Source organism: Meriones unguiculatus, assembly GCF_030254825.1.
Source record: "Meriones unguiculatus strain TT.TT164.6M chromosome 13 unlocalized genomic scaffold, Bangor_MerUng_6.1 Chr13_unordered_Scaffold_34, whole genome shotgun sequence".
Classification (NCBI taxonomy): domain Eukaryota; kingdom Metazoa; phylum Chordata; class Mammalia; order Rodentia; family Muridae; genus Meriones; species Meriones unguiculatus.
In genome coordinates, this window is record NW_026843646.1 from 5352565 (window position 1) to 5496743 (window position 144179).

The window sequence follows — 144179 nt, forward strand, 5'->3', positions numbered from 1 at the left end:
CAGTTATTATTCTGTGTGCAAAGAGGAGTTTAACAAGCTTATTCTTTAGTCTTATCTAGATCTATGAAATCAGATGTTTTGCTCTCACCAATGTGAAATATATATCACACAGGTAAAATAAGGTAATTTTCTGCTGTTATGTGGAATTACAGGGGTCCCTGCTCACTTAATTCCAAAAGAGTACTCTTTCTTCTCTATAATAAAAACTAAAGTTTGGAGCTAGAGAGGTGATTCAGCAGATAAGAACACTCTCTATTCTTTCAGAGGTCCTGAGTTTAATTCCCAGAAACCACATGGTGGCTCAGAATCATCTATACTGAGATATGTTGCCCTCTTCTGGCATGCAGGTACAAATGCTGATAGAACATTAATTAAATATATAGTTTTAAAAAAAACAAAAAAGTAAATTTGAATCATATTCACAATAATGGAAATAATTATGTAATGTTATACACTATTTATGCATTAACTATATAATACATTAAGTATATACAAACTGATATTTTAAAATGCTAAGTGTTTAAACATGTTTTCCCAATAAAAATAAAAGTGTCATCATCTAAGGTGGGTTAGCTAATAAAAACAAAAGTAAGAAAAGTATTACTTCTCTAACACTATTACATTTTTATTCAACTGTAATTTGTCATTATTTCAATTCAAACAAAACAAGTCAGTCTGTTTCTTAACTCATTTTTTCACTTCATGCAGCATGACTCATTGGCAGAAAACTCTTATGCCATCAAAATAAACTAACTTTCTGCATTTTATAGTATATTGTAAAAGTACATTTGCTTTTTATTTCTGTAACAACTTTTGCTCTAAAAAGCCTGATATTTGATTTTCCTTCCCCACATACCAAATAAAAATAAGTTACAAAAATTCTTTGAAAGTGATTGCTTCAGCTAGGTTGTGCTGTTTCTGCCCTTCATTTTCTCTTGTGAACTATAAGGTAGACAAGATGACTGAAGCTCTCCTACCCAAAGGATAAATGGGAATGCAGCAAGATTGAAATCAGAGAGAGAGAGAAGTTTCTTGATTTGACATTGATTATGCTGTAATTATACAGTTTCATGACCAATACAGCACTGACTGTGAAAGTCTTTTATAAGTGTGTAATCCCTTTACCATTGCTATTGTCTTCATTGATTTACCTTACCATCCTTCTGAGTCACAAACCATAACCTCAACAAATAAGGAATTAGGTTATTTTAAAAGTTATTTACCATGAACATGAACGCAAAAATCATGAGAATTCAAATACTGTTTTAAAACCAATCAAAAGTACATAAAACTTTACTGAGAAGACTGCTGGGATCAATAGCAATTTTGTCATTTTATGAGAGCTACGTGCAATGTAGGCACACGTAAACACATGGATACAATGAGAATGTGAGAAGAACATGATTTATTGTGAGTTTTTTGGTAATGAGGAGGTGTGGTTGTAGGTAACACTAACAAATGCATCAGATTACAAACACTAAATACTTGCAGTTTTACATGAACTATAAGAACACAACCTGATGTTACTTAATTTTAGTTTGAATCTGTGGGAATTCCTAAATTCTGCTATCATGAGATTATTTTGTATGCTAATACATGATCCCATACCACATTCAAATTTATTGTTCAATTGAGAACCATGTTTTACTTTCACTTTTTGTCTTCTCAAATTATACATGGGGAGATAGCTTTTGTGACCATAGCAATGCATTTTGTGTCGGTAAACTCTATACTGAAGTCTTCTTTCTATGGCTGCGTAAATTATTTCATCACTTTCAATTTTATATACTAACTGTAGTTTGCTAAACAAATGATTATGTAGGATATCATTTACCCTTTTATACTAGAGTAAACAACACCAATGGAATGATGTATTTTTAAAAAAGATGTTGGCTATTTTCTATTTCAATATGAATTCACCAGAATCCAAAGAAAATTTCTAAGAGGAAAGCTGATTCCAAAGCTTTTTTCCCATGAAAAACGACACAGAATTCCAAATAGGATAATGAAGTAAAAGTATACACATATGCAGCTGTGACCTCAGAATGTATCTCAGAGCTACAACTATCAAGAATGTGTACAACAGTTGTGACCAAATTAGGAGACAAAGAGAAAAAGCCAACATCATAAGCCTAAAAATATATTCAAGTTTTCCTCAAAAGACCCAAGGAAACTCTGCCAGGAAAAATGTGACTTGACCAAGGTTACTTATGGTTATATGTGTATACAAATTAAATAAGCACAGACTGCAAAACTCTTACAAAAGCAACTCAAACTGACCCCTAAAAAGTATATTTCTGACAAACCAGCTACTGCAGATCGCTCTTCCAAAAGGAGAGACCACATGCTCAATGGTCTGGATGGAGCTCACTGTGGAAAAAAGTGATCAAAAAAGAGGGCTATGATTCTAAAGCCCCTCATGCTTTCTTGTGGTTTCAGGCAAATCCAGTCCCACTGAAAGCAATACACAAACCATTGTGGTTGAGTGTTTTCATGTTTGCTTACTCCCACATGGATTGTGCCATAAGATATGGAATCTGCCTTATCTACCTCCACAACACTAGCATACCTTAAAAGCCTCTGCATCTCAGAAATTCCTTTTGTGTCCTGAAATTAAATTTTCCTGAATCACACCACTTTGGCTGAAAGTAACAAAAAGATAAAAAGATTCCAAACAAAAATTGATGGAGGATTTGCATCGCCCACTTTTTCCAGCTTCAAAACTATTTATAAAATTTGCCACACAAACCTGAATGTGGAATGCAAGGTTCAGAACTTCTAGAGAGCAGACCATCAGTTTTCCAATTTCTCTTCTTACCACACACCAAAAGCAATGTGTGTGTGTGTGTGTGTGTGTGTGTGTGTGTGCGCGGGCGTGCACGTGCACTGGACAGTGATATTTTAAGTATCACAGCTTTAAGCTGCTAGGGATGCACAGGAATTCTCCCAGCCCCCACCCACTGCCCCCAAGGAATCCACACTCAAGGAAGATTCAGAGACCAAGGACCAATCCCCAAGTCACCACATAGATCAACAGAATGACAGTTGACCCACAGTCTCAGCATCACAATATCAGACTCTGAGAGCTTAGCAGATCTGTTCCTCCTGGTTTTGATAGAGTGGCCCACACACTCATCATTGCATGGTTTGAAGTCCCCCTCACAGTTCTCTTCAGCTGCATCAGAAAAGAATCCTGGAAACAAACTATGAGCTACCTCCCACTGGTGCTACTGATTGATAGGTCTGCCTAGAGTCCCTCGTTTCCTTTGACCACCCAGCTGGGCTTAAGGACACTAACAGCTACTCTACTGGGGGATGAGATCAAATAGCTCAGGGAGCTGAGACCTTCCCAGCTGGGCCCACACCTTAGGCACACACAGAACCCTACTCTAAGAAATCTGTATTTTAGTATGACTTTCCCATTTCCAAGACACAAGGAGACAGTTCCTCTTCCAAGTCACAGGGTCCTTTCTGTGTACGTTCCAACACACAATCAATGTTCAGTGCAGCTATCTCTACCTCATACCTGAGAAATCCCAAAGCCAAACAAGTCAAAGTCAAACAGTAACAACAATTATAGCAAAAAGTGACCATGAATTTGAAAGTAAGGAGTGGTGAATGGGAAATGAATGAAAAAAAAAAGATAAAAATAAATAAGGACATGGATGATATGGTACAGTAGAAAGTTTATTATACATAAAAGGGATAAAATAGATAGAGACAGGGACATCTGGGAGAGTCCAGAGGGGACATGACTGTGAGCCTTGTGAGGAAAGGGAGAAGAGGAGAGGGGAAAGCCAGACCAAGAGGCTAGGATGTTAAATAATAGATGAAAAAGACCAGGTAAGCAAAATGTTTGTATTACATAAGGAAGACCATCCAGGGGAAGGGGAACTCAGCCCCTTGGTTAGAAGGCTGGGCATGCCAACCATTACCCTACGACAAGTAAAAAAACAGAAGGATGCTGGGAGAACCAGCAGGTGGGCCAGCTTTGATTTGTTAAATGGGTATCTCAGCCACTTGTCCCAGCATTTGAGACTTAATAGTAGGGAAGAATGAGACAGTTGAAATGATTCAAATATAATCTCTAAAATTGTTTTAAAAATTTGAAACAGGTTTCATACCCAATAGTTTTCTGGGACTAGACATGCATAGCAGAGCTGACTAAGTATTATACACTCCTTTGCTCTTGGGGTGAGCCATTGTTAGAATAATAACTTAATTCATGTTAGGCTTGGCCACTCCAGTTTGTCCAGGTCTTCTGTGTTTGTTGAACCAGTGTAACTACAGAAATTTGGTTTCTAGAAATAAGTATAGGTCCTCTTCCAGAATCTTGATTGCCTTCGTCTGTGAACTCCAAGTAGTGCCAGTCTGGACTTTTCCTAATCATCTAAAATTGAGTAACTGACACTTCTATCCAAGCAGGAAAGCTCTCACCATCTTTCTTCTACACTGCTTGCTGTGCAATGAAGACACCAGCTTCAAAGTTGGTGAGTGAACTCAATTCATACACAGGTACCTCTTTATTTGTAATTGCCCACCCTACAAAAGCCAGGGATGTTTGAGAAACCCCATTCACTGGTCTCTTTTCCATTTCATTGACCAGGTAAAGTCCAGCCTGAAATGAGTTGCAAGACACTGGGCCACAGAGGCAGGATTAGGTGTTCAAAGCAAGTCTTAAATATACAGCATGAAAAAAGGCTGAGTTTTGGGAGACATTGCTCTAAACAGAAACTAATCCGAAATCCCTTATAAATAGGAATGAAATTATTTTTTAAAAAAATTATTTACTTTAATTTTATTTTCAATGCATTAGTGGGAAGGTGTCAGATCTCTTGGAATTGGCATTGCAGACAGTTGTGAGCTGCCACGTGGGTGCTGGGAAATAAATCTGGGTCTTTTAGAAGAGGAGACAGTGCTTTTAACCACTGAGCCATCTCTCCAGTTCCAGGAATGAAATTCTTAATGACTGGGAAATGTTGGAGAAGAGAAACAAATAAGAGATTAGAGCAGTGATGCATAAAGAAAATAAAACTTAGTAATACCAAATATTGACTTTTTTTAGAAAGATAAATATAATTGAAAAAATACGTACGTATCCTGACTTTGAACAAAAGCAGGCCCTTCTCTGGTAGAGCTAATAGCATTAATCAGATACTGCTTGACCTTGATTCTACCTGCAGTGTTAGCTGCTGAGATTGGTAACCTGACATACAAAGCTACCACCAATAGCTGAGTCTCAAATTTCTGAGCAGCCATAACCCTGTCTAGGATAGTCTAGAACTACTTGGGAATTCAATACTCACTGGCTTCCTCTAACCTACCCAAATTGAACACTCACCAATCTGGTTTCACTCACATCCAATAGGTAATACATGCTAGAAACTGAAAAATCACCAACACTCTGGGAATCATGTCCTTCTTCATAGAGTGATCCCTGCAGCTGACTCCCTTAAACTTTTGTCTTTGATCTAGCTATTGCTACCCTGTTTCACCCAGCAATTGTACATGATAAATTGTTCTTCCTGTTCTCAACAGAGGCAGAAACCATGCTCCACATGCAAATCCTTTCACTGTAACTACAGTGGACAGTATTACACTCCCAAACATTTCCTGGCTTTTGAGAAGGAACTCCATTTTATTCTCAATACATGGAGAACTTAGTGAAAGCTCTCAAGGCCTAGGTCCAAGTCTGTTACTGGCTATGCCAAGAATGTTAATGGGTTTGAGAAAGAACTATGCCATTCCCCATATATGAAGGCTTCATGGAATGCCTTCATTACTCAGGTCAGCCATGAATACAAGTTTTGTTTTATTTTTTCTTTTCAAAGTGTTGTCAACCAATATAGACTTACCCCAGTGGAAAAAACTCTTATTTAATCAAAAAGAAAACTGGACCTTTAGATAAATGAATTTTAATTCAGAACATGGCTGTTCTGGCAAGAGATCACATCCAAAGACTTTCTAGGTCTATATGATCTGGTTGGAATACAGACACACTTTAATCCCAGGAGAAAGAGATAAGCAGATCTTTGTGGTCAAACCCAGGCAGGTATGGAGCAAGCTTCAAGTAAAGAAAATCTTAGATCTGGGTGTGGTGGTACAAACCTTTAATCCTGGCCCTCACAAAAAAAAGGCATGCAGATGTTTGAGTTCTAGCCATTTCTGCTCTGGATGTTCAGCTGAGTCAATGAATTGAGAGGCAATGCAGTCAAGTTGAGTTTGCAGAATTCAGAAAAAGTTTTACTGGGAGCCTTTTACAGACACAAGTTGAAGAGAGAAACTAGACACAGGTGAAGACATACAGAGCCAGAGAATGAGAGGCATCCAGAAGATTATAACATATTGCCAAAGTTAGTATGAGCCCAAGCAGAGCAATTCAGTCATAAACTAAGAAAAGCAAGATTGATTCAGTCACCTTGGAGGGGAGTCTGAGCCAGAACAGCTGAGTTGAATAGGCCAGCAAAAGTTCAGAAAGAACTATAAAGGGTAAGCTTATTCAGCACCAAGTCTCAGAGGATAAAAACATTCTAGGCCTATATTGGATTGTATGGAGGCTAGAAGCTTGCAGCACTAGGCCTAGGTTAGCAGATGAAAGCACTAGGCTCCTGGAGGACAATTACATCAGAGGAATAAAACTTACTTTAATACCTTTATGTCACCGCAGGCTGTAATGTGGGTTGTGACTCTGTAAGACCCCCTTGAAAAGCTTTGTAGAGGCCTGTCCTTTGATAAGAGGATCGGCCTGGTAGCTGGTTGTAAATCACAGTTGTCTCTCTCCTTTGCTAGGTTTGGAGCCAAATTTCTGGACAAGCCATTCAACGTGTGTATGCTAGCATGCTAATCTCTAACAGGCCTGGTTAGCATACTGTTTACCTGTGGGGTGCTTTAGAGGCAATCCTCCCCCAGCTAAATTCTACTTAGTGTCACTATTTCCCAAGCATTGGAAATCCTTTACATCATCAATTCTTCTACCCTTCCTCATAACAGCTTAATATTGGAGTGCTACCCAACACAGGAGATGCCATTTACAACTCCCACAAAACTACCCCAGAATGGATCTCACACCTAAAGCTTAAATGCTAAGAGCAGAACATGTAGAAGACACGAGAGACGCTGGAACACTGAAGACAAACTGGAGCATTCCGAGTTTGGTGTCCAGCCACGAGGATGATTCTGCACAAGAACCCCTGCTGCAAACGCTCTGTGCGGATGCGATCCCCTCAGTGAAGTGACTCAGATGCCACCACTGGTTCCAGCGAGAGCCCAGGATCACAAGGTTCCTCCCCAGTGGCCGCCGCTGACTAGCCAGTCCCGGAAGAGACCCCGCACACCAGCTCCCACCGCTCAGCCGCCTTTTCCTCCCCGCACTCACCATGTTGCGACTTCGGAGCTTGCCTCAGTTTCCCTCGCAGCACCCAAGCAGCGGTGGCAGCACTCAGAGCTCTTCACCCGGAACCACGAGAGCATGCTAAACAGCAGGAGCTGAACGTGCAGCTAGGCACCCGGAAGGACAGGCCCGTTCTCTTGACAGGCGGGCCCTGTCGGGGCCCTGATTGGCTGGAGAGTCTTGAATGACAGGAGTCCCTCCCTTAGGGTTAGGGTGTCTCCCTTAGGGTTAGACTGTGCGGAAGGGACACAGCCTCTTAGTCCCTGACCCTTGTTTCCAGTCCAGGACCACGCCTTCTCCAGATCTGCTGAGATTCGCATTTCAGCAACACTAATGCCTGTCTTCTGATAACCTATGCCTGTCTGCACACCCAGCCTTGGGACCGCCCAGCCTTCCCACCTTGGCTGCTCAGCCACTTGCTGCTCTCCTCTGTGGGAGGGGACCCTAGGCTCCCCAACTCAAGATCTCAGGGCATGCCTAAGCTCCCCCACAGCACTCAGGAGGCAGTTCTGCTTCTTCCTCCTGGTGGATCAGGCTTCCATAGCCCATTAGTCAAATGCAGTGGAGTTACCCATCTGTCCCACAAATGGAAGGGATCCTAGAATATTAACAAGAGAATTTTTTAATTATTTATATATTTTATAATTAAAGAACAAAATACAACTTTAGGTGACTTCTGTATGAAATTACCATGGTGTTTAAATGCTTTAGCAGTAATATACACATATATAATGTAAATATAAAATGTTTGAATCACATACTCCAAGAAGCTCATTCCTAGATGATTAGCATGTCTAGAAAACATATTCAGTACAATCAAACAATGCTGACAAAATGATTGCAAGATTCTTAAGTTATGTTAAATTATATTTATCTTTGGTGGATTGTCAGGTTTATAGTGATTTAGAAGTACTACAGAGGAGGTTATTAGATTTTATAAATGACTCTCACAGGAGTTACACAATCCTCTTAGAGAACAATATGGATTGTGTTTTGTAATAAATGCAAAATGCACTCTTGGCAAAAAGTATAAAAGCTGCTAACAGAATTTTGGTTGTGACTGTGAATTCCTTATACATTTCATTTCTGAATATTATGAATTTTTAAATTTTTATTTTTTATAATAATCAAAGTTTATTCACTCTGTATCTCAGCTATAGCCCCCTTCCTCAGTCTCTCCCAATCTCACCCTCTCTCCCTCATTTCCATCCATGCCCCACTTCGTCTTTTCTGAGACGATTCTCCAACCAAGGACCATGCATGGAGATAACTTAGACCTCCTGCTCAGATGTAGCCCATGGCAGCTCAGTATTCATGTTGGAACCCTAGTAAGGGGAACAAGGACAGTCTCTGACATGAACTCAGTGGCTGGCTCTTTGATCACCTCCTCCTGAGGGGTGAGCAGCCTGACCAAACCACAGAGGAAGACAATGGAGCCAGTCCTGATGAGACCTGATAGGCTAGGGTCAGATGAAAGGGGAGGAGGAAGTCTCCTATCAGAGAAATTTCAAGAAATAAGATTTTTGATTTATGGCTTCATGCTGGGCTCAGATAACCTAAGTTTTAACTTGTATCTGTGAAAAACCGTGTACCCGCAAGGACCAATGAGAGAGGTAGTATACTTGTGTGTGCGGGAGGCTTTCCCTGCAGGTAAAAATTATGCACAGAAAAAGTCGGACACTTTTCTTTTTCATCAAAGCGAGGGTGCTTTGTTGGGGAGACATGAGAATCCAGAGCTTAAGGGCCAAAACCACGAATGGCCTTCTCTGATTTAAACTTATGGGTGGGAGCTGGAGAGATGGATCAGTGGTGAAGAGCACTGGCAGCCCTTCCAGATGGTCCTGAGTTCAATTCCCAGCACACCACATGGTGACCTACAACCATATAGAATGGGATCTGCTGCTCTCTTGTGTCATACAGGCATATATTCAGACAGAGTGTTCATACGTATAAATAAATAAATATTTTAAAAAACAACTCATGGGTTTCTCTTTAAGGCTTAAAACTTAAAACACACTCTGTTTGGAGCAGATACAAAGACTTGAAGGGAGTCAGTGTGCTGTCAAACTACTTAAAAGACAGGCCTATCCACAGCCAGGCCAGGGTCACCTTGGCTCCCAAAGTACAAATCTTCCAGAAGTCCTTCCCAAGGACTGCTCTGCTAACACAGTCCCTGCTTAGACAGAATGAGATTATATTGAACTTTGGAGGGGAAGTCGAGGCCTGTAATCTGAAAAAAAAAAAAAAAAAAAAGATTTCACCTCTCACTGCCATGTCCCCAAAAGGGAACAATGCATATTCTGGCAACGGCAGAGGACCTTAATGAGACCATTTCCCTTAGAAATGGACATTTGTTTGGGGAAGGTGCAGGAATTGACTATGTGGGAAGGATATGAGCCCTGCATACCAGTCTGATTTTTGCAAGATGGATACGAAGTCACTCAGTGAACTTTTGGTTATGCAAGGACTCGCTTGAATGGAAACAAAAGTTTTTCCCAGTGGCCTGATTTAACAGTTCATTCAGCCAGTAAAAATAAACAAGAGCCAGCTCTACAGCACAAAGACCTAACTGAGATGTCTCCCCAATCCTTAAAAGACACACTGATTTAAGTCCTTTTGGGATAGTGGTGGTTTGGGGTGAGTTGCCACTGGAAGCTGGTCCTTCTTCTATATGTGCCCAGTGTCTCTGTCTATTTTGGCTATTTCATCAGTAGAACCTGGGAGAGACCCTCCTCCTTTTATTCTGGGTAACAGGACTGATTGGATTCAAATGGGTCCCCGACAGTTGGAGACCACAGTGAGGAGACAGAAGGGAAGTTCTAGAGATATTGTGTAAATATGTTTCTATCTTAATCCTGAGTGTGAGATTTCAGTTTCCACATAGCTCATCCACACCTGTTAATGGTCTCTCAGGACATGGCTTTTTGCCAGCTGATAACAGGCCTGCCTCATGCAGCACCGAGAGAGGCATGGCGTAGGCTTCTGAGCCTATCCTGGGGTAGAAGGTGGCTCAGTCTGAAGTTGATGAGGATTGATGTGGAGACTCACAAGAGATCCTTGACCTCCAACAGCCCAGAGAAGTAAAGTGGTATTCTCTCCCTCTTCCCCCCTACAAGGAGGCTGAAGCCTAAACACCCCCAAATAAAGCAGAGTTGTAAAAAAAAAAAAAAAAAAAAACCATAAGCACTACAAGGAAACAGGAAAGAATCACCCTCCAATGATTCAGGAGTCATGATGGATTAATATAACAGCGTTCAGTGAGCAGAAGCAAAGTGATTTAAAAAAAAATTGAGTTTATAATATTTATTTTTAATATATTTTACATAAGTATATAAATATATTTATATATATGCATTATATATTATATTATATAACATAGATTTATATATTATATATTTTATATATTTATGGATTGTTTTTTAATATACTTATGATTGTTTTTATATAAATATGTTTATATATTTATATAAATGTATTTATATATAATTTTATATATTTATGGATTGTTTTTAATATATTTATGGATTGCTTTTTTATATTAATATAGATATATTTTATATATTTATGGATTGGCTTGTTCTCAGAGTATGCCAATAATGCAGGACACCATACTTAAGTTACTAAAAAACAAACCTTTAATCATCCGATGAGAGCGCATATAAAGTTGACACAAGGCTTATGCTCATTTATGAACATCTTGAAACAGGGACAAAATCACAGTGCTCCCTTTACATGTTCCAAAGAAACACTGGATAATGTAATTCCCAGTACTGTGGTTATGGTTTCTCATTGCGGGTGCGAAGACTACAGAGAGGTCATGACCTCATTCTAGTGAGCTCACCATCGAAGGGCAGGGACATGATTCAGTAGGGGAGGACAAGGGAAGGAAAATAATGCAACCCTTTGATGGCCTGTCAGATCAGAATTGAAACCAAAGCCAGGGATGAATCCAAGGCTGCTTGTCTCATGGCTGAATCGTTTCTCTGGCCTCCAACAGAACTGCTCCATAGTGAATCCTACCCAAAAAGAAACAGGTTCAGTCCCTGCCCTTTCCAGCCTGTTCTTGTGTGAATCAACTGTGAAATTGTTGCAGAAGAAATAGAGGGGATATAGTACTCACTAGGATCTCAGCAGGTATTCCCCTCAGTAGGAGCCACTGCAGAACAGGGAGAAAAGAAGGTATGTGTCTGTGAGGGTTGAGTTAAGGCCACAACAAAATAGATAGAAGCTGGATTTGTTTTCTAAATTTTATATAGTAAAATTTATACAATTTCAGCTTCCCATAGCAGCCATTTCTGTTTGTCTTGATTTGTTTTGATTGGTTGGTTTTTGTTTGTTTGTTTTTGTTTTCTGAGGAAGGCTAACCTGGATTCGCTCTGTAAACCACGTTGGCCTTGAACTCACAGAGGTCCAGGCTTCAGTCAGATCTCCCAAAGAAAGCAAAAAGAGGTTCTGTTTCAACAGTCTTTCTCTATCATGGCAGTTTCCCAAACTTGGCTTATGGGAAAGAAATATGATTTCCATTGTCATATTCTAGTGTTCTCTGTGTTGGTTTATGTAAGTCATTCCTCAGATACAAGAATAGGAAACCAAGGGGCTTAAATACAACTTGAGTGACTGCAGGGAACTCAAAAGTCCTCCGGGACTCCTCTCATCCAGAAAGAGCTTAGATGAACTTCTCTGTGAAGGGCCCTGGGTGTGTCTGGGCTTGGAGAGCATCCCTGGAGATGGGGAGAGGGTCTTCCTCCGCTTGCCCTCACTGTCTCCCATCATCTACCTGTGCAGGCTTGACCCGGGCACTTTTGCTATTTTTAAGACCGTGAGGGTGTGCATTTGTCTGTGGTCTCCTTAAATGTCATAATCACTATGACACTATCCTGTCCTCTTCTGTTCTGATTACTATAATCCTGCAGAAACTTCTTTTTCTCAGGGGTCCTGAACTGGATGTGAAGTTGTTGTCATGTGCAGCCGATATTGAGGGGGGGTTGAGTGGATAGGGTGTGTCTGTGCATGCTCTACACAAGATTTCTTTGTTTGATAAGAAATAGAGAATTCAGAAAATCTCACAGCTGGGGAAAAGAGTGGAAGTTTGGCTTTTCTGCTTTCCATCTTAGATGATCTCTAAACAGACACAGCAGCTGAGGTGCAGTCAGCCAAGTGAGGTTTTCTTTGGAGCCCCCAGCCATTTCAGTGACATAGTCTCCCTCATTGCTCCATCAAATGGCGTCTTGGGAATTTGCTCAACCTAATTTGTGTGTGTTGCTCAGCCCAGCCCTGGTGAGGGATGACCCCTCACACACCCCCACACCAACTGGGTAGTGTTGCCCTAAGTTAAATTCCAGAGATCACATGTCCTCTTGGTAGCATCTTGGTGGTTTGACAGTTGGCACTGTCTTGTTGAATGCATACATGTGCAAACACATACGTGTCTGAACGCACACCTGTGTTTCAGCGTCTCTGATTCGGAAGACTTGCCTGCTCCCTGCCGTCTGTTCTTCTGAGCCAAGACAAATCACAGAGAAGTTTTTCCTGTCTTATGTTTCTAGGGTGGGGTGGGGGTGCCTCCCAGGTAGGTACTATCCTTGTTTTCTCCATGTTCTAGAACTCCAATGTGTAGTGTCTCAGCCAATAGGGTCATGCCATCAGGTTCTGGAGAGCAACCTATAGCCCTGGCCATACCCTGTAATATTTGGGGGGGGGGGGGGGGAACGGAGGAACACCACTGACCAACCCTCCAAAAAAGAATCAACTATTTTTCCTTGCATTGGCCTTCTTTTCTCTTCAGCCTCTAGAAGGGGGCTCATTCCAAGTTAAAAGGTTCCTTGTCTCCTTTCCCCCCTAAGTTAGTGTTTTGCAAATGGGATCCCCTTGGCCTGGAAAAGCACACTTCCAATAGGATTATGTGGGTTCTGTGGCACACTCATATCAACTCACCTGACAGGCCAGTCAAATATTAACTGCAGGAATAGAAGTCATCTCATTGGAGTCTACATTTTCCTCCCCCCTGCCCCTGTTCCTGCAGCTTCAAAGTTACTCTGCTTGAGGCTGCCTTACTTCTGGTGATCTTTTCAGAGCCTGTGACCTCTAGCCACCAACGCTCCCTGCTGAGTGCTCCCAGACAGGTTCTTTTCGGCTCCTTACAGCCTGGCTTAATATTTTCCAAGGGAGAGATTCACTAGCACAAATTTTCAGAAGTGACCTTTTTTTGGGGGGAGGGGTGAAGTCTGCTTTGATTGGGGGAGGGTGAAAGAAAAGCGCTTTCAGATGCAAATATCCAGAAATGCTGCTACAAGACTGGGAAAGGAAGGAAGCCATCTGAACTTCTTTCTGCTAATTTGACTCTTGGTTGACCACAAACTGTCTATTATTATTATTATTATTATTTACTTTCTGTCATTTGAGTCACCCACACACACACCTGCTAGAAGAAAACCTCTGGTCCTGATGGAGAGGCTAGAGCTGTTGGCAGTGGAGGATTTTACAAAGTCACTCAGAATTCTTCGGAAGGCAGGGATCTAAATTCAGGCCTTCTCAGAACACTCCATGAGTTCCAGATGGAATGTCTAGCATTCTGCTCTCTTGGCTTCCACCACCCAGAGCCTCCTCTGGGGCCAGTCCAGTCACCTCAGCCTCATTACCAAGGTCTTTTTGACACCCAAGGGTGTTGCCCCAGATGTGTAGGATTAAAGGCAGAGAATTAAATTTTAAAAAAGAGGGGGTGTGGGCAGGGAGGGCAGCTTCTGGAGACATCCAAAGCTCCTCACCACCTTGGGTAAATTATGATTATTTGAGAAACTGGATTAGAGGGTGTTGGGGATTCCTTTTCCTAGGATAGGGAGGGGGATGGGGGTTATGACCCGGAAGACATTGAAATCCATGAATAGCATGTTTAATGCATCTCCAAAAAAGAGATCCTTGTTTTGACCTTTTAAATCATTTAGGTGATAAAGTAAATTTATTTATTAAAAATTTAGTTCATTAAAATTTTATTATTTATAGTTATTTTTTTGATTTTTTAAAACTGTATCAGAAGTTGGTAGACATAGCATATTGGTTTTTTGTTATTTTGTTTTGTTTTGTTTTATTTTAAAGCTCATCTGTTTTGGAAGGAAGGGAGTTTCACCGATTTGACTTTGCTCTTGGAGGTTTGCTTTTGAGGTTGTGCTCAGCGTTGAGTCTGAGCATGACTGACTAATCTGAGGCCCTGGCCTGAGCTTTCAGGTTATCATGAAGACATGAAGACACACTTGGTCATAGCTTGCCACCAAATGAAGGGATGACCCCAGCATCTGCTATCTGCCCTTTATTACAGAGGCAGGCCTGTCACATAGATAGACTGTTTATAATAACCAGAGAAGCATCTGGAAATTTCACACTGGCATCCACTTATAAGAGCCCACCAGCCTCTTCTGGGAGGCAGAGGTAGTAGCATCTTGTGCGACCAAATGTTAAGTGCGATGACAGAGAGAGAATGAATGAGTGAATGAGTGAATGTTGGGGGTTGTTTACACCGAGACCTTTAGACCAAGATGCTCAGGATCCAGAAGCCCCTCTCCCCGGGGCTGCCCTGTTATGGGTCTCTTTCTCACAACAGCCAGGGGCACACCTGAGCCCTATCCCTCCTGTTCTGGAGTAGCATGTTCCCATTGCTGTCCCTGGCTTCACTACTGTGAGCATGTCCTTCACTGGAGATCAACTCCAATAGTATTTTCTGGTTAGGGCCTTAGGATGATCACTCATAGGCATCCTTGGGATGAAACATCTTTCTGCCTCAAAGCTGTCCTTCATGCCCATTCTTATCTTCCCAAATCAGTGTCACTGCCTCTCCTATTGGAAATACATGGGTTTGGGGTTTTTGTTTGTTTTCATGTTTGTCTTTCCTCTTCCTTAAACGCCCACAGAACTGAGAGCTTGTCAGTCTTAGGCCTCTGTGGTTCAGGAACTGTTTCACAGGATGTTCCCTGACAGACACCTTCATCCCACAGCTGTGATACAAGTCAGACCCATATACTCCAGACTCATATACTCTTAGGCTGTACCTAAGAGGACTTCCTGCATTCAAGGTGAAGAAATTAACCTTTTGGATTACAGACAGGCAGAGACTGACCTTGGGCGTCCCAATAGGGCTAAAACCAACTGCCCCAGCCGTTCTCACATGCATGCCACAAAGAAACAGGCCAAGATTCTGATCAGTGACAGAGAGTGAATTCTGTGCAAATAAAAGATCAGCCCTTGACTGGAAGGACATTAAAGTGGGGTGGGGGTTGGGGTAGGATGGAGGGGCTATTAGATTTAAATAAAAAAGTGTATGAAATCTCTTCTCTCCAAAAGCATAAACTTTCAGGGGGCATCTTGCTTTAGAATGAAGATTTCCTCCCCCTGAAATCTTCAAGAGAAGACAGGTCCTCAGGCAGGTGGCAGTTCCCACAGTTCTTACATTGAGTCCAACCAACAGTTGCTCTGGAAAGGCAGCACGTAAGTGTCCTTTCAGTCCAGGTAAGATGAATTGTAAGATGAATGGTAAGATGAAAAGAGTGTGGGCTCTTCTCTGGCCCTCACTGCGATGTTTGAGATGGAGGGGTTTAACTTTGTCTTTTAGTTTCATTTTGTTCTTTGAGACAGGGTCTCTTCATGTAGCCGTGGCTGTCCTGGACTCACTCTGTTGAGCAGGCTAGCCTTAGATCCTCCTTCCCCCACCTCACTGGGCACTGGGATTTACAGGCATGTGCCACCACAGCAATGAGTTTGGTCTTTTGACAGCAACTAGCAACACACCGGGAAAAGTGACTATGAGTTCGCATCCCAGTTATCGCTGAAGAGTGAAGGCCCCATGCCTCCCTGCACGCTGACACTCAGATGCCACATGGGGTTCGCTGGGGTTTGACTCTGCTGTCATTCTGGCTAGTAGCAGGCCACACCCTCTCCACACCCCGATCCCTCCCCCCAACCTCCCAGCCAGTCTCCAAAAGAGAGCCTGCAGATTGTAGAGCCATTATGGCACATTCAGGCAAATTCACTTTCTGGGGACAGCAAAGAGAACAGGCTGCCTTCTGAATTTGTGTGTGTGTGGATGATAGAGCCTTCTGGCCCTTCAGGCTTGTCCTCGGGTCCAGGGTGATCCGCAGGAGAAAGTTACAGGCTTCCCGGGGGTGTGGGGAATATTTTCACAGGTTCTTCCAACAAAGGGCTATCTATTTCTTTCCACACAGCCCCTACTTATCCCAGAAAGCAGGGCACTTTTTTGCAAACGGACCCAAAGCTTGGGTGTCACACACCATCTCTGGGGAGTGTTCCAGTGGGTGTTTTTGGTTCAGTTTGTCTCAGGAGGAGGCACCAGCAGGGCCCTGTCTGGGGAGCAGGTGGCGAGGATGTCCAGGGGCACCTCATTTCTTCCAGTCAATTTCCCCACCCTTTATGTCCAGTCCAGTATAGGTGCAAGAATGCCAGACACAGGGACGCTTTGCCCCCTCCTGCAGTGGCCCCATCCTTCACCTTAGGGTCCTGGTTAGTCTCTGTCTCCCTTCTTGGCATAATTTCATGAACTTCTGCTTGCTGCAGAAGACCCATCCAGGCCTATCTGTCTTAACTGACTGTGCCGCTGGCTTTTCCAACTCAGGGTCGCTCATATCCAGAATGTGCTGGAGGGTCTGGGAACTCTTGGAGGCCATAAGCTATGTTTATCTAGCTGCTTTGCCACTTGGTGCACTCGTCTGCCTAGTCAAGGTTTGCCAGGGCCCTGGGGCCCTTCTGCAATGGTGGCTGCACCTTTCAAAACGTTCAACACTGTGGGTTTGTTTTTCTGTTTTTGTTTTCCTCCTTCATGTTTTGTAGTGTTTAGAACTCAATATCACAGACTCGAATTCTGTTTGCTCTATTCCCTGAACATGGCCCTGACTACAAATGTAAATTTGATCTGAATTATCAGCACTGAATTCATAAGTTATTCTTTGTCTTTTGTTGAGGCCCTTTTGGTTCCGAGACTCTTCACAGGCCTCTAGTGGACATGCAGCAGAACTATTGAGATGGCGAGTAGGACCTCAGTGTGGCCCAGAGAGCCAGGCAACTTCCTGTCTTTAAATTTAAATACCTCAGGCAGTCACATTTCGAGACCAAGGACAGAAATAAGCTGTGTCTGCCCTCTCTCAGCTTCTGCCTACTCTTTTATTTATTTTAGTTTTTTTCTTCTTTTTTTATTATTGTTAATATTATTATTAGTTACATTTTATTAATTCTGTATCCCAGCTGTATCCCACTCCCTTATTCCCTCCCAACACCACCTCCCTCATCTCCTCCCTGCCTCTTTCCAAGTCCATGGATTGGGAAGGACCTCCTCCCCTTTTATCTGACCCTGTTTTATCAGGTATCTATTTTGGATTTTTCATTTGTGTGTGTGTGTGTGTGTGTGCATTTTGGTGCCTGTATGTCACGGGGTGTGGTGTGGTGCGTGAAGGTCAGAGGGTAGCATAGGGTAGTCTGTTCCCTCCTTATGCCATGTGGATTCTGAAGATAAATAAAGAAAAGAAGAAAAAGAACATGGCTGCCGCAAGGAATAGAGGGGGTTCGTCATAGATCTAGAGGGAGGGCATAGCAATGGACCATCTGGAAGATTCTAGAGGGTGGCCATGACCCTGAACCATGTGGAAGTGGGGGAGGGACAGGAAGAGGGGACAGAGCAGGGAAGCAAGGCACAACAGCCAGGAGGTCCAAAGGTACAAAAAAAAGGAGGTAACCAAATGGTTGGCTTATATAGGGAAAGGCAGAGCTATCCCCTGGGCTGGGAAATTCAGAGTAGAAAACTGGGGACATGCCAGGTAGAAGGGCCCTGGACTGAGGGCTGGCCAGGGTCAGGACTGGGGGATGCTGTTTGTCCGGGGTTTGAGACCCAAAGAGCTTCCAGGAATGGATCTCAGTGTTTCACCCTCTGTTTGTCAGTCTCTGGCCACAAACATCCCCACCACCCCGTCCACCTAAGAGCCTTCTCCCTGGTCCCATGCAATTATTAACTGAGCTAAGTCCTCTCACTGAAGAATCCTTATAGACCAGTAGAGAATGGTATTTTTTACAAGCAACTTGATTTTTTTTTCACCTGACTCAATCATTTCAAATCAAACTGTGGCATTCAGGAAGTATTTGAAATGCCTGCTGTTTTAAGAAGATCAATGGTCAGACAGTTTGCTCCTCCTCATGTAATCTGAATGTCAATTGGCCCCTGTGAAGAGATACATGAAGAACTAATAGGCAGAGATACCTCTGCCCTGCCACAAAACCTGACACACACACACATCAGCACACAGTGATTTTCCATGAGGGTTTCCTGTCCTTTTCACACTTCTGTGCCTTGAGTTGCTGCTCCCTTTGCCTAAGTAATTTCATCCTACCAGCACCTACCATCCTGGCCAAATCATCCATGTCCTTACACATGCAAATCAAATGTTCTTTGGTTTCTGTTGTTGTTGTCTCTTTTTTAAATTTTTTTTTTTTTTCTGGCAACTCTATCACACACACAGAGTCAAATATACAGACACACACACACAGTGGATTCTGTTTCATGATTGTACTTTTATTGTGGTTTCTAAAGGGCCTGTTTCCATGAGATGATGGGGTGAGGGCTTCACATGGCATATCACAGTATATTTTTGCCAAATGGTTAAGTTCACTGTGTCCCTGTATGCTCGCATTAAGTTAAGGGGATTTGTTTTGTTTTGAAGTTGAATGCTATACCATGGGGTGCATTTCCTTGGTAAATAGTGGGGGAAAATATCAAATCTCATTTTTTTTAAAATTGTGTGTGTGTGTTTGTGTGTGTGTACCCTCAGGAGCCAGAAGAGAGCATGGGGTCCCCTGGAGCTGGTTTGCCCAATGTGGGCACCGGGAACTGCACTCAGCTCCTCTAGAACATTGGGTGAGAATGGCTGAGTCTTCTGGAAAAGCAGGCAGTGCTCCTGAACTCTGAGCTGTCTCTCCAGCCCAAATGTCTTTATGGTGGATTTCTGCATATAGCATCCACACTTCCTCTGTTTGCCTCCTTCCTCCACAGCCATCTCAAACTTAAGATGGGTTTAACCATTTCATGGTAGATGTGACTTATCTGGAATTTAAAATGAAGTGGTTCTCCAGAGCACCAGGCAGAACTAAGGATCCCAGGCAACTATGCTGGTCATAAGGTTCTTGGCACGACAGATTGCTGGCATCCCAGTTGTATCAAAAGCTGTCCTCTTTCTTTTAAATTTAACTTCTATTGTATGTGTTTGTATGTTTACCTGTGTGTAGGACTGTATGCCATATGTGTTCCTAGGGCTTGAGGAACCCAGAAGAGGGCGTAAGGGACCACACCTTGACTGAGACTGTTTAGATATCATTATCAGTGGCCTCCAAGGGAAACTGTAGTCTCCCTTCAGAACAGACTTGGGGGAGCCTTTGTGTTTCTTTGTCACTCTTCTCAGTGTGGCCACATTGAGCAAATCACCCTTTTCCTTCCTTCTTTCTACTGAGTTCCTTGAATTGGCTTGTTGGGGACAGGTAGCTGAACCTGACTTAGGGCACAGGTTGCAACCCCCACCCCAAGTTTGATAACATTGTGACATTATGAAGGACCCAGATGGACCATTCTCTACTGTCTTTGGTGAACTGTGCCCTCACTGTGCTAGCTGCCAAGATTTGTGGCTTATTTGTTATGGAACCACAATCTGGCCCATCATAACAGAGGAGAATATAAAAAAGTAAGCACTGTTTTCAAGATCTAAGTCAGAGATATGAAAGATATGAATTCTTTTAAAACTGAAATGGAAACCTAGAGACATCAAAGCATTGCCTCCATCCTGAAAAAGGACAACTCCCATCTTTGCTTCCAGCCACAGCGTCTGGGTTTCATTCAGACATTCAACCAGCTTCCTTGACTTCAGCACTTTACAGGATATCATAATCACCTTTTAACTTTTCTCCCTACTGTGAACTCAGATGTTCTCTGGATCACACAATCGTAATTCCTCAGGGTGGAAAATGTGATGGGTCCAAACTCTGTAGGATGTTTTTGACTCTCAGTTGTCTCTTTGGACATTGCTGAGCAAATTTGAAAGCTATAAAATTCTTAACAGTAAGGAAAATAGTCATACACATTTGGTGACCATCTTATATTCCCCAGGCCTTCTGCTAAGTGCTTAGACATGTGAACTCATTCATTCCCACTTACCTGAAAGAAGTTACTCAGGGTTACTCAGGGAACACAACCCAGACATATGCATAGGTAGTGAGATGGTGAATCCTGACTTCTCTAGACAGGATTTTGAAAGATGAGCTACTGAACATGGTTCTCACCTTTGTTGTCTGGAAGCGACCTGAAGAGGAGGCAGAGGCAGAGAGCTCAGTGTGACTGGGAACTGCCTGAACTCTTGTCCTCAGATAACTTAATATTCTCACCAGACTCTCAGCTCTCCCAGCTGGTGCTGGGTGACCCAGGACAAGCTGGATAACCTCTACCAAGCTTCTTCTTCATTTTTTTAAGCTATCAGATCTGAACTTAATTAATCTACGACCTGTTTTCAGAAATGAAATTCTCTAGTAATCTCAAGTAGAAAAACGGTCTCGCATGAATGTTACTGTATTTGCCAATCATTTAATTTACCCATGTTTCATAGGCCAGCAGTAGCCATGAAATTAATTCCATCTTAGAAAGGGTCACAGCCCGGGGATTAGGAACAAATTAAGGCAAACAGACTAAGGTATCTTTGGAGTACAAAAGGCATGCTCTTGTTCACCAAGGAAGAGAGTCCATCATTTTGTTGGTTGCCAAGAATGTCAACTGGCTGAGCATTTTTTAGGGCCTTACTATTTATATATACGGAGACAGGCCAGACAGGGCTTTAACTTTGACACAGATCTATGAAGACTTGGGAGAGACAAGGACACTATAGAAATGAAATATAGAAGTGGGGGCCAGAAAAGGGCAGCAGAAGATGGGCTGGAAATGTTCCACCATCTGTTAATAGGTGCAGAACTCAGGAAGGTCTGTGGTTTCCACCTCAAAACCACTTCAATGTTTTATTATTACTATTAGTAGTAGTAGTATTAGTATTAGTAGCTATGGCAAATTATGGGTAAGTGAAACTCCTGTCCATTATGTTCTTTTAAAGACACATTCTTATTTTATTGCTGTGTGGAAAGCCAGGAGAGGGTATCTGACGCCCCTGGAAACAGTGTGACATGAGTTAGTTACCACAAGGGTGCAAGGATCTATGTCAGGGAAGAGGGAACAAAGTTTTCTTGCTTAAGAAATTGCCCAGCTGGCTGGGAGTGGTGACATATATGCCAGTGATAGAGCTCTTTGTGGAGGCAGAGGCAGGCATGTGTATGTGAGTTTGAGGCCAGCCTGCTCTACAGAGCAAGACCAGGATGGCCAGGGCTACACAGAAAGACCCTGTCTCAAAAAACCAAAGTGGGGAGCAGGGGGTTCCCTAAGGCTTCCAAAAGAATGGACAGTGGACTTGTTTCCCTGCAAACAAGGCTCTGCCAGGCTGGAGGTTCCTGCTTTTCGGAGCAGGTCTCTGGCTCCCAAATGAGGAATGTGCTTTTGTTTGTTTGTGAGATTTTGAAGAAAAATATTTAAACGAAACAAACAAACAAACAAAAAACTGGGACGCTGTTTGCTTGCGTTTCAGAACCTTCTGTGGGGTCCACAAGCCCCTCCAGTTTAAAAGCGAGTTCTAAAAAGATCCAGAAACCTCTTTGACACAATCCGGGGCTCTATCTAAGGCCAACCCTCTGCCAGAAGAGCCAAAGGCTCTTTAGGAAACTGGGGTAGGTGGTTAAGTCCATCAGTATTCCCAGAAGTGTACCAGATCCAGCTTGCACGTGGGGGGGGATGGGGATGGAGATGGGGGAGGTTCTGGGTCACACTGACCACAGGCCTTGTTTCCTCTTTAACTGAGGCTCTTTTGTTGGAGTCTATTGGAGTGTTAATTAAAGCTGGCCAGGTTGCTCCCTCAGATCTCTCCACCCAAGATAAAAAGATACCACAGCTAAAAATCTTGGAGGAATAGAAAATCTGATTTCTGTCAAGTCCTGGGTCACTAGACAGTAGGAGAGAAGAGGACCAGAGTCCCCGAGCTGGTGGGAAGACCCAGTCCACTGAGGGTGGAGCCATCTCCGGGCTGGTAGTACAGGGTCTATAAGAAAGCAGGCCGAGCAAGCCAGTGAGCAGGGCCCTAGGGGGAGCCTTCTTAGTGATGGATGAGGAGGCCCCGCCCACTGTGGGTGGAGTTATGGTAGTTTATGGGTAGTTCCTGCTCACTGTGGGCTGTGCCATGCCTGGGTTGGTGGTCCTGGGTGTTATAAGGGCTCCCCCCGCATCTTCTTGATTAATGATTGATGGGGAGTCACTCCCACTGTGGGAGGAGCCATCGCCTGGCAGTGGTCCAGGGCCAGCAGGCCGAGTGAGCCAATGAGCAGTGACCTCCGTGGGCATCTTCTTAATTAATGTGAATGGGTGGCCCCGCCCACTGTGGGCGGAGGCACATCAAAATCAGAACCCCGTGGGGAAGGCAGGCAGATGGCTTTCAGGTGGAATCAGAATGGTTTCCTGAAACTTTCGATTGTACATGTGGGAGGCCAGACAGGGGAGCTGAGCCTGGAAGAAGTGAGCTTGCTTGTGTTTGATCTCTTGTATGCTTGTGCTTGTGTATGTGTGCACCAGGTTGACGAAGGGCATCCTTCTTTATTTTCTTTCCGTCTTACCAAACTCCCACTCTTAGAGGGGCTGGAGAGAGGGCTCAGAGGATAAGAGAGCCAGCTGCTCTCCCAGAGGTCCTGAGTTCAAGTTCTACACCCACACAGCGGCTCAAGACCTCTGTAGTGAGATGTGTCGCCCTCTGCTGGCATGCAGGCATACGTGCAGAGAGAATGCTCAGATTTGCTGTTCAAGAAACAGAATAAGGCCGAGAATGGTACTAAATAACAGATCCTATTTGGTTGGGAAAAAATATTCTCTTGTGGGGAGATAGATAGATAGATAGATAGATAGATAGATAGATAGATAGCCATGTGTGGATATATATACATATGTCTGTTTATACTTTACATACATGAAATATGTGTTTATATGGGATAACCATAGTGAACTATTGCGTTTACATGAAAAAAAAAAAAAAAAAAAAAAAAAAAAAAAAAAAAAAAAAAACTCAGGACACAGCAATTGTTTAGGGAGGAAAATGGAATCAGTAGCTGTGAATAGTAAAAACGGACTGTCACACTTTTGGTCTGTATCCTGCAGTGTTGGGACTTTACAATGAGCATTATTTTAATGTATTGAATATTGTAGGTGCTATTTTGATTTTAAAGCGGTCTAAGGAAATATTTCGAATGTTATTTTGAAGTTTTTTAAAATGTGCGCATTGTTCTTTGAAGTAAAAAAAATATTTATGGCCAGTTGCAGTGGCACAAGCTTATGATCCCATTACCTGGAGAGGCTGAGGCAGGAGGATCTCTGTGAGTTCGAGGCTAGTCTGGCCTACAGAATGAGTTTAGGACAGCAAGGGAACACAGAGAAACCCCGTCTCAAAAACAAAACAAAACAATAATACCAACAATTTATTTAAAAGGGACATATCAATCTTATGAGGATTATATCTTTACATTTAATTACACCCATATTATATAACAGCAATGTACAACGTATTTCTAACCTTTGTTTTATTCTTAATTCACTAATTACTTAGCATCTAAAAAATCCAACTGGGTTCAGTCTTGACATCTCTCCATGCGTTCTCTGGTTGAGCAAACTGGAGCTTCCAGCTTTCTTCCATGTCCTATGGGCTTCAATATGGGTACCCAACAGGACCAAATCCCTCCAGACACGAAGACCCTGCTCCTTTTTTGACACAGGGTCTCACTCTATAGCCTAGGCTAACCTAGACCTCTTTTTGTAGCCCAGGCTGCCCTAAGAACTCCCTTTGTAGCCCTTGCTGGCCTGAAACCAGTAATTCATAAATAGATGCATACCAAGTCGGTTGGTTCCCATGAACTGTGAGCAGACTTGAAATGCTCCAGCAGTTCACTGTCCTTTCAGATGTCTCAGCCACAGTGACCCACATGACATGTGGGCCAGCCCTAGCAGGGCCACCCAGCAAAGAGAGATCACAGGTCCTCCCAATCCATTTCAAAGGGCTGGCATTGCCTACTGCTTCAGAGTCCCTCTCAGTCAGGAGTGCCTGAGTGCTCAAATTCTCTCTGTAGTCTCCTGCTCCCCAGCAGGGTTCCTGTTTCTTCTCCTCCCACTCGTCTTCTTTGCACACTGTGAGTTCAAGACCAGCCTAATCTACAGAGTCCAGTACAGCCAAGGCTACACAGAGAGAACCTGTCTCAAGAAAGGAGGGGGAGAAGAAGGAGGAGGGGGAGGAGGAAAATTAGGAAGAGAAAGAGGAGGGGGAGGGGAAGAAGCAAGAGGAGGAGGCAGAGGAAGGGGCAGGAGGAGGAGGCAGAGGTGGGGGAGGAGGGGGGGAAAAGGGGATGGAGAAGGCAGAGGAGGAGGAGGAGGAAAAAAAGGGGGAGGCAGAAAGAAAGTAGAAAGTTTTATAACATGAAAACTTGCTGTACAGATTTTCCCAAAGTGTTACATTAAAAAATACAGGAAAAAGTGTATGATGCATACATGAGATATGTAAACTTTCTATTTAAACTTGGCTCCCATCCCCAGGACATCTCATCAGAAACACATACAAGGGGGCTTGAGGTGAAGAGAGCCAGCGGCAGTCCCAGAGGTCCCGAGTTCGATTCCTGACACCCACATGGCAGCTCACGACCATCTATAGTGAGATCTGGCGCCCTCTACTGGCAAGCAGGTGTATATGCAGGCAGAGCACTGTATATATAATAAATAAATATTTTTTTTTCTTTTTTTTCAATGCAGTCTATTCAGGAACCTTGAACAATCATCTGACCCTTGGGAAAGCCAGCCCACAGCTTAAATAGCCTCTGGGTAGCCAACCCCAGCATGCCACGTGGACAATGCAGATAGGTCCACATACATGGAAGCAAGCCAGATCCTCAGCCTTAGACAAATGTGGAGTTGTTTGTGACAGACAAACAAAAAGAAACACATACAAATACTCTAAAATCTGAACAGCCCTGCTTCCCGATATTGCATCTGTCCCTGTGACTTTGAAGTCCTGATGGGGAGCTTAGACAAGAACACAGACAGACAGCAGCTTCAGCAGTGTAGAGCCATACAGGTTAGGCAAGCAGGCACCTCCCCCTCCTCTGCCTTCTCTTAGCCCGGGTTCTGAGCACACAACCCTGGGTGAAGGAGGGACCCCTTGACTCAGAATTTCGCCTCTTGCGTGACTACAAATGAGGGCTTTTGCAACAGCCATTTAGGGACATTGACCAAAAAGGTCCATGTGTTTTCATTCAAGGGATGTTTACAAACAACCTGGCTCCTGATTCAGCTGGCTTGTCAGCTGGATGACTTTCTCCTCCTAGAGGAAGGGGGAGGGGGATAAGGAGGAGTAGAAGGAGGAGGAGGTGGAGATGCAGGAGGGGGAGGAGGAGGAAGAGAAAGCTGGATCAGATATGCCTGGAAGTAACTGGTGTATTCCAATTTCAAGCTAAGGCCCCTCACAATACTCCATACTCCAAAAGCTTGGAGCCGGAAGGCCTTATCTCACCAAACTCTGAATTCTCCATCCCTTATTCACTAGTTGTGTGTTTCTGCCCATCCTTCCATCCATCACGGGCTTCCCAGACAAATGGCACGGTGCTTCTAGGATTCCATCACGAGAGACTGAAGAGAAACCAAGGCACCAAAAGTTCACCTCTCAAGGCCAGCAACTTAGCTCAGTTGGTAAAGCACTGGCCTTGCAAGCACAGGAACCTGAGTTCAAGTCCCAGGACCTGCCTCAATGTGAGATGGAGGCAGGAGGATCTCTGTGAGGTTCCAGGCCAGCCTGGTCCACAGAGCGAGCCCTCCAGGATAGCCTGGGCCACACAGAAGGACCCTGTCTCAGAGTTAGGGGAAGAATTCAAATATTAAAAGCTGAACAATTTTCCCATGACCTTGATTGCCTGGCACTTGCTCTCTCTTCTCCTAACCACAGTGGGGACTGTCAGGTTGCATTTGCTAAACAGATGAAGGGAAAGTGGCCTCCACCAGCTCTTCATGGTATTTTGTCATGGCACTGCACACATTTTGGGGGGCCACCCAGGTATGCCTGGAACTTCTTGACAGTTATAATGATGTGAAGACCCTTTTAAGACTGAAAGCCTGCTAGTCCAACTTCTTGACTGTTACAATGACATACAGACACTTTAAGACTGAAAGTCCTGGACTGGAGAGATGGCTCAGTGGCACTGTCTGCTCTTCCTAAAGGACCCGGGTTCAATTCCCAGTACCTACATGGTAGCTTACAACTGTCTATAATACCAATCCCAAGGGATCTGATACCTTCAAACTAATGTGCGTAAAATAAAATTAAATAAATTATTAAAAAAGACTGAAAGTCCTGCTAGATCTTCAAGCAGTTGACCTACTGATCTAACCTCAGTCCTACTTTTACACTTGCTTTCATTTCAGTACTTATGTATGTGTGTGCGTCCTTGTGCACACATCTGTATGTCATATCCGTATGCCATATGGCAGACAGGAAGTGAACTCCACAACCGTAGTGTGCGCTCTTCACAGCTGTGTCTCCAGCCAGGAGATGGGCAGCCTGTCTAACCACCTCTAAGTCTCCTTCAAGTGAGGCTGAAGACGAGAAAACCTGGACGTGCTTGCCAGGGGGACAAGGAAAAGCTATGCAGATCATGGGAGCTTTTTCTGATCTTGCACTTTGTGGCTCTTCCAAAAAAAAAGTGGCTAGTAGAGGTGAATCCCATTCCCATGAGTGTCTCTGCATGTTGAATCAGGATGAGAGGGGCAGTGCCAGGTCCCAAGTGACCCTTAGGGTGCACCCCACTTTCAGTGCTATCAGCAGCCATGCCAGGGAGATGGGCTGGCAGATGGTACAGCTTTGCATTCTGGCCATTATGAGGCATCTTTAAAGATGATTCAGGATGCTCCTGGGTGGTCATGTGCCCTGTGCCCTTCAGAGTAGATGAGATCACTCCTCTGTTTTCTGTTTATGTGGTAAGAAGATGTGCACCTAACAGATGAATATTGGCAGGAGAGATGGCTTGGTGGCTAAGAGCACCCACTGGCTGCTCTTCCAGAGGACCCAGGTTCAAGTCTCAGCACCCACACAACTGTCTGTGGCTTCTATTCCGTGTGAGGATCTGACACCTTCATGCAGATGCACCTGCGCTCAGAACACTGATATTGGTACATGAAATAAAAATTGAAAGAATCAGACTAACTTTGTAACCTATGTTTCTTTTAATTGCCTTATAACTTATATTTGCAAGTTTTAGGCCCATGTTAATTAAAGCCTCTTAGTGCTTCTCCAGAGAACCGAGGAATGTAAAAGTTCCTGACATTAGCCATCTGTGAGGGCAGAGATAAGGAAGAGAACAAGCAGAGATCTCTACTAAATGGAGAAAAAACAGCCGGTGAGATGGGCTTTGTTTGGAAACTGGGCCAAATGGCCCTAATCCTTCTCCTGACCTTTGATCCAAAGCCTGTAACCCCCACTCCTCAGAACAGACATAGGATGAGTTAATCACCCCCCCCCACATTTAACTGTGGATGGCAGGAAATTCCAAACTGACTTGAAGATCAGATATTTACGACAGGGCTGACTAGACCTAAGGGTGACCAGAACTAACCAATTATTTTAAAAGTTAGACACTTCATCCAATCCTAACTTGCCAAGAGGTCAACCCCAGGAAATTCCTGCCTTGTGTCTTAAAAACCTAAGCTCTTGGTCTCACTCCTAGCTCATCAGCAGGGGTGACCCCATTGCAATGGTTAAGAAGAGTGAGTCTCTTGTGTTTTTGCATCGATGGATGATTAGTTTCCTGAGTTCTCTTCATACCTTCTTATATTTAGGCTCTTGCTGGGCCTAACATTATGGGGGCTCTCCTGGGATTTAGGGGTACTGAGGAGAACTCTGGACACTGGCTATCGGAGGACTCATCTGAGCTCAGAAGTAGGTACCGCAGTTGTCCTTGTCCTGTGTCTCTTGTCTGTTACATGTTTGTTCTGTTATACCAACAATGGCAGTGTTGGGTTTATGGTCTGGCTCGCAAGCATCTGTAGAAGGGGTTCGAGTCCCCTGAGTGGTTCGAGGCCACTCGCCTGGAACGGTCTCATTAAGGCAGACAGACATGCCATTAATGCCGAGGCCGCGGGGCATCCTGTAGGATGCTAAGCTTGCCCCTTTCTGTGAAAAGGGAGGAGGCGGAGAGATTCTGATCCTCCAAGCTGGATTGGGGGTTGCTCTCCCAACAATCTGAGTCTGTGCGCCTTGGCCAAATAAGGCAAGGTGGCAATTCCTGTGTCTCTCATGTATGTATGTGTTTTTCTGTGTCTGTTTCTTTGTAGACTTGGACTGACGAAAATTTGGACAGAGGACAGTTAAAATTAGGACTTGTTCTCGGCTGGGGAGGGCACACGGCTGCCTGGCAGGTGATACCAAGCAGTGTGCTCTCCCTCCCGAGGAGAAGGGAGTGCTTTCAGGTGGCTGGGGAGACACGGTGGAGCTGGCTGCCGGGGCTGAGCTTGGGAACTTGAGCCTCCATGGAATAACAATGCACACCCAGCAGGGCACGGGTTTGATGTGGCCCCTTATGATGGGCAGCCAAAGAGGGAGAGGCCTGGCTGGGAAGCGGGTTCAGGACCTTTGGGGGAGGTAAGCTAGAGTGAAGCTCACAAGAGAGCCAAGGGAGCAGGCAAGGCTCGTGGGCTCCCTTGGTGGAAGTCCTTGTACATGGCTAGGCAGGGAGCAGCACCCGACAGGAGCTGCTCAGGCCACTGAAAGTGAGGAAAAACTCCTCCCCCTTCCCTTCAAGTCAGCTCAGCAGGGAAGTGAGCAGCAGGAGCTCACCAAGGCCTCTTGCTCCTCTCTTCCCTCCTCCCACCTAGGGGGCGTGAGTCAATTGCAATTTACAGATCAAAAAAGATGTAGGAAGAAAACTGCAGTTGCTGTAATATTTAGAGTTACAGCTGAGTCTAAATTAAAAAAAAAAAAAAGTTTTGTCTGTCTATTTAAATATATGGCCATTTTATAATTATTTTCAACTGGTCTTAAATGGTTGGTATGATAAAAAATAATTGGGTATGTTTTAAGGTTAAAATTCAAATTCTTGTTTAAAACATGTATATGTGCCTATGTGTTTATAAGGTATATAAATGCATATGTTTAAATAACAACAATGTAAATTGCCACATGGTGTGGCTCAGGAAAAGAACAAAGTTTGCAAAATCTCTGAGTCAAAATGATTTTATTTCCTTTTAGGATAAGAAGGAAGTCTTGTTCTGAGTTGGTATTGCTTCCAAAGATTGGGTTGTTTGCACTGATAAATTTTGGTCTTAAAAATTTGGTTTTGACTTTTAAAATTATGGTTATGCTTTATAAATTCACTCCAGAAAAAGATACTTTGTTTTGATATTGCAAAGACGAGTTTTAAAAATGTTTAAGATGATAAAACGTTTACAGTTTATCAGATTTTTTTTAAGCAATAACTCTTGGGCAGTCTAACAACGAACTTAGAACAGTTTCCCAACCCTTTGAAAAATTAGAAAAAATTTTTCATGGGAGTTTTTCTGTTGTCTAAAAAAGAGAGAGTGAGCAAGAGATATTAAAGAAAGAAATAGCTTGTCTAAAGCAAGAGTGTCTGGTTAAGACAGAAAAATGAAGCTATGAACCTAAAGGTATACAGAATGTTATAAAAGGTCTGTGTATGTATATAAAAGCCAGGGGGCATATGAATGATGTTTGTTTTGGTTCTTTATACCTGCAAATATTATTTGAGAAAAAACTGTAAAATATCTTGTACTTCATTTAAAAGGCTGGTGATTCTTCATTGCAAAATGTTTTCTTATGTTCTCTTAAAAAAATCTGGCTGACAGGTTTGATGTGGACAGAATAATTCAGACAGTTTAAAATTGTTCTATGCTATTGTTTGTTCTGAACTATTCTGTTAGGCAATTGGTTCTCAAACTTATTTGATCCCAGTGTGTAAAGCTTTTTGCTCTTAAGTTTTAAAAACATGGGGAGATTCATAAGATTTGCTAGCCCCTTTATAAATTGTGCCTGATTAAAGTTCTTGTTTTGATTTTAGTCAGAAAGAGCAGATTTAAAGTTACACTATAGACTAAGCTTTACCCAGTCCTTTTGTTTAGGTTGTTTTTCTAAGGTTAAATTTAGGATGGGTAACTATGAAGTTTGCCTATATGGATCTACTTGAAATTTGATTCTAAAACATGCATCTAAGGAATATGCCAAATTAGAGATTATAGCATTCTGTTTTATAGGACACAATTTAGAGCAGATGATAAAAATAGACAAAGAGTAACTCAGATATGCTGGCCCTCAAGCTTGTCAGAGATCTGATGAATATGTCATTTTAACATGTGTAAGTTCATTGTGACAGAAAGTCCCAAAATCTTGGCAGTAGCTCCCCAAGGTCTCTGAGAAGATTTGGACAATGACAGATGACCATGACTCTGTATTGTAGTATGCTAACCACTGGGCAATACTGCCTCAACTGGCCCACTGCTAGAGCCCAGCCTAACTGTGGATGCAGCTGTGGACACCTGCAGAGTCATTGTTTCACATTGTCTGAGGTGAGGTGAGGTCAATCTCTCCTGTTCCTCTCTCCACAGCAGAAGTTTCTCATCCTCTATGCCTGATGGCTGGATTGCCTCTGCTCAGGAAGCCAGGAGACCACATGAGCCAGGGACACTGCCTAGGTGATGGACTAACTAGTCATCTCTGTCATTTTGATTGGTACATGGATTGTTACATTTACTTAGCTCATAATTTATCCTTCTCAGGTCTCTGATCACATTGATGGCTAGGCTGGAAGGCTAGGCTAAGTTAACTGTAGCTTGGCAGCTAAAGAGCAGACAAATAGGTCCACTATCAGCTCATTGGACAGTTCATTAGTTAGTTAGAACTACTAGGTACTATATCTTTTGTGTAAAAAGAAAAACAGGTTTGCCCTGCTCACAGGCTTTATATCAATTGCCTGTGTCTTATGATAAGTAGTTGGATAAAAAGATATAGAGATTATGTAGGGTCTGAGGATATAGGAGTTTAGGTTATGATGATTTAATTATTTATTGCAGAGCTGGGAATTGAACCTAGCACCTCAGACTTACTAGGTAAGTTCTACCACCGAGCTACATTCTCAGTGCTCAGAAGTTTAGGTTATAAAAATAAAAAATGTTGTTTGGTCTAAAAAAAATGTTTCAGGGTTGATTATTGCAAAAAATTTAGAGAGTCTAAATGCTTTAAAATATGTAAAAATGAGTTATAATGATAGAAAAATGATTTAAGACATATTAAAAAGGAGAGATATTTTAGATTTCTTCTCTTTGCTACCCTTGTGCTTATACTGGTATAAGATTTCAAAAGTTCAGAATTTTGGCATTGATCAATAGACTTCTGATAAGTTGATGGGACACTGACTGCTTACTATTTAGTCACAAGCTTGAAATTTTAATTTCCTTTGGTTGTTTTCTGAAAGTAGATTTAAAGGTATTTATCATCATGCTAAAAACATCTGTTTAATGTATATATCTGACCGAAAAGTCAGAGCTCTTATTATGGTATTCTTAATGTCTGCCATTTCTGGGGTAGACTTTGAGACAGAAATATCTTAAACCTACTCCTTCTAGTTTCTTTGTTAAGAAAAATCCGAGCATCCAGGGTTTAGCAGTAAAGCCATTAATGTATTCCTGTCTAAATGTACAAAAGGTAGCTGAGCTCCTTTCATGGCTAATTACCAACAGGGCTCACAGTTAAAATGTTAGAGTTTCAGACTGTGGACAAACTTAAAAGTTGTTTATAAAAGGTACAAAACAAACACCTGACTGTTGCCCATTCTGTTGGATATAGTTTTACCTGTTACTCTCAAAATGTTGTTTTAGTAGATTTGCTGATATGTTACTTTTCTGAGTCTTTTAATATATATTTTCTTTTGCGTACCAAAAATTCATATGAGTTTATAGAAATCAAAAGGTCATGAGACCTAGATCTGGCATAGCTCAAACGGATCCCAGATGAGTTTTTCCCTGGTCTTAGGATTCCTCATTTTTTCCATGTAATAGACAAATCTTAACTTCTGTCTCTAGTCTGAATTTGTCTCAGCAGATTTTCACCTGGTTGACTCTATTTCTGGGACCAGCTATGGACTACAAGCTGAAATCTGGACTTTTTGGAAGCTGACATGACTGGTCCCCATCTCTTCCATTGAATCAACTAACCAGAGACTGTTAAGGACTGCCTTGCCTCATTGACCAGACTTTGACTGCCTCCTAGTAATCTTTACTAAATTAGGAAAAACTTATAATTGGACAAAAGGCCATGATTTTGGCATCAAAATAAGAGATTCTAGTATCTTGGGTGAAAGCTCTAAAGATCCAGGAGAAATTCAGTTAAAAGCAACTCCCTTGGGCACTCAAGAAATAGGACCCTTAGCTACTCTGCTTGTTTTTTTCAGTGTTTGAACCCTGCATTGTAAATCATCTGGTTATGTTTATTAGAAAAAAGATTAGTGCAGTGCAAGTGCTTACACTAAGATAACATTACTGAAGAGTAAATATGACTGGACATAGAATGAAAACTAAAACCCAGATAATTACAGACTAAGGTAACTACCCACGTACTCACCCCAACTTTTGACCAGCATTTCAGCCTCTTTCAAACTGAGATATCAACGGCCCAGTCATCAGCATAAAGAAATTCCAGAAGACGGATCTTCGACCCACTGTCCCATTCTACAGGCTGAAATGTTGAGTCAAAAGACAAAATTTTCTTAAAATAGAATCCTCACTCTACAGCTGCTTCATGATTGAAGCAGTTACAAGGAGAAGGGGGAAATGAAAGAATCAGACTAACTTTGTAACCTATGTTTCTTTTAATTGCCTTATAACTTATATTTGCAAGTTTTGGGCCCATGTTAATTAAAGCGTCTTAGTGCTTCTCCAGAGAACCGAGAAATGTAAAAGTTCCTGACATTAGCCATCTGTGAGGGCAGAGATAAGGAAGAGAACAAGCAGAGATCTCTACCAAATGGAGAAAAAATCACCGGCTGGCGCCGGTGAGATGGGCTTTGTTTGAAAACTGGGCCAAATGGCCGCAATCCTTCTCCTGACCTTTGATCCAAAGCCTGTAACCCCCACTCCTCAAAACAGACATGGGATGAGTTAATCACCCCCCCACATTTAACTGTGCATGGCAGGAAATTCCAAACTGACCTGAAGATCAGATATTTACGACAGGGCTGACCAGAACTAACCAATTATTTTAAAAGTTAGACACTTCATCCAATCCTAACTTGCCAAGAAGTCAACCCCAGGAGATTCCCACCTTGTGTCTTTTAAAAACCTAAGCTCTTGGTCTCCCGGTGCCACTCCTAGCTGATCAGCAGGGGTGACCCCATTGCAATGGTTAAGAAGAGTGAGTCTCTTGCATTTTTGCATCGATGGATGATTAGTTTCCTGAGTTCTCTTCATACCTTCTTATATTTAGGCTCTTGCTGGGCCTAATAAAATGAGGACTCCATTGGTCTTCTGTAAGGCTTGGGATGTCTGAAGAGGTGTTGCCTTCACTGTGTCAAGTAGTAGCTCACTCCTTCCAGGGATGTGACACACACACACACACACACACACACACACACACACACACACACTGTGTTCTGAAATATGGTGCCCAAATTTATTCTCCTTAAAGACAGCTCCATCTGGGTAAATCCCGCTCTCCAGCAAGACAGGAAGAACAGAGGGAAACAACTGAAACCGTTCACTCTGGTCTCACAAAAGTTCTTACACAAGAAGTGAAAAAATATGGGGAAAGATGAAGTTGGGTTTTTGGTTTTTTTCTTCCCCCCTTAAGTTTTCCCTGGAAGTTCCTGCAAGACTGTAGCATTTCTCTGTATTCAAATCTGGGTCTACTTACAGAATTGCCACAAGCCCTTAAGGAAATAACCTGTTTCTAAACATGAAATAAGTACATCATATTCCCAGGCATCATATGTGTTAGTATTTTGGAACACAACCTGCTTCTGGGTTGCTCAGCAACCTAAGATGTCATCATATGCCATCTGCCAGTGGTCACACCTGGAAGGCGTGGTTACCGTGCCCTCATAAGAGGGCTGATCCTACATGTGGTCGCTCTCTTACTCTTGCTCTTACTCCTACCCTTACACCCTCTCTTCTCTCTCTTGGGGCACCCCTCCTTTCCCCTTCCCTATCCCCCTCTCTTTTCCCACCATGCCCTGCTACCCACTTCCTCCATACCCACCTAATAAACCTCTCACAGAGAATACCAGTTGTCCCCCTGCTTCATCTATTTTTAGTTTTTAACAATTTGCACATGGGCTCTGTCCCACTGTCCATTGCTGTGGCTCTTCTGCTTCATGAAGGAAAGAGGAGGCCTCAGGACCATGTCTGTGAGCTCTCACTCAGCAAGGATCCTTCTCTTTCTCTTTGCACAGGATGCGTGAAAACCAGCTCTATCAATCCTTGGGGTCTCTGGGGTGACCCTGAACTAATAGCAAAACAGCACAGAAACATTGGCTTTAAGAGAACATATTTGCTTAGGCTACAGGGGCAGGGTTAGGGGTGCATAATCGGATTATGCCCTGTTATCAGTGCCATTTGAAGTCCCCCACCATGGCTGTCTTGTTAATCACCATGGAGTTATGCAGGATATAGCTGGCAGGTAGCTATGCTTGTAATTAATGTAATTATAGGTGAGTGTACTGACCTGTCTTTTTCACTGTTTACCAACCTATGGCTAGCTGTGTGCATGCATTTCTCTGATGGCTGTCTCCAAAGCGGTGTTGGTAAAGTCAACCTCAGAGTGTCTGTGGACTTTGCCTGGGCAGCCAGCAGCACAGCCTGCTCTGATGGTATCCAAATGTCCCCCTACCACTCCTCAGCCTTTACCTCCATCCATTAAAGCTTCTAGGGCTTTTGCTCCACAAGGAAACCCAGAGTTCTCCTGTAGAACTTTCCAGAAAGCCACCGAGAGCACTGGAGATTGTTGCTTGGCTACTCCACCTGTTCCCCTCATTTATTGGTCAGCAAGTTCTATTTTTAGCAGCCTTTGATAAACCATTCCTTATGAGGTATGATTTTTTTTCATTCATTATTCTATCTGGTGAGGTATTAATAAATATATGTGTGTGTATGCCTATATACCTATAGGTGTATATACATATTTAATTATACATTTAACATATATATTTATATATTTAATTATATATGTTTATACACATATTTAATTATATATTCAATATATTTAATATATTTATACATTTAATATATTTAAGTATACATACATGTATACATACATATTTAATTACCGATAATTGCATGTGTGTTTATATGTATATGTGTATATATATATATATATATATATATATATATAAACTATATTAGCAACTACTGCTGTATTTTTATCCATTATGTATAGCATAACTTCACTGAGAGGATTTGGAAGAGTTTACATTTATAGACAAACACTAGGAGCAAAAACACTTTTTCCAAGGTTACGAGGCCTGGGTCACCTTATTTAAGCTCGCTGAGCCCGGGTCTTTTTCTTTTGTCATGGTGGGAGGAGATTAAATGACCCTTTTACTTAAGGCACTGGGCATCAGGCCTCTCCTGTCTGTTCAGCAGCAGCCACTGTTGGGAGCCACGTGGCTCTGACAGCTGCTTTGATATTTAAATCTCAGCAGAAAGACTGCTTTTACCAGGAAATTACTGAAGTCAGGGAAGAATTTGCAAGTCCATCTCTTTTGTTTGTGACAGCAGGTGGGATAGCTTGTGAAGATCACACCTCTTGCTTCAACTCCTTGTGAATTTAACCCATTGTTCTGAGCTGTTTTTACTCTGGCTTAAAAGCTCTCTGCAATAAAAAGTCAGGCTTGCTCCTTGCTGCTGCTATGGCTGCTGCTGTGGCTGAGAATCTGGAGCCTCTTTAAAAAGTCTCCTGTGTGTTGTGTGTTGATATGATTTAATAAAAGTTATTAATGAGCAAGTCCGCACCCCTTCAAGATTTAATGTAGAGGTGGCTGATCGTTTTATACATATAAATGTTTAGATTTGTGATCCTTTTAAGATGTTTATAAGATTACTTTTTAATATAATTGCTTCTTGATTACCCCAAATTTCAGCTTGCCAGTAAAGAAAAGCTGTCTGAGAAGTTATGTTGCTTGCTCATCTTCTTTATCAATTACAAGTTGGTTAATTTCAAGTGCGTTTCGGGTCTTGGGGATAACTTGATTTCATATTTGTTTTTCACCCATAATAGATAAAACATTTGATCATGTGAAGATATTGGAGAATATGTGTTTTATTTTGCATATATTTTGTACTCATTCACTTAAAAACAGTGTTACCACATTTTGTGTTTAGTACTCCTTGAGAGATCTTGCTGGGATAGATAGGCTGTGGAAAAAGAGTAAAAGTGTCATCTGAACAGGCACTCTGGGTCTTGTTCTGTCCACCAAGGTATATGTACATAGGGTGGTTTAGACCTCACTCTTTGGAGTTTGTTTCATCCACAAAGATATATATACATGTAAGGTTGGGATAGAACTTGCTCTTTTGTGTTTGCTCCATCCACCATGATGTATATGTATGTAAGGTGGTTTGGTGCTTGCTTTTTGGAGTTTGTTCCATCCACAAATATGTATATATGTAAGGTGGTTTGGAACTTATTCTTCAGAGTTTCTTCCATCCACCACATTATAGATAGATAGATAGACTGATCTATCTATCTATGTAGGATGGACTGAAACTCCCTCTCTGGAGTTTGCTTCATCTACCCAGTATGTGAATGTGTATGTATGTATGCAGGTATGTATGTATGTATGTGACTGTGTACAGTATAAGAAGCCTGTAAGAGAAGCTATATGAAGAGAAGTTTAAATAAAGAGAAGCCTTGGGAACCTACTTGCTGGAGTCTGTCTTACTTCATCATCAAGAATAAGTGGTGTGTGTGTGTGTGTGTGTGTGTGTGTGTGTGTGTGTGTGTGTGAGTCTACGGGCTACATCTGAGCAGGGGTTGTAGTACTTCTCCATGCATGTTCTTTGGAAGGGGTATCAGTCTCTGCAGGGTCCCCAGGGACCAGTATTTTTTGGGACTGTTGGTCTCTTTTTGGATCTCTTTTCACCTCCCCCTTCTTTCATAAAATTCCATGTATTCTTTCCATAGTTTGGCTATGAGTCTTAGCCTCTACTTCGATATCTCCATCAGTGGATTCTTTCAGAGTCCATCTGTGGCAGGCTCCAGTCCTATTCCCTGTCTTCTCTCGCTTTGGATATCTATAGCATTTGCCATTCTGAACTAGGATTGAGCATCTTCCCTAGGGTCTTCCCTGTTGTCCAGCTTTTGCAGGAGTATAGATCTCAGTATGTTTATCCTCTATGTCTAATAAGCACTTATGAGTGAAAATATACCATGTGTGTCTTTGTGCTTCTGAGTTACCTCACTCAAGATGATCTTTTCTTGTTTCCACAATTTGCCTGCCAGAAATCTCCTTCAGCTGACAAACACCATCAGCAAAGTGGCTGGATAAAATAGTTACTCAAAAACATCAGTAGTCCTCTTGTATACAAAAGACAAAAGGATTGATAAATTAACAACACCCTTTACAATAGCCACAAATAACAAAAAGTAACTTAGCATGACTTTAACCAAGCAAGTGAAAGACTTGTATGAAAAAAAAAAAAAAAACATACTATTGGATTTTAAAGCTCCTCAGTTTCCACTCTTTCATCCCTTTGACCTGATTGCCTGGTAGGAATAAGAATATTCTAAAGACATTTATATCTCTCCCTTAGGCAAACATCTAGTGAAACTGTGGAATCCATGAAATTCTAATTTCCCTTCAAATCTCTTTCTGTGAAAAGGCTGATTTCTCCAGATGAAAACTTCTTTGCTAAATAAACATTAACTCAATGTCTGATTGTTAGGGCCAGAATGAGCCTAATTTTAAGAAGGTATGAAGAGAACCCATGAATCTAATCACCCATCGCTGCAAAATTGCAAGAGGTTTATTTTGACCATTGCACAATGGGATCACCCCTGCTGGTCAGCAAGGAGTGGCACCAGGACACAAAGAACTTGGGTTTTTAAAAGACAAAGTGCAGGAATTTCCTAGAGTTGCAATCTTGGCGATTCAGGATTGGATGAGGTAGTTAACTTTTAAAATAATTGGTTGGTTCTGGGCACCCCTAGGTCCAGTCAGCCCTGTCGTAAATATCTGATCTTCAAGTCAGTTTGGAATTTTCTGCCATATGAGATATAGCCACAATTAAAGGTTGGAGAATGATTAACTCATCCCGTGTCTGTTCTTAGGAGTGGGGGTTACAGGCTTTGGATCAAAGGTCAGGAGCTATTCAGGAAAAGGATTGGGGCCATTTGGCACAGTTTCCAAACAAAGCTCATCTCCCAGGTGCCAGCTGGTGGTTTTATCTCCATTTAGTAGAGATCTCTGCTTGTTCTCCTCCTTATCTCTGCCCTCACAGATGGCTAATGTCAGGAACTTTTACATTCCTTGGCTCTCTGGAGAAGCACTAAGAGGCTTTAATGAACATGGGCCTAAAACTTGAAAATGTAAGTTATAAGGCAGTTAAAGAAACATAGGTTACAAAGTTAGTCTGATTCTTTCATGATTACCTTGTAGGAGATAATGGAGCTCAGAATGAAAGAGGGATTTAAGGATGGGAAAAATTTATTATATGGCTTGGTTAGATTACTTAGTGTTGTGTATCTTGCCTTCCATCTAAAACTGTTAGTGTTATGCCTGGTTTGCTAGCCCCCAAAGACTAGGGATAAATAGACTCCACTGAAAATACACAGGACTCAAAACCTCCTGTGGAAACAAAACAGACATGCAGCCTCAAGGTCTAGGGGTACAGAGTTTTTAAGGGAAAAATGCAAGAAGTGACATACATCCTTTGGCATTACATGATTGGCTAAAGGAAACTGACTTTTGAAATGTTTGGTCCACTTTAGGTGCCAAGACTACAAACAATTATGGCCTGGTCATAATGGCTGGTTTCTTAGCAACTGTATAGTTGGAGGGCAAGAAAAGAATGCAGGAAGATAAGTTCTTACCTTCAGGGCATTACTGGACTAGTCTCCACCCAGATAGCCTTAGATTAGGCCTTAAACTTTATAATAATAACCCCTGATTTTTAATCTTTTGGTCTCTCATTAAGACCTCAAGGATGTATTAGTTACCTTATAACTTCATCACTGATCAAAACAACTGAATATGTTAATGTTTTCAGTTTTCATTAATAATTTCCTTTTGTCATTGTTTTCTCTCTTTTTTATTTTAAAAATAATTCCAGTATGTATCTCTGGTTGTCTTGGCACTCAGTATATACCCACCTTCCCTCCAGAGTGCTGGCATTATAGGCAACATGTCACAGCTTGGTAATTCAGTTTTTTAAATTGGCTTATTGAGAATGAATGGCTGACCCTGACTGGTTATGGTAGTTAGTACATGGGCTGTGGTCTTAACTCCAGTAACAGAAGAAGGCTCCCTTCTAATGTAGCCCTCCTGGTTAAAGTCCACAGTCTACCACTTATGAGCAACATTGCTTTACTGTATCATCAAGTGTATAACTCATCTAAGACTAGGGCAGAGTTCCATCCTTATTCTACAGAGAGTGAAGCTGAGACTCACAGAGATAAGTGTTTTGGTAATATAGGTAAGTGTAACTGCTCATCTTACTTGTCACATCATTCTATTACACTACTAAATGAAGTTGAAGCCACCTCAGCCAGGTACGGTGACACAAGTCTGTAATCAAGGTGCTTAGAAAGAGGAGGAAGAATTTCAAGGTTTCAAGGTCACCCAAGGAGTGAATGATCAGTGGTATAGTGGGAGACCTTCAGAACAAAGAGAGGCAGTTAGTAGCCGAGGCCAAAGTCTGTAGTCCTCCTTGCAGGTGCAAAATTCAAAGCCATGGCTCTAGAAATTGTTTGAATTGTTTGATGACATATTTACTGCTTTCTCTTTTCTAATGTTTCTTTTTCAAGGGAGCTTAGGTCACTTCATGGTCAGACTCCTGTTAGTCATTAATGGATGAAACTCTCCTGCAAGTGGGGAAATCAGCCTCAGGCAGGGATGAGCTCCCTCATTACATATCCAATGGAAAGTCTTCAGCACTGAAACCATTTAAACAGAACCAACAGAAAGAGATTCAGGTTTAATTCATAAATTTGCACATAACTGCTCACATACTTATAAGGAAAAATTGGAATGGACAAATTTGGTAAGGGATGATAAAAGGACATGAAAAGGGGAAATTGCTGTAATACATTTTAATTAGCATACAACAATAAATAAACCCAACAAAAAATGGATTCGGCAGGTATTGTTTATGTATTTATACAAACTTACATACTTAATAGGAAAAAAAATTGAAATAAAGTATATGGGAAGGGATGGAGAATGGAAATGTAAAGGAGGAAATGATGTAGTGTATTTTATTTAACATGTACAAAAATAAATTTTAAATGAAAAGTGCCTAGAAAGATACCATAGCAGTGAAGAGCACTGGGTGGTATTACAAAAGACATAGGTTCCAATTTACAAAAAAGCTCCTAGCTAACCAGCTCCTTAACTTCATTCGCAATGAATCTGATGCCCGCTTCTGGCCTCTGTCTGTACTCTACACCAATACATGGAAAAAATACTTCCATATATACATACATAAAATATAAATAAACCTTATGAAAGAAAATTCCCTGTGATGATGTCATAGCCCTGAGATAGACTGCAGCCACGGGTAGTTGAAATGAACCCTTTCTGGTTCTGCATAGAAGCAGCTGTGACTCTCCTCTGAGCCTGCCTTCTCAGAGTCAGAAGCTGCTTTTGTTCTGCCCAATTCATGAACCCCAAAAGACAAGAATAACTAGCCTCCACTGAAATACATGAGGTTCTTTTTATTGTAAGTTACAAGCTGCAGCTTTGGCCCACACCCACCCACCACCGAGGCAGTGGGAGCCGAGCACGCCGTGCCCAGGTTAGTTGGGTGATTTAAAGATTCTGGTCCATCCCAGCATGCCCAAGGCAGGGGCGATTCCTGTCTGGGAATCATCTATTGGTGAAAATGCTGCATTTTGAATTGCTTGGCTATAGGAAGGTCCCCAAACCATTAATGATCTGGTGTCCCTCCCTAGGGAGATGGGCCGATTTCCTAGCAACTGTATCTCTAGTGGGTGGGGAAAGAATGCAGTCAGGCAGGTTCTTCCCCTCAGGTCATTACTGGACTTCTCCACCCACCTAGTTCAGGCTTTAAACTTTAATAATAACTGCTGATTTTTAATATTTTGGTCTCTCACATTACTCTGAATTTAAGAGTAGCTCAGCATATCTGTTCATCTATGAACTGCAAACACAGTGCTTAGAGGTAACTTTTCCTTGATGTTTTCTGTATTTGTGTTCTCTGTTCTTTGTTTGTGTGAGAATCGTGGCATTGATAAATTCTTTAGGTCTATCTTTTAGGGTATACATTTTGATCCAAAATATAGATTTGCTCTGTAATTATCCCAGTACTTTAAGGGTGAGATTTGCAGTCTATCATTGCTAAGAAATAAAATTGTTCAAAGTAAAACCTGGGTCCTGAACCTAGAAGAGAATTAAGGATGACAGGATATGTGGAATGAAAAAACTCTATTTTAGACTGCTCCCATTTCAGTAGTATCCAGAGATGAAGCTATGCTACCATTTAAGATATTTTTATTTAATAATCTCTCAAGTGTATAGAGCAATTTCTCCATATAAAGGTTAATAATTCTAGAGCAGCTGCCTACCAAGCCTTTTATAAAAATATTTCAGAGCCAAGGTCTCCTATGTTGAAGTATATCACCATGATATTATTCTATTGCTCCTCAAGGAAATGAGCTTGTTGTCTTTTTTATTAAGATAAATAACTTCTTCAATGAAAGGTTGGCACCATCACTCACTTTAAATATTATCCATTTGAATCATATAGTCAACTCTCCATTGTAGTAACAAGAAAAAATTTGCATGTCATGCTCAGCATCTGCTTTCAGACCACAATAGAAGGACTAGTTTATTTTGTACACCCCAGAGAGAAAGAGGGTACTCAAAGAACTGCTGATTTCGCCATTGTGAAAATGAACTGATTGTGGCAAGGCGAGTGATTTTTAATATCCCAAGAATTAATAATTAATGTCAGATGAATAAAGACAGACCAGATTGGTGGGTGTACAATTTGGGAGGACAGCATTGTGGGAGTAAGGAGCCAGGTGGAGGATGTTTGGGAGTGGTGACAGAATCTACACAGAATCCTAGGAAATCAGACTGAATGTACAGGTCTAACTATTGTCCAGTGTACAAGTCTTTAAATGACTGAAAAGCCAATGAGACCACCTCAAACACCAACAACAAAGTTTGGTGCAACTATAAGGAAATGTGTCACATTATGAGACTTCTGTAAAGAATGGGGAAGCAGTCCCAGCCCTAGTTTCAGATCCATTTTGAGAGTTTAATAGTGAGCTAGGTGTCCTTAGGAGATGAACACTGTATGCAGTAGATCAGGATCTTTTGAGGATCCATAGGAGCCACTGACATCACTCACCATTCCTTTTTGGGCATCCAAAAGGATCATGTGGCCACTCCCCTCATAGCATGATCTATTGAATAGTGAATATCCAACTAGGGAACTGTCCTTTGCAGATATGTCCAGGCAACAGGCACATTTAAGTCAGCTCTGACATTTGAGACACAGGCCATTCATTATAGCTGTGTGTGTCAGGTAACAACAGATCTAAACAAATAACATTGCTCTCAGGATTAAGTTCACACAATATCTTAATAATGTCTTTCCCTTTGCAAAGGAAAGGCCTCATCTTTTTCAGTGTCAGTTAGGCAACATTTAATTGGAATCTCTTTACCATTCCACTACCAGCAGCCACAGTGGTGTGATTCAGGAAAATTCAATTCCCAGTACAAAATAAATTGCTGAGCTGCAGAGGTTTCTCAAGTATGCATGTGTTATTCAGGTAGATAGGGCAGATTTCACATCTTGTGCCATTATCCATATGTCCAGGAAGCTGACATGAAAATATAGTTCAACATTATTTTGTGTGTGGGCATCACTGTGGCTCGGTTTGCTGAAATTACAAATAGGCTTGAGGAGCTGCAGATCCATAACAGACCTTTCTGATCACTTCCCTATACAGAGAGATGTATAGAACATGGGACCTCTCTGGAAGAGAAATAAGTAGTAGCAGGAGAGTCAGAAATTAGTTATTTTGTTTGAGTTATGAAATTTGTGTTTGTTTAATTTCTGTGCACACACAATTGTAACATTGGTCAGGTTCACATTCTTCCTGTTTCCTTAGGTCATTTAATGAAAACTTGAATATAATTTGGGGCTTATGTTTTCTGTATTTTGGTCTTCATCCACTTATTCTTTCACTAATACTGTATACCTTTTGAATATTTTAGTTTTAGGGAAGTACAGAAGTCATGTTGTACCAGTGTGTGTAAAATGTCTTCATAGTCATAATGGGAATTCTGAGTTTTTTACATGGCACATGGCTTTTGAATCAGCTTTTCCTTAACAAATTGTTAGGAATTCTCTTTGAATTGTTTTTAATTCATGCTGCAAATTGAAAGTTCAAAGTCTTTTATCTTTTTCTTTTGAAAACATAGCTTAAGTGTTTGAAATGGGAGAAGATATTATATGGTCATTTTTTGGTGTAAAACTGTAAGTGTGACATTTAAACTTCTGTCAAATGATGTTCAAAGCTATATAAAGAGGGACAGAGTTTAGTGATACCTAATACATTCATATGGTCACATAACAACCACATTGATCAGAATTCTTATAAAAGGACAGAATTGCTATGGGTTAAAGCAATCTTCTCATTAGATTGTCTAGTCACATGTAGTTGGTATTTAGAAGTATCACAGTTCTCATTTTCATTGCAGTTATAGTCATCATTGTCTACATATTAAAATATCTCCCATGCTTGTTTGCCCAGGATAATATGGTGCCTCAAGAGGACATCATGATAAAAGAGTCAAGACAATAACAATCACTAAATAATTATACACTTATAACTGATTCTCACAGTCAGTACTGTATTAGTCATAAGACATCATGTAAAAGCAGGAAAGTCAGTGTCAACCCACCTTTTCTCCCTTCTGATTTTAATTATTAGTGCAGAGGTTTTTTTCCAGATGGATAGGAGAGATTCGTCCATCTTGTCTACACTTCAGGTGGCAATAGTAAATGACGGGCTGAAAGCACAGAATCTAGCTCACTCAGTCTCCTTCAAAATGTTTTTCTAATGTTCTTTTAGGTGGTATGTAGATAAGAAAAATTAAATATCAAGATTTTGTAGCAAGAGTTGTTATAAAAAGGAGAAGCAAATGTGCTGTTACAACAGATTATAAAAAAAAAATCCAGAAAGTTGATTTACTTGGATGGTATGAGAGATTTCTGCCAATAAGTCACACTGCAGGCAAAACTACAAATGAATTTAAAACACACATTGACATGGGTGAATTTAAACAATGACAATAAATTACAGTTGAACAAAAAATGATTTCTTAGAAAAGTGACTCATCTCTTTTTCTGATTAAATAATCACTGTAGATGATAAGAACTTCACTTTTGCTTTGGATACTGTGTTTAAACATGTAACATTTTTATACATCAGTTTCTTTATGTTTCACATATTATATAATAAATATATGTGTACTGGATAGTATTTCATATTTATTTCTATTTGAATAGTTATTCAAACACTTGGTTTCCTTACAAAGAAAGAAGAGTATTCTCTTGGAATGAAATGTGCAGGAACTTCTGTAATTCGTCAATAAAAACTAGTGAAAAATAACACCAGAAAATGACCTGAGTTTGTTTTCTTTTCTTTTTTTAAGGAGTTATTTATTATTTATTCAACATTCTACGTGTACATCAGATCTTACTATAGATGGTTATGAGTCACCATGTGGTTGATGGGAATTGAACTCAGGACCTTTGGAAGAACAGCAAGTATTCTTAACCTCTGAGTCATCACTCCAGCCCCTGAGTTTGTTTTCTTTGTTTCACTTTTCTGAGAACAATGCTTCTCATTTCACAGATTTAGACATGGCCTGAGAAAGAGCTTGTCATGAATTCCCATGTGATGTTCAGCCACTACACAAAAAGAACGGGAGTTCTGTCTGTCAAAATCAAGCTTTTCCTATTTTCATTATTTTGCTCCTCTTTGTCCTTTATTGTTTCCGTTCATCCTGCAAATGTACACAACAAACTAATCCTCCTGTTGTGGTCTGAAAGTGTAAGCTGATCATGACATGCTACAGCTGGGATACAAAATGAATGAACTGTAATTAGTAAAATAATTAATTAATTAATTGTAAATAGATGTAATGCTCATAGCTCCTTCTCCAGAACTATGCCTGCCTTTCTTCTATCATGTTCCCCACCATGACATAAACCTCTGAAAGTCTAGTATAGGTTATCCCAAATTAAATGTTTTCTTTTGTTGAGATTCCATGGTCATGGTATCTCTTCACAGCAATAGAAACTGTAACTAAAGCTAAAGTTGTTACTAGGAGCTGCGGTATTGATGCAATATGCCTTATCATGCTTTTCTATGGAGGAATGTGGATTTGGGAATTGTAGATTAGGAAAAGAGCTAGAGAAATTGAAATAAGGGAGTAGTGACTTCAAGATAAGACCCCATGCAGCCAAGCTTCCATTCCATGCATGCTTAGGGCCATGCATGGCGGTATGCACCTTCAACAGTAGCACTCAGGGGATAGAAACATGTTGATTTCTGAGTTCAGTGTCATTCTATGGAGCAAGTTCCAGCAGAGCCAGCCTTAATCAGTGAAGAAAAAGTTTGAAAAAAAGGAAGCTTGTATAGAATTCATTGAACAATGATTCCATGTTCCAGCCCCAGGCAAGCAGCAGAACTCAGCAGCTTCAGCCAAGTGGTTCTTCCTTTAGAGTTTAGAATAGAAGAATGTGGTTATACCATATTCTGCAGTGCTGAGATGGCTCACACAGGTAATCCAGCACTCAGGGAGGCAGAGGCAGGTGGATCTCTGTGAGTTCGAGGCTACCCTGGTCTACAAAAGCAAGTCCCCGACTGCTAAAGCTACACAGAGAAACCCTGTGTAGAAAAACAAAAAACAAAAACAAAAAGAATCAAAGGAATAAAAAAAAGAAAAGAAACAAATACCCTGAACTTACCATTAAACCAAATTAGTGTAGTTCAAGTAAGTGACCGATTTATTTTATTTATATCTTTTGACATAGGAAAACCCTTCTTTAATTTGGACTATTTGAGGTGATAAACTCCCTGATTAAGCTAACCCACACATCTGGTGGCAGCCTACATAAATAATGGACATTGAAGATGGTCAATCTGTCTTTTGTTCTGCATGCCTAAACTCTGGCTAGTAAGTTTATTATTATTATTTTCACTGACATTAGTGACTACTTCTTTGAAATTCTGTAATATTCTGATAATCAGGAAGCTTAGTTATCCAGGCAAACGTTCTGAACAGCTACTAGATTCAACTCTCCACTGCCTGTGAGCCATTCTTATAAAACAACTTTCCACATACACAGAGAACTTCCTTCTAACAGTTTTGTTCGTATAGAGAGCCTTTACTAACACAGCTTTGTTTTTTCCACACCTTTCCATCGAGGAAGAAGTGCTAGCTGATACTAATATTCCAAAGTGTCATGTGTTTCCTGCTTTTTACCCCTGGGTTGTCTTATACCTTCCCAGAGGAAAGTAGCTGCGGTTTATGTGACCACAGCATGAAATCACAGAACAAAAATCTCATTGCATTTTCTAAAATTTCTCTTTAATTCTAATATTCTTGGCAACCTGCCAGCTGTAGGTCATATGGTTCACTCTGCGGGTTGAATAATGGACTGTGTGGCATACAGGCACCTTGATTCCAAGAGGAAGAGGGAAATTGCCCACTGAGTGTAAGACAAGGTAGGCTAGGGGAGGACAGGCACAAATGATGATGAAATACAAATCTCTGCAGGTCTGGAAAAAGTCTGCTCCTGAAATGGAATCTGTGCCAGGAATCACTCACTGTACCTTTTTGCTCCCATACGATGTAACTCTAAAGATGTGTTCATGTCACTCAAGACTCACTGACCAATCAGGACCCTGAGGCCATCCCTCCAGTCAGAGGAAGAGGCGGGTTCTTCCTGGTGCATTGCTCTCTGTTCGCTCTGTAGCTGAGTAGGTTTGATGGTCGGTGTGCTGTGGTCTGAGCGCTGCTGCTGTGTGCTCTGAGGGGTTTCAGGCGAGTTCCAAAGTCACAACATGGTGAATGTGTGGCTGCTGCCCCCAACCTGGTGGAGCAGGAGGCTGAACAGCAAGGCCTGCTTGTTGGGTCCTTCCTGGAATGGGTGGGAACCTGCAGCCAGAGGCAGCCACGGGAGAGATCCTTTGTGCTAGCCTTGAATGCTTTGGGGGCATCAGAATATCTTCACTATATTGCGTTAGCAGTGGAAGCCGAGAAATCTCACTTTGGGAACAGAAGGTTAAAAGGAAAGCTTTATTTTCTAAGCACAGGGAGGTGGCCTGTTCTGGATCTGAAAAGCCCCCAAGGGAGTAAGGTTTGCTGTATTATTAAAGGGATAAATCCACAAAGCTAGGCAACCTTGGTGAGTGTCTGGGTCATCCAATCAAATTTTAAAATTGTGGGTTAAGCAAGGGAGTTTCTGTTGGAGGCTGTGCTGATTCAGGACACCTCTGCTCAAGGCCTTTAACTATTTTCCAAGACATTTGGTCTGGAATCCAAGGTCCTTAATTCATCGCTAGACTTTTGGAGATCTAAGTGATGAGGGAACAAAGAAGTGAGTCCTCTGTCCATAGTGAGGTCTTTGTAGGTGATGCATTTTTACAGTTTAGGCACCTCTGTTAAGGTAATAGTAAGTTTAACCAGTTCACAGATAGTTAGGAAAATATAAAGGGGGTAGGAAAGGGGGTAGGGTGGGAGATGGCCTTGCAAGCTTGGGAATGTGAAGTTAATTTAACCTTTCTAGTAAAATGAAAGAGCAAAACTTAAGAGTTGCTTGGAGAAGGATGGGCTCTGAACGGCTGCCTCCTTACACACTATGGGGCTGCAGGTTCACAAAGCATTTGCAGCAGGGGCTTGAAAGTGGAAATGTCCTTAGTAGGATGCAGACTCACAGAGGCCTAGTTTCTAGTATTTTCTCCAAGTTATGATCTTGGAATTTGACATTTAATTATAAGATTCATTTGGAGTTAAATTTTTGGAGGTTGTAAATAACACATATGTTAATTAGCACTTCATTATAAAGATGAGATGTAAACGATTAAAATTGTTGATGTAAGGGATTTACCAGTGTTTAGGAGACAGGAAGTCACACCAAGTAGAATTTAGCTAAGGGCTGTTTTAAAACACCCCATATATATGTATCATGCCAACCAGGGCTGTTAGAGATTAGGATGCTAGGAAACATGTTTCCTTAAGATGATAGTCAACAAATTTGTCTCCAACCAATAACCAAGGAAACCTCCCTGATTCATACCAACAATTTTCCCATCTCCATGTCAAAGAAGAGGCATGTAACAAGCTGCTTAATGGACCATTAGGGAATCATAGCCAACAGTAATTCCTGGGGTGCCATAAAGTTGCAGTTTCCTTCTTGAGAAAAGCATAGTTCTGTCACATGTGCAAGACATCTGGTTTGAAAGAGAGATCAGTAGGAGGTGAAGGGTTAGAAATACAACAATTTAGGGGTCAGTTTGAATTGTTTTGTAGGCGGTGTGAATTCCGCATAACTTTCTTTTACACATAGAATGAATTTAACTTGGGTCAGATTCACACCCTATATTATGTTAAGTTTAGGTGAAAACCCCAAACAACAGTTCACTAATATCTGAGCAGAAAAACCCACCAATTCCTGAGCTACAACCCCCCCACCCACAGACATTATCCATGAGTTGGAGTTCAGACCTATCTCTGAACAGGAAAACCAGGAAATCCTGAACTCCCCTAAGTGCAGAATTTGAAAACCTCCCAATCCTCACTCTGAAAATCTCTGCCCTAGAAAGATCCACGCCATAACAAATCACATTAAAAGGCTGTGTCTGCTCACTTCTCTGCTGCCTTCTCCAGGGAGCAGAGGCAGCCACTCCTGGATTTCTTCCTGCACTGGCTAGATCCTCCAATATAAACCCCTTTTATGAGATTTACTGCCAGGTTTGACTCTGCTTGGAAGGAGCCAAGAAACACAGCAAAGGAGAGGTGAAGTAGGAGTAGGGCCAAGGCTCCTGATGTCCTTCCTCAGTTCAACTGGGGATACCCTCCCATGGGAGCTGCGACACCTCTGCTGAAGAGGCCTCCTCTCAGAGTTCTGTGGTTCTTTGACCCTCCTCTCTCAAAATTCCATTCCATAGGGACATTGTCCCACCTCAGAGCTGTGTGGTTTCTGGGCTCCCATATCTCAGGATGTCTTTTCATTGGGATACCGTCTCTCCTCAGATCTGTCTTGTTCCTAGGCTCACAAGTCCCAGGACAGCTTCCCAGGCCAAAAATATGGGTTTTATCTGGAGAACCAGTACATTGGTGAGAATTGCCTGTCATACTAGGAGCCAGGTTCTTTGGGGAGTCATGCTAGAGATTCTACTTTGTAGCTGATCAGGCTCGAATGATTCTGTGTGAGGTGTTCTGAGCACTGCTACTAGGTGTTCAGAGGGAACCTCAAGCAAGTTCCAAATTCTGGACTTGGTAAGTGGCGGGTCACTGCCCATAAATGGGATGAGCAGGCTGCTGATCAGAGCTAGATGTAGTCGTGGTTCCTGCCTGGAAATAGTTGGGAAGACAGATGGAGGACAGGCACAAGTGCTACTGAAATCCAAATCTCTGCAGGTGTGGAAAAGACCCAGCACTCATCTGGAAACCTTGGCACCAGGAGTATGATGTTGTGTCCCTCAGCACACTCTATCCCTAAGAGAGGGGCTCATGACTCACTGGCCAATCAGGGTGTCTAGGCAGCAGAGAAGGCAGGTCCTTCTAAGTGCCCTGATCTAGGTAATGCTCTATTTCTGAGTGGAATGTCCATGTGTGATGAGATGTAAGAGCTGCTGCTGGATTTGTGAGGGAAGTTAGAGCAAGTTCTGAAGTCCGAAAATGGTGAGGGGAGGTTCATTGACTACAAATGGGAGGATTGAACATGGCAGGCTGCTGAACATAGCTGTCTGGAGTGGAGGGTCCTGCCTGAGGCTGGATGAGAAGACAGATGAATAAAATATGAGAGGACAGGCACAAGGGCTACTGAAATGAAAATGTATGCACATCTGGAAAAGGCCTGGCCCTGAACTGGAAGCTTAGGATTTGTAGTGTTATGCTTTTCCCCTTCACCACACACTAACCCTGAGGGGCTCATGTCACTCAAGACACTGTCCATTTAGGGCCTGCAGGCATAAGAGGAGGTGTGTTCTTCCAGGCCCCCAGCTGCAGGTTCTGCCTTTTCTGAGCTTATTGCAGCACCTCTGAGCACCACAGGCTGCTGTGAGGGGAGATCTGAAGTTGCAACAGGGTGAGCTCAGGTTCACTGCCCACAACAGGGAGAAGCATGAAGCTGAGCTCCAGGAGCTGGTGAGGTGTATTCTCCCTGAATTTGGGTGGTAAGCAGCGACCATGTGCAGCTACCTCTTAGGTCTCTTGTGGTCCTAGTCATTTCTTTAACCCAGGGTGGCCTCTGAATAACTTCACTATGAGGCTACATTTGGCCAACTTTTGGAGCAGGGGCTTATGTGTAGAAGCATCTTTCTTAAGATGCCAAACCCAGAGAGCACTAATTTCTCTAAAATCTTCAACAAGTTCTGCCCTTAGCATTTAACATTCAGGTGTAAGATCCATTTAGAGTTAATCTTATGGAAGTTGTGGCTCACATTCCAGGCATTTTTGTTTTGTTTTTATATTATTATCTGATAGGCCTGGAATGTAGGTTTTGTACATGTCAAGCATATATTCTTGTATTGATCTTCATTATGATATTAATACTACTTGAACCTTCTGAGTCACATTATTTCAACTGTGTGATATTTTTTTTCCTTTTCAGTGCTTGTCTTAATTTTTTTAATGAATACTATTATTTTTTTATAAGTACTTCATGTGTGTCTGGTCCTCGAAGCAGTTAGAAGATGGCCTCAGAACTCCTGAACTTAGAGTAATGGATAGGTGTGTGCTCCTATGTATGTAAAGGTAAGCCTTTCAGAGCCGCATAGGGAATGACAAGTGAAGCTTCAGTGACTCCTATGACTCCTTGAAAAGTCCTGATCCACTGCACACAGTGTTGATCTACTGGGGAGTGTTAGCACATTAGTGAAGTGTCAAAATGGATGTTAGCCAAGGGCGATGACTGCTTCCCCCTTCTTTATGAATCTCCTAAGATGACCTTGCCTCACCACACAACTACCACATTTCCTTATAGTTGTACAAAATAAATTCATTGTTATTGGTACTTGAAGCTAACATGGGATGTTCTGATTGGGCTTTCAGTCATTTACAGGCTGTTACAATGGATAATGAAGTTAGATCTGCCCCTTTTAGTCTTGTCTCCGGAGTTTGATTACCAGGATTCTGCGTGGGCTCTGTTTCCACTCACTGCAATTCTCTGTGGTTCCTGATTCCCACATTTATGTCGGTATTGGCAATCAGGACTAATTATTTGAAAGACCAGCGAAAACTCTTCACTGCTGAGCCAACTCTCATTCCCTATGTTGCCTATTTTGACCAACATTTACATTGCTGATGCTTTAATTTTTTTTTTGTAACTGTTTAAACATAGCTTTCATTTTAGGAAGATCATATCAATGTTACAATTTAAAGTGAGGCACTTCAGGTTTCTAGAAGATGTGTACATAACTAGCGGGAAAGAATAGCTCTATAGCTCTTTGCAGAAACTTGAGCAAAGATCTGTCAGTTCTTTCTATCTATTGTTTGTTTGATGCGTTTTTGCAGAGTATTATGTGCCTCTGACTATCCTGGAACTCATTACATAGACCAGGCTACCATCCAACTCTATAAGATATACCTGCCTCTGCCTCATGAGGATTGTTGGAATTAAAGGCATGGCAAAATATACCCAGCTTGCCCACTGTTTTATACTTAGGAACTGTTCATACAATTTCTCTGAGGTGGTCTAATAACAGTTGATCTGTTTACTTATCTCCCCTTCTTTATGTCTGTTAGCATTTCTCTTACAAGGCTACATCTTTTTTTGTATTTTTAAATTTATTTTTATTAATTACAGTTTATTCACTTTGTATCCCCCTCCCATCTCCTCTCCCAATTCCACGCTCCCTCCCTCTCCCTTACCAATGCCCCTCCCCCAGTCCACTGATAAGGGAGGTCCTCCTCCCCTTCCCTCTGATTCTAGTCTATAAGGACTCATCATGAGTGGCTGCATTGTATTCCTCTGTGACCTGATAAGGCTAGGTGTGGGGAACACACCTACAGGGTAAGCACCCAGAAGGCAGAGGCAGGAGGATCACATTTTCAAAACTTTTTAAAGATTTGTTTACTATTTATACAGCATTCTGCCTGCACACTAGATCTCAGTATAGATAGTTGTGAGCCACCATGTGGTTGCTGGGAATTGAACTCATGAAGATTCTTTGGAAGAATAGTGAATAGTGCTCTTAACCTCTGAGCCACCTCTCCAGCCTCATCCAAGAACATTTTTAAGAAGGAATTTAAGGTATTAATTTGTTCATGGCCCTTTCTTTCTTTCTTTCTTTCTTTCTTTCTTTCTTTCTTTCTTTCTTTCTTTCTCTCTCTCTCTCTTTCTTTCTCTCTCTCTTTCTTTCTTTCTTTCTTTCTTTCTTTCTTTCTTTCTTATTTCTTTCTCCCTCACTCCCTTCCTTCTTTCCTTCCTTCTGATTTATTTATCTATTTATCTATTTATCTGTTTATTTATTTATTTCACAGTATTCGCCTGCATGTACCACTGCAAGCCATACGAGGGCATGAGATCTCACTATAGGGGGTTGTGAGCCACTATGTGGTTGCTGGGAATTGAACTCAGGACATTTACAAGAGCAGCCAATGCTCTTAACATCCGAGCTACCTCTCTAGCACTGGTCCCACTTTCCTTTACTTCACATTACTTAAATTTTCTAAAACATAAATGATGTGTTACAAACATATGTAGAAGGAGGCATTTTTTTTTTCAAGGAAGAAAATGAAAAGATGATTAACAAATGTCTTAATTATTCTTTACTATGGTCACACATAAGTTTGAATATTGTCGAGTATATCTCAACAGTTTATGTCACCATGTGGTGAATCAAATTTATCATTGTGTTTTCAGGATGGTGTTTCTTACTCATGACCACTAGGAGGCTGTATGCTGCCTTAGCTGAGCTAATTGGATGGATGAGTAAATTATGCCTTTTCATCAGGAAGTGGGGAGGCCAACCTTGAACTTGTGATCCTCCTGTCTCAGCCTTCTGAATGCTGGGGTTCAAAGCTTGGGCCACTAAAGTAAGAATACTGAAGCAGATGGTATATTTATCTGTTTGTGATGATTATCACCTTTTAAGATTTCCAAACTTGACATGTTTAATATATCTCACACATTTAATAAGATATTAAAATGTATCACTCTGCCATGTCAGGCAACCCCTAACCAACTGAAATTCCAATTCCAGGGAATCCAATATCCTCTTCTATCCTCCAGGGACACACACACACATGAACAAATGTGTCTTTTAAAAAGTAAATGTGTAATCGGCATCACAACCAGAAAAGCACATTTTGAAGAGATACAGCTGAGAAGCACCATGATAATGTGACCTTAATGTGCAGAATATTTCCTCAAGTGTTTCATACCATTCTTCTTCAGTAGAAGGTGTTCACATGTTCTCTATACAAAATAAAAATAGAACCCTGTGTCTCCCCCTAGCCCTTGCCCCATGGGTCTTCTATAGTTTCTCCTGCCATCTTTGACTTCTTTTGTTTTCAACCCATTAAGAATTTCTTATAATGGAGATTTAAATATTGAAATAAAATCAAGATTTAAATCTTTCTTCCATCTGCCATTTTTTCTATTAACTCTACTGTGTGCCTTCCTTGTGAAAGGAACCCTGCAAACTGCCTGCAGGCATGGCTCTGATGTTTGGTTTAATATTATTATTATTAATATTTTGAATTTTTTGGACAAGGTTTCTCTGTGTATCCCTGGCTGTCTTGGACTTGCTCTGTAGGCCAGGCTGGCCTCAAACTCAGAGACATCTTCTTGCCTCTGCCTCTCCAGTGCTGGGATTAAAGTTCTGTGCCACCATGCTTGGCAGCATGCTCTTATAGCCTGGTTAAAGTCATACTATGTAACTTAGAACATGTCTAGATATGTGAGTGTGATGAGCTGGCAGGGGATGCAAGCCCTTGTTTTTGGAGACAGGGTTTCTCTGTGTGGTCTTTCATGTCCTGGACTTGTTTTACAAACCTGGATGTCCTGGAACTGACACCTGCCTCTGCTTGCCCCACTGATGGTCACAGGTGTGTGACACCACACCTGGCTTCTTGTTATAATCATTAAAAATGATTTATAATCTCTGTGTATGTGTCTGCCTTCTTGAGACCAGCCCTGTTTTGACTAGGAGAGTTGGCACTCAGTAACAGAAAGGAGTCAAGTCTGCCTACCCTAAGCACAAGGTACTCTACTCTCAACCGCTGAGTCAGTGAGGGTGTGGGCCCTATAGCTTGTAATAAAAAGATCCTCATGTGTTCTGAAATGGATTCAACTCCTGGTGGTCTTTTGTGGTCTTGTGAACTGAGCACATCTGAAGTAGTCACACGAAGTATTTCTACTATAAGAACAGCCATAAATTCTCTCAGTTATACCTTACAAAAGTGGGTTATGGCAGAGCATATAAAACTCAGCTATGGGCCTCCAGTGCCATCAGGTAAAATTCTTAACACCGGGTCTGGTAGAAGTTTGTGTTACAGTTAGCACAACCGTACAGGTATTCCTCAGTCCTAGTAGAGTAGGTCCACCAAAGAGGCTGGCAAAGAATGGCCAATAAGGGCTAAAGATGGCCCAACACAAATCGTTATTAGGCTCTGGACATACCAACATCATCATATCACTGCAGATGAAGCAGCAGCAGCACCAGATAATCAAGATATGTCTTAGAATTCTGGGATCCTCAACAAAGGGTCAAGGCTTAGTAATCTACACAATGACCAGAACCCACAGCAGTGATAACAAAGACCAACAGAGCTGTGCCAAAGCAATAACCAGAGGACCCTAAAAGGTGGGGCAGATCACTTGTTTGGGGAAGTGGCTTTATCTCATGGACACACACTTTCCTATTTCATGAAGAAGAAATTGTTAGGCTCCAGTTTTCCAGAAATCATTAAAATGATTTACATGTCTATTGTAATTAATAAAACAGCAAAGAAAGAACATGTGGGATACATGTGGGTGCAGTGATACAGATGTCCATTCACAAAGAAATACCATAAAAGCATGAAACCAGAAACCATAATGTACACAAAGGAACAGTATATAAATATATGTGTGTGTGTGTGTGTGTGTGTGTGTGTGTGTATGTAGGCAGAAGTGTGTATATATATATATATATATATATATATATATATATGTGTTCATATGTGTGTGTGTGTGTGTTTATATACATACAAAGCATTGACAAACCACAAGTATACCCTTGAGCTTTTCTGTTATCTGTTGCTGCTCATGGGACCTAGATGTTAGTCTGGTTTGTTGCCCCAATGAGACTCCCTTGGAGAAAACTAAGTTTTTCATTTATTATTATTATTATTAGTAGTAGTATTTAAAGAGGTAGAGAGTGTTCTTTTTGGAGTGAAACTTTATTTATGATTCGTGGTGTAGTTCTTTTTATTATAGAAGATTTGTTTATTATTTGTACAGTATTCTGTCTGCATGCCAGATGAAGTCGCCAAGTCTTACTATAGATGATTATGAGCTGCCACGTGGATGCTGGGAATCGAACTCAAAATCTTTGAAAGAACAGCTGGTGCTCTTAAGCTTTGTGCCATCACTCCAGCTCCCTTAATTTTTATTTTTATTTATTCATTTTACATCCCTGTCATAGACCCCTTCCTCCTCTCTTCCCAGGCCTACCCTTCCTGTTTCCCTTATCACCCCTCACCTGGCTCCTCAGAGAACGGGATCTGCCAACCCCATATCCACCCATGTCAGCATATCAAGTCACATCAGGACTGAGAGCATCCTCTTCCCCTGTGGCCTGGTGAGGTAGCCCTGAAAGGGGAAAGTGATAGAAAAGATAGCTTGTGGGTCAGGGTTCATTCTTATGTGTGTTGGTCCTGAAGTGTTTACAAGGCATTGTTACCCTCCTGTCCTTCATCCCCTCTGGCACTTACACTCTGCACACAGAATACCTTGAGCCCTTAGGGGTGAGAGTTTGCTGGAGACATCTCATTTAGGGTGGAATGGTCCAAGGCCTTTCTCTCTCTCTGCAGGTCGACTGGACATGGGCCTCTTTATTTGTTCCCATCTGCTGCAGGAGGAAGTTTCCAATGATGTCCAAGCAAGGCACAGATCTGAGACTATGGCTGTTCTCCTTTAGAGTAACTGTAGCATTTAGATTTCTCTTATGTTCCTGGCTTGTGTAGACTCAGGCTCCTGGGTAACCAAGCAGTATTAGATTCAGGTTCCTTTTCATGGAGTGGGCCTCCTGAAACCCAACCAGATATTAGTTGGTCACTTCCATGATGTTTGTGCCACAAGCGCACCAGCAAATCTTGTAGTCAGGTCACCATTGGAGAGCGAAGGCTGTATGGCTAGGTTGGTGTGCACTTTTCTCTTCTGGTGGCATGCAGGGTATGTTCCAGTATCATGAACAGTAGTCCATAGGGGGTGAACATTCTAGGTAGGTGCCAGGTGGGATTACCTGTGTCCAATGACTTGTGGAGTGTTGTTCTCAGCAATAGAATCTTACCATCAGGTTGTGGAGAGCCCAAGGGGGTGGACACAAGTTAGGTGGTCCCAGACCCTGCTTTGATCTAGCACAGAGTCCTCCCACATCCCGAGGCCACAGGACTCGAGGAGGAGGCCAGCTTTCCAGACACTCCTTGCTCTGTTCTTATTAAATTAAAATAAATATATAGTATTATATTAAGTACAACATCTATGTAAAGCGCGTTCTTAAGTGACACATGCTTGCCACAAGAGGGCACCACATCACTTGGCAGATGACCCTGTGGTCGGTGGGGATGGAACCAAGCACCTAGGGAAGAGAGAGGGATTCTCTGCTTCACAGAGCCCCCTGGCTTTTGGGATGACAGGCATGAGACACTGAGTCCGGCGTTTTGTTTCTTTATTTTTTTAATTCATTCATTCATTCTCCAGCATTATGCCTGTGTTCTATAAGAGGGCACCATATCTCATTATAGATGGTTATGAGCCACCATGTGGTAGCTAGGAATTGAACTCAGGACCTTTGGAAGGGCAGCCAGTGCTGTTAACCTTTGAGCCATCATTCCAGCCTCCGCCTTTTTGTTTTTAAACTTTAAAAAATATTTATTATCTTTGTGAGGGCATTTCTGCCTTCCTGAGACTAGCCCTGCTTTGACTGGGAGAATCGAAATGACTAAAAAAAGGGGACAGGGACCCCAGAATCCCTTCTCCAACTATGTCAGATCAGGAGAATTCAAAGTGCACATTTTTCCTTCACACAAAAGACTTCCAGCAGCCAGGCATGTTTACTTCCAGAAGCAGATGGGCGGGGCAATGGCATCAGGAATCTTCTCCCTGGAAGCTCTGGATCCTGAAGACAGCTAGAGGCAAAGGACAGGGACATTTACATGACACGGGGTGTGTGTGGAGGAATGCTGTGTGCTCTGTGGCGACAGGAAAGGGCTTCCGGGGATACTTCTGGGTCCCCTGTATGTTTTCAGGGTTGATTGTTTGGTGTTGAATAACTAACTGATTTTATGCTCTTTCCTGAGAAGGTTTGTTTTTTTTTTTTCCTCACACTCTCAGTTTTTATTAGTTCACTGCAGATTTTTGCATAGGATTCAGGACAATGGTTTCTTCCTGGACCACTTTCGCATGCCTATTGGTGTTTTCCATTTTTCAGTTCAAGTTTGTGCAGGTATATTGGTAAGCCTTTTTTTCTTTTTTAATATTGGTTCATCTTATGTATGTAGCTTCTGGTATTATTAGGAGGCCCACTACCAGAACATACTCTGATCCTCTGCCTTATATGATTTTTCATCATCTGTTCTGCATGATCTCTGAGCCTTAGATCTGGGAATAGTTTTGTTGATTTATCAGGTGTGAGTGTTCTCCAGAATACTGCCTTGTGATTGGTTGTGCTTTTCAGTCATGATTGCTGTTGCAAAGGAAAGCTTCTTCTGACAGTGGTGAACTATACTTATCTGTGTGCATTATTAAAAATATTTAGGTTGTAACATGTTTATATTCATGCATGGACTTACTTGTATTATAGGGATTTTATGTAGATAATTCACAGTATGATTGCTTAAAACTCTTTCACAAATATTTACTGTTATTTCTCCCACTTCTTTCTTTCATATTTATCCACCTTGATAATTAGGGAACCTTCCCCACATGTTCCCAATCAGATCAATTGTTCCTGCCATTGTATTGCTTGCCCAACATGTTTTATTTCTAGAGTTATTCCATGGTGATGTTCACATCTGAAACTTTGGAGCTAGATGCCCCAGAGTAGAGAATGAGAGATATTTTTCTTCTGGATATGAGTTACCTAAATTATAATTTTTCTACTTAAAAATATTTATATGTATGATATTTATCATGTTAAACATATTTATGATTTTCCATTTTTTACCTATTGTGAACACAATAGCAATGAAAGTGACTGAGCAAGTATTTGTAGAGTGGGTTGTCGAGTCATTTTTACCTGAGTCTAGGAAAAGAGAGCAGGGTCAGGCAGTAGATTTATTTTTATTTTTACCCTTTAGAAAATTCTCTACTCTGGTTTCTGGAATGGCTCAACCTGTTTAAAAGAAACACCACCAACCCCTTTCCAGAAATTGATTTTCATGCCTGGTCTATAGAAGAATCTCAGATATCACTCAAAGCCCTGTATACACACCAAATTACAAAGAAAACAAGTATTTAGTTCATGTACTATTTATCTCAATTACTTTCATGTAATTACATTTTGAATATGTATATTGTCCAAAAAATAATAAATAACATGCATAACTTACTTAAATGTGTTTTCAGCAGCAGCTTCTATTCTAAAATAGAGTGTCTGTGATTGTTCTACAAAGTGAGGGGCTCTTATATTTGTTTAAATATACATTTAAGAAAAAAGTTACTTAAAAGGTAAATAATTTAATTTTAGTATACAAATGGGTTTTATTAGAAAAAAGAAAACTAATACATCAAAATGATCATTTTTATATGCTATTTTTTGTTTTTAATACATCTCAAAGAGTTTTTATCAGGTGTAAAGAGAATAATGTAGCACTTTGGGAAAAAGATGCACCCCAGCAGCCCTGCACTAGAGGCCAATATGGAGAAGACCTCCACAGTCATGACGGCTTTGCCCTTGGTGCTCTGGTAGACAGGGATGAAGATGACCCAGACACTGAGGAAGACCAGCATGCTGAATGTCAGGAACTTGGCCTCATTGAATGTGTCAGGCAGGTTCCTTACCAGGAAAGCCACAGTGAAGCTGCCAAAGGCCAGGGTCCCTAAGTAAGCCAGCACACAGTAGAAAGCAGTGACTGAGCCCTTGTTGCATAAAATGATGACATGAGCATGTTCAGAGTGTTCATCTGTGTCAATATAAGGAGGTGAGGTTCCCAGCCAGACTTCAGAGAGAAAAAATTGGATCAGGACACAGATGGGAATGACAGTATTATAGACGCCTGAGACAAACAACCTTCTCATTGTTCTTCCTGGCTTCATGACTCTAAAAGCCATAATTACAGTTATAGTTTTTGCCAAAACAGTGGAAAGAGCCAAGGTGAACACAAGTGCAAATGTTATTTGTTGCAGTATGCAGGAGACTGTGTTTGGGTGTCCAATGAAGAAAAAGGAGCAGAAGAAACTGAGGAGGATGGAGGTGAGCAGGATGTAGCTGAGAGTCCGGTTATTGGCCTTAACAATGGCTGATTCTTGGTGTTTGAGAAAGACCCCCAGAACTGCAATTGTGCTGATAGAAAAGCATAGAGCTGTGCAGGCCAGAGCAATGCCCGGAGGATCCTCAAAGGAAAGGAAGGTCACTGCCTTGGGCAGGCAGTGGTTTCTCTCAGGGTTTGGGTACTCTTGACTTGGGGAAGGGATGCACTCCTGCTGATCTGTGTGGAGAAATTGGATCAACATTTCACCTTATATAAGTGTCTATTCATTGCACATTTAATTCATTAAAGTGCTTTCCAATGATGTGTGTACCCTGGTATATTCTGCATCCTGCTTACTGCCAAGGACATGAACTCTTTATAATTCACATTTCTATTGTTTATCTTGTTTAATTAACAATAATATTTCTGCTCAACAACTTATAACTGCTTTTTTGGGGCAATGAAAACTATTTTCTTTATATTCAGATAAAGTAATACTGTTAAGTATGCCTTCAAATGCTTTTATTACCCTTTGAGTTTCTAAATACGTGTACTTTCTGTTTTGATGACATCAATGCATAAAAATGCACTTCCTTGTTTCCATCATCATGGGTTCTTCTCATTTTTCTTGTTATTCACTGTTTCAGTGGATATTTGTTATCTCACTCCTATAATTTTTCTAAGGTAACATGGGAATAATTTAGGTCCCACCTCCATGACCTATGGAACAGTTTCTGATTTGGCAATAAATATACAACACTTGCATCAACAAACTCCCGCTATAATCTCAAACCAATCTTTACCTATCTCAGATGTGGAAGTTGCAAATAAATTTCTATAGTCTTTGATATCCTTTGATTCAGGAGAGGACTCTTGATTTTCATTATTAAGTCCAGAATAATCCTGGGAATTGTTCTAATTTTCACTCTTGTTCTTCCAGTAATATTCTTAAGACTAAAAAAATTACCTACATGTCATAAATACCATAACTCTACAAAATGTTAAATCAGAAAGGGAGAATGACAAAACCATATTCACTGAAATTGGTGAGAGTCATGAAGCCAGTACAGTTATTGGTGCTATTCCAGCAAAGCTGAGCAGATTATTAAAATCATTGTTCTTCTATTTCTAACTTCTGGGTTTTTTTTTTTTTTGTTTTTTTTTTTTTGTGTGTGTGTGTTTTGCATTACTGGGGTATTTCTGCACTAAGATTCAATTTCTGTTTTTTTTTTCTACAGAGAAATTATGTCTGAGTCATTTTTTAAATTAGGCATTTTAAATTAATTATAGTTTCTTCACTTTGTATCTTAGCTGTAGCACCCTTGCTCATTCCCTCCACACCTTCCCATGCTCATCTCCTCTCATGCCCCTCTCCAACTCTTCTGATAGGGAGGTCCTCCTCCTGTTCCCTCTAACCCTAGCCTATCAGTTCTCATCAGGACTGGCTGCATTGTAAGGGGAGCAGGGACTGCCTCTGACATAAACTCAGTGGCTGGCTCTTTGATCACCTCCCCTTAACAGGGAGCAGCCTTACCAGGCCATAGAGGAAGACAATGCAGCCAGCCCTAATGAGACCTGAGCCTTATGATAATACTAAACTTAAATTTATCTATCCACTGTTTAAAAATCTTTGTGACCTGGAGATTGTTAAACAGAGTTAAGCAGAGAGAGAGAATTGAGGCCATTATTTCAGGAATTTTCTTGGGATATATGCCCCTAAACAGTATATTGGTGCAGGGTAAACAGAGGCAATGTGTCTACCCTGAGAGGCCTGGAGATTCATGTATAGGTTTAAGATCTTTTATTATAGGCTTAGAGCTCCCTGAAAATGTAGTTTAAAGATAGAAGGTCACAGAGGGTACACTCCTGACAGAATAAAACTTAGTAAATAAGATACATTGACTTAAATAAACTTTTTCTACTTTGTATCATAGATGGTGATACATAGAGTAAAGGCAACTATTTATTTGTACTTGCTGTGCATATAAAGACCACTTAAAGTATTTTCTGTTTCTCTGGATTGAACTCATACTGCAAACAATGCCAGCCTGAAAGCAGACTTTCACATATTAAACGTGTTTTCTTTGAAGGAGACATTCTTTAGATTATTTAGAGTAGAGTTATAGGGCTAATAATGATAATCAAATATATGTTCTGTGTGTACTTTTTAAATTGTAACTGAGTTTTTATCTCTGTATAATGAAAAAAAATCAAACACCCATTCTGTACAACTTGTATAATCATTAATCTGTGTTCACACTGTGAAACTTGTATAAACATGAAGCGTCTTGTCAACAATAAGTCAGAGCCAAATAAAAGTCTGAATTTTAGACATCAGCTGCTAGATTACCCTGACCACTTCAGCTGACTAACTTCCTCTCATTGCTGACCTCTCATCTGCTCTCTGGAGCACACTGTACGCAAAGACCTCTCCTTTCCATGCTCAGAATTGCTCCACAGAAAGGCTCCAGGCACAAACTCACAGAGAATGAACTCCTAACAATAGAGCATGCATGGGAATGATATGGGATCTCTGCCCATACATAATAGTTGTGAAGCTTGGTCTTTATGAGGACACATAACAGAAAGACCAAAGCTGTCTCTCACTCTTTTTCTCCTAATTTTACTGCCTTGTGTAGTCTCAATAACAGAAGTTGTGCTTAATATTATTGCAACTTTATATGCCAAGTCTGGTGGATATCCATAGGGGACTTCTTTTTTTTTTTTAAAGAAAGGGAAGAGGGGCACATTAGGTTGGTAGGTGAGGTAAGAGGCAGGGTCTGAGAGGAGAGGTGTGAGCAGATGCTGTGATAGTATACAAACTAATTAATAATATAATAAAAACATTGTAACATTGTGATAGAAATGAGTGAAACAGAAACAAAGAAAACAATACATACAATTAACCAAAGGAGGAGCTGGCTCTTTCTGAAGATAAAAAAATTGACAGACCTATATCTCAAGTAAATTAAGGAAAAAACTGAGTACTGAAATTAAAGGAAATTACAGAAAAAAAAACATTACTACAGAATTCAAGGAAATTCAGAATATTCTAAGGAAATAATTTTAAAACATACTATATTCTATTCAGCTTAAAAATGGTCATGAGATAGATGTTTTAGATTTACCCAAGCAACCATTATACAAAGATATATTCAACAATAATTCAGCAACCTAAATAAACCTAAACAGACCCAAGTGTAAATTCAAAAGATCAGAAAAGGCTCCCAACAAAAAAGAAAATGATGAAAGATCAAAACAAGGAGACTCCAAATATGGTGGAGACCAGTGTGCACCATATCTTAGGGGCAGAGATTCAGAGACTCTGAGACCAGTGTAAGGACAGGTGGCTAGATCCAGAGCATCAACTTTGCTGCTTCCTGTTCTGGACAGGTCATGCAGGAAATGCAGTCGATCTGATCCAGGCTCTCTGTGGCCATCTCATGGAATCAGGAGTAGCAAAATTTGGGCCACCTGCCCCTTCACATACTCCAGTGAGTTTGGATTCCCATATCCAGGGACTCTTTGCTCAAGCAGCCAGAATTCAAATCCCTCCTGCTCCCTGTAGGGCAGCTTCAGGATTTCTGGGAGAGCAACCAAGCCACCAAGCCACTGTACTACTGGTCATCCTGTGTACACCAGGTGAGCAATAGAATTACAGGTATCCCAGATCCAAGAAGACAAATCTCAGAGGAATCTGATTACAAGGAACACAATTTGGGGCAGGCCTGTAAGTGGCAGCCCAGCTTTATTCTGAGGAATCCAGGGATGCCATTTGGGGCACCTGCACCTTGATAATGATGAGCACCAGTACATGCACCCCAAAATTCAGGGTTCCAGTGCATGCACACCCTTGTCCTTCAATTCACCAGTCCCTACATGTTTATGTGTCCATACACTGCCATGTGCCTTGCCCTTCAAGGTGCTGGCATCTGAACTGCCAGTATCCATTCTTGAGCCACTGCACATTTGACATCTTCCTGAATACTACTTTAAACTCCAAAGACAAGAGGATCTAGTCTTTTCTGCAGTATCCAGGAATAAACAGGTAAGGCTACAGACAACCAGATGGCTAAAGGCCAGCATAGAAACACAGTCAACAAAAAACTGGAATATCCTGGATCCACCAGGACCCATCCCCAAGATCAATGGATATTTTAATACAGCTGAAACACAGAAAAAGGACATTAAATCTATGTTTATTCAGTTATTAGAGACATATAAAAAGGAAAAGAAAAAATGTTTCAAAGAAATACAGGGAAATACAGGGCAAACAAAGAGAGGCCATCAAAGACAAGAAACCACAATTAAACAGGTGAAGGAAATTATTAAAATTATTCAATTCTTGAAAACAAAATTTGAATCAATAAGGAAACACACAAAAAAAACCTGGAGATGGACTTTGTAGAGAAGAGATCAAGTACCACAAAGATAAGCATCACCCACAAAATATAAGAAATGAAGGAAAGAATCTCAGGCATTGAAGATACAATTGAAGAAACTGATCAATCTCTCAAAGAAAACATACAATCAGAAAAGTTCAAGGACTCCATGAAAATGTGAAACCTAAGAACAACAGGAATAGACTAAATAGATGATTCCAGGCTCCAAGGTAAAGAATATATTTTTAATAAAATCATAGAAGAAAATTTCTCCAACCTTAATAAAGAGATAACTTTAAACATACAAGAGGCTTACAGTACCCCAAATAGAGTAGACCAGAAAAGAAAATCCTCTTGCCATAAAATAATCAAAACAATAAATCTACACAATGAAGAAAAATATCAAAAGCAGCAAAGGAAAAAGATCAAGTGACATATAAAGGCAGACTTATCAGAATCACACCAGATTTTCCAACAGAAGTATGAAACTGAGAAGGGCCTGGGGGATGTCATGCAGACGTGAAGAGACTACAGATGCCAGAGCAGGCTACTGTACTCAACAAAATTTATAATCAACAGAGATGGAGGAAACAAGATAGTCCATGACAAAACTAAATTAAAACAATACCTATGCATTATCCCTGACCTTGAGAAGCTACTAGAAGGAAAACTCCAACCCAGTGAGATCAACTACACCCATGAAACACACAATATAGATAACCTCAGAACAAAAATTAAAACAAGCACAAAAACACACTATCCACAATAATGCCACAATAAATGGAGCTGATATTCATTGGTGACTAGTATCTCTCCACATCAATGGAATCAGCAATCCAATAAAAAGACACATGCTAACAGAATAGTTATGGAAACAAGATCCAACATTCTGCTGCATACAATAAACACACTTCAGCCCCAAAGATAGACACTACCTTGGAGTAAAGTGCTAGAAAAAGGTTTTCCAATCAAATGGACGCAAGGAGCAAATGGCAGTACCATCTTAATATCTAATAAAATAGTCCTCCAACCAAACTTAATCAAAAGAGAAGTGAAGGATACTTCATTCTCATTATAGAAAAATCCACCATGAGGACAACAATATCTTGAACAACTATGCCCCAAATAGAAGGGCACCTGCATTTGTAAAAGAACCATTATTAAAACTTCAATCACACATCAGTTCCAACACAGTAATAATGGTAAACTTCATTACCTCACTCTCACCAAGTGACAGATCATTGTCACAGAAGCTAAACAGTGAAATAATGAAGCTTACATAGGTCATGAATCAAATACCTAATAGAAGTCCTCAAAAATTTTCACCCAGGCACAAATATGCCTTATTCTCTGAAAATCAAGGAACTTTCTCCAAAATTGAACATATATTCAGGCAAAAAGAAAGTCTTAACATATACAATAAGACTGAAATAATCCCTTGGATCCAATTACACAACCATGTTCTAAATCTGTACTTCAACAATGACAGAAAGAGCAAAATGCCTACTCATATACATGGAACCTAAACAACTCTACTCAATGACAGGTGTCATGGAAGAAATAAAGAAAGTATTTAAAGATTTCCTAGAATTCAGTAAAAATTAAAGCACAGCATGCCCAAACTTATGGGACACAATGAAAGCCGTGCTAAGAGGAAAATTCATAGCACTAAGTACCTTCATATAGGAATTTGAGACATCTCTTACAAGCAATCTAATGACACAACTGAAAGACCTAGAATAAAACAAGATGTAGACAGGGTGAAGAGGATTAGAGGTCTGGAAATAATAAAATTCAGTGCTGAAATCAACATACTAAAAATGAAATGATTCAATGAATCAACAAAACCAAGAGCTGGTTCTTTGAGAATATCAACCAGAGAGACAACCTCTTAGCCAAAGTAACTAAAAGGCAGAAAGACACTATCCAAATGAACAAAATAAAAAAGGATAAGAATTATAGAAGTACAGAAATCAAAGGAATCATTAGGTCTTACTTCAAAAGTGTATACATCACAAAAATTTAACAACCATATAAAATGGACAATTTTCATGATAGATCCTACTTACCAAAGTTAAATCAAGATCAGGTAAATAAAAAATCCTATCTTCCCTAAGGAAAGAGAGGAAGTCATCTAAAGTACCCATCCAAAATGCCCAGGGCCAGTTGGTTTCAGCTCAGAATTTGACCAGACCTTCAGAGTATAGTAAATACCAATATTCTTCAAACTATCCCACAAAATAGAGACAGAAGGATCATTAACAAATTAATTCTATGAAAGCCACATTCAGGTCACAGTCAAGACCCAAGAAATATAAGAACTTCAGACCAATTTCCCTAATGAACACTGACACAAAAGTACTCAGTGAAATACTCGCAAACCAAATACAAGAACACGTAAAAGATATCATCCACCACTACCACATAGGCTTTATCCCAGGCATGCAGGAGTGGTTCAGTCTATAGAACTCCATCAATTTACCACATCAACAAAGAGAAGGAAAAGATTCACATGATCATTTCCATAGAAGCCAAAAAATGCAATGCCTGTTCTGTATAAAATTTTGGAGAGATCAGGGACACAAATTACATACCTGAACATAGTAAAGTCAATATACAGCAACCCTATAGCCAGCATTAACCTAAATAGAGAGAAATTCAAATCAATCCCACTGAAATCAGGGACAAGACAAGGCTGCCTGCTCTCTCCATATCGTTTTAACATAGGAATTGAAGTCATGTATCACTCTGCAAGGAATTTAACTTATGATAGCATTACATCTAAGAATATAAAGAATATTTAATTAATTTTTCAACATTTGATCATTTGCAATAATACATAAAAATTCTGTTTGTATTATGGAAGTCTAATGATTGGCCTTTTTAAATATATAGTAGATTCTCATCATTAATATTAATGTATTAATGCATTAATGTAAAATATTAATGTATTTTCCTTCTGACTTTTTTCATAAAAATTTCATTTTAAAAAGAATATAATTACCTCACTATGCCTCTTCTTTTTGATCACTCTAAACCTTCTCCAACACCCACTTTATATTTATTCTCTCTCAAATATATGGTTCTCATTAGATGTGTTTCTGTCTTTGTGTGTGTGTGTTTGTATATAAAAATGCAACCTGCTCATTCCATATGATGTTACTTATATATGTTATCACAGTGTTGACCACAACCCTAAACAACCAGCCATGTTTTCATTTACAAAGACTTGCTTTTTCTATTGTTGATACTGAAAATGACAACTGTGTTGTAAATGCAGTTCAGTTCCTTGTGCATTCAGAAACCGTCAGACATGTAGCTTTCCTGGAGTTATTTTGAGGCAGGAATCGTTAGGTTTGTTAATCACAGAAATACAAATCGATCCTGGACAACTGCATATTTCACATTTAATGGGTAGCTCATAGCATGGATCACTGCAAGAGCTGAGATGGCCATTCCATGCACCAAAAGGCAGGTTTTTAAAAGTAGGGTGTATATGTCACAATAGCATGATAATTGCCACTCTAAACTTCACACATTGTGTGGCTTCAGTGATGATTAATAATGGATTCAGGGATGAGTGTTAGAGCATTACATTAGGACACCACGGTCACTTCTTAACTTTTCCTGTCACCATTCCCAAGCAGATGGAGTAAAAGTATCATTTTTCTACCTGTTTGGTTGGAAATGTGCTGCTCTGGACAAAATGCACAAGAGAAACAGCAGACTGGTCTTTCTTTTTGTAGAACTTTCCAGAATCCTGGACCACAGCTGTGTGTACATACAGATTGAGGAGTCTGAAGGCAACACAGAAAGACTGGCCATGATATCGAACATCAGTTTAAAATAGTTTAGGGTAAATACACATAATTTATAGAAATTGTATTTGTTTATGAGGAACTCTGAGGTTTTAATGTGGGAATATAGAATGGAGATTTGAATTTGCCACACTTTCCAATACTAAATGTTCAACATCCCTTTATGGTAAACAATGACTCATTACTGCCTATCCTGTGTTAAATGTGTAGGGCATCAAGATATTCTCTTCTGTGAGGCAGGAAGCCAGAACTCATTTTATTGTATGGATTTTGGGATGGTTGGATTTTAAGACAGGAATCCAATCACACCTGCCTCCAAGCACACTTGTAGGAAAGGAAATATTTCTATCTTAGACCTCTTTTCTGCCTTGGTTTGGATTCAGTTTCTATGTAACAAATATGTACATATTAACAGGAATAAGTTTCTGGATAACTGGATCAGGTTTTAAGAGTGCATGCAACTCTTGTACTGAAATATGAGTTCAGTTCCTGACACACATATTAGGCAGCTCATATACATTGGTTACAGAAATGTCTTGTGTCTAAATTCATAATTTATTAATCATTTATGCTAGCTCACAACCTTGTAAAATTATTGATATGCTTGAGTGTGAATTGTGTGAATGGAAGGATGTTTGAGCATCAGCTAGCCTGTATAATTAACATATGTGAAAATTTACATAATTTTCTGTGCGTGTGTGTTTACATATAGAAACATTCATACATGCCTCTATATAATTGTGAGCATGCATTCATTCATTCACTGCATTATGAACAAACACAAGCATTCAAATTCAATTCATCTAATTCTAGCTTAGGAATTAGCTGACATTATGTGTGCATTTGTATATATATATATATATATATATAAGCATGAAAATGAATTTGATTAAGATGAAAAGATGGAAGAAAAGTTGGGTGCAGAAAATAAGCCTGTAATCCAAACTTTATGATCATAAAGACAGAGGGAGAACCTAGGTAACGCTGTCCACTGAGTTCAGCAAAATCAATTCTAGCTAAAATCATCTAATTCTAGCTAAGCAATTAGCTGACATTATGTGTGCATTTGTATATATACATAAGCATGAAAATGTGAATTTGATTAAGATGAAAAGATGGAAGAAAAGTTGGGTGCAGAAAATAAGCCTGTAATCCAAACTTTATGATCATAAAGACAGAGAGAGAACCTAGGTAACGCTGTCCACTGAGTTCAGCAAAATCAAAAAGTAAGGGTTTCACAGAGATAAAAATAAAGTTGACAGCAACTGAGGAAGATAACCACAGTTGACTGTGGACTTAGCAAGCACATGTGCTCATGTGCATGAACACCAACACACAAGCTCACAGTCAAAATAGAGCTAAAAAATTAAAATTTCACAATTATTTTAAAAAGTTCAAAGAATTGTTACCCAATCAATTTTTATAATTCTGTACAAATAATTCCCATCATATTAAATACTGAGAAATTTCCAGACCTGTTTGAAGTTGCTTGGCCATTGAATCAGAACTTCATTGATGAAAAAGCCTTGATCTTGTGCACTCTTGAAGACAAACTCTCCTACTTTAAGTAGTGACACATTTCGAAAACTGTATGCAATAAAGTTGTGTATATAATACGTTTCCATTATACTCTTGTTCTCTACAAAGCTTATTTCATCTCCAGCAGCACTTATAAATTAAATTTTCCTCAGAAATGGATGCAGCTGAAGAGAGACATCATATGATGTGAGTGGCCCACACAGATTACTGGCTGACTTTAAAGAGAAGCTCATTTTCCCTCTCTCCAACATGGCTTTCTTTTTGAAAGGGCTTAGTTTGTATAGTTGTTTTTCCAGTTGTTTAGTGAGATTAAAATTCCTCACCATAGAAATAATGCAAGAGCTACTAAACACAAGTAGAAATATTGTCTGTGAGATGGAAGATAGTATAGTGTGTAACATGTCCTTAGTTGGAAACAGGTCCAGTGTCTTTCTCCAGCACCAGAAAATAATATTTCCTTTTAGAAGATGTAGATTAGAAGAGGATCCAAAATGGCAACACCCAGTGCACATGGTTACTAAGGCTTGGACTGTAGTGACTTCACAGCAAGTGGGAGAACATGCTCTGAACTCAAAAGTGCCAGTGTCCAGGCTTCACAACTGTACAGAAGATACCAGAAGGAAAACCCCAACCAAAAGAAGTACACAACACCCAGAGAATAACAGAAAATTAATAACACCGCTGTTGCAAAACCAAAAGAAGACAAACACATAGACTCACTGCAATCATAAAAATCAAAATAACAGGCACTAGCAATCACTAATCATTAACATCACTCAACATCAACAGATTCAAATCCTCAATAAAAAGACACAGACTAACAGAATGGATGCTTAAACAGAATGCATACAAAAAACACATCTTAAAACACAGGAGGACATTACCTCAGCGTGAAGGGCTGGAAATTGGTTTTTCTAGGAAACTGACCCAAGAAGCAAGTTGAAAGAAGCCATCATGATATCTAATAAAATACTCTTTTAACTAAATTTATTCAAAACAGATGTGAAAGGTCACATATCATAGCAAAAAGATACAAAATCCACAAAGATGACATGTCAATTCTGAATACTTTGGTCCAAATACAAGGGCACCTACATTTGTAAAAGTAACATTTCTAAAGCTTAAATCATACACTAATACCTCCACAGTCATAGAAGAAGACTTCAAAACCCCACACTCACCAAAGACAGGTCATGAAGACAGAAACTAAACAGAGAAACAATTAAACTAACAGATGGACAGATCAAATGGATTTAACAGACATGTACAGAATTTTCACCCAGACAAAAGAAGACTATACCTTCTTTTCAGCACCTCACAGAAGCTTCTCCAAAAGTGCACATTGACTTGGTCAGAAAGCAAGCCTCAACAGGTACAAGGAAGTTGAAATAACTCCTTATATTTTATCAGACCACCATAGATTAAAGCCACATTTCAATAACAATGGAAAAAAGAGAAAAACCTAAAAAAGTCACGGAAATGGAACAACTCAGTGACCACTGGGTCAGGGAAGAAATAAATTAAAGATTTTCTAGAACTCAATGAAAATGAAGGGACAACATGCTTAAAATTCTGGGACACAATGAAAGCAGTGTTAAGGAGAAGTTTCATAACATTAAGTGCCTTCCTAAAAACAATTAATGAATTTAAAAACACGTGCTCTAGAACAGACAGAAGTAAACACACCCAAGAGGAGTTGACAGCAGGAAATAATCAAACTCTTGGATGAAATCAGTATCATAGAAAAAAATGGAAACAATACAAAGAATCAGTGAAACCAAAAGCTGTTGTTTTTTGAGAACATCAACAAGATAGACATACCTCTAGACAAACTAACAAAAAGCCAGAGAGACGGTATCCCAATAAAGAAAATCAGAAATGAAAAAGGGGAATAACTCCAAAGAATCATTAGATATTATTTCAAATGACTAAATTCCACAAGTTTGGAAAATCTAAAGGAAATGGAATATTTTCCTGATAGATTTCACTTACCAAAGTTAAATCAAGATCAGGTAAGCAGGATAAAGAGTCCTATAACCCCTAAGAAAATAGAAGCAGTCATTAGAAGTCTCCCAACCAAAAAAAAAGTAATAATAATCCCAGAACCAGATGGCTTTAACATGGAATTCCACCAGACTTTCAAAGAAGGTTTCATACCAACTTCTGAAACTGTTGTATAAAATCAAACAGAAGGAACATTGCCAAACATATCCTATGAATCCACAGTCACACTGGTACCTAAACCACACAAGGAACCAACAAAGAAAGAAAAGTTCAAACCCATTTCCCTTATGGACTTTGATGGAAAAATACTCAGTAAGATACTGGTAAACCCAGTCCAAGACCACATAAAATACAGCATCCACCATGATCAAGTAGGCATCATCCAGCATGCAGGGATGGTTCAACATACTTAAATCCATCACTGTAAACACTGAAAGAAAAAAAAATAAACATGTTCATCTCATCAGATGCAAAAAAAAAATGTCTTTGATGAAATTGCGTACCACTTTATGATAAAAGCCCTGTAAAGATCAAGGATACAAGATAATATAACAACAAGCCAAAAGTCAAAATCAAATTAAATGGGGAAAAACTCAAAGCAATCACACTAAAGCCAGGGACAATGCAAGGCTTCCCACTCTCTTCATAGCTTTTCAGTGTAGTACTCTAATTTCTAGCTAGAACAATAAGACAACTAAAAGAGATCAAGGGGTCCAAATTGGAAAAGAAGAAGTAAAACTATCCCTACTCACAGATGATACACTAGGATATATAAGTGATCCACAAAATTTTACCAGAGATGTTCTACAGTAGACAAACCCCTTCAGAAAACTGGCTGCTATAAAATTAGTAGTCCACATGACTTTAAATGATTAATTGGTTGATAACAAAATTAGGAAAAAAAACATACTTCACAATAACCAGAAATAATATAATATATCTTGTTATAACTGCCCAAGCAACAGAAAGACCTCTATGACAAGAACTTCACATTTCTGAAAAAATAAACTGAAAAATATATGAGAAGATGGAAAGATCACCCATGCTCATGGATCGGTTGAATTAACATAGTAAAAATGTCCATCCTACTAAAAGCAATCTACGGATAAAATGCAATTACTATAAAAATACCAACCCAATTCTTCACAGACCTTGAAAGAACAATTCTCATTTTCATATGGAACACCAAAACAAAAACAAAAAACAGAATAGCTAAAACTTTTTTGTATAATAAAAGAACTCTGGAGAGTGTCTCTGTTCCTGACTTCAATTTGTACTACAGAGCAATAGTAATAAAATCTTATGGGACAAAAAGAAAGCAGTGCAAAGAGGAAGATCCTAGCACAACTTGCCACCAGTAAGAAGTTTGAGACATCACAAGCAACTTAATGACACACCTAAAATCCCTAGGGGGGGGGAAACAAGCAGACACTCCCATGAGGAATAGACAATTGGAAATAATCAAACTCAGAGCTGTAATCAATGAACTAGAAACAAAGAAAACAATTCAAAGAATCAATGAAACCTAGAGCTGGGTCTTTGAGACCATCAACAAGATAGACAAACCCTTAGGCAAACTAACTAAAAGGCAGAGAGAAACTGTCCAAATCAATAAAATCAGAAACGATAAAGGGGACATAATGACAGATACTGGGGAAATCCAAACAGTCATTAGGTTTTACTACAAAAGCCTCTATGCCACAAAATTTAAAAATCTAAATGAAAAGGACATTTTTCTTGATAGATTACATTTACCAAAATTAAATCAAGATCAGGTAAATAGATTAAATAGTCCTATATGCCCCAAGGAAATAGAAGCAGTCTCAAAAGTATCACTTACAAAAAAAGCCCAGGACCAGAGGGTTTCAGTGCAGAATTTTACAGACCTTCAAAGAAGAGCTAACGCCAATTCTCCTCAAACTATTCCACAAAACAGAAGCAGAATGAACATCACCAAATTAATTCTATGAGGCCACAGTCACCTTGGTACCTGAACCTCACAAAGACACAACAAAAAAAGAAAACTTCAGTCCAATCTCTCTTATGAACATCAATGCAAAAATAGTCAATAAAATATTTGCAAACTGAAACCCAGAACACATAAAAGATATCATCCACCATGACCAAATAGGCTTCATCCCAGGCATGCAGGTTCAATACACAGAAATCCGTCATTGTAGTCAATCATATAAACAAACTAAAGGAGAAAAAACACATGATCATCTTCTTAGATGCTGAAAAAGCATTTGACTAAATCTAACACCCGTTCATGTTTAACTAAGTCTTGGAAAGATCAAGGATGATACAATGTACATCCCTAAACATAGTAAAGGCAAAATACAGCAAGCCTATAGCCAACATCAAACTAAATGTAGAGAAACTTAAACCCTTTTCCATTTTAACTTATACTTTTAATTATGAGATGCAAATGTTTTATTGGCTTGACCCCAGCAAATTACTTACTAATAATGTGAGATTCTAAGCTTCCCCTGCTTACGAGTGAGGCTTACCTGCCATGGTAGAAGCCAGTCTGTATTTCTGTCTTCTTTAGATCCCATTTCAGTTTTGCTCAATAGCATTTTATGCAGCGCATGGGCCACTGCATACACTGCACTCCATATGGAATAGCTTGGCTCAGAAATAGTCATCATATCATTTATTTTATCCTTAGTCTTTAGGGAAATGTTCACTGGACAGGGTTTATAATCTCCACATCGAGAAGCAGGAGGTGAGCAATCAAAATTGTCAACCCAGAACTTAGAGAAGTAAACATCTCCTGGGTAACGGGAGGGTGTAAGGGCCTCAAGAAATTGCCTGAAGCCAGGGATAGTTCTCTTCTTTAAAAATGAGAAGCTTCCACTGAATAGGTTTATCATAACATGCTTTTCATTTATTATAGACTCCAAGTATGTCGAGTGTGGCTTTGCAAAGATCCACACCTTCCTTCTGGTTACAAAGATATTATGAATGTCTACACAGAAGAACAGCAAGTCATCTATATCACCATAAAATAAATTCACATTTACTTGTGTGTGTTGTTTCAAGTTCTGCAAACCATAACCATATTTTACATTTGCATTGAAATTATCTAGGAGTTTTTCTGTAAAAGCCACACAGATATCTTCTGACACCATCTCTGCTTTCAGATCAGAGAGAAACTCCCTTCCTCTCCGGTCATCAGACACGATGAGCCCCACCCACTTCCAGCCAAAGTGGAGCAATAAAGAGATCAGCCCTTGGGATAGACCTCTGTCTTCAGTAGACATCTGATAAAGGGATGGAGATGTATCTTTGTCACTAAGCATGGAATCATACAGTCCATATGTGACCTGAAGGAGCAAAGAAAAAAAAAGGATTCTTAGTTTCAGATATTTGTAATCATCACCCCGAGTGAGGAATTGACTTCATTCTTCACATATGAGGGTTAAAAGACTGAATATTGGTGAAGAGGACATCTTCTGTGAGATTAGCTTGTCCCTAAATCATGTGGTGGAATACGGTCTTTTACAAATACCATAGGCTCCAAAGTTACTAAGGTGTCTGAAGCAGCCAAGAAGTGAACAATGAGCTCTTCAGTGGCTCTGAAAGCTATGATAGATCTCTCTTGTTGCAATAACAATGCAAAGAGCATCTGATGTGGAGAAAACCTCAGAAAGCATTAACAGTTACTTTCTAGTTAACTAACACTATACTTCGAGAACCTTCACCTTTGGAAAAGTAAATATGGAAAGAGACTAACAAAGATTTTTTAGAGATTCAGTTTCTTAAGTTAAAATGGTTCAAGTTGTGAAGATCTGAGGCCACATTGCCAGGAGTTTATTGCATCATCCCTCTTGATAGATTTGATAGAGACAAAACTCAGACAGATGTAAATTCTTGTGTGTATTTTTTGTTACATTAGCTTAAAATATTTTTATGAATTGTTCAACTGAGTGATAACAATGAGAGTCACCGTGTGGGTTTTTTAAATCTTGATTATTGCTGACTCTTGTGCTTACTGTGTCTTTTCTCTTTTTGTATTAATGCTTGCTGACAGATGCATTTCTTAGGTGTAGCCTGGCAAGAGTCAATGGTGAAAATACAGCTAAGTGGTTGGTCTCTGTGGGTTCTATTCTGAGATCTACTTTCCTGAATGAGATCATTAATTCCTTGAGATAGTTTTCATCAGTGACAGCATTAAACATTGTTCCAAACTTACATGTCCTGGACTTTCTTTTTCCATATTTCAGGTATTGACAATCATAGGAATTTTGAGACGTTTTTATGCTAGATTGGGTAGTTAGGAATCTTTGCTGTAGAATTAGACTTATGATCAAATGCAGACTGAATATCCACAGTACATCATCCATTGTTTGGAGATAGAATCATGGATACTCCAAAGCGATCTGCTTAGAAATTCCCAGAATTTGCTGTCCATGCTTTTTATCACACTCTGTCATCTGTTACCTGTCACCATATCAAAATAATTCCTTCACTGCTATTTGAAATCTGCCTACACTAGACATAATCCACTTCTCTGTTTTCTTTTGTTTGTTCTGTTATTGTTCTTTTGTTGGTTTGTTTGTTTCAGTCAGGCCTAAAATGTGTTTGTGCTTAAAAATATGTTTCTAACTTACTTGTGGGACATTGTAGAGCTCTGAAAGTGTTGCAATTGCAGCAGAAAATTCTGGCTTGTTTCCTGAAATGATTCCTAGAGCTTTGTATTGAGTGTTGCACTTGTAGTTAGGGATATAATCACTCCTTCCAGATAGCCATGCCAGAGGGCCCTCTAAGGTTCTTTTGTTAGAACTGAAGGCATTATAGATGTGAGAACCCAAGGTCATATTGGGAAGCAGGTTTGAGTCCTTATTGATCTCTTCAATGGCAAAGTATAAGGTCAGGAAATATTGATAGTTTCTCCAATTGAATCTATACCAGAGGAACAGAATGGTGGGTATTGTCAGTACATTTTTCTCAAAAAGTCTTTTTCAAATATAGGAACCTAGAGGTCTTAGCCTTTGACTTTTCCTATGACGTGTAAATCTTGTGTGAATAAGCCCATGACAACCCAGGAACATCATCAAATGGCTCCTAAACTCTCATAAGTTTAACTGTAGTATTTTGGGGTGTACACTGTGTGCATAAAATATCACTTGTTTGTATCCTATGAGTACTGAATACATAGCTGCTTATGATGTTTCGGCTCATGGAAGCACTGGGTTATGGAAGAGTCACTAAGGTGTTCACTAGGAGTATAAGCAAGAGCTTCATCTCCTTTTCTTTTGTAGTGATTCAATTTCATACTCACTTATGAAAATCCTAACAAGTTTATATTCACTCCTATTGTCAAAGTGTCGCTCTCTGGTATAGACAGATGCCCGGGCATCTCTCTATAGATAGACCACTTTGAATCAAAGCTAACATCAGTTCTCAGTGTCCACAGGGTGGCATTGGAAACATGTTTAACTCCAGTTCATAAGATCCCTTCTGGCATCTTTGGGCACCAGGCAGAGCTGTGATATTCACATCTCTATAAGAAGGTGCTCTGAGCTCTTGATCAGAAGGAAGGCAAAGAAGACCTCCCCTATAAGTGGACTTGGGGAGGGGCATGCATGCAGAGGGTGGAGGAAGGGAGTGATTGGGATGGGAGGAGAGAAAGAACCACAGAAGGGATACAAAGTGAATAAAATGTAATTAATAAGAATTTTCTAAAAATGTTAAAAAAAGAAAGATCAACCTGCCTTATAAACCATGGCTCAATGACTGATAACTAGGACTGTTTGGATATGTGTAATATAAATAGAACATGGGGAAAAAACCCAACATATGAATGGAATATTTTTTCTGGCGTTGTAGTTTAAAGGGCAATGATTTAATGTAAAAGTCTATTCCCTGCCACCCCCTAATGAGGGAACAGCCTGGCTAGGCCACAGAGGAAAACAATGCCACCTGTTTTCTAATGAGACCTGATAAGCTAGGGTCATATGGAAAAGAGGAGGACTGCCCCTATACTTGGAGTTGGAGAGGCGCATAAGAGGAGATGAGAGAGGGTGGACAGAATTGGGAGGGAAAGAGGGATAGGCCTACAGCTGCGATACAAGTGAATAAACTGTAATTAATATAAAAAATAAAAATGTAATTAAAAAAAGAAGGTGAGCTCTCGAGTACATGAAATAAGAATAAATAAGCATGTGCAAAATAGTGTTCTTGGGTTTGAAAAATGACTGATATGTTATGACTAGTTGTTGTTCTTGTGGAGGGCTCTGATTCAAGTCACAGTAGCCAGTTTTAGGTTCACATGGTATGTAACACCAGTTCTAGGGTATCTGTGTCCTCCACTGGCCTCTGAAGGGACCATGCACACAAGTGGTATACACACAAACATGTAGGTAAAACATTTGTAAACATACTGTGAAAATTAATAAATCTTTACAAAATACAAAAAGTAGTAAAGGAAAGGTGTTTCTCTAAGCTTGCAGATAAAATGAATGGGTAGAGTTTCCTGGGTAAGGTAGGGGGAAAAAGTAAGTTAAAGTAGCATATAAAAGAGGAAAACCCCAAGTACATGAAGACAGTACAAAAGTGCTCACAATGGGAGAAAGTGGAACTTTGTTGCAGGTAGGTAGGTTGAACTATGTCACTTATGGCCTTCAGTGCCTGGGTATGGGTCCTCAGAAGCTTGTTTCAAAACCTGTGGTAGATAAGAGTCTGGGTGACCCTAACAGAGGGAGCTTAACAGAAATCATGAGCCTGAAGTCCAACTGGGTTGTAATGAAGGAAGGATTCTGCCTTCTGACCTACCATCACCAGGAAGATATTCCATTTGGTTATACTACATGAATCTGGGATCTGTGGCTAGATGTTCTGTTAAGAGAGAATCTATTGGGCAAAAACAGGCAAAGAGCAACAACCAAGAGAAAGAGAATTAGTTTTCCCCAAGGATTATCCCATAGTAAATCTTGAACTGCAGGGATGTATGCATGTATCAATGAGAACTCCTGGGCAGAACTGTGTCTGCAAAGTCTGGCTATGAAAACTTCATTGATGTGGAGAGATTGTAATGTTGTAGCTGGAGAGGCTCATTACCATAGCCTGGGCTATCTGCAGCAACCTGAGTAGCCATTTCTTAGACACCTCTTCAGTTAAGATGATAGCTATATCTATATCTGTATCTGTATCTCTTTATCTATCTATCTATTTTTTAATTTAACTTTTATTAATTACACTTTATCCATTTTGTATCCCCCCATAAACCCCTCCTACCTCCCCTCCCAGTCCCACCCTTCCCCCTTTCTGCATGCATGCCCCTCCCCAAGTCCACTGATAGGGGAGGTCCTCCTCTCCTTCTTTCTGATCTTAGTCTATCAGTTCTCATCAGAAGTGGCTGCATTGTTAGGGTTCTAGGTTATCTCCATGAATAGTCCCTAGTTGGAGTATGAGTCTCTGGGAAGTTCCCTGTGTTCAAATTTTCTTGTTCTGTTGATCTCCTTGTGGAGTTCCTGTCCTCTCCAGCTCTTACTATTTCCCACTTCTTACATAAAATTCCATTCACTCTGCCCAACAGTTGGCCATCAGGCTCAGCATCTGCTTTGACAGTCTGCATGGCAGAGGCTTTCAGAGGCCCTTTGTAGCAGGTTTCTAGGTTGTTTCCTGTTATCTTCTTCTTTTGATGTCAATCCTCTTTGCCTCTCTTTAGCTTAGTTTGTTTAGATGTACAGATTTTAGTGGGTTTATCCTATGTTGTATGTTTATATGAGTGAGTACATACCATGTGTGCCTTTTTGCTTCTGGGACAACTCACTCAGGATGATCCTTTCCAGGTCCCACCATTTACCTGCAAATTTCATGATTTCCTTATTTTTCATTTCTGACTAGTACTCCATTGTATAGATGTACCACAATTTCTGCATCCATTCTTTAGTTGAGGGGCATCTGGGCTGTTTCCAGCTTCTGGCTATTACAAATAAAGCTGCTACAAACATGGTTGAGCAAATGTCCTTATTGTGTACTTGAGCCTCTTTTGGATATATGCTTAGAAGTGGTATGGCTGGATGTTCAGGAAGCGCTATTCCTAGTTGTCTGAGAAAGTGCCAGATTGATTTCCAGAGTGGTTGTACAATTTTACATTCCCACCAGCAGTGGAGAATGGTTCCCCTTTCTCCACTGCCTCTCCAGCATGTGTTGTCACTTGAGTTTTTGATCTTGGACATTCTGATGGGTGTAAGGTGAAACCTCAGTGTTGTTTTTATTTGCATTTCCCTAATGGCTAATGAGGTTGAGCATTTCTTTAAGTGCTTCTCTGCCATTCGATATTCCTCTACATTGAGTTCTCTGTTTAGCTCTGTTCCCCATCTTTAAGTGGATTATTTGGTTTGCTGCTTTTCAGCTTCTTTAGTTCTTTATATATACTGGATATGAGTCCTCTGTCAGATAAAGGATTGGTGATGATTCTTTCCCAATCTGTAGGCAGTCGCTTTGTTTTGATGATGGTGTCCTTTGCTTTACAGAAGCTTTTCAGTTTCATGAGGTCCCATTTATTGATTGTTGCTCTTAGAGCCTGTGCTGTTGGTGTTCTGTTTAGGAAGTTTTCTCCTGTACCAATGAGTTCTAGGGTATTCCCCACATTTTTTTCTAGCCAATTTTATGTGTCTGGTTTTATGTTGAGGTCTTCTATCCATTTGGACTTCAGTTTTGTGCAGGGTGATAAGTATGAATTTATTTTCATTTTTCTACATGTAGACACCCAGTTTTACCAGTACTATTTGTTGAAGATGCTATCTTTTTTTCCATTGTATAGTTTTGGCATCTTTGTCAAAAATCAGGTGTCCATAAGTGTGTGGGTTTATTTCTGGGTCTTCTGTTCGGTTCCATTGATCCCTCATTCTGTTTCTATGCCAATACCATGCAGTTTTTATAACTGTTGCTCTATAGTACAACTTAAGATCAGGGATGGAGATACCTCCCAAAGATCTTTTATTGTAGAGGATTGTTTTAGCAATTCTGGGTTTCTTGTTATTCCATACAAAGTTAGAATTTACCTTCTTCTCAGAATCTCATGGAACCTTCTCCAAAATAGACCATTATAGTTGATCACCAAGCAAGCCTCAACAGATACAAGAAGATTGAAATAATCCCTTGTATCTTGTCTGATCACCATGGAATAAAGCTGGACCTTAACAACAACAGAAATAGCAAAAAGCCTACACACACATGGAAACTGAACAACTTGTTACTAAATGACAGCTGGGGCAGGGAAGAAATAATGAAAGAAATTAAAGTCTTCCTAGAACTCAATGAAAATGAAGACACAACATACCCAAACTTGAGGGACACAATGAAAGCAGTGCTAAGAGGAAAGTTCATAGCACTAAGTGCCTTCAAGAAGAAATTTGAGACAGCTCATTCAAGCAACTTAATGGCCCACTCAAAAACCCTAGAAAAAGAAGAAGCAGACACAGCAAAAAGGTGTATATGGCTGGAAATAATCAAACTCAGGGCTGAAATCAATCAATTAGAAACAAATAAAACAATTCAAAGAATCAATGAAACCAAGAGCTGGTTCTTTGAGAAAATCAACAAGATCGACAAACCCTTAGCCAAGCTAACTAAAAGGCAGAGAGACACCACCCAAATCAACAAAATCAGAAATGAAAAGGGGGACATAACTACAGACACTGAGGAAATTCCAAAAATCATTAGGACTTACTTCAAAAGTCTATATGCCACAAAATTTGAAAATATAAATGAAATGGACAATTTTCTTGATAGGTTTGACTTACCAATGAAGAGCTTAAGATAGCCTGAATATAACTCCATTTTGAAATAAAGATCTTGACTGGGAACTGAATTCAGGTACCAGGAAATATCACAGAATGTACACCTGGCAGAAAACAAAGTTAACTCTCCTAGCAACAGCCTCCAGGAAATATAACAGAATAAATGCTTCATAGAAAATAGAGACAAACACTCTGGCAATAATCAATGGGAATTGGTTGGGAATCGGGTGGGAAAATTCTCCCCAATGTTTCAGTTATGGTTTAGAAAAATAGCCATTGTGATTATATGCCTTAGCCATTGTGATTAAGTGCCTCAGAAAAGGTCACCCCGCCCTGCTAAACTTCACCCAACTCTGTAACGCCAAGGCTTGTGCGCCCCTGCTTGCTGCCATGGAAACCCCCTGCTCACAGACTTTCCCTTTAAAAATCCTGTTCACTCAGAGCGTGGGGTCCCACTTCTCTTCTGCTGCACCAGTGAGACTTGGGTCCCGAGTTTGATCGCTCTCATAATAAAGCTCTCTTGCAATTGCATTGAGTCATCTCCTGGTTGTCTCTGAAGGTCCTGTAAACCTGGAATAACACCAAAGCTGAATCAGGACCAGGTATATCAATTAAATAGTCCTATATCCTCCAAAGAAATAGAAGCGGACATCAAAAGTCTCCCATCCAAAAAAAGCTCAGGACCAGATGGCTTCAGCACAGAATTCTACCAGACCTTCAAAGAAGAGCTAACTCCAATTCTCTTCAAACTATTCCACAAAATAGAAATAGAAGCAACATTACCAAACTCATTCTATGAAGCCACAGTCACCTTGGTACCTAAACCTCACAAAGACTCAACAAAGAAAGAGAATTTCAGGCCAATCTCCCTTATGAACATTGATGCAAAATACTCAACAAAATACTTGTAAAGCGAATACAAGAACACATCAAAGATATTATCCACTATGACCAAGTAGGCTTCATCCCAGGTACGCAGGGGTGGTTCAACATACAGAAATCCATCAATGTGATCCACCATATTAACAAACTGAAAGAAAAAAACCACATGATAATCTCCCTAGATGCTGAAAAAGCATTTGACAAAATCCAACATCCATTCATGTTTAAAGTATTGGAGAGATCAGGGATACAAGGCACATATCTAAACATAGTAAAGGCGATATACAGCAAGCCTATAGCCACCATCAAACTGAACAGAGAGAAACTTAAAGCAATCCCACTGAAATCAGGGACAAGACAAGGCTGCCCACTCTCTCCATATCTCTTCAACATGGTGCTGGAAGTCCTTGCTAGAGCAATAAGACAGTTGAAGGAGATCAAGGGGATACAGATTGGAAAGGAAGAGTCAAATTATCACTATTTGCAGATGATATGATAGTATACATGAGTGACCATAAAAACTCTACCAGGGAACTCCTACAGCTGATAAACACCTTCAGCAAAGTGGCCAGATACAAAATTAACTCAAAAAATCAGTAGCACTCCTGTATACAAAATACAAAAGGGCTGAGAAAGAAATTAGAGAAACAACACCCTTCACAATAGCCACAAATGACATAAAGTACCTTGGTGTAACACTAACCAAGCAAGTCAAAGACTTATATGAAAAATTTTCAAGTCTCTGAAGAAAGAATTAGAAGAAGATATGAGAAGATTGAAAGATCTCTCATGCTCATGGCTTGGTAGGATTAACATAGTAAAAATGGCCATCTTACCAAAAGCAATTTACAGATTTAATGCAATTCCCATCAAATTGCCAACACAATTTTTTACAGACCTGGAAAGAAAATTTCTATCTATCTATCTTATAGCTGATGAATAAAATCATTTTAGAACATAGTAACCCAGCATACTCCTGGCTTTTGTCAATCTAAAAGACAAGAACGACATCACATAGCCATCTTGGGCCTGTATGATAACTTGCACCATTTTGCTGTCAATGTCCTCTTTGAGGTTTCCAGTCCTGTATTGGGTCCATAATTTTCTTCACTTATTCTGTTACTATGAACATTCATGAAGCTGCTTCCACATTGTATCATGGAATTTGGGATAACTTAAATTGTGTTCACAGACTCTCAAATTTATTCAAAAAGAAATTCTCTCTTTTTTCATTTGAGCTGAGGGCTTATGTTTTTCCAATCACATAAAATTGTTACTAAAGACTAAAGAATTGATTCAGGTGGTTACATATGTATACTTATTCATTTATATTTGTGTGACAGGAATGCCACCAGAAGATCATCAGGGACAATCAACCAGGGCCAGAGGATCCTAAGGAGTCTTAGGGGAGGAAAATGAACTCAGTCATCATAAGACTAAAGGGGCTGGGGCATGTAGTTAGGGGACAGAATACTGGAGGAGGATGTGGGAGAGAGAGTAGGATTGGGAGGAGAAGAGGGTGGGGCCTATGACCAAGATGTAAATGGAATTAATTAATAAAAAGTATTCAACTGAAAAAGTATGGCAATAAGTTAGATGCTCTCCCTCAAAGTCCTCAGAGAGTTCTGCTGAGTATGGATTTAAGATGTTATGAAAATGATGTCTCTGCCAGACATCTGGAGTTGGTAGCTAAGATAGGCAGAAATGGCCTTTCCTTTGATCATATTTCAACTGTGATGATGATGACTACTGAACCATGAATTGCCATATGCTTCACCCAACAATAAATCCCTGCCCAACCTTTGAACACTGTTGAGTTAAATGCTCTACTCTGCCTGGCCAACGTAGGTTACTTTTCCAAGTTCCTGCTTGATAAAAAAAAAAATCTCAGGCCTCACAAGTCTGACGTTTGGTGGGTCATGATGCCTTGTATGGCAGCTGAAGACAATGTTGTTTTATGTGGCATTCAAAGACTGTCAATCCTTGCTCCCTACAAAGTCTTTGAGAATGCCACAGAGGACCCCAGACTGGGTGCCCAGGTATCCAGTAAGTCTCTGTCATTTTAACTGATATAGAGGCCATTTGGATTATACTTCCTGCTCCAATTGACCCCTCTCAGATTTCTTGTCCTGTTCACAGCAGGTGGTCACTTTGAAAGTTTAGCAGAGGTTATGAAACTTTAGGCAGCTCCTGTGAACAAAGCTGCAGCTGGAAGGTCCATCCGTATCATGCATGAAAGCCAGGCCTTGTTCTTTTCTACAGATATCTAGATTCCCTGGTGAAGAAGGCATTACCTTGCTGGCTTCACATTGAAATATCTAATCTCACAAAATTAGATTTAAATGAGATTCAAACTATAGCTACTAATACCTAACAGTTTACATTTTATGGTTCTTTCATTTAAAAGAAATTGCTTGTCAAACATTTATCCCAGTAATCAAACAAATCTGCCTCTTGGTAAATGCCTAGACTGGGGAAACACACACTTTAAAGTTGATGTAAATTTTGAATGTCTAAGAAAGTGATTTAGGGTATGTAATTGCAAGCTGTAAATGTCTGAGAAAGTGATTTAAAGTATGTGAAAATGAGACTTAAAGAGTTTAAAGTTTCAGAGTTTAAAAATATTAATCAGTGGAGTTCTGAAATGCTTTGAGAACCACCAGGTAAAAGCACTGTCTAGTCTTCTCTTAGTTACAGGATCAAACTTTTTAATGTCCTTTCATTCCTGCTGAAGACAAATTTCAATGCTTCTCATTTTGCTGAAATCTTATCTGTCATTACATATTCAGAGAGAGGAAAGGCTGTTCTTTTTTTTTTTAGCTCAGAACCATCTTTTTTTGGTACCCAAGCTTATCTGTGAAGCATCAGTCTTCTCCAACTGTTTACAGACACTTGTTACCTGCTTTTCCTACAGTGAGATTTTCAGTGTAGATTATAGATTGTGGTCATGTTAATATATTCAGAACTTTTATATCTTTGTGTAAATACTTTAAACAACCATGATTTAAACTTCAAGGAGTTGAGACTTGATCCACCTATCACAGGTCAAACAGAATCTAGATTAAGACGGGTCAATTGACAATTCAGTCTTTTCTGTCTTTTATCTATCTCTGAGGATGGGCTCTTTTCTTCCTCCTGTGTTGGGATTCCTTCTCTCTCTGGCTGCGGTGGGCTACTGAACTATGCTTTCTCTATCTTGTGAAAGCATTTCTAAGAGTTCTTTATTTCCACAAAAATATTAGGAATCCTTGTGCATGGGTTTTTTTTCCTATACAAATACTCCATAACAATACAACTACAAGAAATACAGGCTTCTATGTTTATTTCCTGCTCAGAGAGGAAATATGTACTGAAGTTTCAAGAAGGTATTTTCAGCAAAGGACCACCCTAATCTCAAAATTGATGTTCAAATGAACACATATACCAATTATAGCATCAACTGAAAAACAGGAATATGAAAAAGCCTAATGACTCCTCCACAGTATCACAAATAACCAACAACCTAACATGCAGTTTCTCAGGAAGATAACGTGTCCAATGAATACTTCAGAAAGTAAAGAGATGAACAACAGAAAAGAAAATAGAGCCAAGCAATGACCTCACCGGGGCATTGAGGCAAGAATCAGCAGTCTCTACCAGAACTTGGATAAGGGATAGAATAAGCAGCTGTACACAGGGAAGACTGAGCACCATAAGAGACAAATCCTAAGACAAAATTGAGATTGTGGGGGAGGAGAAAGACAGATAGAAAGGTTGCAAATGAAAATCATAAAACCACCAATCAAATCAGAGAACATAGGGTTTCCAGCAGAGCTAACTAATCAGGGGACAGAATATGGGCACGAAAGATATGAATTTCAGAACTCTCTATTACAATATCAGTGATAAATAAATAAGTGATAAGTATGACCACAGTGTCTAAACTCTGAGATACTTTAAAGATAGTAAAACTGGAACATGTGAAACCAGAGAGTCTAAGATTTGTAATGAGGACATGGGGATATTCAGGTTCACTTTAGCAGAAACTCTCCAAGTTTCTGGAAAGAAACAGATATTCAATCATAAGACATTTAGATGGCCAAATGGACCTGAGAAGAATGGAAACTTATCTTGATGTATTACAGTCCGTGTGTTAAAAATATGCTAAGTCTCACCATGGAATCACACCATGGAGCAGACATAAAAGTTGGTTATTTCACTCTCTGATTTCTTTTTTTTTTTTTCAATGCAGTTTATTCAGGAACATTGAACAATCCTCGGACCCCGGGGAAAGCCAGCCCACAGCTTAAATAGCCTCTGGGTAGCCAACCCAGGCGTGCCACGGGGGCAATGCAGATAGGTCCACATACATGGAAGCAAGCCAGATCCTCGGCCTTAGCCAAATGTGGAGTTGTTCCTGACAGAGAGCACTCACCATCGGGAAGGTGGAAGGCGGAAACCAGCTCCATCTTTAAGGCATAGCATTCTGTAGCTCTCTACAGTTCCCCCTTTTTGTTTTAGACGCATCAGGCAAGAGTAGAGGTCTGATCTCTGATATTAGAAATAAATTGGGACTTTGTACAGATGTTCATTTAGGTGTCATCCACCCAAAGAGCATCGGAACCGTCCGATACCTTTTTCTCAGAGGCGGGACCTGGGGCATCAACCCGCATGCAATCAGACATGCTCTTCTCTGGGTCCAAAGCGGCTGACCCTGAGTGCAGTGCTTAGCCTCGCATCCTGAGCGTATCATTTTAGCTTTTTATGGTATCCAACCATGCTTGGGGAAAATGTCTTGCTTCAATGGCTGTAAAGGCCTGAATGATCATGGCTGCATCACACTGTTGTGAGACTCTAATCTTGCATATATACCACAGGCAAACCAAGGAGACCAACACCAGAAGGCCTGCTAACACTCCCATGCCCGCCCATTCCTTCAGATGATTCATGGCTGCAGCAATCCATGTTGATAATCCTGTGGCTAGTCCTGCGTCCACTCCGGTAGAATTTACTGTGACAATGGCCACTCTCAGCTGCTCCATCGTAGTATCGAATTCTCCAGTCCAATTACCTAAAATATAGCTCGACAATTGTTTAGACAGATTTGCAGTGCAGGAAAAATTCTCATGTTGTATGCTAGTGACACAAAGTCCAGCATACTTTCATTGACAGCCAGGTTGAGTGATTTGCCATAGGGTATCAATTTTGGAGCACGTCTCGCCCCTGGGGACAATGGTCTCCTGAACCTACTCAGACCTCGGACACCACCACTGCTAGTTCTAGAACTGACGCAGGATGTTCCAACGAGGGGTTAAGGCTTCTCATAATATTTCCTATAAGCCCACACCTGTTTGTCTATATCCCCCATTTTTATTCATTATTAGCCAGATAGAGCCAAGTAATTGTGGTAATGATACTCGCATTTTTTTTAAACCCCAATGCTAGTAAAGTTAGGTATGCCCTGGTTACTCGCATGCCTCACTGGGTGCCTATGCCCATTGATGCCCCTCACGCTATGACTCTCTTCAGACAGAAAAGGGATCTTGGAACTACAGCCACCATTGTTACTACCATCTCATTGACGGCTGTTGGAGCTACCACCAGGGCATTAGCCATGAGTCATACTGGGCAGACTGCTCAGACCCTGAATAATCATTTAGCCAATGTAGTTCATGCCTTAGTTGTACATAAAGGAATTAATGCTCAACTAAAAGGAAGCTTGATGGTGTTCAATCAGAGGATTGACCACTCTCTGATTTCTTCCTGACTGGAAACATGACGAAGAGAAGTGGAAATGTTTGTAGAGTCACAATGAAGCAGAAAAAATGTGAAACTGTTTTTCACATTTTTCTGCATATACTTCTTTATTCTCATTGGAATTACATGTGTTTAGCAGGTCATGTACTATATTTGAACCAGAACAAACATAGCACATTCAAACAAGTGCTCACAGGCTGATATTCCATAGTAGACTTGGTTCTCTGTCAAAAAGGTTCTGGCGAGTTTGGGGTAGATCAAGTGGGATGGAAACGGGGATAAATGTAGCAAGGTTAACGTCTGCCTCCATGTAAGTGTTGATCTCTTGGTAATAAGCACAATCAAACAGAGGCATCTCCATTGATATATACACAGGTTTCAGGAGGAGGCTTAGGCAAAGCAAAGAAAGAGGCATGTCAGGCTCTTCACTACACAGAAACAGTTCACTGCATCGAGGCAGATCGAAGGAGATTCTTGGCTTAGGTCCTACAACAGGCTCAGAACTCAGCAGTGTCAGACTTCATATGCTACAGCTGCTTCCTACTGTTGCTTCGGGCTCTCAGTCTGTGCACACCCAAAGTTTCTCATTACAGGTTAGAGCACACACTGCAGCAAAGTCCACACATCTGAGGGTCACGGTGCTGAGATATTTCTGTCACTGTAGCCAGACTTGCTCTGAATTTGCTGTCTTTTTATTGTTTTGTTTTCCTCTCATCCATGTACACTTGGAATCCCATAGCCCTGGGGCTCTACACCTGGTTCCTCCATGTGGGTGAAAAACATGTTTGGTTCTTTCTTTCTTCAAGAACCTGTATGATTTCATCATGGTCCACAGTGACTTTGGAGAGCACCATAGTCTGAGACAAAGTTGTAGGTTATCAAAAAACAGCTTGTTTGTTTTGGATTGCTGTTGTGAAAGGTAGTTTGGACATTTGATTTCCTCTAGTAAGAGGATCAGGGACAGTCATGCTTTGATGACTTTGCTAGCTCTTTGATCACTTCCACCAGTCAAGGTGGCTAAACTAAGCAACAGGGAAAGTAGATCCAGAAAGTTTTGATGAGACCTGATAAGCTATAGTAAGATAGTAGAGGAGGAGGATGTCTCTTATCGGTGGACTAGAGGAGGGACATGGTGGAGGGGCTGGAGAGGGAGATTTCAATCAAACTTTGACATGGGGTTTTGACCAAGAAAGTAAATACTAGTGACTCAGCCTTATGCAGAACACCTGGGTTCAGGGTTCTCAACACAGCTTTTGCATTCAGACCTCCTCCTGGACGTCTGGAACCAAATTCAGAATTATATAGGATGAAAAGAAGGGGCAAGCTGCTCATAGTCAATATAAGTCATGACAGGCAATACATTTACGATTTGTGTGCTTACTTTACATTATCAGCAACTTTTCTCTTTACATTTTTTCCTCATTAAAAGACAAACATGAATCACCTGAACAATCAGGACAGGCATAGGCTTTAGGGCCTGTGAATATGAACTCAGTTTTGAACCTGGCAGCAGGAGTCTTGAGATGGCTGGATTCAGTCAACTGTCTCATAACAACAACCAAAAAGAAAAATACTTCATCTACATACTTTTCTACTTTACTGTAATACTATTTATCATAATTACTACTGATATAATTTCATGGTATTATTAGATATTATTGTTATAATACAATATATAATATAATGCAAATCAAATTTTGATATCTAACTTTGGTCAAATTCATCCATGAAAATGCAGCTATGAAATTTCTTTTTTTTTTTCAATGCAGTTTATTCAGGAACATTGAACAATCCTCGGACCCCGGGGAAAGCCAGCCCACAGCTTAAATAGCCTCTGGGTAGCCAACCCAGGCGTGCCACGGAGGCAATGCAGATAGGTCCACATACATGGAAGCAAGCCAGATCCTCAGCTTTAGCCAAATGTGGAGTTGTTCGTGACAGAGAGCACTCACCATCGGGAAGGTGGAAGGCGGAAACCAGCTCCATCTTTAAGGCATAGCATTCCGCAGCTCTCTACAATTCCCCCTTTTTTGTTTTAGATGCATCAGGCAAGAGTAGAAGTCTGATCTCTGATATTAGAAATAAATTGGGACTTTGTACAGATGTTCATTTAGGTGTCATCCACCCAAAGGCTTTGAAGGTAGGAAAGTGAAAAATAGGATGAAATGTTAATTCTTATATATAAACAAACAAAATAATTAATTGATGTCTCCTGTGTATAATCTTACAAAATTTTGGTTACTGGAATTTTAAAAATATATACAGATCACACACACACAAATCTATCTATCTATCTATCTATCTATCTATCTATCTATCTATCTATCTATAGATAGATAGATACACCTATATAGTGAAATTTCTATGTAGGCACAAGCTTAATTTCTTTATGTTCAGTGAGTTGTGTAAGTGCTGTATTCAGCGATAGAGACTTGCAGTGAATTTATGGAAAGCAAATTATAATCTTGATAAAAGTATGCACTGTTTGGACATTCCAATAAGATTCCTTTGGCCACCACCTCAAGTAGATATAACCCATTCTTCATTTGATGTCAAGTGACATCCTGTTGGGACTCTCTAATATTATTTCATTTGGATCACCTTCAGAGATGTATATATTTTAGGAAGCTTCTACTGTATTAGGTTACTATAGTAACATTAAAATGACATTTAATTTTAGCTATTTCTCTTCATATTACATTCCTTAATGTCCTCTTCCCTTCCCACTTCCAACTGATTCTCATGTATGAGCCCATCTATAGATATCTGATATCTATAGATAACTATTTTATTTCCCTATTCTAGGGAGATCTATTTACTTATTCTCGAATACGAGTCTCTTATTTTGTGTGTATCACACATGGTTTTATTATACTGTAAGTAACTTATCTTTCACTTTACAAGTAATATTAACATGTAAGAAAAGACATGCCATATTTGTATTTTTGAACTTGTGTTACTATACTCAGACTGATTTTTTCCTAGGTTACCTGAAGATATGCATTTACTTTGAAATTTCATGATTTACTTTGTAAAATGACTGAGTAATATTTTGTTGTGTAAATGTCCACATTTTCTTTATCTAATCTTCTGTTGATGGACATCTATGTTATATCAAATTTCTGGAAGTGTTGATTAGAGAAGTCATAAACATGTTTGCGTGATGTCTCCATAGAAGGATGAAACATTCTTTGGATATATGCCCAAGATGGTATAGCTGGTTTGTGAGGCAGAACAATCCCCATCTTGCTGCAGAAAAGCCACAAAGATGTCCTTAGTGGCAGAATATGTTTGTACTCCTACTAGCCATGTCTGAATATTTTTAGCCATTGTGACTCTCTTTAGACCATATCTCAAAGCACTTTTGGTTTCCAATTCCCTGATGACTATGGACCTTGCTCATATCTTTAAGTGTTTCTCAGCTATTTGAATTATTTCTTTAAGAATTCTCATCTGATATCTTCTTCCATTTCTTTCTTCAGAGACTGAAAGTTTTTTTCATACAAGTCTTGGACTTGATTGGTTAGAGTTACACCAAGGTAGGAACTTTGTGGCTATTGTGAAGGGTGTTATTTCCCTACTGTCTTTCTCAGCCTTTTTGTCTTTTGTATACAGGAGTGCTACTAATTTTTTTGAGTTGATTTTGTATCCAGCCACTTGTCTGAATTGATATATTAGCTCTAGAAGTTCCCTGGTAGAATTTTTGGGGTCACTCATGTATACTATCTTATCATCTGCAAATAGTGACATGACATGGACTCATGGACTGGTTCTTTGATCACCTCCACCTGAGAGGATAGCAGCTTTACCAGTCCACAGAGAAAGGCAAAGAAGCAAGTCCTCATGAGACCTGATAGACTAGTGTCGATGGAAGGGGAGGAGGAGATTATCATTGGACTTTATCATTGGACTTGGGGAGGAGATAGGAGAAGAAGAGTGAGACAGCATGTGAGGAGGGGGCTACAGCTGGGATACAAAGTGAATAAACTCTAATTAATAAAAAAAAATCTTTATTTAGAATTGTATGTGTGTTTTATTTGTATCATATATTTTATTTATATTTATTTTTTTCTTTTGACTTATTTATGCATTTGAATATTAGCCTTCATTTGGGTGTGTAGTTGGTGAAAGTATTTTAGCTTTGTTTACATTGCTACAATTTCAGAATGATGGCGGTCCCTTGTTATGCAGAAAATTTTTTAGTTTTCTGCTGTACTTTTAAAGATTGTTTATCTTTATGCCTGGGCAAGGGCTAGGAAGATCTCCCCTCCTCATTGATAAGTAATATTAATAGAGTAAAACTGTACATCCTAAAAAAATCAACATCAACATTCAGTGCAATCTTCATCAAAATTTCAGAGAATTGTAACCAGATGTTGAAAGGACAATTTCCAGCTTTAAATAGAAGCACAAACAAACCATGAGAGCTAAACCAATCTTACATATGTACTTCTAGAGGGATCACCCATCCAAAGATTAAATTGAAGTGAAAACTATAATAGTAAGTAACAGGATGTTACTGGCAGAGTAACAAACACTTTGGTCTATGATGAGATCGAAGACTCAGGAAGAAATGCAAATACATATGGACATTTGATATTTTTAAAATAAGAAATCTTGAAATAAACACTGGAAAAAAGAAAGCATCTTCAGCACATTGTTGTGATCAAACTAGAAGTATGCACATAAAATAATTCAAAAGATCCCTATGTATCACTCTGCACAAAACTCACCAAAATAGATTAAAGAGCTCAGCAGAAAATCAAGAGAATCTGATGGATGAGAAGTTCAGGAATAGCATTTTCTCTAGTCATGAGAATGTCTTTTTCATGTTTGGACTGTGTTGGTGAGGCTTATCACTTGGGATTTTGTTAGACTTCTTCAGCTTTTTATTTCTAGATACATCTCAATTTTTAATTTTATCAATTCCTTTTGTAATAAAATGTCTTCAACTATCTTCAGTGTTTTATTTCACTTTTTGTTTGTTTTCACAGACATCAATGAGGTTGTATTCATATCCTCTATTATATACTCGATTTATCTATGTTTTAAAATCATTGTCTTCTTCTGTGGCTATATTGAATTTCTCAGGGTCCCGTCTAGTAGGGTTGTGGTGATTTGGTGTCTTGGGTGTTAATGGTTTTGATTTCACTCTGGTGTCTAGTTATCTGTATTTGGGATGATTGTGATTCTAGCTGTTGCTATCTGGACTTGTCTATTTTAGGTTTATAATGTTTACTTTCTTCACTTCTGTTTCTCTCTCTGGATGTTAGGAAAGGGTGTTGGCTGTATATTAGCTTGTAGAAAATTCTTCTGAGTGTGTGCCTTGATAGGTTATTAGGGATACTAGAGAGAGACTGTTCTTAGGTGAGGGTGATTACACTAAAATAAATGATGAATAAAGATAGCCCTTACCTCAGAGTATAGGGCTAGAAAAGGTTTTGAAAGCAAATTGACCCCCCCAAAAAAACAAGATGAAGTATCTATTTTCATGTCTCAAAAAATAAGTTTTCAATCAAAATTAATCAAAAGAGAAGGGGAAGAACACTTTATACTCACTGAAGGAAGAACCCACCATTACCATTCAATAATGAACATCTGTGATGCAAATCTAAGGGTAGCATCATTCATAAAAGAAATATTACTAAATCTTAAATCACACATGGAATCTCACACATTAATATTCGGAGACTGCAGCACTGACTTTCTCCAAAAGACAGATCAAGACAGAAAGAAAATGGTGAAATAAAGAAACTAACAGACATCTTGAATCAAATGGGCCTAACAGATATCTACAGAACGTTTCTCAGTGGCTCATGAAAGCTTCTCCAAATCTGACCATATAATCCGTCACAAAGCAAGCCTCAGAAGATATAAGAGGATTGAAATAACTCCGTGAATCTTATCAGACATCCATGGATTAAAGTTAGACTTCAATATGAGAAATACCACTTGATCATGGAAGAAACAAAGGAAGAAATAAAAGACATTTAATTTTCAATGAAAATGAGGGCAAAACATACCCAAACTTATGAGACACAATGAAAGCTGTAGTAAGAGAAAAGCTGACAGCATTTTGATAAATGAAGTGCCTTCATAAAGAAATTGGAGATATCCCATACTAGTAATTTGGCAGCACACTTGAAAGCTCTCTGACAGAAGGAAGCAAACACACCAACATGGAGCAGTTGACAGGAAATATTCAAACTTGGGGCTGGAATCAATACATTAGAAACAAAGAGACTGATACAAAGAATCAATAAAACCAAAAGCAGGTTCTTTGAAAATATCATCAAAATAAACCCTTAGCCAAACTTACTGAAAGTCAGAGGAAGAGTATCCAGATAAACAACATCAGAAACAAAGAAGGGGACAGAACTACAAACAATGAGGAAATAAAAAAAAATAACCATTAGGATTTACTTCAAAAGCCCGAATTTCACAAAATTCAAAAAAATCTAGAGTAAACAAATGGTTTTCTGGATAGATTTGACCTACTGAAGATAAATCAAGATCAGGAAAAAGTTTGAACAGTCCAATAACCATCAAGAAAGTAGAAGGAATCATAAAAAATCTCCCAACCAAAAAAATGTCCAGATCCAGATGGTTTTAGTGCAGAATTCTGTCAGACATTCAAAATAGAACTAATACAGATACTCTTCAAATTGTTTCGCAAAATAGAAACAGAAGGAAACAGAAGGAATTGTCAAATTCATTCTATGACACCTAAACCACACAAAGACCCAACCTAGAAAGATAATTCCAGACCAATTTTATGCATGAACTTCCATGCAAAATACTCAGTAAAATACAAACTGAATCCAAGAACACATCATATACATCATCACGGGGATGCAGGGATGGTTCAACATACAAAACATCATCAATGTAATCCACCATATTAAAAAAAATTAAAGAAAAAATCATATGGTCATCTCATTAGATGGAGAAAATATGTTTGACCAAATCCAACATCCCATCATGATGAAAGTCTTAGAGAGATCAAAGATACAAGGTCTATATTTACACATAATAAAGCCTATATACAGCAAGCTGATTGCCAGCATCAAAATAAATAAATAAATGTAGAAATATTGTAGAAAATAAATAAATGTAGAAAAATTAAAACCAATTCCACTAAAATCAGGGACAGAAGGATGCCCACTTTCTCTGTTCCCCCTCAATGTAGTACTTTAAGTTCTAGATAGAGCAATAAGACAACTAAGGGAGATCAAGGGCATACAAATCAGGAAGGAAGAAGTCAAAATATTGCTATTTGCAGATGAGGTTGTAGTGTATATAAGCAACCCCAAACATTCCACCAGAGAACTCCTACAGCTGATAAACAGCTTCAGCAAAGTAGCTGGATACGAGATTAATTTTTTAAAAAATCTGTAGCTCTCCTGTACATAAGGGACATATGTGCTGAGAAAGAAATTAAGGAAACTACACCATTCATAATATCCACAAATGCTATAATGTATCTTTGTATGACTCTAACCAAATAAGTGAAAGACCTGCATGAATAGAACTTCAATGGTCTAAAGAAAGACAATGAAGACTTTAGAAAATGGAAAAATCTCCCAATTTTCTGGATCCATAGGATTAACATAGTGAAAATGGCCATCTAAAGAAAGGCAATCTACAGATTCAATGCAATCACATCAAAATACCAACACAGTTCTTTTCAAACCTTGAAAGAACAATTCTAAACTTCATACGGAAGAATAAAAAAACCCAGAACAGCCTAAACAATCCTATACAAGAAAAGAACTTCTGGACTTATCTCCATCCATGACTTCAAGCTACAACACCCAGCAATAGTAATAAAAACTGCATGGTACTGGCATAGAGATAGATTGGTTGGTTGATTAATAGATTTGAATCAAAGACCCAGAAATAAACCCACATACCTTTGGTCAATTGATTTTTGACAAGGATGCTAGAACTGTACAATGGAAAAAAGACAGCATCTTCAACAAACCATGCTGGACTAACTGTATCTCTGCATGTAGACAAATGCAAATAGATCCATATTTTTCTCCCTGAAAAAAAATCACAAATCCAAGTGAGTCAGAGACCTCAATATAACTGCAGACACACTCAATCTGTTAGAAGAGAAAGCTGGAAAGAGCCTTGAACTAATTGGTACATGAGAACCTTCACGAACAGAACACCAACAGATCTATAAGGAGTAAACACTATCAATTGAACTAAATGTCAGTCTACACATTAGGAAAAGAACACATCAATCCTATTTTCAACAGTGCTAATATCCAAGCTATACAATGGACTCAAGAAATCAAACTACAATAAAAAAATGACCCAATTAAATAATTAGCACAGAACTAAACAAAGAATATTCAACAGTGAAATCTTGAATGGCTTAGAAGCACTTAAAGAAATGCTCACCTTCCCTCATCATCAGAGAAATGCAGATCAAAATGACTCTGAGATTCCATCTCATACCAGTCTGAATGATTAAGATCAAAAATCTCAAGTTGTAGCACACCCTGGTGAGGATGAGGACAAAGGGGAACACGCTTTCCTTACTGGTGTGAGTGTAAACTTTTACAAGCACTTTGGAAAATGATCTTGCACTTTCTCAGAAAATTGGGAAGACCTAGCTATACTACTACTGGATATATACCCAAAATAGGCTCTACAAAAGGACACCTAATCAACTACGAGATTCATAGCAGTTTTATTTGTAGTAGCCAGAATCTGGAAACCACCTAGATGTCCCACAACTGAAGAATTGGTAAAGAAACCATGGCACATTTACACAAACGAATATACTCAGCCATTAAAAACAAAGCAATCAACTTCCACTGCTTTCCCCAGCCAGCGGTGAGATTTTCTGAATTTTCTGTTTCTTCTCAGAGAAAGAAATATTGTTCTGAGCACACATAGACACACCCTAACTGCATCCCCTCCTCCATATCTGCTGCATATGACAACTTCACATTCGGGTCGGGAACCCTGAGAAAAAGAAGTTTCTCTAGGATTACAATAATCAGAATAGAATAAGATAGAATAGTGTCATAGTGATTATGACATTTAAGGAGACCACAGGCTGCAAATGCACACCCTCATGGTTATGTAAATGGCAAATGCACCCGGATCAGGCCTGCACAGGTAGATGATGAGAGACACTCAGTGTGAGGGGAGGAAGACCCCCTCTTCCTCTTCAGGGTTGCTCTCCAAGCTCAGACACACCTAGGTACCTTCGCAGAGGAATTCATCCATACCCTTCCTGGATGAGAGGAGTTTCAAATTCCCTGCAGTCACCAGAGTGGTTAGTGCCACCTGAATTCACTGTGCCAATTTCTTGAGAAAAATTTGAAACCACTGCCTAACCTCCACATGGGCTGAGATGCTGTGGCTCCTTCATGGGTCTTTCTCAAGTTCTGTTTAAGTCCCTTGGTTTCCTATTCTTGTATTTGAAGAATGACTGACACAAACGAACACAGAGAACATTAGAATATGACAATGGAAATCATATTTCTTTCCCATAATCCAAGTTTGGGAAACTGCCACTGTAGTGAAAGACTATTGACATAGAGCCTCTTTTTCCTTTATTCTGGAAGATCTGACTGTAGCCTGGCCTGTGAGTTCAAGGCCAGCCTAATCTACTGAGTTCTGCACAGCCTAGAAAAACAAAAGCAAGCAAACAATCAAAATCCAACCATCCAAAACAAATCGAAACAGACAAACACAAACAGCTGCTATGAGAAGTTGAAATTGTATGTATTTTACTATATAAAATTTAGGAAATAAACCCAGCTTCTATTTTGTCGTGGCCTTAACTCAACCTTCACACCCACACCCACTTTTCTCTCTGTTCTCCAGTGCCTCCTAATGAGAGGAATAACTGATGAGGTCCCAGTGAGTACTATTTCCCTTCTATTTCTTCCACAACAATTTCACAGTTGAATCATATAAGGACAGGTTGGAAAGGGCAGCAACTGAACCTCTTTGTAGATAGGATTTACTACAAAACAGTTGCATCAGAGGCCAGAGAAATGATTCGGCCATGAGACAAGAAGCCTTGGATTCATCCCTGGCTTGGGTTTCAATTCTGATCTGATGTGGCATCAAAAGGTCCCATTATTTCTCTTCCCTTGTTTTCCCTCCCTGCTACCCGCACCCCAATGAATCATGTCTCTGCCCTTCGATGATGAGCTCATTAGAATGAGGGTCTTCCCTCCAGTAACGAGAAACCATAACCATGGATTACATTATCCAGTGGTTCTTTGGAATGTATAAAGAACAGAGTTATGATTTTGCCACTTTTTCAAGATGTTCAAACACCAGTGTAAGGCTGTGTCAACTCTATATGCACTCTCATCTGACGATTAAAGGCTTGTTTTTTAGTAACATAAGTCTGGTGTCCTGCACTATTAGGGTACTGTGAGAACAAACCAATCCATAAATACATAAAATATATCTATATAAATATATTTATAAAAATATATATTTATAAAAATATTTATAAAATATATTTTATATGTAATATATATTTTATAATATATAAAATATATATTTACAAAATATATTTATAAAAACCAACATATTTATATAAAACAATCCATAAATATATGAAATATAATGTATAAAATCATATATAAATATACATATTATATAATATAAAATATATATTGAATATATCATTATAAATATATTAATGTATTTATTTAAATACCAATCCATAAATACATAAAATATATAATTATATATAAATACATATGTTATATAAATACATATAATATATAACATATAATGTATATCTATATAAATATACTAATATATTTATATAAAATATATTAAAAATAAATATTATAAACTCCCCTTACTAGTGTTCCAACATGAATACTGAGCTGCCATGAGCTACATCTGAGCAGGAGTTCTAGGTTATCTCCATGTATGGTCTTGGTTGGAGAATCATTTTTAGAAAAGTCGGAGTGGAACATGGATGGAAATGAGGAGGCCAGGGTGAGATTGGGAGAGACTGAGGAAGGAGGCTATAGCTGAGATACAGAGTGAATAAACTTTGATTATTATAAAAAATAAAAATTTAAAAATTCATAATATTTAGAAATGAAATGTATAAGGAATTCACAGTCACAACCAAAATTCTGTTAGCAGCTTTTATACTTTTTGCCAAGAGCACATTTTGCATTTATTACAAAACACAATGTATATTGTTCTCTGAGAAGACTATATAACTCCTGTGAGAGTCATTTATAAAATCTAATAAACTCCTTTGTAGTACTTGTAAATCACTATAAACTCGACATTCCACCAGAGATGAATATGACTTAGCATAACTTAAGAATCCTGCAATCTTTTTGTCAGCATTGTTTGATTGTACTAAATATGTTCTCTATACATGTTAATCATCTCACAGGAATGGGCTTCTTGGAGTATATGATTCCTTAGTTTTATATAATATATATATATATTACTACTAAAGCATTTAAACAACTCCGCTGCAGTTGAGTAATGGTCTATGGAAGCCTGATCCACCAGGAGGAAGAAGCAGAACTGCCTCCTGAGTGCTGTGGGGGAGCTCAGACATGCCCTGAGATATTGAGTTGGGGAGCCTAGGGTCCCTTCCCACAGGGGGGTTCAGCACGTGGCTGAGCGGCCAGGGTGGGAGGGCTGGGCAGTCCCAAGGCTGGGTGTGCAGACAGGCATAGGCTATCAGAAGACAGGCATTAGTGCTGCTGAAATGCGAATCTCCACAGATCTGGAGAAGGCGTGGTCCTGGACTGGAAACCAGGGTCAGGGACTAACGGGCTGTGTGCCTTCCACACACCCTAACCCTAACCCTAAGGGAGGGGCTCCTGCCATTCAAGACTCTCCAGCCAATCAGGGCCCTGCCAGGGCCCGCCAGTCAAGAGAGTGGGCGTGTTCTTCCGGGTGCCTAGCTGCACGTTCTGCTCCTGCTGCTGAGCATGCTCACATGGTTCTGGGTGAAGAGCTCTGAGTGCTGCCGCCGTTGCTTGGGTGCTGCGAGGGAAACTGAGGCAAGCTCCGAAGTCGCAACATGGTGAGTGCAGGGAGGAGAAGGCGGCTGAGCGGCGGGAGCTGGTGTGCGGGGTCTCTTCCGGGACTGGCTAGTCAGCGGCGGCCACTGGGGAGGAACCTTGTGGTCCTGGGCTCTCGCTGGAACCAGTGGTGGCATCTGAGTCACTTCACTGAGGGGATCGCATCCGCGCAGAGTCTTTGCAGCAGGGGTTCTTTTGCAGAATCATCCTCATGGCGGGACACGAAACTCGGAATACTTCAGTTTCTCTTCTGTGTTCCAGCTTCTCTCGTGTCTTCTACATGTTCTGCTCTTAGCATTTAATCTTTAGGTGTGAGATCCATTCTGGGGTAGTTTACTGGGAGTTGTAAACGGCATCTCGTGTGTTGGGTAGCACTCCAATATTAAGCTGTGATGAGGAAGAGTAGAATTGATGATGTAAAGGATTTCCAATCCTTGGGAAATAGTAAGTGACACTAAGTAGAATTTAGCTAGGGAAGGATTGCCTCTAAATCACCCCACAGGTAAACAGTATGCTAACCAGGCCTGTTAGAGATTAGCATGCTACCATACACACATTGAATGGCTTGTCCAGAAATTTGGCTCCAAACCTAGCAAAGGAGAGAGACAACTGTGATTTACAACCAGCTACCAGGCCGATCCTCTTATCAAAGAACAAGCCTCTACAAAGCTGTTCAAGGGGGTCTTACAGAGTCACAACCCACATTACAGCCTGTGGTGACATAAAGGTATTAAAGTAAGTTTTATTCCTCTGATGTAATTGTCCTCCAGGAGCCTAGTGCCTTCATCTGCTAACCTAGGCCTAGTGCTGCAAGCTTCTAGCCTCCATACAATCCAATCTAGGTCTAGAATGTTTTCATCCTCTGAGACTTGGTGCTGAATAAGCTCACCCTTTCTAGTTCTTTATGAACTTCTGCTGGCCTGTTCAACTCAGCTGTTCTGGCTCAGACTCCCCTCCAAGGTGACTGAATCAGTCTGGCTTTTCCTAGTTTATGACTGAATTGCTCCGCTTGGCCTCATACTAACTTTGGCAATATGTTATAATCTTCTGGATGCTTCTCATTCTCTGGCTCTGTATGTCTTCACCTGTGTCTAGTTTCTCTCTTCAACTTGTGTCTGTAAAAGTCTCCCAGTAAAACTTTCTGAATTCTGCAAACTTGACTACACTGCCTCTCAACTCACTGACTCAGCCAAACAGCCTGAGCAGAAATGGCTACATCTGCATGTAGCCATGTAACATCTGCATGCCTCTGTTTCCTGAGGGCTAGGATTAAAGGTTTGTACCACCATGCCCAGACCTAAGGTTTTCTTTACCTGAAGCTTGCTCTATACCTGGCTGGCCTTGACCATAAAGATCTGCTTATCTCTTCTCCTGGGATTAAAGTGTGTCTGTTTTCAAACCAGATCATATAGACCTAGAAAGTCTTTGGATATGATCTCTTGCCAGAACAGCCATTTTCTAAATTAAAATTCATTTACCTAAAGGTCCAGTTTTCTTTTTGAGAAAAGAATAGTTTTTCCACAGGGGCAAGTCTATACTGATTGACAACACTTTGAAAAGGAATAACAAAACAAAACTTGTGTTCATGGCTGACCTGAATAACAAAGGCATTCCATGAAGCCTTCATATAAGGGGAATGGCATAGTTCTTTCTGGAATCCATTACCATTCTTGGCATAGCCAGTAACAGACTGGGGCCTAGGCCTTGTGAGCTTTCACTAAGTTATCCATGTATTGAGAATAAAATAGAGTTCCTTCTCAAAAGCCAGGAACATATTTGGGAGTGTAATACTGTCCATTGTAGTTACAGGGAAAGGATTTGCATGTGGAGCATGGTTTCTGCCTTCTGTTCAGAACAGGAAGAACAATTCATTATGTACAATTGCTGGGTGAAACAGGATAGGCAATAGCTAGATCATAGAATAAAGTTTAAGGCAATCAGCTGCAGGGGTCACCCTATGAAAAAAGACATTATTCCCACACGGTTGGTGATTTTTAAATTTCTACCACGTATTAACTATCGCATGTGAGTGAAACCACGTTGGTGAGTGTTCAATTTGGGTAGGTTAGAGGAAGCCAGTGAGTACTGAATTCCCAAGTAGGTCTATCCTATGAATTTATTCATAGTCTTCCTAGACAGGGTTATGGCTGCCCAGAAAGTTGAGACTCAGCTATTGGCGGTAGCTTTGTATGTCAGGTTACCAATCTCAGCAGCTAACACTGCAGCTAGAATCAAGGTCAAACAGTATCTGATTAATGCCATTAGCTCTACCCAGAGAAGGGTGTGCTTTTGTTCAAAGTCAGGATATGTATGTATTTTTTCAATTATATTTATCTTTCTAAAAAAGTCAGTTGTTGGTATTACTTACTAAGTTTTATTTTCTTTATGCATCACTGCTCAAATCTCTTATTTGTTTCTCTTCTCCAACATTTCCCAGTCATGAAGAATTTCATTCCTGGGACTGGAGAGATGGCTCAGTGGTTAAGAGCACTGTCTCCTCTTCTAAAGGACCCAGATTCAATTCCCAGCACCCATGTGGCAGATCACAACTGTCTTTAATTCCAATTCCAAGGGATCTGACACCTTCACAGTAATGCACAGAAAATAAAATTAAATACACTTTTTCAAAAAAGAATTTCATTCCTATTTCAAAAGGGATTTTTCATTAGTTTCATTTTAGAGCAGTGTCTCCCAAAACTCAGCCTTTCTTCATGCTGTATAATTAAGACTTGCTTTGAACACCTAATCCTGCTTCTGTGGCCCAGTGTCTTGCAACTCATTTCAGGCTGGACTGTAACCTGGTCAGTGAAATGGAAAAGAGCCCAGTGAATGAGGTTCCTCAATCATTCCTGGCTCTTGTAGGGTGGGCAGTTACAAATAAAGAGGGAACTGTCTATGACTTGAGTTCACTGACCAACTGTGAAGCTGGTGTCATCATAGCACAGAAAGGGATGGAGAAAAAGGATGGTGAGAGCCTTCCTGCTTGGTTAGAAGTGTCAGTTTTTCAATTTTAGATGGTTAGGAAAAGTCCAAACTGGCAATACTTGGAGTTCACAGACCAAGGCAATCAAGATTCTGGAAGAGGACCTATACTTATTTCTAGAAACCAAATTTCTGTAGTTACACTGGTTCAACAAACACAGAAGACCTGGACAAACTGGAGTAGCCAAGCCTAACATGAATTAAATTATTATTCTAACAGTGGCTCACCCCTAGAGAAAAAGAATGCATAATTCTTGGTGTACTCTGCTATGAATGTCTAGTCCCAGAAAACTATTGGAGCATGAAACCTGTTTCAAATTTTTAAAACAGTTTTAGAGATTATAGTTGAATCATTTCAATCGCTTCATTCTTCCCTACTTTTAAGTCTCAAATGCTGGGACAAATGGCTGAGATACCTATTTAACAAATTCAAAGCTGGCCCAGCTGCTGGTTCTCCCAGCATCCTTCTGTTTTTACTTGTCGTAGGGTAATGGTTGGCATGTCCAGCCTTCTAGCACAGGGGCTGAGTTCCCCTTCCCCTGGATGGTCTTCCTTATGTAATACAAGCATTTTGCTTACCTGATCTTTTTCATCTATTATTTAATATCCTAGCCTCTTGGTCTGGCTTTCCCCTCTCCTCTCCTCCATTTCCTCACAAGGCTCACAGTCATGTCCCCTCTGGACTCTCCCAGATAGCCCTGTCTCTGGCTATTCTGTCCCTTTTATATATAATAAACATTCTACAGTACCATACCTAAAATCATCCATGTCCTTACCTTTTTTTTAAATTTTTTTTTCATTCATTTCCCATTTACCACTCCTTACTTTCAAATTAATGGTCACTTTTTGCTATAATTGTTACTGTTTGACTTTGACTTGTTTGGCTTTGGGATTTCTCAGCTATGAGGTAGAGATAGCTGCACTGAACATTGATTGTGTGTTGGAACGTGCACACAAAGGACCCTGTGACTTGGAAGAGGAACTGTCTCCTTGTGTCTTGGAGACTGGAAAGTTGTAATAAAATACAGATTTCTTAGGGTAGGGCTCTGTCTGCCCCTAAGGTAGAAGGGCCATGCTGGGAAAGCCTCAGCTGTCTGAGTCATTTGATCTGATCCTCCAGTAGAGGAGCTGCTACTGTCCTGAAGTCCAGCTGGGTGGTCAAAGGAAACAAGGGACTCTGGGCAGACCTATCATTCAGCAGCACCAGTGGGAGGTAACTTGTAGATTGTTTCCAGGATTCTTTTCTGATGCAGCTGAAGAGAACTGTGAGGGAGACTACAAACCATTCGATAGTGAGTGTGTGGACCACTGTCCCAAAACTAGGAGGAACAGGTCTCCTAAGCTCTCAGATTCTAATATGGTGGTGCTGAGACTGCCGGTCAAATTTCATAAATTGTTTTGAAGCTGCTAGACAGGAGGCAATGTGCATTCTTCAGCAATTTTTTTGTTTGGAATCTTTTCATCTTTTTGCTACTTTCAATCACAGTGATGTGATTAAGGCAAATTTCATTTCAGGACACAAAAGGAATTTCTGAGATGCAGAATTTTTTTAGGGTGTGTATGGTCTTGGATAGGTGGATAAGGTAGATTCCATATCTTGTGCCACAATCCATTTTGGAGTAAGCAAACTTGAAAACATTGACAGCATTGGTTTGGGTGTGGCTTTCAGTGGGGCTGGGTTTACCTGAAACCACAAGAAGGCATGAGGGCCAGTAGAATCACTTTTTCTACAGACAGCTCCAGAGCATAGAGCATGTGATCTCTCCTTTTGGAAGAGTGATCTACAGTAACTGGTGGGTCAGAAATATAATACTTTAGGGGTCAGTTTGTGTTGCTTTTGTAAGAGTTTTAAAGTCTGTCTTTATTTAATTTCTATACACATATAACCAAAGGTAACCTTGGTAAAGTACACAGTTTAACTGGCAGAGTTTCCTTAGGTCTTTTGAGGCAAACTTGAATATATTTTTAGACTTATTATTTTGGCCTTTCTCTTCTTCTCCTAATCTTGTCACATCTGTTGTACACATTCTTGATAGTAGTAGCTCTGAGATACATTCAGAGGTCACAGCTGCCCATGTGTTTACTCTTACTTTATAATCCTATTCGGGATTCTGTATCATTTTTCATGGGACATAGCTTTGGAATCAGCTTTCCTCTTAGAAATTCATAAAAATTTTCTTTGGATTCTGTTGAATTCATGTTGAAAGAGAAAATAGCCAACATCTTTGTTTTTTAAATACATTATTCCATTGGTGGTGTTTATTCTAGTATAAAAGGGTAAATGACATTATCCTACATACATTTGTTTAGCAAAATATAGTTAGTATATAAAATTGCAAGTGATATGAAATAATTTACGCAGCCATAGAAAGAAGACTTCAGTATAGATTTTACTGACACAAAATATATTGTTATGGTCAGAAAAGCTATTTCACCCAGGATAATTTTAGAAGACAAAAAGTGAAAATAAAACATGGTCCAGAATTGAACAATAAATTTGAATGTGATGTGGGATCGTGTATTAGCATACAAAATAAACTCTTGATAGCAGAATTTGGGATTTCCCACCGATATGAACTAAAATTAGGTAACATCAAGTTGTGTTGTTACAGTCTATGTAAAACTGCAAGTATTTAGTGTATGTAATCTGATACATTTGTAGATATTACCTATACCCACACCCCCTCATTACCAAAAACGGCCCAATAAACCATGTTCTTCACACATTCTCATTGTATCCATGTTTATGTTTGCCTGCATTGCACGGAGCTCTCATAAAATGACAGAGTTGTACCGTCTTCTGAGTACATTTTCATGTACTTTAGGTTAGTTTTAAAGAAGTATCTAAATTCTCATGCTTAGTGCATTTATATTCGTAGTGGCATAACTTTTAAAATAACCTAATTTCTCATTTGTTGAAGTCACGCAGGGTGCCTCAGAAGGACAGTATGGTAAATGAATGAAGACAATAGAAATGGTTAAAGGATTAGACACTTATAAAAGACTCTCACAGTCATTGCTGTATTGGTCATGAAACAGCATATAACACAGCATAAGCAGTGTCAAATCAACAAACCTCTCTCTGATTTCAGTCTTGCTGCTTTCCCATTTTTCAATTGGGTAGGAGAGCTTCAGTGATCTTTTCTACTTTATAGTTCACAATAGAAAATGAAGGGCAGAAACAACACAACCTAGCTGAAGCAATCACTTTCAAAGAATTTTTGTAACATATTTTTAGTTGGTATGTGGAGAAGGAAAATCAAATATCAGGCTTTTTAGAACAAAAGTTGTTATAGAAATAAAAAGCAAATGTGCTTTTACAATATGTTATAATAATGCAGAAAGTTGGTTTATTTTGATGGTATAAGAGCGTTCTGCCAATGAGTCATGCTGCATGAAGTGAAAATGAGTTAAGAAACAGACTGACTTGTTTGTTTGAATTGAAATAATGACAAATTACAGTTGAATAAAAATGTAATAGTCCTAGACAAATAACACTTTTCTTAGTTTTGTTTTGATCAGCTAACCCACCTTAGATGATGACACTTTTATTTTTATTGGGAAAACATGTTTAAACACTTAGCATTTTAAAATATCAGTTTGTATATACTTAATGTATTATATAGTTAATGCATAAATAGTGTATAACATTACATACTTATTTCTATTATTGTGAATATTATTCAAATTTACTTTTTTGTTTTTTTAAAGACTATATATTTAATTAATGTTCTATCAGCATTTGCACCTGCATGCCAGAAGAGGGCAACATATTTCAGTATAGATGATTGTGAGCCACCATGTAGTTTATGTGAATTGAACTCACGACCTCTGAAGGAACAGAGAGTGTTCTTATCTGCTGAGCCACCTCTCTAGCTCCAAACTTTAGTTTTTATTAAAGAGAAGAAAGAGTACCCTTTTGGAATTAAGTGAGCAGGGACCCCTGTAATTCCACATAACATCAGAAAATTACCATTTTTTTCACCTGCATGATATATATTTCACATTGGTAAGAGCAAGCTTCTGACTTCACAGATCTAGATGAGACTAAAGAATAAGCTTGTTAAACTCCTGAGTGATGCTCTATAACTGTACATCATGATTGTGTTTTACTTATCTTCACTATTTCACTTTTCTTTGATTGCTTCCCTTATTTGCATTTTTAGGTAGGAAAATAAAATTAATGTTTTTTACTTGAAAAAGATTCTTCCCTCATACAATATATTCTGACCACTGTTTTCCCTCCCTCTACTTCTCCCACATCCAGCATACCTCCCTTCTTCCCCAGATCTACTCCCTCCCTCTGTATTCTTTTCAGAAAAGAGCAGGCCTCTAAGATAAGACTGCCAAACAAGACCAAACAAGAAACAAAAAGGACAAGGCCAACAGACCTCACACTGAGGATGGACAAGGAACCCAATAGGGGAAAAAGAGTCTCAAGAGCAGGTGAGAGAGTCAAAGCTACACCTGTTCTTAATGTTAGGAGTCTCACAAAAATATAGAGCTAAAAGCCATGACATCTCAGCAGAGGACCTGGAGCAGACACATGTACACACAATCCTTACAATTCATGTCTTGGTGACATTCCTGGCCATCAGTGGAGTGAGTTCCATCTCATGGCTTGGGCTGCAAGTTAAACAAAACATTAGCTCACCACTGAAGCAAGTTTGGGGCCATCTTGCCCGCTTTACGTCTTGCAAGCAGTACAGATTTTAGGTGGAGGGGTTTTTATTTTGCATTCATATCCAGGTTTCTCTTTTGGGAGCCTGTATAGTACTGTCTCACACCAAAGAGACTAGAACAAGGGGTGAAATCTTTCAGCCTGCACCTGGTACACCTCTACACCTTCTGTGCACTTTGTATAAGCTTTCCTCCAGAGTGTGGCCCTGTTGTTGTTTTTCAGAGAGCAACGCTCTCTCCTAACATCACCCTGGGCTTTTAGGCATCCTCATACAACCTACTGGGACAAAAATTCAGTTGTGTGAGAAAATACAATGTTGGCTGTATTTGTTTGCCCTCCAACCAGCAATGGAGGCATGTTCCCCTTCCCCAACACCTTTGTCAGTGTGAGTGAGCTGTCACTTGTCCTGTTAAACTTCACCATTCTGACGTGTAAAATTAAAGCTCAAAGTAGTTTCCATTTGCATTTCCTTAAAGGCTAAGGATGCTGAACCTGAACAGTGTTTCTCAGCCATCTGAGATTCTCCTGTTGAGATTTCTCCATTGAGGTCTGTTCTTTGCTTTTTATTTTATTTTTTTAATATTAGTTACAGTTTATTAATTTTTATCCCAGTTTTAGCCCACTCCCTCACTCCCTTCCAATCCCACCCTCCCTCCCTCATTTCCTCCATGCCCCTTTCCAAGGCCACTGAGAAGGGAGGTCCTCCTCCCCTTAAATCTTACCTTAGCTTATCAGGTATCTTCAGGATTGGCTGCAATGGCAATCTTTGTGGTCTAGCAAGGCTGCTCCTCTGTGGGGGTGGGGGGAAGATCAAAGAGCCAGCCATTGAGTTCATGTCATAAACAGTTCCCATTACTAGAGAACACACTTGGCTACTAAGCAACCATGGGCTCCATCCGAGCAGGGGTTCTAGGTTATAACCATACATGGTCCTTGATTGGAGATACAGTCTCATAAAAGACCCCTGTGCCCAGATATATTTGGTCCTTGTAGAGCTCCTGTCTTCTCCAGGTGATACTAATTCTCTCTTCTTTCATATGATTCCTTGCCCTCAGAGGATCAGGACCACAGTACAAGTGATGCTCAGCACAGAACTCACTGCCTGGGGAGATGTTTTTCCAAAATTAAAATAAAATTTCTTAAGCATAAGAATAAAAGCTCTGATCTCAGAAGGTCTGTGAGGATGGCAACAATATCTGATTTAATGCACACATATACACATACAGATAATAATAAACAGAGGTCCCTGTGTACACCCACTCAAAAATCTTATAAAAATTTAGTTATATAAGAAACCCTCCCTTAAACAAATCCTTAAAAGTCTAAGGTCTTGCCAGCCAAGCTTGCACAAGCCTTTAATCCAGGCACCTGAAAGGCAAACACAGGCTGTTCCCTGTGAGTTCAGTGTTGGCCTGGTTGACAAAGAGAGTCCAGCACAGACAGCCCTACATAATGAAACCCGGTCTTAAAAAAAAACAAAACAAAAAATAAAATTAAAACAAAATCTGAGATGGATTTAGTGGCACAGACCTTGAATTCCAGCCCTCTGGCAGGAAGAAGCTGGTCAGTCTCACTGAGTTCAAGGTCAGCCTGGTCTACACATCTAGTCCAAGACAGCCAGGGCTAAAAGAAGAAGCCCAGCTCAAAATATCAAATCATATATACATACATACATACATACATACATACATACATACATATATGTGTGTGTGTGTATTAGCTGTATACATACAGAGAAATTTATTCTGTCAGTTCTTTTCGTGTAGAGAGCCTTCACTAGTACAGGTTTCTGTTTTCTTCATCTTCCTATTGAGGAAGAAGTTTTACCTGATGATGGTACTCCAAAGTGTAATGTTTTCCCTGCTTTTTTTCTCCTGGGTTGTCTCTTATCTTCCAGGAGAAAAGTGGCTGCAGTTTACCTGACCCCAGTGTGATGTCACAGAACAAAAAACTCCTTGCATTTTCTTAAATCTCTCCTTAATTCTTAAAATTCTTCAAATTCTTCCACCTTTTGGACAGTGTTCACTCTGCTACAGGTTGAATAATGGTTGTGAAGCTATCCAAGCTGATTCGAGGAGGAAGAGTGTAGTTGTAGCCTGAGTGCTGAAAGACACAGGATAGGCTAGGGGAAGGATAGGCACAAATGATGATGAAATGCAAACATGTGCAGATCTGAAGAAAGTTTGGTCCTAAAAGAGAAGCCTGGACCGGGAATCACTAAAGCCTTGTCCGTTCAGTACACTGTAATCCTAAGGAAGGCGCTCATGTCACTCAAGACTCATTGGCCAATCAGATGCTTTCATTCCTGCAGTCAGAGCGAGAGGCGGGTTCTTTCTGGCGCAATGCTGAAATGTTCGCTCTTTAGCTGAGTGGGGTTGAATGGTTGGTCTGCTCTGGTATAAGCGCTGCTTCTGTGTACTGTGAGGGAATTTCAGCCAAGTTCCGAAGTTGCAACATGGTGAGTGTGTATACACTGCCCACAGCCTGGTGGAGCAGGAGGCTGAACAGCAGAAGCTGTTTAGGCTCCTTCCTGAGGCTGGGTTGTAACCAGCAGCCAGAAACAGCCAACAGAGAAGCCCCATTTCATAGCACTGAACATAGCAGGGCATCTGAATATCTCCAGTATATTGACTTCTGGTTGGGAATAGAGAGAACTCACTTCCGGAACAGGAGGTTAAAATGAATGCTTTATTTTCTGAGCTCAGGGAAGCGGCCAGTTCAGATCTGAACGGTGCCCCAGGGTACTTTTATTATATATTTAAAGGGTTAAATCCACAAGGTGAGGGCCCCTTGGAGAGAGTTGGGGACATCCAATCAAATGTGGGTTAAGCAAGGGAGTTTATGCTGGAGGCTTTGCTGATCCAGTACACCTGGGCTCAAGACTTTTAAATGTTTTCTGAGAAATTCGGCCTGGAACCTAAGGCCTCTAATTTATATCACTTGACATTTGAGCTCAATGTGATAAGGCAACAAAGTGTGTCCTCTGACTGTTAAGGCACCTAGGTTAAAGTAACAGCAAGTTGAACCACTTAACTGATAATTAGGGTAATGTTTCAATGTGTTCAGTGGAAAACAGCGCGGCAACCTTGGGACTGTAAAGTTAGATTTATCTTGCTAGTAAAATGGAAGGGCTGCTTGGGGAAGGTTGGGCTCTGGAGGCAACCTCTTACACACTATGTGTATGCATGTTTTGTGGAAGTTGTAAATAACATGTATTGAGTAGCATTTCAGCTGTGATGTAAATGCATAGAACCATTGATGTACAAGATTTTCAGTGCTTAGGTGACAGGACATCACACCAAGTAGAATTTAGCTAAGGGCTGTATTAAAACAATCCATCTATAAGTATCATCCCAACCCAGCCTGTTAGAGATTGGGATGCTTGGAAACCCATTTGCTCAAGAGGATAGTCAACAAATTTGTCTCCAGCCATAACCGAGAAAGCCCCTGATTCATACCAACCATTGGCCCATCTCCATGTCAAAGAAGAGACATCTAACAAGCTGCTTAGTGGGCCATTACAGAATCAGAGCCAACATTAAAGCCTGATGTGCCATAAAGTTGCAGTTTTCTTCTTGAGAAAAGCATAGTTCGGTCACACAGGCAAGACATCTGATGAAAACAGTTGAACAGAGAAAACACTGTTGTGTTGAGGGCTGCCCTGACCAAACAAAGTGTTCCCAACCACTTTGTGTTTATCAACTGTAGGAATTTTCTGATAGAATTTCTTGGGTCACCTAGGTATACTAGTCAATCATCTGTGAATAATGATACTTTGAATTTTTCCTTTCCAATCTGTATATCCGTAATAACCTTCAGTGGTCTTATTGCTTTAATAGGACATAAGGAATATATTGAAGAGATATGGATTGGGGAGGCATCCTTGTCCTGTACCTCATATGAGTGGAATTTCTTTAACTTTCTCTCTAAATAATTTGATGTTAGCCCTCACCTTGCGTTTTACTGCCTTTATTATGTTAAGTATGTGCCTGATTCCTTATATGCCTGATTTCTCCAAGTCTTTTAACATGAAGGTGTGTTAGATTTTGTCATAGGCTTCTCATCTAATGAGTTGATCATGTGATCTTGGTCTTTCAGTTTGTTTATATGGTGGATTACATTGATGGGTTTTCATATGTTGAACCATCACTGTATCCCTGAGATTAAGCCAATTTGTTCATCATGTATATCTTTGATGTGTGCTTAGATTTGTTTTGTGAGTATTTTATAGAATATATTTGTGTTACAGACAGCTATTAGCTGTCATGTGGGTACTGAGAATTTAACCCAGGTCTTCTGGAAGAACAGACAGTGTTCTTAACCACTGAGTCATACCTCCATCCCCCATGTTGCCTATTTATGATCAACATTTAAATTGCTAATATTTTCTCTCTACTTTTGTAATTGTTCAAACATACATTTCATTTTTTAAAAAATATTAATATTACAGTTTAAAATGAGGCACTTCAGGTTTCTATTTATTTATGCAGAACTGGAGTGGATGTATAAATCTTTGTAGAAACTTGAGAAAGTTTTTTTTCTTATTTGTTTGATTAATTTTTACATATTATTCAGGATCTCATTATGTACCCATGAGTGTCCTGGAACTTATTGCATAAGGCAGTCTACCATCCAGTGCTATGAGATACACCAGCCTCTGTTTCCTGAGTGATTTTGGAATTAAAGTCATCAGAAAATACACCCAGCCTGCCCATTCTTATAAGAGTCAGAAATAGTTTATACTATTTCTCTCATGTGGTCTCAGTACTGTTTTTCTGTTTGCTCTCTCTTTCTCCATCTTTATCTGTTAATTGACGTTTTTCTTGCAAGTCTGTAGCCTAGTTAAATGATGAAAAAAATAGAGGTGAACTTCACTATTCAGTTTCCTCCTATAAAGAGTTAGTTATTTCATTAAAACTTGTATGTCACAAAATAAGTAGAAGAAACACCAGAATACTTTGAAAATACTGTAAATTAAGGATACATCGCCAGGATTCTAAGTATCATTCTTTCTGTTGTACACATGTGTGGATATTTTAGAGTATATTGACCTACAATGATGTGCATGTGAACTTCACTCGAGAAGAGTGGGCTTTGCTGGATCCTTGCCAGAGGAATCTCTACAAAGATGTGATGCTAGAGACCTACAGGAACCTCACTGCTATAGGTAGGACAGTGAATTTTCTTTACTTTTTAAAATATGGGGAAAACTCTTTATTCATTATTGAAGTGCAAGTCATTTCAATATATGTATATTGAAAGAAACAATGTACCACCCAGAACAACTAAAAGGTATAGTAGTCCCCATTTTGAGTAGATGTTTAAAAATTGATACATATTATGCTTTATATGGGCTATTTAGAGCTGCCGGTAGTACAAATAATGACACAGAGTCTTTTTGATACTTTAAAGCTTAGGCAATTTACCTGGGCAGATTCTGAACCCTTTTTTTCCCTAACACAAACCTAGCACAGTGTCCAAAAGCATGGCCAGTTCTACCTCTTTGTTCATGTTCGTATCCATCTTTTAACCTCAGTGTCATGCTGGCGAGTGGCCTGTCATTTGCTTTCTTCTTTCCAGCAACCCTCTCTCACTCAGAAGTTCTGTCCTCCATTTTGTGCCCTGCTATCACTTATTAGCTCTTTCTTATTTCCAATAGATAATTAAGGAAGCACAAATGTTTACAAAATATAGGACAGGTGATCAGCCATACAACTAACAATACTATGATTTCATCAGTAGTATTCACATATACTGGCACACTTTCACATAATATACACCAACATCAATTAACTGGATAGTCACCTTCATTAGGAATTCTTACAAAATCACACTGCAAAAAAATAAGTTTTAGGTATATACAAATTATTCTTTTTCTCACAGTTATCTTTACATATTTAGTATGGCGCACAGTATGGGGAAAGTTATTAATCCAGTCATTGTGGTAAAGCTCTGAGGTATTTCAGTTTTCTACTAATATGTGGTAAAACATCTTATAGAAGAAAGTATATAATAAATGTGAGCCAGGTACCAAATATTTTTACCATCACAGGTATTTTCAAATATGCAAAACAACCTGTAGAGAAGGAGAACACCATGAACATAAAAATAATGATGAAAACTCAAAATGTAATTCTTCTTTACCTTTCATTCAAATCACAAAATTAAGTCATGTGGCAAAAACATCCATTAGTGTAATGACTGTGGAAAAGGTGTCATATGTGCTAATTATCTTTGCAGGTATGAAAACAATCATTGTGCAGACAAACTCCCTGAAGATACACAATATGAATTCTCTGCACATCACAGTAGTCCCCACACATGTAAAAGTATGCATACTGGTGTGGTTCACTATGAATGTAGCGTATATAGTAATGCCTTTGCAAATAAAAGTCATATCCTAAGACATAAAAGGATACATATAGGAGAGAAACCTCATGAATATAACCGATGTGGTAAAGCCTATGCATCTAACAGTGATCTCCTAAGACATAAAGGATCTCACACTGGAGAAAAACCTTATGAATGTAATCAATGTGGTAAAGCTTTTGTACGGAACAGTAATCTAATACATAAAAGAACACACACTGGAGAGAAACCTTATGAATGTAACCAATCTGGTAAAGCCTTTGCAGATAACAGTAGTCTCCAAAAACATAAAAGAACTCACACTGGAGAGAAACCTTATGAATGTAACCAATGTAGTAAAGCCTTTGTAGATAACAGTGTTCTCTGAAGACATAAAAATCCATGTTGCAGAAAATCCTTATGAATATAACTAATGTCATGAAGTCTTTTCAAGTAGGACTTATCTTGAACAAGAACACTTATTGGAGTGAAACGCTATGAATATAACCAATGTGTGAAAAACTTTGCATGCCATAATAATCTCCATGTACATAGAAGAAGCACATTGGATGGAAACTTTATGAATGTAACCAATGTGATAAAGCATTTTGACATAATAGTAATCTCCTATGACATAATGCGTACTAGAGAGAAACTCGTTATGAATGTAACTAAGGTGGTAAAGCAATTGAATGTAACAGTAATCTAATACAAAAAAGAACTCACACTGGAGAGAACTCTTATGGATGTAATCAATGTGTTAAAGTCTTTGTATGTAACAGTCATCTAATACATAAAAGAGTTCACACTTGAGAGAAATCTTATTAATGTAATCTATGTGGTAAAGCCTTTTCACATATCAGTCAACTCCTAGTAAAAACTTGCTCTTCACAATCATCTTCAACGTCATGAAAGAATTCATACTGGAACGAAAGACTATGAGTGTATTTACATGGTGAAGCTATTCCCCATTTTTATAATCTTCATCATCAAGAAAGAATTCATACAGAGAGAAACTTTATGAATGTGTTAAAATGGGAGACCTTTGCACATATCAATATTCTACATCATCATAAAAGTTTCAAAATTGAGAGAAAAATCTGAGAATATAATCAATATGGTAAGGTTATTGTGTTCTTCTGTCTACTGAATCCAATACAACTCAAACAGGTCAATACAGATGAAAAAAATATTGTCATCCAGTTTGATGAAGGACACATAATGTTGGACTGTGATGCCTACCCATCCAATGAGCCAGAAAGTTACAGAGGTTCTGAGCTTGAAAATCATAAATATCATTAGCGTTTTACAACTGAATTGTTAACATCAGTCATGTTCTAGGGATATGGGATTTGTTTATGTCATTGAGGAAGGCACCTGATGCAAAATGTAGGTTTTACAGTCAAAACAATCATATCCATTTGTTCTTTTGTGGTTAGGAAAAGGTATTATGTTTTAGTAAAGAGAATCTGTGGTGTGGGTCAGTCATTACGTTAGGGGACCAGAAATCATGGTATGGAACAGTCATGTTTTGGGCAACAAAAGCTAAGTAATTAAAGCCGGTCAGCTATTGAGAAGTCTACAGCTTTCCTAGGTACTATGAACTTAAACTTATGTTCACCCTATAAATCAATGAATGCTGGTAACTAAAAGGAAATACTTAGAACACCTTGCTTTTGCATGTTCCCACATACAATTTGCTTTTACATGTTTTGCATATAAAAATCATCTTCAAGTATACAAATGAACAGATAGTAGAGAGAAACCTTACACATGTCTTCAATATGATAAAGCCTTTTCATAATACAGTTATCTCCAAATACATAAAGGAACACACACTACAGTGAAACCCTCTGAATAAGCAATGTGGTAAATCCTTTTCATAGGGTTTTCTTTGAAATCATGAGAAAATGTCATGTTGCAGAGAAACCCCATGAATGTAGTCAGTATGGTAAAGTTTTCTGCTTCATGCTACCATTATATAAGCTTTACTCTGTGGGCTACATCTGAGAGCCGTTGCATATCACAGTAGTCTTTGAGAACCTCAAAGAACTCATTCTGTAGAACATCTATTAGAATAAAAGATTTGTTAAGGTCTTTGACCCACCAACTTGCGTTCAATTACAGTAGATTATTTTGGAGGAAAATTCTAACAACTGTCAAAGATGTATGCATGTCTTTGTGACATCCATCTTTATTTTGTTTCCAATTGACATCTCATATGGACCAAAGACATATGAATTGAAACAATAAGATAATTCTTTATTTCACAATTCACTTCGATTACATGAAATAAATCATCCAGTTGTAAAATTTATATGTGCATATTTGTGCATTTTCTGTGACCAAACACAATATCTAAGGCAACTTCCAAATGTGTTTACTTTGCCTTATGATCCGAGAGGATATGGGATCACTATAAATTGGGCAACACAAGTGTCATACATGGCAGCAAAGTAGGAAGCTTGGAGCTCACAACCTCCACCTGCAGCATGAAGCAGAGAGTGGGAACTACAGAAGTTATGCAACTGAAAACTATCAAGCTCACCCCAAATAACATTCTTTCTACAGCAGGGATACATTTCTTAAAATTTCCCAAATGATACCACCAACTGATAAAGATTCATTTCTCTGACTTCAAACCTACATGTTTGATTTCTGTTACATGAAGGGATTCATGATGAAGAAAACATTTGTAGATAAGCCTATAGTTGCCTCAACACCTGAGGTCAGAAATGAATGTTTATACAAATAAAACATTCATGAGTAAACATATGCTTGTTTAAGAATTTGTTTTAATTTCCATTCTGTGATAACAGTTTGTCTTTGTGTGTTTATGTGCCTGTCCTTTCTAGTCTCCATAAAGACCAAACCAACTGATCTTCCCGTACCAGCAATTATAGAAAGTTGTCAAAAACCTGAGCTAGATCCTCCAAATGATCTTGTCTTAATTGCAAAAGCCATGTTTCTAATGCTGTAAATATTTTAAATCTTTATATCTCATGTTCATGTCAGGAAGTAGAAAAGAATTCATAGAAGAGAGTAATCCTATTTATAAAAAATAGTTGATTACTTTGGACAAAATAAATGTATTCATTTTCAAGAAAAGAAACTATTTTGAATCTGTTTTTATCATAGCCTTGGAGGGAGTAAATTATTTACCATGTTCACTTAAATGTAATGGAGGAGATCACCAACTGTGGTTGTGGTCTGAATTTTGAACATTGGAGTAGGTATTGAATTTGCTGTATGTGTAGCAAATCCATTCACAGAAGTTTATTAGGTTGTTCTGATGTTCCTTCTGTGGTGGCTATTTATGTTCTAATGCATTTCAATTTGGTAATAGGTATTTTTCTGTGCAATGTATAGAATGGGATCCCCATCATCTATGTGGTCCATTGCTTATTTATATCAGGCATTGTGTGATCATAGATTTCAAGGAAGGGTCTCTGAGAATGTGTGGTATTTTTTATGTTTTCACAAATTCATTTAAGATGTTTGTTTTTAATCTTTGCTTGTATATCAATAATTAATTAATGCTTAATAGTATATGTATGCATCTGTATGTATATATTGTTTGAAGTTCCATGCTTCTACATGTTCCCATATTTACTATATGGTACATCATCTTCCTAGAGATTTATCTAGCTTTCTTAGAGATTTATCTAGCCTTCTTAGAGATTTAGCTAGAGGTGCTAGTTAATGTAGCAGCAATGAGATTTATTTCAAAACATGTTTTGTGTTTAGTGGACTATTCATTCTTAGGCTATGACAGATATATGAAGACTGTGTGACACTTTGTGGGGTTTATTTTAGTCATGCTTATATGATCAAGTTTATGTTGTCAGTTTTGCATAACAAAAACTCTTCCCACTGTGCTCATTGAGATGCATAAAACTTAGTTGAAACATTACATTAGTACAATATTGTCTTTTATTCAGATTATGAATATATTGTCATCTGAGGATGGAAGAAAATGAAATTATTTGAATAATAAATGCTACTTGCAAATGAAAATTATACACTCCTGTCTTGTTTAGGAATGTGTTAGTTCTTTCTTAGGAGTAAAGACTTGTTCATAAGACTTTCTCAGGACTACAAATGAATGTCAGAGAATTGTCTCAGTGGGAACATTTAGTTATTGCTAAGCCTGATAATTTGAGCTGAATCCCTGAGTAGTACATATCACTGCTCCAGGTTTTTCTAATGTTTCTGTAGTTGGGCTGCTGTATATTCAAACTCACACACCAGCAGATACATAGATAATATTTCAACCTAAATAAGGGCCAGTGTATTCACTGGCCAAAAGACTCTTTGTGTTACATGTCAAGAACTTACATATGGGATGTAGATAATAAATAGCAATAAATTGTACTCTCACTAGCACGTATACACCATAACATATATATGTACACACAAACACACTCCAATATTTTTATTTTTTTTTTATTTTTATTGATTACAGTTTATTCACTTTGTATCTATGCTATAGACCCTTCTTCATCCCCTCCCAATCCTACCTTCTCTCCCTCTTCTCCAATGCTCCTCCCCCAGTCCACTGATGGGGAGGTACTTCTCTCCTTCCATCTGAACCTAGTATATCAGGTCTCCTCAGGACTGTTTTCATTGTCTTCCTCTGTAAGGCTCTTCCCCCCACAGGTAGAGGTGATCAAAGAGCCAGCCCCTGCATTTATGTCAGAGACACTCCTTGTTCCCATTACTAGGGTACCCTCTTGGAAACTGAGCTGCAATGGGCCAAATCTGTCAGGGGTACTACATTATCTCCATTTGCGGTCCTTGTTTTGAGTATGAGTCTCCAAAAATTCCTGTGCCCAGATTTTTTGGTTGTGTCGCTCTCCTTGTGGAGCTTCTGCCCCCTCCAGGTCTTTCTATCTCCCCCTTCTTTCATAAGATTACCTGCACTCTGCCCAAAGGTTAGTCTCAGCATCTGTTTTGATATCCTGCTGGATAGTCTTTCAGAGGCCCTCTGTGGTAGGCTCCTGTCCAGTTCCCTGTTTTCTCCCTCTTCTGATGTCCATCTCATTTGCCTTTCTGAATGAGGATTGAGCATCTTACCCAGGGTCCTCTTTATTAGCTTTTTTAGCTGTACAAATTTTACAATGATTATCCTATATTATATGTCTAATATCCAGTTATAAATGATGGAGTTAAAAAAAGAAATGCAGCCACTTATAGAAGACAGAAATCATTTGTAGAATTTGAAGACTTATTGCTGTTCATTAAAAGGAAAATGGTTCCTTCGTACATCTTATTTTATACTTTAATTCCTTGATTCAAGGATAGACCACTTAAAAATCATAGGTTGGCTCAGAAGTGCATCCTTGTCACCCTAAACCTAGGATTGAGTGGCAGGCTGATCTCTCTGAGACTGAGGCCAGATTGGTCCACAGAGTGTATTCTCGGTTGTTTTTTTTGTTTTGTTTTGTTTTTGAGACACAATTTTCTTGTGTAGCTTTGATTGTTCTGGACTCACTTTGTAGACCCAGCCATCCTCAAAATTACATAAATCTGTCTGCCTCTTCCTCCTTGAGTGCTGGGATTACAGGTGTGTGCCACCATGCCCAACTACAGGGACACTTCTAAAACAGGCATGGCTATGTAGGAATATCACGTATCAAAATGATTTCAAACTGCAAACTATCTTTCAAGTTATAGATTTTTTTCCTAAGGGATAGTGTACACAGGGATGTTAGAAGTTTTCTGAAATTGGGCTCTCTGTCCTTTCTGTAAGTGAGAACTGTAGCATTGTAATATCCCTCTCATATATCAGACATTATTACCAGAAGTCATTGCTCCCTGAACAATCTACTTTCATGGCCTCATTTACTTCATTTTCAGCTAAGAACTGTGGTCAAAAGTAAACATTCCAGAGGCATTTCTGCCCATAATTTTAAAATTTTTGCATCTATTTCTGCATGACTTTGAGCCAAGAGTCCCTTTTTAATCTCTTATTTTTACATTATTTTCACATTCAGAATAGGACTTAATTTAGAATGTCTCTGAGTAGACAAACCCACATTTGAACTTATCCATATGCCATAAGTTAAATTCCTGTGCTTGCTTTCTTGAAGCAAACCATTGCTTTGGAAAGGACTCTTATGCTCTTCTTGCCTGTGCCAGGAAAATCTCTTTCTCAGGTCTTGTGTCTTTGCTGGTGTAACAAAACACCAAAAACACAGGCTCTAAGAGCTACAATCAATAAATGGGACTTTGTGAAACTGAAAAGCTTCTGTAAAGCAAAGGATACTGTCTACAGATAGGGAAAGGATGTTCACTAACTCTATATCTGACAGAGGGCCAATATCCAGAATATATAAAGTACTCAAGAAGTTAAAGAGCAATAAATCAAATAATCCAATTTAAAAAATGGGGTACAAAGCTAAACAGAGAATTCTCAATAGAGGAATGGCAGAGAAACACTTAAATGCCCAATGTCCTTAATCATCAGGGAAATGCAAATCAAAACAACCCTCAGATTTCACCTTACACCCATCAGAAGAGCTAAGATCTAAAGCTCAAGTGACAATACATGATGAAGAGGATATCGAGAAAGAGGAACCCTCCTCCACTCCTGGTGGGAATGTAAACTTGTACATCACATTGGAAATCAATCTGGCACTTTCTCAGACAATTAGGAATAGTGCTTTCTCAAGATTCAGCTATACCACTCCTAAGCATATATCCAAAAGATGCTCAAGTATACAACAAAGACATTTGTCCAACCATGTTTGTAACAGCTTTATTAGCTTTATTTGTAATAGTCAGAAGTTGGAAACAACACAGATGCCCCTCAACTGAGGAATGGATTCAAAATTGTGGTACATATACATAATGAAATATTACTCAGCGACAACAACAACAAAACAAAACAAAAACAAAACAAAACAAGGAAATTATGAAAATTGCAGGCAAATGGTGGGAACTGGAAAAGATCATCCTAAGTGAGGTATCCCAGCAGCAGAAAGACACACAGGGTGTATACTCAATCATAAGTGGATACTAGATATATAATATAGGATAAACATACTAAAATCTGTACAACTAAGGAAACATATGAAGGAGGAGGACTCTGGCTAAGATGCTGAATCCTCATTCAGAAAGACAAAGAGGATGGACATCAGAAGAGGGAGAATACAGGGAACAGGACAGGAGCCTACCACAGAGGGAATCTGAAAGGCTCTCCCCTGTAGGGTATCAGAGAAGATGCTGAGACTTGTAGCCAAATTTTGGGCAGAGTGCAGAGCACTTCATGAAAGAAGTAGGAAATAATAAGACCCGGAGAGGACAGGTGTTCCACAAGGAGACCAAGAGAACCAAAAATATCTGGGCACAGGGGTCTTTTCTGAGACTGATACTCCAGCCAAGGACCATTTATGGAGATAAACTAGAAACCTGCACAGATGTTGCCCATGGCAGTTCAGTGTCCAAGTGGGTTCCATTGTAATGGGAACTGGGACTGTCTCTGACATGAACTGATTGGCCTGCTCTTTGATCACCTCCCCCTGAGGGGGAAGCAACCTTACCAGACCACAGAGGAAGACAGTGAAGCTATTCCTGATGAGCCCTGATAGACAATGATCAGGGGAAGGGAGAGGAGGACCTCCCCTATCAGTGGACTTGGGGAGGCACATGTGTGGAGAAAAGGGAGGGAGGATGGGATTGGGAGAGGAGGAGAGAGGGGGCATGGAGGGATTCAAAGTGAATAAAGTGTAATGAATAAAAATTAAGATTAAAAATGGAAAGAAAATAAAAGACACAGAAGCCAGATTTATAAGCTCTCATTGGTCAAATGACAAAACAATTTAAACATCAAAATGATATGCATATCTATGTCCTCCCAAAATTCCTATGTTGAAGTCCTAAGACCCAAAGTAACAGAGATGCATGAGATCTTTGGGAGGTACTCAGGTCTGGGAGGTGAAGCCCTTATAAATAGGTTCATAACCTCATTGAAGAGACCTTATAAAATCATGTGGCCCTTTATAACACTGAGTTTAAAGTGAGAAGAAGGCTGTAGACAAGCATGCCCCCAACTAGACCTTATAATTAAACTTTAGACTTTCCAGAGTTCAAAACCGTGAAAAGTAAAGCCTTTGTTTATAAATCATTTGTCACTTAGTCCCAGCAGACTAAAACAAACAGGAACAGTCCAGTTCACTACAGAAGGCATATAAATTATGAATCCATATTGATGTAAGTGTATGGCATATGTATTAACATTCTGATGAGGATCAAGACACAGAGTGTCAAGGTACTCATGGGGGTGCAAGGTATTAACTGTGTAGTAGAAAAGCCTGGAAAACACTGATTACAAGTAATCAAAGTGGAAGTATGTACCACCTGACAGGACACAGTGTGTGCCACTGTTGTGATACCCTTGTCCCGGTTTATGTATTCCATGAGAACACAGAGAGCTTAGAGAGAGTCTATAAAAATAACTAACCTGGGATATTAGCCATATAGTACAGGATAACCATGGTACAACCCACAGACCTAAATAAACTAAGTAACATGGAGGGTAGAAGAGAGGATACTTGAATCCCACTAAGAAGGGGACAGACATGGGAAGTGGAGGGAGAGAGGAAGTGGGTGGGAGAGGGAATGAAGAGAGGAACAGGGGATCAGGTGTGGGAAAAGTGCAGATGGGGGTGAGAGGGCTAGGAGAGAAGGGAAATTGGTGTTGCAGCATCTCTGAGACAAGATGAAGACCTGGAATTCTGGAGATACTTGGGAAAATATGGGGGTGTGAGCCTGGCTGAGATGCCTAGCAGCAGGGATATTGAGACTGAAGTGGACACATCTTGTAGCCAGTGGAGGGAGGGGGACACCAACCAACTCACAAAACCCTTGACCCAAATTTGTCACCTACAAGATATGCAGGAATAAAAGATGAAACAGAGACTGAGGAAATGGCCAACCAATAACTGGCACATTTTGAGACTCAACCCATGGGAGAGACCCAACTTCTGGCACTGTTAATAATACTCTGGTATGCTTGTAGACAGAAGACTAACATAACTGCCATCTGATAGGCTTCATCAGGCAGATAATGAAAGCAGATGCAGAGCCCCACACCCAAACAATTAGGCAGAACTCAGGGATTCTTGTGGAAGAGTTAGAGGAAGGATTAATGGATCTGGAAGGGTGGGACACCATAAGAAGACCTACATAGTCAGCTCTTTTGGGAACATGGGGTCTCATAGAGCCTGAACCACCAACAAAAGAACATGCCTGAAATAGTCCTAGGACCCCTCCACATATAAGAATGATGGGCTGTTTGTCCTCAAGTAGGTCCCCTAACAACTAGACCAGGGGCTCTCTTTGATTTGGGCTCCTATTTCTGTTGCCTCCCTCTGGATCACATTTTCCTAGTGGGGCTGCCTTGTCTTGCCTCAGTGAAAGAAGAGGTACTTAATACTGATGTAACTTGATGTGCCAGGGTGGGTTGGTTGGGAGAGTTCTAGGGGAAGTGGTTGGGAGGGTGGGACTGGGAAGAGAGGAAGGAATAAGATTGTGAGTGGGATGTAAAATGAACAAATGAATAAATTAGTGAAGAAATGTAACTGACCCATAGTCAGCAAAAGTGACAAAATCATGACAACGATGAGGGAACTGTTGCATATTGAAAGAGACTAAAGAGATAAAGAAATAATGCAACACTTAAATGAACCAACGTCTTTCAACATTTATGTGAGCAATAACATAGTCAACAAAACCCAAATTAAATGGAATATTATGTTGGCATAAATTTCCTATTTTGATAACTGCACTGTCATTACATAGGACAACATTCTTGTTTTTATAAAATTGAAACTAAACCATTCCGAGTGACAGGGCATAAGGTCAGCAGCTTCCTCTCAAAATGTCCAAAGTAAAAGAGCAATTAACTGTACATACTTGGAACTATCTTCAAGTTTGTTATTGTTTCAAAATTGTTGGGAGGGAAGCTGGGCATGTTCTTTAACACCAGTACTTGGGAGGCAGAGGAAGTCAGATCTCTGTAGGTTCAAGGCCAGCCTGATCTGATATACATAGGGAAGCCCAGGATAGCCATGGATTTGTAGAGATAATCTGTCAAAAAATAACTTAAATAATACTGTTTTACGGGAAAAAAACAATGTAACTGAAAACTAAACAAGATTAAAAACAAAACTGATTCTCTACACTGGCAGTCTGGGTATGACTATGTCTGTAAGAAACTAAAAAGTGAAATGACGTGGTATTATGGAGCAGCATGAAGATTCTCTAAATACAGCTCAATGTCTTCTTTTTAGTCTGTGTGTGTTTGTGTGTTCATGATGAAGGTGAAACATGCATACTAGGGAACACATAGGAAGGTCAGAAGACAATTCTTGCCTTCCACCTTTTCATGAATTCAGGGATCAAACTCAGGTCTCCAGGATTGCCAGCAAGAGTGTTTTTCTGCTGAGCCATCTCACCAACCTGCAGGCAGTTCTCTTAAGTGACCTCAAATAGGTAGTAGGGAGAAAAAATGTGAAGGATCCCTTCTCTTAAACAAATTCTTAGGGATGAATAAATAATAATAAGTGATGAGAAGAACATTAGTACCCTAGTGCTACCAATGACTAACAATCAGCAAAATACAGCCCAAGCACCTCTGGAGACAAGGGGCTGCAGGGCTGGTAGAATTAACCTGAAATGAATGAGGTTTCCCCAGCTCTACAGTAACCTTGTTATTACATCTCGTTTATCTATATATAACAACACAAAGATATAAAAATAAGAAAATAAGTCTGTGTGAACCCTGTATACTCCTGGTTGTGCAAGTCCATCAAAGTATAAACAGCAGTGTATCTGCCAAACTGTTCCTTATGAAGAAGTATCTGATGAATAAAGAGAACAATCAAATCACTTGAAAGCTAAGTGAGAGAGACCACCTGCAGTGGTTGGCTGGCTGTCTTAAGAAGAGCCATTTCATTCTGGAATGCTGGCACATACATCCTGAAACAATGTTCCTAGAAATGTGCACGGATCCTGTGGCCTTTCCAAGTACCTGGCTTTTGTTCGACTGGGATGTCCAAACTCCCCCACCCCACCCTCCCAAGGGCAGGCGGGAGGCAGCACCCGACTCTCTGTACTTTCTTTCCGGGAGGACTGGCCCCAGCATCTCTCTTCCTCAGGATGCCCGGCACAAGCGTAATCCTAGGAAGTCCACACACTGTGCTCCAGCCCTCCCAACCCCAGCGGCCCGAGGGCACGGTCCCGGGTACCAGCAGCCTCCACAGAAGCTCTTGGCAGAACTCGGGCAGGCTCTCCCGACCCGCCCAGCCCGCCAGCCCCAAGCTGCACCGCCCAGACCTTGCCCTGCGACCGCCATCCAGCGGGTGACTCACACAAGCCCACAGCCAGCCAAGCTTGGCTGCATTGGGATGGCTGATACTTGTGGACCTACACCTCGGGACCCAACCCTCTCTCCTCCCCACCTCCCAGCTGCGATGCTAGGCATAGCACCACCTAGCCCACTGGATGGCTGCTGGGGGCTGAGGCGGAGCTCAGAGGAGGCGGCGGCAGAGGAGCCCAGGGAACGGAGGCAGAGCACGAGGGCGGCGGGTGACATAGCCCGGGGCGTAGAGAGGCGGAACCCCGGGGTGGAGGCGGAGCCCGGTGCGCGGACGGGGGAGGAGCCCGAGGAAGCAGAGGCGGAGCCTAGTGGGGGCGGAGGCGGAGCCCGGGAGATGGAGGCAGAAACTGGAGCTGGGCGGGGGCAGAGCCCTGGTGTGGAGAGAGGAGCCCGGTGTGTAGGCGGAGCCCGGTGGGCAGAAGCGGAGCCTGGTAGGGCAGAGGCGGAGCCCGGGGGATGGAGGCGGAGCTCGGAGGGGATGGAGGCGGCGCCCGGGGAGGCGGAGGCTGAACCTGGGGGCGGAACTTGCGGCAGAGGCAGAGCCCGGGAGGGGGCGTGGATGGAGCCCTGGGGTGGAAGGAGAGCCGGGGTGGGGGGTGGAGCCCAGGGCAGAGGCGGAGCTCCGGGGAGCAGAGGCGGAGTCCGTGGTAGCAGAGGCAAAGCCTGGGTGGGAGGAGGCGGAGCCCGGTGAAGGAGGTGGAGCTTGTGGGCGGAGGCGGAGCCCGAGCCCGGGGCGACCGAGGCAGAGTTCGGGGTCCGAGGGGGCGGAGGCGGAGGCCAGGGGCAGAAGCGGAGCTCAGGCGGTGCCCACACCCTTACCTGGCTTCTCCTGGTCTCAGCGTACCACGATGAAGTAGTCCGCTAGCCGAGTCACAACCACCGCCACCGGCCCCGGGAAGTGGATTCCCATCACCGCCCTCACCGCCTCCGCCCACCAGGACCAGGCGAACTCAGCGGTTTCCCTTCAGCGTCTGTATCCATAGCGACGGCGCTTTCATCACGCTTGACAATGGAGGAGCGCTCTGCGCCTGCGCCTGCCCCTCCCCCGCCCCACCCACAGAGGGCTTGGCCTTCGCGTTTCTCCCAGGCCGGTCGGACCCGCGGCTGGGGAAATGGGCTGCCAGGCGCAGCCTCACCACGGAGGCCAAGCTCTTAGAGGCTGGGCCTCTGCCTCAACGCCCCCCTCCCCTATTCTTTATTTTCCTGGAGCGGGGTCTTTCCTTCTGCCTTCTCTCTCCCTTTTGCAGTGGGGGAAGAAGGGCATGGAGGGACTCCCTCTCACTCTGAGGAAGGATCAGGCCTGAAGGGAGGCTTGAAGTGTGCAAACCCTGAGAGGCAACAAGGACCCCTTTCCGTACACCGAAGCTGGAAGGGGACATGAAGAGTGTTCCTGGGTGTCTTCAGGGGAACACTCACCCAAGCTGGGATAACTGTTGATCTTAGGGTCTGGGGGACGGGCGAGGGGGCAGGCAGAAAGCTCCCCTGCAGCAGGCAGGCCCCATTCACCTTGGTCTTCCAGGGAGGAACAGGCCAGGAGCTTGTCAGGGAGTGCACCTGAGGTGTCCAGCAGCGGCCCAGGCCACCACCCTGGCTGTCTTCTCAGAAACCTGAGCCTCTGGAGGTCTGGAAGCAGGAGAAAGGGCTTAACTCTCAATGTTCTCCAGATGCTTTGGTCTCTCCAGGCCTCTGCTGCTGCTTGCCTCTGGTTACCTGGTAACCAGGGTTCAGAGTTCTATCTGAGGAAGCAGGGTCACTTCCTGGAGTTCCCCAGCCCAAGCCTCCCCCTCACGGGCTCTCTGCTCTCCCTGAGGGCCACCATCCCTGTCTGCCCCGCTGCTTCACAGTTCCCTGGACACCACCGGACAGGGCAGAAATGTAGGGGAAAGAAACCCTCTGCTCCCCGAGTCGCTTTGCTGGTGGAGTTTCATCACTGTGATGGAGAGAGGACGGCAGAAGGTTTGCTCAACTGCCTGGGGTCAGATCTCTTTTCGTGAGTTAAAGGCAAAGGTCTATGGCCACATTTCCAAAAATAAAAATTAAAAACAAAAAACAAAACAAACAAGCAAACAACAACAACAACAGAAACAGCCATGCAATTCTCTAGCCCCTTCTCTTCCCTCCATGGGGTGCCCGAGGCCCTGTGCCCCTTGGCCCGGCAGTAGCCGAGCCTCTGGCTTCTCTCTCGCAGTGGTGCTCTGCCTGGGGGAGTGTCGGAGAAGAGGGTGCCCCTGCCATGGCGCCAGGAAATGCTGCCAATGAAACCTGAGACAGTCCTGGAGAAAAGCAGTGAAGTAGTTGTCTCCCGTCACCACTAGAGGGCGCGGAGACACGGGAGAATGTGCCCTAAAAGAAGAGCAACAGCAAAGAGAAAATACTATGGCACAGAGGTTAAGAGGATCTGTTGCAGGTCCAATTCAGGGGGTAAGAGTATAGGCTGCAGGTCCAGAGGTTCGCCGTTTGGTTTCCACCCCTTGGATTGGTATCTTCATAAGATCCCCTGCACTCTGCCCAAGTTTTGTCTATGAGTCTCAGCAATAAATAAATCATCCAGTTGTAAAATTTATGGGTGTGTATTACTTCCTTTCAGTGACAAAACACAATCTCTTAAGGCACTTCCAAATGTGTTTAATTTGCTTTATGGTTGTAGAGGGATATGGGATCATTGTGAAATGGTCATCACCAGTGTCACACATGGTAGCTGAATTAGGAAGCTTGGAGCTCACATCCTCAACCTGCAGTCTGAAGCAGATAGTGGGAACTACAAACGGTATATACTTGTAAACTATGGAGCCCTTTGTAAACGCAGTTTAATTCCTAGCACTCTCATCAAATGGCCAGAACTACCTGTGTTTCTAAGCCAAGGGTGTCGGGTGTATTCTTCTGGCCTCATAGAGGACAAGACAATGAAAATGGTGAAAAGACGCATGCACATGTGATTCCCTAATGTAAAACACATGTTCTTCCCATATATGTACTCATTTCTTGAAAAATTAAAATTGATTGTAATTTAGGTGCATAAGTTTTGCCAGTGTGTATACTAAGTACATGCACGATATCAGTGGAGGCCAGAAGAGAATGTCTGTTCTCCCATGATTGGAGTTACAGACAGTTGTGAACTATCTCCTGGGTAGGCCATGTGGCTAAGCAGTCCATCGCTCATAGGTGCTAAGCCCTCTATTCAGTGCTAGGAACATATCATTAATAAAAGTAATATCTATTTTTAGTGCTGAGGTATGTTTCTTTTATGAAGCAGAAAGAGAGGAATTTTTTTATGTCCATCCTTTTAACCTGTGTCTTTTCACAAGGGAGTTGATGCCATTGATGTTGAGAGATACTAATTTCCAGTTTTTGTTACTTCCTGTTATTTTGATGTTGGTGGTGGTAATGTGTGTGTGTGTGTGTGTTTGTGTGTGTGTGTTTCCTTTCCTTTGGTTTTGCTAATGTGGGGTTATATATTTCCTGTGTTTTCCTGGGTGTAGTTCTCCTTGGGCTGCAGTTTTCCTTGTAGTATCTTCTGTAGGGCTGAATGATGATATTTAAAGATTTATTTTTAGGCTTATTTATTTTTAATTAAGTATGTTTGTAGGGGTATGTGTGCAAGTATGTGCATATGAGTGCAGGTGTCTCTGGGGACCAGAAGATATTTTCAGACTCCCTGAAGGTGAAGTAGAAGGAGATTGTGACCTGACTGATGTGCATAGTAGGAAATGAACTTTTTTACTCTAGACCAAAGGCTTATTGATTGGTTCAGAACACTTGTTGCTCTTGAGGCCCTGAGTTTGAATATGAAAAGCTTAAGAGCTCTGCCAACAAAAGATGTCCACTTTTAGTTGTTAATTACACCCTAATTGAAGGCTGAATGTCTCTTCTCTCATTGAAAGTACGCTGCTGTTTCTGGTTGCAGCCCTCCCAGACTGGATAGCCATTCTGAGCTGGACATTAAGGTGCAGGAGTCCCTCTCCCCACCAGAGCCTACTGATCTCTGCCTGACTTCATAAGGAATGTTTTTAGACATAGATGCCACCAACCACATTTGATGGATAGCCTTGGACACAACTCCTAGCTAACTCTCCCCTCCCTTCACCTATAGGATAATTAAGTACTGTGTTCTTGTTCATATGATAGGAGTGTGCTGTTTAATGCAAATCAAGCATCTTAGATGTGCCTAATTTTAAACAATTATGCACACCTATCCTTGAAGTATCCCAAGGAGTATATAGCATTGTTTTATAATTTAAAGTTTAACTTGCTCTTTGTGGGGCTTCCCAGAATGGCCAATCTCTGTCATGCTTGTTGGTCTTCCAAGCTTTACACCCAATCTTCTCCTGCTCCTGCTTTCCTGGGCTGGTGGGAAAAAGCCCCCAAGGCAGGAGGAGAACCACCTTATCTCTGGAATGCTTCAGATCAAAAGTTTCAGGTATCATAGCATTTCATATTTTAGATGTTTCTGGATGTGAGATACCCAATCAACCAGTGCCTTGGGGGTGGGGCTCTGTAAAAGGAGTTACACTTAATGTTTATTTCACAGGAATGTTGCTGGCAAGATTCAGGATATGGAATCTTCTGAGCCAAGCACAGTGGCTGACAGAGAAGAAATTAAGAGCAGAAATTTTAGTCCAGCCTGGGTAACTAACCTTCTTCATTAAAAAGAAAGAAGATATTAAGAAAGAAAAAAGTATAATCTTCTTTGTTACCTTTCTTCCATGTGGGCTCATTTGACAATCATCTTATGCAGATCATGGTGCTCTCTAAAGTTTATATTTCCATTGATGTAGGTTTTAAGCCTGGGATAAATGGCAGAGGTACCTATTTAAAAATATTAAAATGGACCTAGCTGCCAATTTTCTTTCAGAAATCCTTCAGTCCTTCCAAAGCTTAGTATGGTTCTCTTGGCTGGCAAACTGCACTCCCTACCCTGATTTTTCCTGCCCATATCAACCCATTTTCTGGGCTAACCTCCCTTCTCCATATCAACTTGCAGATTGTTTAACAAGGTTAGGTAAGATGTTTTTGCTAATGAGTCTGATGTAAAAAAAATCTTAGAGAACCATGTGGAGTTAAGAAAAGTACACTCTTAACAGTAAAGCTGGGGACTCTTTAAGTTTCATGAGCAGAAACAAAAACCCAAGGTAGCACTAGCTGACTGGACACTCTCCAGCTGTGCCTGTAACTGAGACAGCAATTGGTTTCCTTATACTTGTTTTGCCCTCAGCTTCCTGATATGACTTAATACAAGTTAATGAGCAGATATACATCCCTTTAAGATTTAATGTAGAGGCGGCTGATTGTCTTATATGTATAAAAGTTTAGATTTGAAATCCTTTTAAGAATGTTGTAAGATTACTTTTTAATATAATGGTTTCTTAATTACCACAAATTTCAGCTTACCAGTAAAAAAAAAAGGTGGCTGAGAAGTTATGTTGCTTGCTCATCTTGTTAATTGATCACAAGTTCATTAATTACAAGTGTATATGGGGTCTTGGCAATAACTTGTTTTTCATATTTGTTTTTTACCCATAATACATAAAACAGTTGGTCATGTGAAGGTATTGCAGAATATGTGGTGTTTTTTTTTTTTTTTGGAGGTATATTCTTTGTAATCATTCACTTAAAGAAAATAGGGTGTAACCACATTCTGTGTTTAGTACTGCTTGAAAGATCTTGCTGGGATAGATAAGCTGTGGAAAAAGAGGAAAGTGTGATATGAACTAGCATTCTGGGTCTTTTTCCATCCACCGACGTGTATTTGTATAGAGTGGTTTGAACCTTACATTTTGGAGTTTGTTTCATCCACAAAGAAGTATGTATATGTATGTATGTAAGGTTGGGATGGAACTTGCTCTTTTGTGTTTGTTCTATCCATCATGATGTATGTATATGTAGGTAAGGTGGTTTGGTACTGGCTCTTTGGAGTTTATTCCATCCACCAAGTTGTATATATGTAAGATGGATTGATCGCTCTCTGGAGTTTGCTCTATCTACCCAGTATGTGAATGTGTATATATGTATGTATGTATGTATGCAGGCATGAATGTATGTATGTATGTATGTATATATGTATGTATGTGATTGTGTAAAGAAAAAAAATAGCCTGTAAGAGAAGCTAAATGAAGAGAGGCTTAAATAAAAAGAAGCTTTTTGGAACCTACCTGCTGGAGTCTGTCTTACTTAATCTTCAAGAATAAGTGTGGTGTGCATGTGTGTGTGTGTGTGTGTGTCTGTGAGAGAGAGAGAGAGAGAGAGAGAGAACCTATTGACTACATCTGAGCAGGGTTTTCAGGTCTTCTCGATGCATTGTCCTTGGTTGAGGTATCCGTCTCTACAAGGACCCCAAGGCCCACTATTTTGGGGTTCTATTGGTCCCTTTTTACATCTCCTTTCCCCTCCAGGTCTTTCTATCTCCCCCTTCTTTCATAAAATTTCATGTAGTCTGCCTAAAGTTTGACTATGGGTCTCAGCCTCTGCTTTGATACCTCAATCAGTGGATTCTTTCAGAGTCCACCTGTGGTAAGCTCCTGTCCTATTCCCTGTCTTCTATTGCTTTGGATATCTACCGCATTTTCCCTTCTGAATGAGGATTGATCATCTTCCCTAGGGTCTTCCCTGTTGTCCAGCTACTGCAGCAGTATAGATCTCAGTATGTTTATCCTCTATGTCTAATAACCACATCTGAGTGAGTATATACCATGTGTGTCTTTGTGCTTCTGGGTTACCTCACTCAATTTGATCTTTTCTAGTTTCCATGATTTGCCTGTTAGAAATCTCCTTCAGCTGACAAACACCTTCAGCAAAGTGGCTGGATAAAAAAGTTACTCAAAAACATCAGTAGTCCACTTGTATACAAAATACAAAAGGGCTGAGAAAGAAACAACACCCTTTACAATAACCACAAATAACAAAAAGTAACTTGGTGTACTCTAAACAAATAAGTGAAAGACCTGTATGAAAAAAAAATCTTATTGGATCTTAAAGCTCCTCATTCCCCACTATTTCATTCCTTTGACCTGTCTGCCTCATAGGAATGAGGATATTCTAAAGACATTTATATCTCTCCCTAAGGTGAACATCTAGTAAAACCATGGGCTCCATGAAATTCTAATTTATCCCTCGAATCTCTTTCTGTGAAAAGGCTGATTCCTCCACATGAGAAATTCTCTCCTACACAATCATTAACTCAATATCTGAATACTTTGTGAGAGATAAAGGAGCTGAGAATGATAGACAGATTTAAGGATAGAAAAAAATAATTATATGGCTTGGTTAGATACTTGGTTGTGTGTATTTTGCCTTCAACCTAAAACTGTTAGGACCTAGAGGATGTAATAGTTTCCTTATAACCTCATCTCTGGTCAAAACTACTGAATAAATATGTTAATATGTTTTCAGTTTTTATTAATAATTTCCTTCTGTCATTGTTTTCTCTCTTTTTTTATTTAAAAAGATAATCCCAGTATGTATCTCTGGTTACCCCGGAACTCACTATATCCTAGATATACCCACTTTCCCTCCAGAGTGCCTGCATTATAGGAGACATGTCACAGCTTGGCAAATCAGTTTTTTTTTAATTGGCTTATTGAGGATGAGTGGCTGAACCTGACTATATGATAATTAGAACATGGGCTATGTTCCTAACTCCAGTAACAGAAGAAAGCTCCCATCTAACGCAGCACTCCTGGTTAAAGTCCATTTCTGAACAATATTGCTTTCCTTTATCATCGAGTGTATTATAACTCATCTAAGAGTAGGGCAGAGTTCTATTTTCATTCTACAGAGAGTCAAACTGAGGCTCAAAGAAATATGTGGTTTTGTAATATAGTTAAGTGTAACTGCTAATCTTACTCATTACATCATTCTATCATGTCACTAAATAAAGTTGAAGCCACCTCAGCCAGGTATGGTGACATAAGGTACTTAGAAAGAATAGGCAGGAATTTCAGGGTTTCAAGGTCACCCAAGGAGTGAATGATCGGTGGTATAGTGGGAGACCGTCAGAATAAAGAGAGGCAGTTAGTAGCCCAGGCCAAAGTCCATAGTCTTCCCTGCAGCTGCAGATATTCAGAGCCATGGCACTAGCAATTGTTTGTTGAGATATTTACTGCTTTCTCTTTTCTATTCTAATGTTTCTTTTTCAAGGCAGCTTAGGTCACTTCAGGATCAGACTCCTGTTAGTCATTAATGAATGGAATTCTCCTGCAGGTGGAGAAATCAGCCTCAGACAGGGATTAACTCCCTCATTACATATCCAATGGAAAGTCTTCAGGCCTGAAACCATATAAACAGAACCAACAGAAATGGATTCAGGTTTAATTCATATATTTACACATAATTCCTCACATACTTATAAGGAAAATTTGGAATGGATGAATTTGGGAAGGGATGAAGAAAGGATATGGAAAGGGGAAATTGATGTAATATATTTTAATTAATGTACAACAATAAATACACCCAACAGAAAAACTCAGCAAGTATTGTATATATATTTATAAAAAACTTACATATTTAATAGGAAAAATTGAAATGAAGAATATGGGAAGGGATGGAGAAAGGCCATGAAAAGGAGGAAATGATGTATGTATTTTAATTAACACGTACAAAAATAAATTTGAAATGAAAAGTGCCTAAAAAGATACCATAGCAGTGAAGATCACTGTGTGGTGTCACAAAAGACATAGGTTCCAATTCAGAAAGAAGTTCTTAGCTAAACAGCTCCTTAACTTCATTCCCAATGAATCTGATGCCTGCTTCTGGCCTCTACCTGTACTGTACACAGATACATGGAAAAAAAACTTCCATATATACATACATAAAATATAAATAAATCTTATGAAATAAAATTTCCTGTGATGATGTCATAGCCCTGAGATAGACTACAGCCAGGGTGGTTGAAATAAACTTCTGGTCCTGCATAGAAGCAGCTGTATCTCTTTCTCTGAGCCTGCCTTCTCAGAGGCAAAAGCTGCCTTACTCTGAAGTAAGAGTAGCTCCCATGTTGAATTTTATCACCAGGATACCATTCTATTGCTCTCCAGGGAAATGAGCTTGTCATCTTTTTTATTAATTTAAATAACTTCTTCAATTAAAGGGTGGCACCATCACTCAGTTTTATTTACCCACTTGAATCATACAGTCAACTCTCAATTACAGTAAGAGGAAAAAGACTTGCATGTCATGCTCAGCATCTGCTTTTAGACTACAGTAAAAGGACTAGTTACTTTTGTAGATCCCAAAGAAAAATAGGGTACTCAAAGAGCTGCTGATTTCACTATTGTGAAAATGAACTTGTTGTGGCAGGGTGAGTGCTTTTGTAATTTCCCAAAAAGTAATAATTAATGTCAGATGAATGAAGACAGACCAGATTGGTGGGTGTACAATTGGGGAGGACAGCATTGTGGGGATCAGGATTCAGGTGAAGGAGGTGTGGGAGTGGTGAAAGATCCCACCCAGAATCCTGGGAAATCAGACTGAAGGTGCAGGTCTAACTTTATTGTCCAGTGCAAAAGTCTTTGAATGACTGAAAAGCCAATGAGACCATCCTATGGTCTCAAGCACCAACAAAGTTTGGTGCAACTATAAGGAAAAGTGTGTGGTGGCAAGGTCACCTTAGGAAACTTCTGTAAAAAAGGTGGAAGCCGTCCCAACCCTAGTTTCAGATCTATTTTGAGAGTTTAATAGTGAGCTATGAGTCCCTAGGAGATGAACACTGTATGCAGTGGATACATGGATCTTTTGAGGATCCATAGGAGTCACTGACATCACTTGCCATTCCATTTTGGGCCTCCAATAGTTTCATGTTGACACTCCCCTTATAGCATGATCCATTGAATATTGAATATTCAACCACGGAACTGTCCTTTGCAGATATGTCCAGTCCACAGACACATTTAAGTCAGCTCTGAGGCTTGAGACACAGGCCATTCACTATAGCTGTGTGTGTCAGGTCACAGATTTAAACAAGTAACATTGCACTCAGGATTAAGTTCACACAGTATTTTATTAATCTAGTTCCCTTTGCAAAGGAACCGCCTGATCTTTTTCAGTGTCAGTTAGGCAACATTTAATTGGAATTTCCTTACCATTCCACTACCAGCAGCCACAGTGGTGTGATTAAGGAAAATTCAACTCCAGGTACAAAAGAAATTTCTGAGCTGAAGAGGTTTCTCAAGTGTGCATGTGTTATGCAAGTAGATACAGCAGATTTCACATCTTGTGCCATTATCCATATGTCCAGGAAGCTGACATGAAATTATAGTTCAAAATTATTTCTGTGTGGGCATCACTGTGGCTGGGTTTGCTGAACTTACAAATAGGCTTGAGGAGCTGCAGATCCATAACCGACCTTTCTGATCATTTCCCTATACAGAGATATGTATAGAACATGGGACCTCTCTGGAAGAGAAATAAGTAGTAGCTGGAGAGTCAGAAATTATTTTGTGTGAGTTGTGAAATTTGTGTTTGCTTGATTTCTGTGCACATACAATTGTAACATTGTTCAGGTTCACATTCTTCCTGTTTCCTTAGGTTGTTTAATGAAAACTTGAATATAATTTGGGACTTATGTTTTCTGTATTTTTGTCTTCATCTACTTATTCTTTCACTTATACTGTATAAACTTTTGATTATTTTAGTTTTAAGGAAGTACAGAAGTCATGTTGTACCAGTGTGTGTACAATGTCTTCATAGTCATAATGAGAATTCTGAGTTTTTTACATGGCACATGGCTTTTGAATCAGCTTTTCTGTAATAAATTGTTAGGAATTCTCTTTGGATTGTTTTTAATTCATGCTGCAAATTGAAAGTTCAGTCTTTTATCTTTTTCTTTTGAAAACATAGGTAAAGTGTTTGAAATGGGTGAATTTTATTATATTCATTAATTTGGCAAAAAACAGTAAGTGTGTGACATTTAAACTTTTGTCAAATGATGTTCAAACTATAGAAAGTGTCCTTTTGGACAAAGTTCAGTGACACCTAATATATTCATATAATATGGTCACATAACAACCACAATGAGCAGAGTTCTTATAAAAAGATATAATTGCTATGGATTAAAGCAATCTTCTCATTAGATTTTCTAGTCACATGTAATTGGTATTGACAAGTATCACAGTTCTCATTTTCATTGCAGTTATACTCATAATTGCCTACATATTAAAATTTCTCCTATGCTTGTTTACCCAGGATAATCTTGTGCCTCAAGAGGACATCATAATAAAAGAGTGAAGACAATAGCAACCATTAAAGGATTATACACTTATAAATGACTCTCACAGCCAGTGCTGTATTAGTCATGAGACACCATGTAATAGCAGCAAAGGCAGTATCAACCCACTTTTTCTCCCTTCTGATTTTAATTATTAGTGCACACGTTTTTTTTTCAGATGGATAGGAGAGATTCATCAATTTTGTCTACACTTCAGATGCCAATAGTAAATGACGGGCTGAAAGCACAGAGTCTAGTTTTCACAATCACCTTGAAAAGGTTTTTCTAATGTTCTTTTAGATGGTATGTGGATAAGAAAAAATAAATATCAAAATTTTGTAGCAAGAGTTGTTATTAAAAGGAGAAGAAAATGTGCTGTTACAGTAGATTATAAAAAAATGCAGAAAGTTGCTTAACTTGGATGGTATGAGAGATTTCTGCCAATAAATCACACTGCATGCAAAACTACAAATGCATTTAAGAAATAGACTGACATGGTTGAATGTAAACAATGATAATAAATTACAGTTGAACAAAAACATGATTTCTCAGAAAAATGACTGATTGCGTTTTTTCTGATTAAATATTCTCTATAGATGGAAAGATTTTCACTTTTGCTTTGGATAATGTGTTAAAACATTTAACATTTTTATACACACATTTCTTTATGTTTAACATATTATATAATAAAAATAGCTGTACTGGATTGTATTTCATATTTATTTCTACTTGAATAGTTATTCAAACACTTGGTTTCCTTAGAAAGAAAGAAGAGTATTCTTCTGGAATGAAATGTGCAGGAACTGCTGTAATTCCTGAATAAAAACCAGTGAAAGCCAACACCAGAAAATGACCTGAGTTTGTTTTCTTTTCTTTTTTTAAGTATTTATTTATTATTTATACAACATACTGCCTGTACACCAGATCTTACCATACATGGTTATGAGACACCATGTGGTTGCTGGGAATTGAGCTCAGGAACTTTGTAAGAACAGCAAGTATTCTTAACCTCTGAGCCATCACTCCAGCCCCTCAATTTTTTTTTCTTTGTTTCACTTGGCTGAGAGCAATGCTTCTCAATTCACAGATGTAGACATGCCTGAGACAGAACTTGTCATGAATTCCCATGTGATGTTCAGCCACTACACAAAAAGAACAAGAATTCTGTTTGTCAAAACCAGCTTTTCCTGTCATTACTATTTTGCTCTTCTTTGTCCTTTATTGCTTTGTCCATTCATTCTGCTATGTACACAACAAATTAATCCTGCTGCTGTGGTTTGAAAGCATAAGCTGATCATGACTTGCTACAGCTGGGATACAAAATGAATGAATTATAATTATTTTTAAAAATTAATTAATTAAAAAAAGATGGAATGCTTGTAGCTCCTTCTCCAGAACTATGCCTGCCATTCCTTTGTCATGTCCCCCACCATGACATAAACCTCTGAAAGTATAGTATAGGCTATCCCAAATTAAATGTTTTCTTTTGTTGAGATGTCCTGGTGTCTCTTTACAGCAATGGAAACTGTAACTAAGACTAAAGTTGTTACCAGGAGCTGGAGTATTGCTGTAATAGGCCTTATCATGCTTTCCTTGGAGGAATGTGAGTTTGGTAACTGTGGACTAGAAAAAGAGCTAGAGAAATGGAAATAAGGGAATAGTGACCTCAGTGTAAGACCCCATGCAGCCAAGCTTCCATTTTGTGAAAGTACTGCTTAGGCCATGCATGGTGCTATGCACCTTCAACACTAGTATTCAGGAGATAGAAACATGTTCATCTCTGAGTTCAATGTCAATCTATGGAGCAAGTACCAGCAGAGCCAACCTTAATCATTGAAGAAAAGCATTGAAAAAAGGAAGCTTGTTCAGAATTCATTGAACAATGATTCCATGTTCCAGCCCCAGCAAGCAGCAGAACTCAGCAGCCTCAGCCAAGTGGTTCTTGCTTTAGATTGGAGAATAGAAGAATGTGGTTATATCATATTCCACAGTGCTAAGATGGCTCACACAAGAAATTCCAGCACTCAGGGAGGCAGAGGCAGGTGGATCTCTGTGAGTTCGAGGCTAGCCTGGTCTACAAAAGCAAGTCCCGCACAGCTAAGGCTACACAGAGAAACCCTTTGTAGAAAAACAAAAACAAAACAAACAAAACAAAACAAAAGAAAAGAAACAAACAAATAAATACCCCAAACTTACCATGAAAGCACAGTAGTGTAGTTCAAGTAAGTAAAAACCCAAATAGTTGGGTACCGTGAGAGATTTATTTTATTTATATCTTTTGACATAAGTAAACCTTTCTTTAATATGGACCATTTGAGGTGATAAATTTCCTCTTTAGGCTAACACACATATCTGGTGGCAGCCTACATATATAATGGACATTGAAGATGGTCAATCTGTCTCTTGTTCTGCATGCCTAAGCTCTGGCTAGTAACTTTTTTTTTTTTCACTGACATTAGCATCTACTTCTTTGGAATTCTGGAATATTCTGATAATCAGGAATCTTAGTTATCCAGCCAAACATTTTGAAGAGCTACTGGAATCAACTCTCCACAGCCTTTGAGCCATTCTTATAAAATAGTTTTCTACATACACAGAGAAATTCTTTCTATCAGTTCTGTTCATATAGAGAGCCTTTACTAATACAGATTTGTTTTTTTCCAGACCTTCCCATTGAGGAAGAAGTGCTAGCTGATACTAGTACTCCAAAGTGTCATGTGTTTCCTGTTTCCCCCCCCCCCCGAGTTGTCTCATACCTTCCCGGGGGAAAGTAGCTGCGGTTTATCTGACCCTAGCGTGAAATCACAGAACAAAAATCTCATTTCATTTTATAAAACTTCTCTCTAATTCTTAATATTCTTGTCACTCTGCCACCTGCAGGACAGACTGTTCACTCTGCGGCAGGTTGAATAATGGACCGTGTGGCATATATCCACCTTGATTACAGGAGGAAGAGAGAAATTGCCTACTGAGTGCTGTAAGACATAAGGCAGGCTAGGGGAGGACAGGCACAAATGATGATAAAATACAAATATCTGCAGGTCTGGAAAAAGTCTGCTCCTGAAAGGGAAGCTGCACCAGGAATCACTGTACAGTTTTCATTTTTGCTCCGGGAAACTGTAACCCTAAAGGAGGTGCTCATGTCACTCAAGACTCACTGGCCAATCAGGACCCTGAGGACATCCCTCCAGTCAGCGGAAGAGGCAGGCTCTTCCTGATGCCATGCTCCTTATTTGCAGTGTAGCTGAGCAGAGTTGAATGGTTTTTGTGCTGTGGTCTGAGCGTGGTTGTTGTGTGCTGTGAGGGGATTTCGGGCGAGTTCCAAAGTCGCAACATGGTGAGTGTGTGTTCGTTGCCCACAACCTGGTGGAGCAGGGTCTGAACCAGGACCTGCATGTAGGGTCCTTCCTGGGACTGGGTGGAACCTACAGCCGGGAGCCAGGGGAGTGATCCCTTGTCCTAATCTTCAATGCATTGAGGGCATTTGAACATCTTCACTGTATTGGGTTGGTGTGGAAGCCGAGAAATCTCTCTTCAGGAACAGAAAGTTAAAAGGAAAGCTTTATTTTAAGAGCTCAAGGAGGCGGCCAGTTCTGGATCTGAAAGGTCCCCGAGGGGGTGAGCTTTGTTGTATTTTTAAAAGGTAATATCCACAAAGCTAGGCGCCCTTGGTGAGTGTGGGGGTCATCCAATCAAAATTTAAAATTGTGGATTAAGCAAGGGAGTTTGTCGGAGGATGTGCTGATCCAGGACACCCGGGCTCAAGGCCTTTAACTATTTTCCAAAACATTAGATCTGGAATCCAAGGTCTGAATTTATCCCGCTAGAGGTTTGGTCCATGGTTCAAGGTGATAAGGGAACAAAGAAGTGAGACATCTGTTTATAATGAGGGTTTTGTAGGTGATATATTTTTACAATTTAGGCACCTCTTTTCAGGTTAAAGTACATTTAAGCAGTTAACAGATTATTAGGAAAGTGTTTCCGGGGGTCCAGTGGGAGATGGTGCTGCAAGCTTGGGAATGTGAAGTTATTTTAACCTTGCTAGTAAAATGAAAGAGCAAAACTTAAGAGTTGCTTGGGGAAGACTGCACTCTGGAGGCCGTCTCCTTACATATTATGGAGATGCATGTTTGCAAAGTATTTGCAGCAGGGACTTGAACGTAGAAATGTCCTTGGTAGGATGCAAACTCAGATAGGCCTAGTTTCTAGTGTCTTCTCCAAGTTCTGACCTTGGCATGTAGGTATAAAATTCATTTGGAGTTAACTCTGTGGAGTTCGGAAATAACATACTTGTTGAGTAGCACTTCATCATAAAGCTGTGATGTAAAAGAGTAGAATTCTTGATGTGAAGTATTTACCAAGGTTTAGGAGATAGGAAGTCACTACAAATACAAATCAGGTAAGAGTTTGTTTTAAAATATCCCTGAGATAAGTAGCATGCCAGCCAAGCCTGTTAGAGATTAGGATGCTAGGAAATACGTGTTTGTTCCCGAGGTTTGTATACAAATTTGTCTTTAACCATAATCAAGGGGACAGCCCTGATTCATAGCAACTGCTGGCCCATCTCCATGTTCAAGAAGAGGCATCTAACAACCTTCTCAGGGCATTGCAGAATCTCAGCCAACATTAAAGCCTGGTGTGCCTTTACGTTGCAGTTTACTTCTTGAGAAAAAGCAGTTCTGCCACTTGGGCAAGATATCTACTGACAACAATTTGAACAGGGTAATCACTATTGTGTTGAAGGCTGGCCTGACCAAACAGGGCTTTTCCTGAGGTCCTCATGTATAGAAAATGACATAACTGCTTCTCACACTCCTCAGATATACTTGGAAGTGCCAGTATGACCTATGGCCTAGGCCTTGGGTGATTTCCTCAAGATTCTGAGGTATAATAAAGTATCCCTCATTTTCTAAAGCCATATATATGTCTGGGTTAGATGTGGGACAGAGCATTTCAGGAGGGTCTGCTTCAGATTCTGAGAACTTAACACTTCCCAAATATGGAGCAGAATTTCTTAGTTCCAAGGTCAATGTGGTTTTGGTAAATAATGTTCCCATTGTGCAGTATTTTTTTAATAGACTCCTCATGATTTTATCTCATTGTATGAGAGATCAATTCATAGATGTCTCCTGTTTCCTTCCATTTCTTCCCTGGAAGTAATGTACAAGATGCTAGTTTTCTAAAAAAGCTTAGTTATGATAAGACAGCATGTACAAGACCTTCCCACTCCAACTTTTATAGCTTATACTTTTCCTTTCATTTGAAACCTCAGAGACCTTCCACTTATGGCCCTGGCACTGAAAAATGACCAGCTGTATTATAGGTGCACAGGACATACATAGTTCTAGGAGTATCTTTGCTGTGCAAATCTTCCATCTGCCTCAGTGGCTAGACTTGAAACCTGTAGTCCATATTGAAATTGTTTAATATATACCTGGGCTTTGAATTGAAAAGAGACATAAGGATGACTACATGTAGGGAAATCAAAATCTGTTCTAAGCTGTCTTCTCTTTTAGCATGATCTAGAGCTGGATACATGCTACTCTTAAAGAGATTTTTTTTCCTAACTTAACGATTTAATTGTGTTTGGAGTACTTTCTCCCTGGGGATGCATATTAATTATAGAACAGCTGCATCTTCAGCCTTTTGGGAAAATATTTCTGAGAGAAGTTAGGTTGGATCAGTTCATATTGATCCCAGTCTGTTGCTCCCCAGAACAATGACCTGCTTTTCTCCTTGTTAAAATTCCTATATTCTTAATTTAAAGGCTGTTTCACCACAGACTTTTAAAAATTACTCATTTGAGTCAAGTAATGAGCTCAATATTTGTGTGCATGGGGAAGACTGATTGGAAAAATGAAGGTCAAATTTCTAGTAGTTTTCAACACTGCTTTATAATTAAATTTTTTTTCTGAACATTTTACATTATGTTCGAAACTGGTGTCAGGATTGCATTGACTATATAAATAGCTTTTGGTAGAGTGGACATTTTCACAAGGTTATTCCTATAAAACCCTAAGCATGTGCAGTCTTTCCATCTTCTGGTTTCTTTTCTAGTGACTTAAAGTTTGACTTGTATTTGTTAGGTGCATTTGACTTATGCTGTCTTTTAATTCCACAGTTCCTCAGATTAGTTTATTTAGAGATAACCAGTTTATTGGCAGAAGGGATTTTTGATTATCACTCTTTTGGAGTAAATCTGTTGTCTGTTGTTTCACATCTGTTTTCTTTTATGAAACTGAGTGCAGATATATATATATATATATATATATATATATATATATATATATATATATTGGAATTTCTTTTTTTTAAATGCTAGGATCTCTCTGTGTAGTGCTGCCTCTCCTGGACTTGCTTTTTAGACCAGGATTGTCTTGAACTCACAGCAATCAACTTCCCTCTGACTCCACGTGTGCTGGGATTATGTAAAGGCATGCGTTGCAACCACCATCCAGCTGATTGTATTATCTTTTGCTCGATTTTTCTTTACTGAGTATGAATTGCTCCTCCCTTAAATATATTGACTACTTTTGGCTTTCAGTATGTTTTGTCAGGCAATGGAATATCTGAATACATGGTAGTTTTCTGGCTCCATTTCCTCAGAATCTTATCGAACCTATTACCACAAATAAGTGTCTGCATTTAGTGTTGATGGGAGGTTCTTAGAGGCAGCAACCATATGGATTCTGTTTCTTATTCAGTCTGATAGACTGTATTTATTGAGAAATTGAACCCAGTAACATAGTTATTTTTGAAAGATGTGTATTGATTCTTCTCGTTTTCTT